This window comes from Malania oleifera, chromosome 13 (assembly GCF_029873635.1).
Source record: "Malania oleifera isolate guangnan ecotype guangnan chromosome 13, ASM2987363v1, whole genome shotgun sequence".
Lineage (NCBI taxonomy): Eukaryota > Viridiplantae > Streptophyta > Magnoliopsida > Santalales > Ximeniaceae > Malania > Malania oleifera.
The window spans coordinates 12,666,660-12,810,838 of NC_080429.1; the positions used below are offsets into that span (position 1 = coordinate 12,666,660).

The 144,179-nt window shown below is 34.9% G+C and overlaps 5 protein-coding genes and 1 long non-coding RNA gene across 11 annotated transcripts; 2 read left to right on the top strand and 4 right to left on the bottom strand.

Moving 5' to 3' along the window:
* Positions 1–5,992: 5,992 nt before the first annotated feature.
* Positions 5,993–18,165, bottom strand: LOC131145477 (uncharacterized). The gene is made up of 2 exons (XR_009134158.1): positions 17,699–18,165; positions 5,993–6,211 (listed from the first exon to the last, which is right to left on the bottom strand). It is a non-coding gene; the product is annotated as an uncharacterized LOC131145477 (long non-coding RNA).
* LOC131145476 (heat stress transcription factor B-2a-like) lies at positions 17,675–19,240 on the top strand. Its single transcript, XM_058094567.1, has 2 exons — positions 17,675–18,152; positions 18,246–19,240. Exons 1-2 carry the CDS (start codon positions 17,898–17,900, stop codon positions 18,966–18,968), a joined length of 978 nt encoding a protein of 325 aa, XP_057950550.1. The 5' UTR covers positions 17,675–17,897; the 3' UTR covers positions 18,969–19,240.
* A 24,539-nt stretch (positions 19,241–43,779) lies between these two features.
* Positions 43,780–45,325, top strand: LOC131145478 (CEN-like protein 1). Its single transcript, XM_058094568.1, has 4 exons — positions 43,780–44,064; positions 44,255–44,316; positions 44,466–44,506; positions 44,777–45,325. Exons 1-4 carry the CDS (start codon positions 43,864–43,866, stop codon positions 45,001–45,003), a joined length of 531 nt encoding a protein of 176 aa, XP_057950551.1. The 5' UTR covers positions 43,780–43,863; the 3' UTR covers positions 45,004–45,325.
* Positions 45,326–45,808: 483 nt separating this feature from the next.
* On the bottom strand, positions 45,809–63,972 carry LOC131145479 (E3 ubiquitin-protein ligase XBAT33). Its single transcript, XM_058094569.1, has 10 exons — positions 63,357–63,972; positions 63,151–63,210; positions 62,862–62,933; positions 62,468–62,652; positions 53,990–54,150; positions 53,841–53,899; positions 53,712–53,758; positions 53,460–53,603; positions 47,106–47,197; positions 45,809–46,634 (listed from the first exon to the last, which is right to left on the bottom strand). Exons 1-10 carry the CDS (start codon positions 63,531–63,533, stop codon positions 46,093–46,095), a joined length of 1,539 nt encoding a protein of 512 aa, XP_057950552.1. The 5' UTR covers positions 63,534–63,972; the 3' UTR covers positions 45,809–46,092.
* An 11,873-nt stretch (positions 63,973–75,845) lies between these two features.
* On the bottom strand, positions 75,846–92,844 carry LOC131145480 (protein ROOT PRIMORDIUM DEFECTIVE 1). 2 transcript variants are annotated; one of them, XM_058094570.1, is made up of 2 exons: positions 90,711–92,844; positions 75,846–76,389 (listed from the first exon to the last, which is right to left on the bottom strand). In XM_058094570.1, exon 1 carries the CDS (start codon positions 92,640–92,642, stop codon positions 91,257–91,259), a length of 1,386 nt encoding a protein of 461 aa, XP_057950553.1. In that variant the 5' UTR covers positions 92,643–92,844; the 3' UTR covers positions 75,846–76,389; positions 90,711–91,256. The 2 variants fall into 2 exon arrangements, with proteins under 2 accessions (XP_057950553.1, XP_057950554.1); XM_058094571.1 differs by having other exon boundaries at positions 75,846–76,403; positions 90,711–92,797.
* Positions 92,845–108,903: 16,059 nt separating this feature from the next.
* Positions 108,904–117,049, bottom strand: LOC131145482 (homeobox-leucine zipper protein ANTHOCYANINLESS 2-like). Of its 5 annotated transcripts, none has more exons than XM_058094572.1 (10): positions 116,800–117,049; positions 116,201–116,304; positions 115,185–115,402; positions 114,963–115,080; positions 114,179–114,859; positions 113,753–113,854; positions 113,444–113,656; positions 110,532–110,706; positions 110,073–110,440; positions 108,904–109,842 (listed from the first exon to the last, which is right to left on the bottom strand). In XM_058094572.1, the coding sequence occupies exons 3-10, from the start codon at positions 115,373–115,375 to the stop codon at positions 109,456–109,458; spliced, it is 2,235 nt and encodes a 744-aa protein (XP_057950555.1). In that variant the 5' UTR covers positions 115,376–115,402; positions 116,201–116,304; positions 116,800–117,049; the 3' UTR covers positions 108,904–109,455. The 5 variants fall into 5 exon arrangements, with proteins under 5 accessions (XP_057950555.1, XP_057950556.1, XP_057950560.1 ...); XM_058094573.1 differs by lacking the exon at positions 116,201–116,304 and adding an exon at positions 116,559–116,670 and having other exon boundaries at positions 116,800–117,033; XM_058094577.1 differs by lacking the exon at positions 116,201–116,304.
* Between the last annotated feature and the right edge of the window lie 27,130 nt (positions 117,050–144,179).

The window sequence follows — 144,179 nt, forward strand, 5'->3', positions numbered from 1 at the left end:
ACATGAGTATTCTGTGTTCTACATATACCATACATAACATATTCAATACTGTTTATCAAATCTGGGAAAACATATGCATATCAAAACATGGCAGAACATACTGCATTTTCATAAACATTTCTCATCTCATATCATAATAATAATAACATAAAAACAATCCTGGTAGGTTAGCTGGCTATTGTCATGTATTACCCCCACATGACTGGGTTGTGTGGCCCGAAGGTGGGACCTGACAATGGTTGGCCGACCACTGCCAAGTCAAACAGTAGTCTGTAGGTCCAATGGGTCTACCCATACTGGTCCGTACACCAGGGGCGATAACAGCACACTTCTTGAAAATAACCACATCGACCATCCAATCTCACACCACTCCGTACAGCGGCGTTAACACAGATATCATGATCACGAGGACCATGGACACATAGCAACGGTACCGTGCAAATGCTAGCCTAGACCAAGCCAACCAGGTTCTGATATCATATACATATACTAAAACCATGATACATAAATATCTCATATCATTTATTTTCACATCAATCATATCATTTCACATATATACGTGTATCATAAAAATCATCGGCCCGTACGTCGATATTACACATTTTAACATAGCACGGCCCGTACGCCGGCAAATCACATAGCACAGCCCGTACGTTGGCAAACCACATAGCACGGCCCGTACTCCGGCAAATCACATAGCATAGCCCGTACGCTGGCAAATCACATAGCACAGCCCGTACGCTGGCAAATCACATAGCACGGCCCGTACGCCAACAAATCTCATCTACATAGTACGGCCCATACGCCGGCAAATCACATATACATATAAAAATATCTCGGCCCGTACGCCGGTTTTCCATCATAGAAATCCATATCGTCCCCATTCCAAAAAAAACAGTATTTCACAACATTTTTATACTCATGCCACACTAAACAAATTTTCTACGTATTCAACATATCATCATTTAAACAGTATTTTCCAAATATAAATCATACATATAAATATATTTATTTTTCCTGAAACCAGATGCTATATATATATACATACATTTTCTCAAAACAAAACTAGCTTAGTTTATCCCCTTACCTGATTCCTGAAAAGCCCATAAGAAAATCTTCCCCGTACCCACAAGGTTCTCAACTCAATACCCTGAAAATGAAAACTCGCAGAATTAAAGTTTAGTATTTTTGTACGTACAACATTTTCTATAACTACCACTAAGTCAAATTCGACTTAAAAAGTTTTACCTCAACTTAGGGATGATTCCCAACGTTCCCAATCAACACCCTGGAACTGAAAATTTTCAGTATTAAAGTTTAGTATTTTTACGCGTATATCACTTTCTTCAATTGTCAAAAATCCAAATATTGAATATAAAGTCTTACCTTGGATTTGGGATGAAATCCAACTTCGTTTCCCTGACGATCCACTCCGGCAGACTTGTAGAGAACTTCGCCAGGAGCGTCGTGGTGGCTTCGGTTTGTCGATCCGGCGTAAAATTAGCCCGAAATCGAAGAGAGAGAGAGAGTCGTAGGAGAGAGAGAGAGAAGAGAGAGAGAGAAAGAGAGAGAGAGCACTTCCAAAAAAAAAAAATCCAAGTAAGCTTCTTGAAGAAGCTTTCCACTTTCTATATATATATATATATATATATACCTTTAACCATTATATTAAATACATATCATAATAACTTACTTATATATATATATATATACACACACACACACATATATATATACATGCTTCAATATATATATATATTCCTTATCATACTATTCATTTTACTTGTTAATTTAATTAATTTATTTTATTTTATTATTTTATTATTATATATTTTTAAAAAAATTTTATTTTTTTCCCGGTTACTACATTCTCTCTCTAGGGTTTCAGCCCCAATCCCTTCTCTCTTCGATTTCGGCCCAATTTCAACCCGATTCGATGATCAAACATCACTATAAGGTTTTAGGAGTGGTTCTCTTCAAGTTAATCAGAGCAGAATCGTGATTTGGGGTTCCTGAACACCACTCCGAAACTAGGGTAAGTTATTTTAATGTTAAATCAGTTATTGAGAGTGTGTGGGCTTAGGAAAAGTTAAATGATAAATATTTTGGGGTTGAACTGATTGAGTTAGGATATTTGAATAAAGGATTTGTGTGAGCGTCGGAGGCACAGTTTAGGGATCCCTGCAGGCATAACTGTAGGAAACAGGTAAGGGGAATAAATTATACCAACTTTTTATTAAGTTTAAACTAGTTAATTTAGAGTATATGAGCTATATATTTATAGTATAATTTTCTGAATGGTTTAGGCATTTGAAAATAATGGTTGGTTTTGATTATAATTCATATTTGTGAAAAACCAGTGCGGCATGAGAATAACTCTTCATAATTAACTGGTTGTGAATACTGTGGTGAATGCACTGATATGTCATGGTATTGTATTGTTGTTCATGTAAATTGCGATATAGCATTGGCAATGACATGAAGAGGTCGTTATATCGTACTTGATATAAATCGCTATATAACGTTGGTAGTGATATAAGAGTAGGTTATTATATGGTCATTTATATAAAGGGGGTAAAACGTTGGCAGTGGTATGAGGAGTTCGTTTTACCGATTTACTATGAACTGGGGATGTTGGTTGGGAAGTACTAGTGGGGTGTCCTGTGTGGACATGAATGAAGTGTATTGTATCTTGTGTGGGTGTGAATGAAGTGTATTGTATCTTGTGTGGATGTATCGTGGTGTATGTGTATACATCGATCTCAGTGGTATGATTAATGTCGAATGTGTGTGGGACATTTATGTGAATTTAATTGCATGAATATTCAGGGCAAAGTAAAATTGTCCACGTGAGGGCTTACTGAATAAGGTGAGTGCCCTGATAAGTATCAGTTGTAGTCGTACCCAAATTAAAGGGTAAGGTTAAAAATGGTATCAAAGCAAAGGGGCGTTTCATGTATGAGCGTGTAATCTCCCCAATCCTCTGGAACTTTCGTTATAAATATTGGTTATGTATGTGTAAGTACAGTCTACATGTGGCTTGTCAGTTGCTCTTGATTAACAAACAACTATATTTTGTATATACTAAAACTCATCTGCCACACACTGCTATAATTTATTCCTTCCTTACTGAGAAGTGTCTCACCCCAGTCAATGATTAATTTTTTTTTCAAGTCCTTCAGGTGATCGAGCTTAGCAAGCTCCTAGGGCAGGGTCAGTTTTTGTAACTACAAGTAGTCGTAGGATCTAAGAAATGTAAAGTTATGTTTTTATATTTCACTGGTAATGTAATAGGGAGATTTTGATATACTCTTTTTGGTTGTATATAGTATTCTAGTATTTTATTTGAGGTAGTTTAATTATTTTTCGCTACGTGAATGGTTATGATATCAGAGAGAGGTGAATGGAACACATAACACCCCGGGCCCCACCTGGCGGGTTCGAGGCGTTACAAATGTGGGGCCCGGGGTGTTACAAATTGCTTCATTCAAAATTCAGAAATTTATTTTCAATTAAACTTCAACATTCTTTATATGGATTAAAGCAATCTAGACGCATGTGGTACAATCGATTAAGTGAGTACCTTGTGGAAGAAGGATTCATAAATGATCCAATTTGTCCATGCGTATTTATTAAAATATTAAAATCCGAATTAGCTATAATTGTTATTTATGTTGACGATTTGAATTTATTTGGGATTCTTGAAGAGCTCACTAAAGTTGCTAATTATTTAATGATGGAATTTGAGATGAAATATTTAGGAAAGACAAAATATTATCTTAGCCTACAAATTGAACATGTAAATGACGAAATTCTTGTCCATCAATATGAATATACCGAAGAGATATTAAGGCAAATTTATATGAACAAAGTTGATCCTTTGGGATCTCCAATGATGGTGCGATCACTTGATGTTAAAAAAGATCCATTTTGACCTCAGGATGAGGTGGAGGAATTACTTGGTCATAAAGTGCCGTATTTAAGTGTTGTCAGCTCTTTGATGTATTTGGCCAATTGTACAAAACCACACATTGCATTTGTTGTAAATTTACTACCAAGATATAGTTATGCTCCTACTCGGCGATACTGGAATGGAATTAAACATATTCTACACTATTTGAGAGGTACATCTTATTTGAGTCTATTCTACTCATTTGATTCCAAATCTTAACTAGTAGGATATGTAGATGCTGGATATATATCTAATCCTCACAATGCTAAATCTCAAACTGGATATCTATTCTTTACGGAAAAACTATTATATCTTGGAAATCAATAAAGAAAATGGTTACAACAACATTCTCCAATCATTCTAAAATATTAGCAATCCATGAAGTTAGTATAGAATGCATGTGGCTAAGATCAATGATTTTTCAGATCCAATAAAATTGTGGTCTTCAATCAATCAAGGGTATTCCAACAAATTTATATGAAGACAACACTACATGTATAGCTTAACTAAAAGGAGGATACATAAAGGGTGACTGAACAAAGCATATCTTTCCAAAATTATTCTATACACATGAATTCCAAAAGAATGGTGATATAGATATTCAGTAGATCCGATCAAGTGATAATCTAACAGATTTGTTCATCAAAGCTTTGCCTATTATAACATTCAAGAAATTAGTTCATCTCATCGGAATGAGACATCTTAAAGATCTTAACTGAATGAGTTAATATATGGGTGACATTCAAGGGGGAATGTTATGAAAAGCATAAAACATAATGGCTATCACCCCTTCATTTTCCACCACCATAAATTATGTGTTATCCTTATTGCCCCACAAAAAGGCCTACTCTCCCTCTCATTTTGATATACACCCAAAAAAAAAAAAAAAAAGGCTTGAAGTGTGCAGATTGTAGTGCCCCAACCCGCCACGTGAGCCCGATATATATTTGATACCAACTGTAGCGTATATAAATGCAACCTGCCCTAACCAGGGAATCCCAGGTGCATCTACCAATACTGAAATTAAAACCTTACAGCGGGAAATACTAAAAACATCCAAACCACTTTACCAGAGTTCTAGCTGTTTCCCAAATATATACACATCACTATATGTCTACATATTACAATCCTAAAATAACAAAATAAGATATCTGGTATCTCACCAGTTCTGACAATCACTCCTAGGAGTTGAATCCTAGCCCCGAGGTAAGTTAGGTACAGTTCCCTGAAGGACCTGAAATATAATTTGTATAATGGGGTGGGACACTTCTCAATAAGACAAATTATATTAATATTAGTGTGTGGCTAACATGAGTTCTCATGAATATAAGATTTCCATTATTTAATTGTTTATGAAATGACATTTTATAACTATACTAATCAGTATATTTGAAAATACATACTTTTCGAATAATAAACTGTTGGTTCAATATAACCCATTTTATAGTAAATTTGCTCATATATGTGTAAAAGATACAACCTATACTCTTGTATTAGCATTGTCATGCTATCATATACTCATACGACATGCTTCCCCCCCCCCCCCTCATGACGGATTGTGTGGCCTGAAGGGTGGACTCAACTCTTGACCCGCCGACCATAGCTAGGCCAAAAAAGGTAGTAAGTACGATCGTGCCTACCTATGGTCATCCAAAACTACCTCAAATGGGGCCCCCTCAGCAGAAACCTCGAAGTAGTACTGTGGCCTAGGTTACCAAATTGTTTATCCATCATCACACTCTCATCCCAGTGTGATTGCACTCCCTGCCAACATATAGCTCAGTACCATGCTCACTATATCACATTTCTTATCCACAGGGTTCTAGAATCATATATGGCAATTTACATAATAAAAATTTATTATATCTCATTTCATATAAAATCTATCATTTAATAACTCTCAGTGTAACGACACGGCCCTTTATATGGACCCAGGTGTCACTCACTCATATCAAATTGTTCAAGATATGGAAACAACCCGCCCTAAATAGGGACATACGGGTATAAATCATACATAATCACGATGTAAATGTCGCGGAAAAACATAAACATCCATTGGGATTTCTACTAGATTTATACTAGAGTTTACTAATACATCCATAAATTTGCATAAATTCGGACTTAGAATACATCTTGTTGTTACAACCCTCCAAAAAGGAATTCCATCTAGGTTTAATACAAGATTCAAATGCTTATGTAAGCTGACCAAAAATAATCTCCCCAGTCCCTTTAGCTACCAGGACCGACACACTGATGGACCTGAAAACAAAGGTTGTAGGATAGGGTGAGACACCTCTCAGTAAGGAAGAAGGAGTTACAACAGTGTGTGACTGCATACATGCATATTTTAATAAGAACTCATGCATTCAAAACATTTGTTTATAATACTGTATCATATAACATTTATTTGCACATAAAGTATTTAAATCATGCATATGACTATTAGAACAACTCCAGCTTGGTATGACAGTTTTCCTATTTACCCCATGGCACGGGTTATGCACTGATTGCCTCGGACAGTGTCCTATTCATGCAGACAAAACCGAGCATCTTTATGATCCAACCGCCCCCTAATTTATTTTTACCAGCAGCTTACTAACTCCTCACAGGTCGACCATCTAATATACCCATACTGATTTTACACATGTATGGATTGCACTGTCAGCATCGGTACCTAGCCCTAGGAGTTTATTTCAACCCCCGAACTGGAGTATTTTTCAACCCCTTTTATTGATGTTTCTTTCAACCTCTTTTGGTCACAAGCTGTGGTTCCAGTATCATATATACAATTTATAGTAAAACAGTAACCTATACAATTCCAGTATTTTTCATAAATTCAGATAATCACATTGGGTTCAAACCGGCGCCTTTCCACTCAGTTTACCCCTCTTTGTTTAATGATTCAGTTCGATGTATCACCGGCCTCCGTTTATCACATTCCCAGTATAACAAATTGGAACTTCGTTCCCATATTCTATATTAATAGTATAGAAAATCCATTCATTTCCATTTCAACATATATCACACAAGTTTAATCCAAAAACCCGCTAAATCATAGAAATCAAGTAAACATCATTTAAACGAATAAGTAAAGGATTCGAGCATCTTCTACTATAATATAAATGCAAATAAATGATTTTTTATAAAGTTTGGAGATCATACGCCGAAAGCCTCATTTTTACCAAAAATCGTAAAATCATAAAATTGGCATTTCTACTCGATAGAATTTAGCAATTAAGTAGTTAAATCATACATAATAACATAGACGAACATTTTAGCGGTTTAGTTTTCCAAAAATATTGTGGTAATCAAATTCCCCTTACCTTATACTTGAAACGAAACTTCGTACAAACACAATCCAAATGGACAACCCGAGATCCCGAAAACCTAAAACCACAAAACATAACCTTACTATGTTTTCTACTGCTATCCAAATATTCAATCAAAACTAAGATCAGATCCCTACCTCGATTTTTGGGAAAGATCCGAAAATCTCCGAAACGACGATCCTATCCGCTAAACTTGTAGAGTTTTCTCTTCTGATCCATGCAATACCCTCCATTTTTGGAAACGGACGACGAACAAGAAGAATCCTAGAGAAACTTAGCTCCTAAGCAACTCAAATGGGATATTTATAGGGCCTTTGACCCGGTCCAATTCGTCGACGAGGCGGCGTCTTCGTCGACGAATCCACCACACAAATCGTCGACGAGGTCTTGAATTTTGTCGACGAGGATTTCGCGAGAACCTCTCAAAACCCCTCGGCATTCTCTCGTCAACGAGACTTTGAATTTCGTCAACGAGACTCTGAAGGACTTCATCGACGAATGTGATCCCTCGTCGACAAATCCTGCTTATACAGGTTTGGGTCTCTACACTCAGCCCCCAGCCATTACATCAAACCTCGGCCTTCGGCCGTCATATTAAATCTCGGCCCTGGCCGTCATATTAAATCTGTATATTATCAATGAAAACATTATGCTCATATATATACCATTTAAAAACTATTCTCACACCACACAATTTTTATCTGATAGATCATAAATAAATAAATTGACGGGGGAAAATATAAATTTCTAAAAATAGGGTCTGAACATCTTCAGGGTTTTATTTAACTTAAACTATTTATTTTATAGAAAATAGGAGATTTCAAACCAACCACGTAAATTTTCCCCAAAACATATAACAATCAAAACCACCCTTTTATATATCCGATTTGTTCAGAAAATCATATATGCAATTTAATCGCTCCATATTTCAAAATTAACTGACATAATATGATCCCCTTACCTGACTTACTGGGAGCCCATCCCCACCCTGCGGCATTCAAAGATCAAAACCCTGAAAGTACATTTTCCCCAAATTAATCAACTCAACTCACAACATATATCTCATTTTGCATTTCCTAGGCCTTATATACTCCAAACCAACAATAAAACCCTAAAATACCCTAGTTACCCTAGTTTTGGAAATGTTCTTGGAAATCCCCGTTCGAAAATTCACTCCTCTAGACTTATAGTGAAACACCCCTAGATCCTCGTGGTAACTTCCCATCGTCAAAGTAGGTGACAAATGGCAAGAAATCGAAGAGAAGAGGGAGTGGGGCACAGGTTAGAGAGAGGAAAAAAAAATTGATTTCTTAATGAAGAAGCAAACAAAAAATGTATTTATAAGTTGTTGACTCGGCACAATTCGTCGACGAAATAGCGCCTTTGTCGATGAACCGTAGAAGGACATTCGTCGACAAAAGAAGAGGTTCGTCGACGAATCGTATGCCTAAAATTTCCTCTCGATATCTCTTCGTCGATGACGCTTGAACTTTGTCGACGAATCGCAGAAGGTTCTTTGTCGAAGAAAACAGATGATTCGTCAACGAACTGCTACTTGCCTTTTTAAAATTTTCTCTTCCTATTTTTATTTATTTATTTCCTTATTTTTCGGGTTTGAGTTTCTACAATCTTCTCCCTTTATAAAAATTTCATTCTCAAAATTTACTAATTGGTTTCCATTACATCCCCTAAATTATCACTGATCTGCTGGTTTGACTCTAGGAAGACCCGACGGCCACCCACATAGCAGTCCATTCCCAAATTTATTAAATACCCTCACTTATGGTGGAAGAATATTGTGGTTACATATACTATCTCAGGAGATTACAATATCCATACCAAATTCTCCCAAATACCCACCACTCCAAAACTAGGCTAAGTAGGGTATTTTAGGGTTTTATTGTTGGTTTGGAGTATATGATGCCTAGAAAATGTTAAATGAGAAATATGTTGTGTGTAATGCCTCGGACCCGCCACGTGGGGCCCGGAGTGTTTAGAGACCGACACGCGTCTCTAATATCATTCACACAGCCAAAAAATAATAAAAATAACCTAAAACATAATATACCAGAGTTCTATATTTACACATCAACAAACTTATACCAGGTATCCATATTTACCATATTACAACCTAGAAAAAAAATATAAAGAAACATAAAAACTAAAACATAACTGTTTCAGTTTCACTCACAAACTACCCCGCCTTTGAGCTATCTAAGCTCGATCACCTGGATAACCTGGAAAGATTTAACATTTAACAGGATGAGACACCTCTCAGTAAGGAAGAAATAGTTTATAATAGTGTGTGATTGAAGTGTTTATTATACAATTAAAGTATCCATCCAAAGTGTACACACAGTTCACAAGTAGCCCAGATATCATGCCCATAATCACACAAAGTCAATGTCTTTATCATCCATTCACATACTCATAACCGTCCATATTTTATTTTATTTTATTTTTTTTGAGAATAGGGAAGTCTATCCGCCCATACAAGTAGATTCCCTCTACTCTAGTGCTAACACTAGGGCACTCACCTTTATTAGTAAGCCCTCGAGTTATGTATCCAGGTAAATTCACCGAGAATAGGGAAGATCACCCGCCCATACAAGTGGCTTCCCTCTACTCTGGTATAGAAAAATAATTACCAGAGTACTCGCCTTCCTCAGCAAGCTCTCGGGTGGAGTAATCAAATTTACCCAAAATACTTAGTTAATTAAAATCACACACTGCTGACCACATTCATTTCACAGAACTCCACACAAGTAACATAACGCAACCAATCCACACAGGATCAAACATAGTATATATGTCCACACAGGACTGGTCGACACAGGATTAATCAAACCACACAGCATAAATGTCCACACAGGACTAATCAAACCACACAACATACAAAACAACACTCCGTTCATGGTAAATAGGTAAACAACCTCCTTATACCACTGCCAATGTTTACCTCCCAATATAAGCGTCCATATAACGATCTCCTCATACCACTGCCAACGTTATATGACGGTTATATCAAGTACGATATAACAACATCCCCATACCACTGCCAACGTTATATCGTAATTTACATGAACCACAATCCAAATCAACAGTAACCAAACATTCAACATATCCAAGATTTCACCACAATATACCCAACCTCAGCATATTCAATCAGCCAGAATTTCACAATCAACAACATTCACATTCTCAATAATTCCTCATTCCACATTAATCACAATCATTTAATTATCAAAAAATGGTTTCAACTACACGATTTTTCCCAATATAATTTATCTATCTAAAAACAACATTTTCAATACCAGCAAGGTTTAGAAAATTATACCTGTATATATATAATTTCATATGCAAAACTAGTCGTTTAAAATTATAAAAAGGCCATTATAAAATAGTTCCCCTTACTTGCTCCTTGAAATTCGACCCAAAAATAACAAAAAGAGACCTTGGAATCCAAAATTCCAAGTTCATTAAATCTTAGTATAATACTCCTATAGTACTTCCTAAGCTCCAAAGGACAATATTTGTGAAAGAAATTCCAAAATAGTTCACTTACCTTGGTTTTGGGATGTTTCCCAAACTACTCAAATCAAAGATCCATTCCGCCTATATTGAAGAGAATCTTGCTAGGAGTCTCGTGGTAGCTTCTGATCGTCAAATCGAGCTAAATCTGGTCTGGAAACGAAGAGAGAAGGTGGTATGGCCAAAGGCTTTAGATAGAGAAGGGAAACATGCAGAAATTCGCGCTGGAATGAAAGAAATCCACTATTTATACTCAAGGATTCGTCAACGAGACATGTCGATTCGTCGACGAGTCCTAGTACACAATTCGTCGACGAGACAGCCAACTCGTTGATGAATTTCAGTCATGCAAAGAACCCCTCTCGGTAATTCCTCGTCAACAAGACATGTACCCTTGTCGACCAGCTAAGAAGAACTTTCGTCGACGAGACCAGTCTATTAGTCAACGAATGTTTGCTGCCACCTTTTGAACTTATTCTTCCTTCCCTTTCTATCTTCCTTATTATCTTAAATTATTTAAAATTTCCTAAGTTGTTACATTCTCCCTCCTGAAAAGAATTTCGTCCTCAAAATTCATAAAAATGTGGTTAGTTAGCTTTTGGTGTATAGAATGTAACAACTCGGGTAATTTTTTATATATAATTTAAGATAATAAGGAAGATAGAAACCAGAAAAGAAAAAGAATGCACTTTGAGTGGCTAAGCCAATCTAAAAAAGGAAACTCTTTGTCACATTTATGCATTTAAGATTTATAACTCATTACTACTGATCTAATTATGAACTTATATTAATTATTGAGATTCATGACCAACTCGAATCTATGAATCTTCCATTTTAAAATTGATGGCTTCAAATCTTACTTGTATGCATGAAGTCTTTTTTTTAATTCTCACACTCTTTTCTAAGAAATTATTAACAGCATCTAACCAAGTCACATTTTGACTAATTAACTAGTCAAATCCTTTCATTTTGGACAATTTTTCATTTTGGGAATTTGATTGATTACTTAAAATCTAAAGTGTTTAGTCAACCTAATCTAATAAATTTATTCTCTCGATACTGAAATTCGAGTCTTTCAACATATAGGTCCCATAAATGTGTATATTGTTGGGGTAGTTCATCTTGCTCCTATTTTGCATCCTTTTCTATCCATCTTAGAATTCGCAATTAAGACCTCCTTAGGATGTGTCCCAAGTTCTAAGAGACATGCATTTTGTTAGAATTGGAATTGGGAAAATTTACATCTAGACTCAATATACATACGTGAGTACCAACTTGACTCAAGAATTTAAGTTATATGTCTCGAATTGCATTCCATATGTGTTCGAATCAATTCTTACCTCTCACAACTTAAATCCATATACTCAATCGAGATTATCCTTATTAACCTTAGTAATACCTTAGCCCTACAACGATTAGCACTTTAAATCTTAATTTATGACTTTTTTTTTTTTAACTTGGAGTCACAAATCATCAACTTACGTCACTTATTATAATCGAAAAGTCTCTATTCAAGTTTGATATATATTAGCACCGAAGGAGTTTATGGGTAGGCTTGATACGCATGAGTGACACCAACTTGACCTAAAAGTTTAAATTTATTGGATCTTGGGTCCAACTATGTATATAAGCACTCATCATCCAATCAATTTTTTTAATGTGAAACAAACTCATAAGTGGAATTTTCAATAATCTCTCCCTCACTTGTAAGTTCTAACTACTTCCCCTTAAACGGAAACGCCTCGGATTGCACTTTAAATCTTAATTTATGACTTCTTCTTTTTAACTTGGAGTCACAAGCCATCGGCTTTAATATCACTTATTATAATCGAAAAGTCTCCATTCAAGTTTGATTTATATTAGCACCGAAGGAGTCCATAGGTAGACTTGATACACATGAGTAAGCACCAACTTGATCCAAAAGCTTAAGTCTATTGGGTTTTGAACCCAACCATGTATATAAAAACCCATCATCCACTCAAATTTTTCAATGTGAAACAAACTCACAAGTGGAATTTTCAACAATCTCCCGCTCACTTGTAAGTTTCAACTACTCCCCCTTGAACGGAAATCGCCTTGGATTGCATTTCACGTGCCTCTGAACCATTCATACCTCCCATGTCTGGACCCTATGCGGATCCATCTTCCAAACCTAGATGATCCTTATTGGTTTCAGTCACACACTTGGTCTTCAAACTGTTCGTAATTTAGAAAAATTAGCTCACACTTTGACTTTTTCTAAAATGCCACTCACCTAAAGTTAATATCAAATAAGTTCATAAGTAGGCTTGATACACAAGTGATCACCAATTTGACCTAAAAGTTTACGTCCATTGGATCTTTGATCCAACCATTTTATAAGGATCACAATTTTTTTAATATGGGACAAACTCGCAAGTAAAATTTTTAACAATATATATGAATTAATACCAACTAGATTCAAAAGTTTAAGCTATTAAGTCTTGAACCCATTCATATATATTAGCCACCCGTACTCCACTTAATTTTTCAAAGTAGAACAAATCCCACAACTTAATTTCCAATACATCTGAGGGTTTATTAGTTAAGAAATGAATAGATGAATTCAATTGAGTATTTTACACATTAAAAATTTGGTCTTGACTATTATCTTGTCACCTTTTTTTTTGTCATTTAGATGTTCACCCTCCACACACTAAGCTTGAACCACAAAATAAGATGCAACCCATCTTTCACCTGTATCCAACCAACCTTCTTGGTATTTAAACCCCAAACCTCCAACATTAATATCTCAAATTAATTATTATTCAAATTAAATACTAACAAAATAATAGGCTGCACTTATGGTTAATTTGTTTTTTCATTCTATGCCCTTTATCTATTCAGTTATGGAAAGAAAATTTCTTTCAAATTCTTAAAATTTATTTTTAAAAAAATGCCTCCTAATTTTCATATTTTAAATTTTTTTTGTTATTTTCATATTTTGTATATATATGTTGAAAAATCGAAGCTAGTGTGATTTTGCAATTATTTGTAAAACTAAAAGTAATTATTTTTACAGTCAAACAAACCTGAAGGTCCATTTGGTTTTTTTGAAAAATAATTTTTATATAAAAAATTTAAATTTTCCAAAGAATTATATAAATTTTAGATTATTTTTAAAAAATTTCAAGATTTGTATTAAAAATTTAGAAACAAAAGAGTTTGTTTAAATGTGCAAAATATTTTTAAATTTTTTTATTTTACAGTTTAAAATAATTATTGTAAAAAAGACAACTTATTTTTCAATTTTTAAAATTTTATAAAAAATAATATTTAGAATCATGAATTTTAAGACTTACATTTAGGTCTGTATTAATTTATAAGAAACTCTATACATAATCTAACTAATTAAAGTCTAAGATCTAAATCCCATGCTTCCATTTGTAGAGTAAAAAAATTTTAAAAATAATAAAAAATGTTTTGCATCATTTGTATATAAATCTAAAAAATTGGAAAGTAAAATGATATTTTTTTAACTATTCAAAAACCTAAAGGTATAAATAAAATTATTTTCACAAGCAAATACTATAAAAAAAAATATTTATTATTATTCATTTATTTTATTTAAATATTCTCAAAATAAAAATTAACTAATTTTCTGTAAATTTATTAAAAATTACAGTAAAAAATAAAAAATATTTTCTAGAACCAAATGGAGCATTAACTTTTCATCTTTTACCAAATAGGAAATATATATATATATATATATATATATATGTATATATATGTAGTTTCTAGTCACATTCTTTTTTTCTTTCCCACCAAACACGCATGCAAATAAAATTTAAAATTCCGAACATCCGACTGATGTACTGAAATCGTGTCCGCATTCTGAACTTAATCTGATCAATGAAATTTAGGGGGAGGACGTTGATCCGTAGGTTTAGTGTCGCACCAGAGGATCCGAAGGGTTTGTTGATAGCTAGAGTTCTTATGTAATTAAAAAAAATTAAAAATAAAAATAAAATAAAATAAAATTGAAAAATGAAACATAAAATATAAGTAATTAATTAGAAGCCAACCTTAATTTCATGAACTCCAAGAAAACAAATTAATGTGATATGAGGTCAGATTAATATATAACGGCAGATTACTATCCACTATTAATTAATTCATTATCTCCTACAAACTAAGTGAGGATAATCTACAAAATTTAATTACCTGCCAAAATATATCTTCTCAATGGATATGCACTCGCTACACGCAACTCCAAAAAAGATTTTTTTTATTTATTTATTTACTTAGAAAAGCTAGTGCAGATATATAGTAGTGGATGATGACTAGATGTCTATACTCAAATCTTCTTAATATTTGTAAAAGCTATGTACGATATTAATACAGTTCAAATAATTACATGGGCATTTGAGAATGGAAGGATTAAAATTGTTAAAAGATTTTGATATATAATTTACATAAAAATTTATTAAAAAATTGTTAATTAACATGATAATTCCTTTTTTTTTTAATTATGTTTTATGTTAAATTGAGATGTCACAAATTTTTATAGTAGCGCCTATAGAAGATAAGATGATGAAGGGATGACTCAGATGGTATGGACGCTTGCAGCGTAGGTCATATAATGTACCAATGAGGAAAAGTGAGTTAATTACTGTGTGAACAGTAGAAGGGGTAAGGATAAACCTAAAATAACTTGGAAGGAAATAGTGAGCAAGAATTTAATATCTCTAAATTTATTAAAAAAAAATAATCCATCATTATATAAATTGACGAAAAAGAATTCATATAATCAACTCCACCTAGTAGGACTCAAGGTCAATGTAACGCTCTAAAATAAAATTATCAAAGTTAATGGCAGCCTTAAAATTAACTTCTAATAAAAATAATAATTCTATGCAAATTTTTGTATAAGATATGCAACATAGCTTAGTCCGTCTCCGAACTTGTATACTTTTTCACTCTTCTTGAAATTCGAGCTTAACACTTTCCATATAAACGTTAACTATTATTGAAAGTATCTCTTAAGAGATGTTTCTTAACCATTTCTCATAACTCATATTGTATTTTGACTATGCATAAATTTGATTCAATCAATAGTATCATTATATTATAATATTCTATTTTACGTATAGCAAAATAATTAAAATTTTATGTTATTTTTAAGGACAAAGGACATTTACTTTCTATGAGATTTAGCAAAAAGATAATAACCTCCCCTTAAATTTAAAAAATGTAAAAAAAACTCATTAGATTTTAAGAATTCTAGGAACCTCCTATAAAATTTGTCAAAAAAGACACAAACTTCCTCTTAAATTTTGTAGAAAGACAAGTTTTTTTTTAAAAGAAATATGTTTCTTTTAAACAAATTTTAGAAGAGGTCTGTGATATTTTTGAAACCTCGAAAAAGATTTTTGAATGTCTCTTAACTTATTTTTAATAAGATATCTTTACAATAGTACAACATATATTGATATATGTTTTTTGGGTATGAATGGTATTTTTAATGTGAAAATTAAATAATTATTTTTGAAAAAGTCAAATTAATTATTCAATGATTTAATTAAAAATTTAACTAAAAATTTATTAAATTTAATTGAATGCAAAGCTAATTTTACCAATCTATCTTCAACTACAATTTTTTATTTTAAGATAAGTTTTGAACATCACCTAACTCTGAAAATTAGGTCAATACATATCTAGGTGTAAAAACACTTATGAAATAATATCTTAATAAGGGAAAGATACTCCTATTTCTATTCATCTTAAAACCACTAATTTCAAAATTTAACATTATACGTCTTAGAACCTAATTTTAGATATTTGTTGAGCAAACCAAACATACTTATCACTAATATTTTATCAAATAACATTTATATAATCATTAGATATTTCTTTCCTAAAAAATTATCTTAAAACTCCTCTCCAATATTTTTCATAACAAATAAAATTGGTCAACATTTTAAAGCCTTAGGGACCATTTGATATTACTATGAAAAATTAGAAAAATGAAACCACAAACAAAATCTGAAAACTAGAAATAGAAATTGAAAACTTGAAATTAGTAACATGTTTAGTCTATATTTATAAAACTAATACAAATTAAAGACTTAATTTAAAAATACTCATTTTCATATTTAAATCAAATGATATTATAAAAATATGATTAAGATAACAAAATTACAAATAATACACATTAAAAAATTACTATAAGAAAGACAAAATTTATTATAATTATTTTATTTAATTGTTCTATTTTAAAATTTGTTTTACAATAAAAATTTTATTGAACATGACAGTTGAAAAATAATAAAAAGTATTTTATAATTAGCTTTATTTTATATATTTAAATTTATATGATCATTTAATTTTAATTTAAAAGTATATAAAATAAATAGTTTAATTTAAAAAACTATTTTTAGATATTAAAAGTTCTTGTAACGTGTTGTTTTAATTTTTTCGAAGAAGAGCTGAAAATCAATAATATAAACGAAAATCTGACAGTATAGCTAAATGTGTTTTTTTAATATAGCTTTTCATTGTAAAAAATAAAAATAAAAAATAGAAAATAATACCAAAATCTTAGTTTCTTAAGCAATTAATGGAATTTAGGAAGTAAGTAGATTTTCTAAAAAAAATTCAAGTTGCAGCCCAATTAAATGGAGTTTCAAAATTACAAATTCTAGAAAATGGAATTGAGGAAGTGAGTAGAATTTAGTTTACTAAACAAGGGTTTAATTTAGCTGCGTCATAAGTCATTAATGCAATTCAATCCGGTGCAACCGATTCTACCATCTTTAAAAAATCTAAAGGCACTCCACCCTCTAAGGAGTTGACAGGTGTAACGCAGAATGGGAAATAAAAAAGCACGCACAAAAAGAGTGAAGCTTCTGGAAAAGACGTAACGTACCTTCGCGTTCTTTCCCTACTTCTCTCTCACATGTGGGCTTCCTTCCTCCAATTCTCCACCGTCCCTCTCTTTCTCTCTCTTCTCCATCCTCATCCTTCAAATCTTCAATCCGAACCTTCTAGAACTCCCATTCTTCTCTCTCTCTCTCTCTCGCGCGCGAACGGATCTGCTTTGTCTTTCTGCTTTAGGAGCTCCGGCGATGGGCCCGACGCCGACGGAGCAGAACGGGGAGCCGGCGTCGCCGGCAGGTGACTTGCAGAGGTCTCTCCCGACTCCATTCTTGACCAAAACTTATCAGCTGGTGGACGATAGCACAGTGGACGACGTGATCTCGTGGAACGACGACGGATCTACGTTCGTCGTGTGGAATCCTACGGTTTTTGCCAGGGATTTGCTTCCTAAATGTTTCAAGCACAACAATTTCTCCAGCTTCGTTCGACAATTGAACACATATGTACGTCTGCTCGCTGATGATTTTAAATTTTTTTATGTAATTATTACGAAAATGGTTTGAGAAATTTCCTTTTTTTTCGGAACGAATTTTTAGGGATTTCGGAAGGTAGTACCTGATCGGTGGGAGTTCGCGAACGAGTGCTTTAGGAGAGGCGAGAAGCGTTTGTTATGCGACATAAAGCGTCGGAAAATCTCGTCAGGTTCTCCGGCGGTGACGGTGGGGGCGATTCCTGTTACGCCATCGTCAGTGTCCCCGGGGTGTTCCGGCGAAGAGCAAGTCATGTCATCTAACTCGCCCCCGGCCTTGTGCCGGGAAACGAGTTGTGGCAATACAGCGCAGTTGATGGACGAGAACGAACGGTTGAGGAAAGAGAACATGCAGCTCAACAGAGAATTGTCGCAGATGAAGAGTCTTTGTAGCAATATTTATGGTTTGATGTCGAATTACGCAAACAATCAACCGGAAACCGGCTTTCCGGAAGCGAGGGCGCTCGATTTATTGCCAGCGAAGCTGTTTCCGGATGAGTCGGGCGGCGACGGGAGGAGCGCGGAGGAGGCGGCTAGTGCGCGGTTGTTCGGTGTTCCCATTGGTGTGAAGCGGACGAGAGAAATAGGCGAGGCTCTGGTGGCGGAGCATGAGCCGGAGCTGCGGCTGTATCGGCCCGGGGCCGAGGTAAAACAAGAGCCGCTGGATCAGCATCATCGTCATCATCATCATGAGGATGACGACGGCCACCGTCGCGACCAGAGCGGCGATAATCAAGAGGCGCCGTGGCTGAGGCAGTGTCAGCGAGCCAATCAGAGGGTGTGCAACTGACGGTGGTCGGAGGGGACTGGACGACGGCCGATGGTGGTTGTCCGTACAAGGGGAGGCACGTGCCGAAATGGGCGGGTGCAGGAAGAGGCACGTGGCAACTAGGTCGCGTGCTTCGGGAAGCCTTTTGAGTTTTGGGTTGGGGTGAGGATTGGATTGGGAAAAGTGGGTTCAGAACTTTCTTAGTCTTTCTTCCCCCTTCTTTTTCAAATGGAAAAAGTGGATTTTTCCCACCTAAAGAATCTTAATAGAGCATAGTTTGTCCGCTTTCATCACTTTTGACTCTCCGTTTGGCATGCATTTTTTGGATTTTTTTCTTTATTATTATTATGAAGAAACTTCACCATCAATCAATCGAAAATGTTCATTGCAAGGAGTATCATTTAAATATTCCTGACCTAAAAATTGAACTTAAATTATAGTCTGTCACCTTATTTTATAATTGTAACAATCTTAATATATTTCTTTCTTCTTTATTTTTTTGGGTAGAATAAATAATAAACCAAAAGGATAGAGAAAAAAGTGTAGTGATAAATGAAGAGTTTTGTTCCTTCATTAGAAGAACAAATATCTTTAAAAATTTACTAATTAAAGTAAAAATTTTAAATTTTAAATTTTAATTTAATATGAAATAAAATATACTTTTGCTGATCTTGAATTTAAATTTTGAATACATTTTAATTTAATTTCATATTATATTTTGTCTAAACCTAATATCCACGTCTCTCCAAACATTGAGTTATGGCATTAAGAATTAGGCAAGAGTGACATTCTTTTTTTTTTTTTTTTTAGATAACGCATCGTGTTTTCACGTGTTTGTTTTACGGTCCACGTGACTAATCATGCGTCTCTTAAAGTTGACCCCACAATTCTAAAGGGAGGGTATATTCAGGAGTTCAAAAGCGGAAACGAATCCAGGAGAGTTTAAATACTTGACTTCGTGAAAGGCACTCCCACAGCCCGCACTAGCACCTAAATCACATGGGGGGTAAGAGTGACATTCTTGATCGTATTTGAGCATAGATTGAAGAGAGAGTGCTATATTTGAAATACACTAATTAAAATTTTCTTAGATTAGATATTAGTTCAATATTAAAAAGAAGTCTCAGTCATAATTTTATTCTATAAAAAAGATCTCATAAAGTTAACATTTTTTTCTGCTGGGTTGGGTATGGTATGGATTGGTCTTATAATTTCTTTGGTTTATATTGTTTAAGATCAACCTTGGTTGGTGAGGAAGGAAAGGCTCGCACGTAATAACCATTTTCTCTCTTTGGCGTCTATGAACTTGTAGTCTGGGTATGATCTTCTAATTTCTTTGTCAAATGTGTATAGAGTTTTAATGGGTGCAAAAAATATAGGAAAAAATTATGCACCAATTGGGGGGTTTTTTTTGTTTTAAAATTTTTATTCTCCAACTTTTATTCTATCTTGTTTTATTTTTTCATTAGAGGTTCAATGGGCTTGAATTATATATTGAGAGGCGGTCTGTTTGTCTCTCATCCATATTCCTTTACCCGTCAATTTGATGAGAATGATGCTTGCAAGTTTATCCTGTGTTCCAAGAAAAAAAAAAAAAAGGACAAAATACATTCATCTCTTCTAAAATTTTAAAATTTTTATTGATTTTTTCAAAAGTTTCAAAAATATCACCAACCTTTCTTGAGATTTATTAAAAAAAATACAAATTTGTCTTCTAAAAACTTGTACTTTTATACAATGCAAATGAAATTTTTTGTCTTTATAACAAACCTTAGGGGAGATCCCGAAAATTCTTAAAATCTTAGAAAACCTCCTGCAAGTTTTGAAACTATAAGAGGAGGCCAGTTCCTTTTTGTCAATATGTAGGGAAGGTCAATGTCTTTTGCTTAAAAAAAATTAAGGAAATGATGGGGACTTGTATACATGACTTGACTAAAAATCTAATAACCTAAACTTTTAGGTCATATCAATTTTTTTGCTAATGAAGATTCTCCTATTCCTAATGTTGGCTTTATAAGACTTAACACCCTATTTTGATGCTAAAACAAATAAAAAAAACTTAACATATTTGGTTGAGTAATGATATTTCAGGATTCAATTTTTTGAAGCTCAAGAATATGTATGCATCAAACGAAATTTAAAGAACATTAAAACATGGATTTCAAGATGATATTTTAAAAACTTGAAGAATATGAGAGAAAACTTAAAAGTATATCAAAACTTGAAGAAAAGCAAGAGAAGTAAAAGAAAGCAAAGTTAGAAAGTTCAAAGAAAAGACAAGTATGAAAACTCAAGCGCCAAAAATATTCAAAGTCTCAGAAGTTTTTATGTAAGTGCTTCATATTTTAAATATCTTTTGAAATATTCCTGAAACTCTTTTAGGGTTGAATATGAACTTTGAAACCAGATTTTTAGAACCTTGGAAAATGTTTTTGACAAGTTACATTTAAGTCTTTCAAATAACAAAAAGGTTTAAAAATTAAAAATGAAAGTTTTTCAAAAAATGGACTAGACCGACTAACCAGAAAACACTAAGATTGGATAGCCGACTAACAAACACCAGAATGAATAAATTTCTTCAACCAACTGACAGTTTGAACTAAGATCAGTGAGCCAACTGACAGTTTGAACTAAGATCAGTCAGCCGACTGACAAACCCAGCCGACTGACCATTTTGAACATGGTTAAGTCAGCCAATTGATGATTTGTGGGAATTAATTTTTGGATAGACAGATTACTGTCAGCTGCTTATCCAACTGACAAACACTATAAAATGAACTACTCAATCGCCTGTTCAGCCGACTGACTCCACGGGTTTGAATTTTTAAACTTCAACGGGAAAATTTTAAAAATTAGTTTTTCAAATATAAACGTCATAAAAGCTTAGTGGACACTCCAAGTAACTTGAGCAATAAGGAAACTAATCCTAAAAAATCTACAAATACTATCTTAATCACAAGAAATTAGCAACCAAGGCAATCACATAACATACTTGTAATCAAACTCTCAATCTTTCTTAAAGTTTTCTATTGCTCATACTCTTGCTGGGAGAATTCATCTGAATTGTTATTGAAACATCAACTTACGGTTCTCATATGGAGTTTTCTCAATCACTAAAGAACCCTTGGTGATCTCTATATTTGAGTTTCAATTTTATTTCTTATTGATATTTAAATTCTTGAAGTGCAAAGTTCTGAATTTGTACTAATTTGCTCTGTTTTGAGAGCGTTCTTGTACGTAGTGTTTACTTCATATTTCTTGTAGTTCTTGGATGATTTGAGGTGTTCGGATTGTTGACCAAGTGTGGGGTATCGCTGGGAGAGGTGCAACTCTAGCCTAATTGAAGTAGTGACTGAGTGAGGGGTATCACTTGGACAGGCAGGCTCTAACCTACTAAAGGAGTGTGTAACGGTGTTGTTCCACCCAAAAATGAACTGGTTTAGTGAATCATTTTCTGGTTTGTCAAAAGCGAGAACGTAGACTAGGATAAGTCAAATCTCGTAAAAAACCCGGTGTCACTCTCTTTCCTTTACTCTCTTTAATTTCCAGCAAACATATAAACTATGTGGATGTTTTTAATTCCTTAATCCTATGCACTACATGGATTAGATATTAAATAAACTTAAACTTAATTTATTTTTGGAATTACGGAAATCGAAAGGGAGTACGTTGGTTGATCAATAAGTTCAGAAACCATAAGGGACTACGTTGATTGATTCAACACCCAAGACTTACTAATTGAGAGTTTTTTTAAAGTCTAAATTATTGGAAAGAGTGTTGTGTTTCATATTGCGAAATCAATTAACCACAGGACTTACATATATTTACAGGGCTGCAAACAAGAAAATATCTTGAATTCTTGAAAGGCTGAAAATTGCCAAAAGGTTATCTTGATTAGGTATTTGTGGATTGAACACTTTGATTGTTGAATGATCGGTTGATTATTTAAGTTTTATTTACTTGTGTTATGTTAAATACTTTAGTTGTTGGTTTGTGGATTGAACAAGTAAATAAGTTTTTACTAAACAAGTAAATAAGTTTTTGTTGTGTATTGAATAAATCAACAAGAAGTCAAGAATTCATTAAAAGAATTAAAAGAGGTTAAGGATTCTTGAAAAGTATTAAAAAAAAAAAAATTTAAAACCCAATTCATCCTCTCTCTTGGGACTACACCTTAGTTTTAACCTAATAAGTTGCATTAGAGTCTTTAATTTAGATTTGAAAATTCATGCATGTGTTCCAATGGAGTGGATCATATGGATGCTACTCTCATAGTTAGAGAAGCTCCTTTCCCATGGTTGAGTAATGACTTTTAGTTTGTTATATTGCAAGTAATAGTCTCTATTCAAGATAGAGTGATTGGCCGAAGACCTAATGGTTTAACATTTTGAATTAAGCTAGTACTCACTCTATATAGTTAACCCACCTCACAAACTTCCTTCTTTCTAATAGAATTCTTAGGTTCTCGATAAAGGATTTTGTGTAAAGGAAATAAAAGAAAAAATGAGAAGGAAATATGGTTAAAAATGAATATTTGTTTTGATACAATTAATTTTTTTTTTTTTAAAATCCAATGTTAAAATGTGTAAATACTATTTTTGATTGCTTAGTGTCACGGACCCCCAAAATGGGACTCAAGTAAGGGTCATGTGGCACTTGTTGAGAGCTCTCCCTCGACAAGTCAGCCAAGTCTCACCCGTTCAAGCCTGCAATCACGAGCACCTGGTGAGTTTCAATACTCAAGAACACCAAGGAACAATAGGATATCACATGAGCAGTATATTCTTATACACCGAATAAGACTATAACAATCAGAGACATCACAATCCAAGGCAACAAAACACCACAATAAAAGGGACTACTTATATTATTCAACAACAGGAGAATAATCATACAAACGATAATATAGATAATCATATATTCATTCCAAATCCCTGAAGAATACAATTCTAGCAGTATCTCACTCCCCCTTTTCCCCATTACATTGTCACACCCTAACATCCTCCCCCACTCAATTTATCGACGTCCTCGTCGATGTGTTGTAGATGGCCTTCTCGCTCTTTTGATGTCGATGTAGATGTCGTTGACTACGAATTTCTGAAATCTTTAATCTTCTGTATGGCATGCTGAAGGTTGTCTGCTGTTTCCCAACTATTCTCTTCTTCCCCCAGTCCTAACCACTGAACCAAAAATTGTTGTTGTTGACGACCTTCTAGATTGACGACTCTGTCTGCAATGATCTCTTGGACCTCTTTGGTGATAAGATGCCTTCTGGAAATTGTGGCTCTCCTTAATTTTTGTCGGTGCGGATCTGCTTCATCTGTGTGGAATGGCTTTAAATTGCTTACATGAAACACGGGATGGACTGGACGTCTGTGGCTTTTCATCCACTCGGGTTGCTCAAGCCGATAAGATGCATGTCCCACCTTTTCGATTACTTTGATTGGACCTTCGTAACGACGTAACAGCCTTTTATCCTTGCCACGAAGAAAGCGAAATGTCTCCGACGGCACTTTTACAAGAACCAGATCTCCAGCTTCAAATTGTTGTGGTCGTCTCCCTTTGTCAGCCCATTTCTTCATGCGCTTTGATGCTTTTTCTAACTGAGCTTGGGTGACTTCGATGTTTTGCAACCAATTTTTCGTGAATTGGTAGGCCTTCGGGCAATTTCCTTTGTATGAACCATCCAGAGTGTGTGGGAGAGTCGGTTGTTGACCTGTCACAATCTCAAAAGGGCTTTTATTAGTTGCAGAAGATTTCATAGAGTTAAAACAAAATTGTGCCGTGTCCAATAAAGTAACCCAATTCTTCTGATTGGAGTGAACAAAATGTCGTAAGTATTCTTCCAGCATCCCATTAAAACGTTCAGTTTGACCATCTGTCTGTGGGTGATAGCTCGTGGAAAGATTAAGGTTTGAACCCATCAAGCGAAAGAGTTCACCCCAAAATCCCCCCGTGAATCTAACATCCCTATCACTAATTAAGCTTTCTGGAACACCCCAATATTTCACCACATGCTTGAAGAATAACTGCGTTGTCTTCTCTGCTGAACATGGCTTCGAGACTGGCACGAAAGTTGCATACTTTGAGAATCGGTCAATCACCACCAAAATTGTGTCAAACTCCTCTACTTTTGGCAACGAGGAAATGAAATCCAAAGAGACACTCTCCCATGGCCTAGCAGGAACTAACAATGGCTCCAATAAACCTGAGGTTCTTTCTTTCTACCTTGTCTTGTTGACAGATCAAGCACGTTTTAGTATAACTCATCACATCATCTTGCATATTCGGCCAATAGTACCCCTGTGTAATCAAAGCATGAGTTCTTCGCCATCCCGGATGACCAGCCCACAACGTATCATGGCACTCTTTCAGTAAGGTCTTCCTCAAATTATGGAAGTAAAATATTTACAATTAATCAAAGTTTATTTACAAATTACAATATTTACAAAATAAGGAGTAATTAAAAGATTTATTAAATTTAAACTTGGGATAATTTTCAATTGACTAATGGCTCGACTCTCTAAGTCCCCAGCGGAGTCGCCAAGCTGTCGCGACGTCCCGGGAGCGCGTGTGCCCCGGGCGGCGAAATTAGAAATCAATTTTAATATTTTCAGGAAAAATATGGTGTAGGAGTCGCCACTAACCTTTAGTGCGGTTAGAACACATGACTACTACCCCGTTAGGGGTAGAATCGGTCTACAATACCAGAGTTGGGGTCGGGAGTTCGGTTACGCGAGGGGAAGGTATGAGCACCCCCTACGCGCCCGTTCTTAAGAACGGTGCCTAATTAATTTAAAATTATCCCTAAGTTAATCTAATAAATCTTTACATTACTCCTTTTTATGAATTTATAAATTCATGTGAAAAATAAATAAATATATACATATATTCCCTCAGAGCTTAGGGTACGTGATGCCCAAAGGCTAATACCCCTTGCAATTAAATCATAGGGATTAACACACGAAAATACTTAACAAAAATACTATGAATACTAAATATTGTAATAAAATATAAACATAGAAAATATTAAAAAAAAAAATTATATAATAATAATAATAATGCTAATAAATGGTAAGGACAATAATAATAATAATAGTAATAATGATGAACGAATGAATGAATGATGATAATAGGAGTAATACCAATAATATTAACAGTCATAATGATAAATACAATAGTGGTAATAATAATAAATAATATCAATAGTAATGATAATATAATGACCATATTATAAATAGTAGTGTTACATATAATGCACATATTTTATAACACTTTCCTTAAAACAAACACACGAATGTATGAACAATTAACTAAGGAAACAAATCAAATTTAGAATTAAAATATGTAAGCAAATGAAAATGGCAAGAAAATAATTGAATTCGTGGAAACAAGTTATTTCTAAAATTAATGCGTACGGAGACCAAAATTAATACACAATCTTGAATATGCAATTATTAAACATAAAATGAATGTAATAACCAAAAACCCTAAATACACACAACAATGAACACAACCTATTTAGATAAACACACCCATAACCCTAAATACGAATCACATGCTTAAATATGACCTAAAAAAAAAAACCTTAAATATTAAACGTATAACATGAATATGGTGCACTCAATAATATTCGGCAGTCAAAACTTATTACATTTAAATAACAGACAATAGAACTTTTACCTCCACAGTAAAACAAAATCCTACAATAATGAGAACGAACCGATTAGTATTTAAAATAATTACCACAAAAAAAAAAAAAAATATCCAAACAAATACCACTGCAATAAAATGAAACCGTAAACACAATATTACAATTTTAACGTATATACAATAAAAAGGCCAAATGCGAATATTACCTACATACTACAATAAATAATATATTAATATACATAATCATACAATGAAGTATTAAACTTTAAACATTAAAACAAATCAGAATAAGAAAAGAAACAGAAAAATAAATAAGTAAACTAATAAATAAATAAATGAAAAACAAAAAGAAATATATAAAGAGTAAAACACAATACACGTGCACGTGTGTCTGTGTGTGTATAGCATGTATGGTGTGTGTGGCCGGACTGTGTTGATGTGCAGGGATGATAGGGGTTACTGGTGTGATGGCCGAACTGTGTTGATGCTTGCTGGAACGAAGGCTGGGCTGGAAGCTCTCGGGTTGGTGGAGAGTTGCTGGAGGAGGAGTTGCCGGAGAAGACTGGCCGAGGAGAGTTGGTCTGGCTTCTGCTATGGAGGCTCGGGAGAGGGAACAAGTTGCCGCTGCTGCTGTGTAGTTCTCGGATGGTTGCAGCGGCCTAAAAACACTGCCCATTTTCCAATCATCATCCACTGATCTGGCATGTTTTTGAATTCCCAAAGAACATAGATGTCCCTGAATGTGTCCCTTTGAAACTCGCATGACACCCACCCTAGTAGATGCTTGTAGCTGATCCGTCTATCTTACATTTTCTCCACCAAGGATTTCTTTGGATTGTCTCCTTAATGTTTTAAACTCTCTTTGAAAGTTAAATGAATAAGCATGCAACAGATAACTCAAGCCTCCAAATGGGAATATGGATGGGAATGACACAAAACTTGTCTTGACTTTGCTTGATTTTCTGCTGGTTAAAATAGGAGCAAATTTTACCAGTACTTTGGGACACTAATGTAACTTTGAGCTTAGAGAATATATCACCTGGGACAAAACCTTTTTTTTCGTTTTTCTTTCTTTCTTTTTTTTTTTTAGCCTCATACCATACTTCTCCACTGTATCACCACTTAAGAGGTTCTTTCTTTCTCTTGCGTATTTCAAGCTTTCTCAAACTCCCTATCTTGAATATAACTATATCTCATTAAGTAGTCTGATTCAATATCCGATCTCAGGGTGGACTTTTAAGACACGGCGACGATGTTAGGCTTAGGATTTAGGTTTCACCAAGAATAAGGAAACTAAGGCTCAAAAATCCCATCCCCTAATAAAGATTTCTGCCCCAATGGTGCAGTATTTGCGAAGTATTGACCGACCTTGTCATTTGAACAAGTTGCCTACGTACCTTTGCAGGATCAGGTCATTACGTAGTTTAGACTCAACATTGAGTTTGACAAATCATTTGAGACAACAACGTATACCAATCTGGTTAGGACTTTCATTTGGACCGTAATGTAGGTTAGGGGTATGGGTTAAAGAAGAAAAAAGTTAAATAAGGCTCAAAATCATTGATTTTATCAAGAGTAATTTGGTCAAAGATCACATATGTAGCATGTCCCTTATTTTTCTTTCTTCTTCATTTTCCTCTTCTTTCTCTTTCCCCCTTTTTTATCTTCTTCTTCTTCTTCTTCTTCTTCTTCTTCTTCTTCTTCTTTTACCGCAACTTTTGATTTTCCTTTTATAAAGAAAATCTTAACTTCATTTTCATTTGAACTTCATTTAGGGCTGATCTTTTAAAACTGCCCCAGTGTGGGGTGTGATCCTTTGACGGGTTAATCAAGAATTGAATTTTTCAGGCTCAAAAGGGTTCGTAAGGGATTTCTTCTTTAACTTTCTTTTGGGTGGCAGAAAAATGGCCTACCATCCTTTTGGTAATAATTTTTGCCTCAAATGACTTGTCAAACATTATAAGACCCAAACCCAGGTTGAATTTTTGATAAACTGACTTTTAAGAAAAGATTGGTTTAACATTCAGGCTCAACTTGGTTAACAAATGGTAAATCAATATTTGGTTCTTTTTAGGGATACTGGTCAACCAAAGATGGCCACCCCTCATTTGATCAGAATATAATCATCATACCTTTAAGACAGCAATCATAGATAACAAAGACAAGAGACTTTTTCATCGATTTTATCAAGCGAATGTAGAACAAAACTTGATGAGTCCTTTCTGTATATTTCTCTTCATCATTTTGAAATCCATATCTCAACCAGGCTCTTGACAATGTCTTGAAGTGGGGGGTCTTCAGAGGCTCTTCCTTCATCATCCTCATTTTTTCTTTTTTCTTTTTTCTATTTTTTTTTTTTTTTTTTGCCCCATTGAATAAACTTCCAAAACCAGCTAATGGCTCCAAGTCCTTTGTACTGACAAAACTATTACCTATGTCACTTTACACAAAATACAAGCAAAAATAGACAAAATTTTGCATAAAGTGATGATTCAAGGAGGATGAAATGAGATGAGACTGAAAAGCATTCTTATTTCATTCAATTTCAAAATGATTTAAATAAAAAGCATGGACATTCCTTTTGTTATCAGCCTTAGGTGATCAAGCAGTATTTCTGTATCATGTGAGCTCACTTCTAAAGTTGAATACCAATCAATCTTCTAACCCGATGGCGTTTATTACATTCCTACTATGATCACGCAATGGGTCCCTATGATCATAACCTTTCTCTGTAGAGAGATCATCTTGCTCTGCTCAATATTGGAATCCTGGATCTCAATTCTATCACCTTGGACCATGGTTTTAAAGATAAATTGGAATGTGATTATTGACCCATTGGAGATGATTATGCATACATGGTTATGAAATTGAGCATGGAATGCATGATTATGTTATGCAATGGGTGTTTATGCATGGGGGTAACTAGTGCACAAATACATACAAATAAGGATATGAACATGCATCAGCCTATCATGCATGGCTATGCGTGTAATTATGCGTGAATGCATGAATGCAATGTAACCTAAATGACTACTTTGCCAGAATTTTGAAAACATCCCGCTAATGAAAGATTTCAAGATTAAGACGACCATTGATGGGCCACAATTTCAATTCAACTCTTCCCTTAACCATTCCTTTCTTTGATGACGGTCCATGTACCTCGTATTCTATGAAAGGTCAAATTATGATCGGAGGTTGGGGTTGACCCAAGCTAGTCAACCCCTTGGATTTCTTCAATGCGGGCTTGTGAACTTTAACATGCACTTGGACCTCGAATATTTTAAAATATGGGCTTCAATATATTTCATGATGGGATTAGGCCCTAGTTTTAAAAGGACTTGGGCTTGGATTGCTTAGAAAATATTGGCCCGAATTTTTGGGTAACAGGCCAAAGCTCATTTTTGGAAATCTGGGTTTGACCCTTTTTGAAAATCAGGCTTGGGCCGAGTTTTTACTTAGGAAAAGGTCGGGCCTTGGTTTGTTTTTAAAGAATTGGACCCAAGTTATTTGAAAACGGTTGGGCCGACCCATATTTTAAAATGCTCGGGTCAAGTGCTTCATTTTTTTTTAAAAAAAAGGATGGGTCATGGTCTCATTATTGGGCTTTTCTGAATACTGGCTAAGTAGTATGTATGTCTAAAATGGATGTCAAATGTATGATATAATACAAAGTATCTCATAACATATATACAACATACTATACATGGAGTAGGATGTGGCTCCTGTCCCAACCCAGGGTAGGTATATATATACAGGGTTCTTCATGACTCTATCCTAGTTAGGGAAGACTATAGACAAGTATGTGTGGGTAAGCTTTAATCCCTATATACAAAGGTTCCCAATCTAACCTCCATCCTCACCCAAAAGGGGTTTGGACGAAGTTTAAATTGAGCGGAGTGGTTCGCGGGTCCCCACAAGCCCTGCCACGTGGGGACAAACGCTATTACACTCCTATCTAATCCTAGTAAGGAAAGCTCGGGTATAGAGCGTGAGAGTGTGTGAATTTAATTTTTAACCTAATCCCGCTATCCCCACATTTATTCACATGCTATAAACAATATGAAAACAAGATATCTACCATTAATACATATATTCAAAAGATAAGGAAACACAATATATGCAATTAATTTGTTTATTCAAAAAAAAAAATTTTGGAAACAAAAAATAAGGAAACAAAATATTTATGATTAGTATACACAATATCTATAATTAATATGCTTATTCACAATATCTAAAATTAATATGCTTTATTCAAAATATTTGGAAACAAAATATCTACAATTAATATTCACAAAATTAGGAAACAAAATATTTTTGACTAATTTTGGTTATTTACAAATTATGGAAGTAAAATATTTACAATTAATCAAAGTTTATTTACAAATTACAATATTTACAAAATAATGAGTAATTAAAAGATTTATTAAATTTAAACTTGGGATAATTTTCAATTGACTAATGGCTCGACTCTCTAAGTCCCCAGCGGAGTCGCCAAGCTGTCGCGACGTCCCGGGAGCGCGTGTGCCCCGGGCGGCGAAATTAGAAATCAATTTTAATATTTTCAGGAAAAATATGGTGTAGGAGTCGCCACTAACCTTTAGTGCGGTTAGAACACATGACTACTACCCCGTTAGGGGTAGAATCGGTCTACAATACCAGAGTTGGGGTCGGGAGTTCGGTTACGCGAGGGGAAGGTATGAGCACCCCCTACGCGCCCGTTCTTAAGAACGGTGCCTAATTAATTTAAAATTATCCCTAAGTTAATCTAATAAATCTTTACATTACTCCTTTTTATGAATTTATAAATACATAGGAAAATAAATAAATATATACATATATTCCCTCAGAGCTTAGGGTACGTGATGCCCAAAGGCTAATACCCCTTGCAATTAAATCATAGGGATTAACACACGAAAATACTTAACAAAAATACTATGAATACTAAATATTGTAATAAAATATAAACATAGAAAATAGTAAAAAAAAAAAAGTATATAATAATAATAATAATGCTAATAAATGGTAAGGACAATAATAATAATAATAGTAATAATGATGAACGAATGAATGAATGATGATAATAGGAGTAATACCAATAATATTAACAGTCATAATGATAAATACAATAGTGGTAATAATAATAAATAATATCAATAGTAATGATAATATAATGACCATATTATAAATAGTAGTGTTACATATAATGCACATATTTTATAACACTTTCCTTAAAACAAACACACGAATGTATGAACAATTAACTAAGGAAACAAATCAAATTTAGAATTAAAATATGTAAGCAAATGAAAATGGCAAGAAAATAATTGAATTCGTGGAAACAAGTTATTTCTAAAATTAATGCGTACGGAGACCAAAATTAATACACAATCTTGAATATGCAATTATTAAACATAAAATGAATGTAATAACCAAAAACCCTAAATACACACAACAATGAACACAACCTATTTAGATAAACACACCCATAACCCTAAATACGAATCACATGCTTAAATATGACCTAAAAAAAAAAACCTTAAATATTAAACGTATAACATGAATATGGTGCACTCAATAATATTCGGCAGTCAAAACTTATTACATTTAAATAACAGACAATAGAACTTTTACCTCCACAGTAAAACAAAATCCTACAATAATGAGAACGAACCGATTAGTATTTAAAATAATTACCACAAAAAAAAAAAAAATATCCAAACAAATACCACTGCAATAAAATGAAACCGTAAACACAATATTACAATTTTAACGTATATACAATAAAAAGGCCAAATGCGAATATTACCTACATACTACAATAAATAATATATTAATATACATAATCATACAATGAAGTATTAAACTTTAAACATTAAAACAAATCAGAATAAGAAAAGAAACAGAAAAATAAATAAGTAAACTAATAAATAAATAAATGAAAAACAAAAAGAAAAAAATATATAAAGAGTAAAACACAATACACGTGCACGTGTGTCTGTGTGTGTATAGCATGTATGGTGTGTGTGGCCGGACTGTGTTGATGTGCAGGGATGATAGGGGTTACTGGTGTGATGGCCGAACTGTGTTGATGCTTGCTGGAACGAAGGCTGGGCTGGAAGCTCTCGGGTTGGTGGAGAGTTGCTGGAGGAGGAGTTGCCGGAGAAGACTGGCCGAGGAGAGTTGGTCTGGCTTCTGCTATGGAGGCTCGGGAGAGGGAACAAGTTGCCGCTGCTGCTGTGTAGTTCTCGGATGGTTGCAGCGGCAGCAGTTGCAGACCCAGCGACAGTGATGGGGCTGTGAGTGGGCTCGGGGTTTGCTTGGGATTTGAGAGTGACAACGCTGGGAGGTTTCGCCGCCGGAACTCGCGGCTGGAGGGAGCTGCTGATGCTGGTTGGCCGCGAACACCGGCTAGGTTACCGGAGTTGATGACGGCGCAGGGGATAGATGACCGCGACGGCGATGAGGCTGTGTACTGTGGAGGCCGGAGATTGGTTGCCCAGAGTAGCCATGTTCTGGATCGCAGAGGGCTGCTGCTCCGTTGGCAACTGTTTGAATTTTCTGAGAAACCGTGAGGAGTTCACGGCGACGGCGGTGCTGCTGTGAGGGGGCGAATGAGGGTGAGTGGAGGTGATGCAAGAATGGAGGGATAGAACAGCGTGGTCTTCGAGCCTGGTGTGGCCAGAGGAGCAGCAGGGGTGGCCGGAAGATGGAGAAGAAGAAGAAGTTGCGGCGGCTGTGTGCGCGCTGTGCCCCCCTTTTAGCTCCGCGGCCGCTTGATCAATTTATAGGCAAAAGACTCCCCCAACCCTAGTATGTGTGCCGCCCATAATGATAATAATAATAATATAAATAATAAATGAAAATAATAATTAAAATTAGTGATATTATTAATAAAAAATAATAAAAATAGTAAATATAATAATAATACAACTAACAATAATAATAATAATAATAATAATAATAGTAATAAAGTAATAATAATATTATTAACAATAATAGTTAAAATAATAATAATAATAATAATAATGAAAATAATAGTGGTAAAAATAATAACGATAATAATAAAATAATAATAATATACTAATAATGATAATACAAATAATGATGTCGGAAAATAATTAGTAATAATAATAATTGTGAAAATAATTAATGACAAAAATAAATAAATAAATAAATAAATAATACAAATAATAATAAATAATGAATAATAATAATAATAATAATAATAATAATAATAAAGATGATAATAAAATAATAATAATAACAAAGACAAATAATAATAATAATAGTAAAATAATAATATTATTAAAGATAATAATGATAATAATAATAATAATAGTATTGGGCCTGGGTAAAAATGGGGTGTCTACAGTGGTCAATCTGCTGTCGAGGTGGTAAAACCCTCGGTAGCTGTTCCGGGATCACCTCCTTGAACTCTTCTAAAACTTCCTCAATCTCAAGTGGATATTTCCCTACCTCTACATCTTCTGAAACTATCGGTAGAACCACGAAAGAAGATTCTCCCCTTTTTATTCCCTTTTTGAATTGGATGGCTGAAAGCAACTTCCTCTCATCGAAATTGTTGTAAGCTGCGGGGACCGCACAAGGTGTACTTCCCATAATCACAAGACAATCCGCAGCTGGGATCGGCATTGAGCGTGTCACTTTAAGAAAATCCATCCCCAATACCACATCAAAGTCGTCAAGGGGTGCCACTGTGAAATCAATTGTTCCAGACCATGATCCCATCTGGCATGCCACTTTAGGTACCACCCCCACCATGGTTAACGCTGGAGAATTCACTGCTTTTATCTTGCCCACATCCTTATCTACTTGCAATTCTAACCGTCGAGTTTCAGAATCAGCAATGAAATTATGGGTAGCTCCTGTATCAATCATGGCCCTGATTTTCTTTCCATTCAAAAGTAGATCAACATACATTAGTCCCTTCTCCTGAGACTTGTTGTTAATTACTTGACGCTCTAATGCTCCCAAAAATCTCAATGCTCCCACCATATTCAGTTGTTCTTCTGGGGTTGCTGTCGGGATTTCGATTTCCTCTCGAAGGGCCTTTACAGCATTCAAAGCCTTACGATCAGGGCACTCCGCCACTCGATGTGGTCCCATGCAAAGAAAACAGGATATCGGTCGACGCTCTCCACCCCCTGTTTGTCCGCCCCTCCACTCCTTAACCATGGGCGCTCTTTTATCTTTCCAAGAATTATTTGTCTCCCTATCCCTTCCCCCATTTGTGGGCTTATACACTTTACTGGGCCTGGAATCATTATTGGCGGACGTAGGGAAATTTCGTTTCCCATAATTATTTGAACAATAATCCAACCGTTCGGCCGCAGCGAGAGCAGAAGAGAGATCACCAGCACCCTGCCGACGCAGTTCATTCCTTGGCCATGTCTTCAACCCCCGAAGAAAATGAATTAGTTTGTCTGATTCGGTCATGTCTATAATGTCCAACATCAAGGCTTGGTATTCTCGTACATAGCTTCTTATTGAGCCAGTCTGTTGCAATTCCATTACTTTGCACTTTGCTATGTACTCCACATTTTCGGGATAGAATTGAGTCTTCAAGGCCTGTTTCAACCCCTCCCATGTGTTGATAATACATCTATTGTGCTGGATGTCATTCCATTTAGTTCTCCACCACACTTTTGCATCCCCTACCAGGTATATCGTTGCCAGATTTACCCGATCCACTTCTCGATCCACTCCTGAGCACGTGAAGTAGCGCTCCATATCAAAGAAGAAATTATCCAACTCCTTGGCATCTCGCGTACCCCCAAAACTTTTAGCTTCTGGTACCTTAGATCGAAAACTCTCAATGGGATCTGCAACTGGCCTTCGGGCTAACTGTGCCACTACATCCACTTTCACAGTGATCTCTTGTAAATCCCTCTGGACTTGGACCACTACACTTCGTACATTGCCTATCTCCTTCAAATCTTCCTTCAAAACAGTAATGGACTCCTTAACATCTTCTGCAAGGAAATCAAAATTATCCGTTAGCTCCCGTAAGGAGGCCTCAAGCTTTATTGGCTCTCCCCTTTGGGACGAAAGAGATGGCAATATGCCCTCAATATGTTGCAGCCTACTCTCAAAGGCTTCCAACTACTCGATACTCTTCTGGAAGGACTCAAGCTCTCTTGGCCGTATCTCCAAGGATTTCACACATGGAATGAATTTTTCAAGTTCCTCCAGTCTCTCCACAACTTTTGATACCCCATAGAGAGATTCTCTAGGGTTTTCCTCAGCGGCCTCAAGCTCTGTTGGCACGCTTTTCTCTTTTATCAATGTTGCCACCAACCCTTGGAGTTCACCGCACGTTCTCTCCAGGGTCACAAGTTGTGTCTCAAGCGCCTCAAGGCGCTCCACTTTTCTTGACTTGTTTATCGTATTACCACTCATGGTGCTCGCACAAACTGTGCTCTGATACCAACTGTCACGGACCCCCAAAATGGGACTCAAGTAAGGGCCGTGTGGCACTTGTTGAGAGCTCTCCCTCGACAAGTCAGCCAAGTCTCACCCGTTCAAGCCTGCAATCACGAGCACCTGGTGAGTTTCAATACTCAAGAACACCAAGGAACAATAGGATATCACATGAGCAATATATTCTTATACACCGAATAAGACTATAACAATCAGAGACATCACAATCCAAGGCAACAAAACACCACAATAAAAGGGACTACTTATATTATTCAACAACAGGAGAATAATCATACAAACGATAACATAGATAATCATATATTCATTCCAAATCCCTGAAGAATACAATTCTAGCAGTATTTCACTCCCCCTTTTCCCCATTACATTGTCACACCCTAACACTTAGCTTATAATTTATTTTGTTTTCCATTTTCTTCAATGATGAAATATAAAAAATGTATTATACATAGATATACATATATTTTATTTCTTTAATATTTTTTAAGTTTCAAACATCGCCTTAGACTTTGAACTTTATATTTCTTACAGGAAATTTTAATAATAATTTTGAGATATGTGAGATACTTAAAGTTATAATACATATTCAACAATAATTTAAACGCGTAAAAATATCAAAGAAACTCATTAAAAGGTATTTTTAATTATTAAATAAGCGTAAAAGTAAATAATTATGCTTCTAAAGTAGTTATATAGGCTTTTAGTTAAAATGCGGCAAAAAGCAATACTAACATGCAATATTATAGGGAGAAAAAAAAAGAAAAGAATAAACACGCGCTAATTAAATAAAGAAAAACGAGAAAGAAAAAATAAGATATGAAGAAAAGAAACATAAGGAAAGAATTTAATTTAAATACATGTCACATCCAAACATAGACGTGTCCCACGTTGAAATGTAGATTCGCAATAAAATGAAATTAGAGAAAAAATAAAATCAAAATTAAAGTCTCAATATTCATATCAATAATTGATTGAGCCATAATCTTTTATTATTTTATCTAATTTATCAAATTATGAGTATGATTTGAGTTCGATGCAAATACAGATACGCAAACTTTTGAGGTCTATTTATAGGGACTTGTCTATTTATAGTCTTTCATTCACTACAAGACATGACCCAATAATTTTAAAGATGCAATAATAAAGTTGTAATATAATTTAAAATATTTTTTCTTATGTCATATTTTCGATTTTTAAATATTATTATTTTGATGATTGAGAACTTGAGGTGGTCGGAAGACTCGGAAGGTCATTGCCTTCTTTTATCGTTTTTGAAGTCAATTAAGTGCACTTGTCACAATTAACACCAGATAATCCAACGAACAAGATTAAAATATTTTTAATTAGAGAAGTTAGACAACAAGGCTCTCTAGTCTTGTATCTTGCAAATTAATTCAAGTTTAACTCTTCTTCTTTTCTTTTGTTATTTTCTATCTATTTTACATTCTTTAATTTACGCTCTACATTTTTTTTTTTGTCTTTTTATTCCCTTATACACATCTAATATGCTTGAATGAAAATTTTGCATTATTGATTACCAAAACATGAAAAAAAAAAAAAAAAAGAAGTTGGAAAGCCCTAATGTTAAGACACTATGCATGCAATTAGAACGGGGTCTAAATACCCAAAAAAAAAAAATCAATGTTATTTATCACAGTCTATGGTCATCATGGGCTCACATAGAGAGGAGAGAACAGAGCATAGGTCTCTCTCTCTATGTGTGTTTAAAATATATTTGGTACATAGGAATGGAACACAATCAAATTTTTCACTTTATTTTAGTATATTGCTCATTCAAATTTTCATTTTCTTCATTACTTCGCACATTCTATTCCACACCAAATATGTTTTTAATGTAATGTATAATAAATTAATCCGCCGTTTAGTTTGCAGAATGAGGCCAGGAATGGAATCGATTTCAAGAATGAAATGAAATTCCTACTTTTGGTTTATGGAATTACGACCAAAATCATATTCCCCCTAGAATACTTCCATCATTTGGGAGATTGCAATTTCTGCCCAAATGGACCAAAATTGTCCCGCATTCTATAACGTCATACTGACGTCACCCTACTACAATAATTTTAAAAAAATAATTAAAAAAATAGAAAATAAAACAGAGTGCCACGTGTCACCACTATTGTAGTGATCCTAAAAAAATTAAAATTAAATTTTAAAAATTAATTAATTAATTAATTAATTATTATCAAATTGAATTAATTAAATTAAGTTATATAATGGTTAAATATATATGCCTAAATGTATAAGGATCAAAGTATATGTGTGACATCACGAACCCGCCAAGTGGGGCTCGGGTGCCACGTGTTCCATTTACCTGTATCTGATACTATAACATCAATTATGCAGCAGAAAAAATAAACTAATATCCTTTATAACATATTAGAGTTATATATATATATATATATATATATATATATATATATATATCCAAAAAAAAAAAAGTATTCTCCAACATCCAGTATTCACAAATATATAACTCAGAAATCATAAATATAATACATCTCAAAAATATATCCAAAGTTATACCCACCCTCTCTCTCTCTCTCTCTCTCTCTCTCTCTCTCTCTCTCTCTCTCTCTCTCTCTAAACTGCTAGGCCAGCCCTGAGTTCACTGAGTTCGATCACGTGGAGGTCCTAAAAAAAAATGAAATTCATATTGGGTGAGGCACATCTCAGTAAGACAGAATAGATTAATACCAGTGTGTGACTATCATGAGGTTTGTATACAAAATAAAATCATCATTTACAAATTATTCCACAATTATGAAATCATTTTTTGTCCCTACTCACACACGTGCAGAAATCATAAATATAATACAGCTTAAAAATATATCCGAAGTTATACCCTCTCTCTCTCTCTCTCTCTCCAAACTGCTAGGCCAACCCCGAGCTCACTGAGCTTAATCACGCAGAGGTCCTCAAAAAAAGATGAAATTTATATCGGGTGAGACACATCTCAATAAGACAGAATAGATTAATGCCAGTGTGTGGCTATTATGAGGTTTTTGTACAAAATATAATCATCATTTACAAATTAATCCACAATTATGAAATCATTATCTGTCCCTACTCACACACATGCAGCACATTTCATTAACGAGAGTTTCCCAAGGATTGGGGTTATTACCCGCCCATACAAGTAGCACCCCTCTACTCTGATACCTTATGCAACCGGGTATGGCTACAACTAATGCTCATCATGGCACTTACCTTACTCAGTAATCCCTCAGGTAGATCATTTGTCTCGTATTCACACACATTCACACAATTATTTATCAGTGAAGGTTCCCGAAAATAGAGAAGATTACCCACTCATATAAGTGGTTTCCCTCTCTCCTAATACATTATGCAACACAGTATGGTTACATCTGATATCTATCAAGCACTCGCCTTTCTCAGCAAGCCCTCAGGCGAAGAGTTTACCTTGTCCCAAATACATATAATGCTACAATATATAATATATTTATTTTTTACTCTGTATATGTTATCTCCGTAATACTTATCTCTTCATGATCTCAATTCTCACATTTCTCAGCATTTCACATCACATGATCTCATTTCACATTTCTCATCTTCTGTCTTCACATACTCAGTGTTCACAAATAATTCACATACACTGTTATATAATATTCACTGGTTAAATCAACAATTATGCATTTAGAACTCACTGCCAGATGGATAAACACTGTCATGCTTCCCCCCATGACGGGTTGTGCGGCTCGTAGGCTGCACTTAACCTTAATCGGCCCACCGGAGTTAAATCAATTACAACCTCTTTAGTCTATAAGTCAGATTGGTTGTTCTCATACTGGTCTAAACTCCAGGGGGACTCTACCCTTCTCAGTCCAATTGACCATCTCGTCTCCACACTCTCTCTAAGACGTGTGGGTACACTAAGCTCTCCTGAAAAATGCGCAACAGTACTGTGCATACAACAGTCCACCGAAGTTCTCAAACCATAACTTGCAATTTAACATTCACATTTAGCTCTATTTTAAACAATCACACATAATATATATTTTCAACACATTTCAGTATTTCCAACATCTCATAAATATATCATAATTCAACACAGTATATTCACTTTACTCATGTCACACGATTGAATAGTATACATAATTATATCATTTGAAATAATAAGTCAACTCATGTTCATCATTTGTTTTGCTGAAAATACGATTTGATTCCAAGTTGTACAGACCACTAACACTTCAAGTTGCTCTGACTATCTCAGAAGGTTTTGGCATTTATAGTTCTCAAATATGAGAGGTCTCATCCATGTTATTTTGATTGTTTTACAGGCATGTGGCATTAGTCCCCAAATCTAAGCAGTCATTTTTTTCTAAAATTATGAGTTACTCTCATGGTTCATGGTATGCTTTCCAAACCTATGGCAGTAATCTTTTCTATAAATTAGGACACTTTATATCTTACTCTATAAGTTTGTTGAGTTGACCTGTAATTTCATACATCTTTGTAAATCCATACATTTTTCTTTTGTAAGGGTTTTGTTATATTAAAACCGGTTCAAAATTTGTGTCTTTTGTCTTTATAGATTTGTTACTAAAAGATAACGAGGGACTAGTCTTCTTGTCATCTTAAGTAGCAAACCTATAAAGAGTGGTAACATGGTTTTTAATTATAGAAATTAAGGAAAATAATAAAAAAAAAATCAGAAAAATAGGGAAAATTTTGGAAAAATATTTTTGAAATTAGGAAAAATATTTTGAGTTATTTTGACTTGAAATAAAAATAAAATGGAAAAATAAAATATCAAAAAATGAAAAAAAAAAACCTTTAAAAATTCTAGAAAATTTTGAAAAATGCTAAAAATATTCATAAAAATTCTGCAAAGATTTTTAAAAATCTTGGAATAATTTTAAAGATTCTTTTTTATCAGTTTCTCAATTTTTGAGTGTGTGCATTCCAATGATTTCAAAAAGGGTAAAGAGGTATTTCAGACCTCACTTGTATTAGTTCTGAGGGGTTTATCTATTACGATTTCCTCGTTTGCATGTCTTATTAGACATTCCTAATCACATTTTGATTTTGACTTTATTTTTTAATTTTATTTCTTTCTTTATTTATTTTATTTATTTATTTATTTTATTTTTATTTATTTATTTATTTATTTATTTATTTAAAGACCATTAGCGTCTATTTAAGGATAATTCATGACTAATTAGGTACCGTTCTATGAACGGGTGTGTAAGGGGTGCTAGTATCTTTTTCTTGCATAATTAAACTCCTGATCTCAATTATGGTAAAACAAACTGAAACTACTGGTTCCTTGACCTAAGAATAATTTAGAGACCAATCAATGTGTAGTAATTAGGTGATCTAACTACACCGAGATAAATAACAGGTTAGTGACGACTTCATTTAAATTACAATATTGTTATTCATCGTCACTCCGAGCCCACCTCCGGGACGTTGCGAAAGCATAACACAATCAATAGTACCTAAAGTTGCATAAGAATGCCACAATCAATAGTACGTAAAAGAGTAATACAATTCTCTGAAACCCATGCCTCTTAAAGCTACTAATCCCAAATATGAGCACAAGCATGACTCGAAGATGACAAAGATGGAGCGAGGCCAAGTTTATAAACTCAAGGGCTGGGGCAATATCTTGAAGCTTAAAAAAGGGATTGGCATTGGAATTTCATGTTGATGGGGATAACTGTGCAATTTTCTTTAGTTGAATAACATGGGAATATTATGTAATTATAGGGTTTTAGATGGGTTTAATAAAAAATTATGTTAGAAAAAGTATAGAATGTAACATTTGGGCGTATGAATTTTGAGTTTTGAATTTGAAATTTTTGTAAATTTGAACAGAACTCAGTATAATTTTACTTTTTGTACATATAAAAATGAGAATGCTTATTGGTTGATTAATGAAGATTATGTAATGTAAAAAAATATTAACTGATAAGTAAATAGAATTAATGTGTACACAACTAATTAAATATCAAAATATGTGACTAACAAATAATCATGACTATAACTCTTTTACGGTCTCTTTTTTCAAATTCTACAATATTTCAATAAATCATAAATTTTGATAAATAAAAAAAAGGTTTACTATACTTTATTTTCTCCACATTAATTTATAATAAATCATATTGTGATCAAGAACTAATGTTACAAAAATATAGAAAATAAATTTAGCAATATATGTTGTAATTAAGAACAAAATGATAAAATATAAAAATCAATCAATTATTTAAAAAATAACAAGAATACATTAATCTCTAATAGGCACTGTGTCTGTCCAACCATTAATCTCTAATATTAGAAAGCGAATTTTCAAGCTTGTTCTAGCTTTCTAAATACTGAGAACGCTTTTATAAATTCTTCATAATTACTTTTTTAACCAAACTAAAATGAGTGCTAATTCTTGCTTCTTCTTTTTTTCAAAATTTAAAAAAATATGGAGTTGTGCAATCTGAGCGCAACAGACATCCACGACTAGATTGGAATGCGCATATATGTTAGATACTACAATATTATAGCTACTCTCTTAATCAAGTTAATCACTCTGCTTAAAGTGTTAATCCAGACTTCTGCCTGATTCATTTCTTTATTTCCTAAATTGTCATATATATATATATATATATATATATATATATATACACACACAATGCGTTAGATGGTTCATTTTTTTTCAACAAAAAATCGAGTCACTCGTTTTCTTACTTACCTTCCTACAAGCACAGGATTAGATGCACAATATGCTAGCTAGACCTAGATTACAAAAATAGGACTGATAATTTTATTCCTATTTCGTATGTCCTATTTATTCTATTTCAAGGTTAATTTGAGCTTAAAAATTTTCAAACATAAATCTTTCTTTTCATATGAAAAAAAGTTTGTCTTTTAATTACATTAGAAGTGTGCATGCATACGTTTATGTTTTAGCCTATACTTTTTATGTGTTCTCTTTATTCTTTATTCTTTTGATTTGTTATTTCTTGTGTTCATGACCCTTGGATCGAAGTAGCTAGGGTGTGTTTGGCTGCACTAATGTTAAAGCACCATTTTTTCTTTTTATAATTTTTACAAGCCAAAGCAGCCTTAATAAGCTAGATACGGTGCATGTGTTAGTGAAGTTAGCTGCAGGTTCCCAAGGTTGATGATAAGATATTTATTAATTTAATTTATTTGTGCATGTGAGGCAGCTAAGTGGCGTGTGCATGGAAATAAGCACCTTAAAAAGCCGAAATCCCATTTTCCCAAAGATGTTTTGTTTTTTTAAAAAGGCAGAAAAAGTTGTATTCGTCATTCTCACTGAACCAACGGGCAACAGACATGCAGATAGATCACTAGATTCTGCCCTTCCCAACGTATACAATTTTATATTTACCCTTAAGCTTAAGGGTAGACATGTCACCAACAGACAAAATCAGCAGTCCCCCTCTGTCCCCTTCCCAATCTCTCCTTCAATTCCTTCTGCCCAAACTGCTTTTTCAGAAAGGGGAAGACAACTCACCACCCAGTTTGGGAAATCTGCAAACGTGCCTTTCCTTAAATGGACTATACGTCCTTTTTGGTATGGTCGTAGCATTAATTCCCGAATCTCAATTTCAGCTCATGACTGACACCCCCCCACCTCCTCCTCTCATTCTCATGCATGCTCTGCTTCCTCTTTGCTTTATTCTGCCTATAAAACCACTTATGCCTTCAAATGCCCATTGCACCACCAACTAGCTAGCTTAGCTCTACTACTATAACCCCCATCTCCTCTCTCTCTCTCTCTCTCTCTCTCTCTCTGATCGGTATGGCAAGGATGGGGGGGCCACTTAGTGTTGAGAGGGTGGTGGGAGACGTAGTGGACATTTTCACTCCGAGTGTGGAAATGAATGTAACTTACGACTCCAACAAGCAGGTGTCCAATGGCATCATGCTCAAGCCTCTCAACACTGTTTCTAAGCCTCGTGTCGAAGTTGGTGGTAGTGACATGAGGGCTTCCTATACACTGGTAAGCTTTGCTACTCGATCACTACGTATATTGTTATCATCAATATACGTAGTGATTTTTCCACAATTGAAAATCATTTTTAAGCTCCCAAAATTGTTGTTAGCATCGAAGTTATGGATTTTGAGTTGCATAATATCTACTGTAGTATATATTAATGTCAATGTTTTTGGACTGTCTTGTGTGTTTGAAGATCATGACAGACCCAGATGCTCCAAACCCTAGCGATCCATCCCTCAGAGAACATCTCCACTGGTCCGTATAATGAAACCCCCATTACTTACTCATTGACATTTCCATACATGTGTTAATAAGATGTGTGTATGTGGGTGTACGCGTGTGTGTGTGTGTGTATATATTTAAGGACTCAAAAAAGTATAAACTTGCATATATTGTGTTCTCAGGATTGTCACGGACATTCCCGGTACGACTGATGCATCCTTCGGTGAGTTTCTACGCGCTGCTCAACCAAAAGACTTAGTTAAAGAAAGAACCTATAAATTCCCTCTTTTTCTCTTTCCTTGTCCTTTGAGTTAGAAAAGATTATAGACATGAATCAAGATTATATGCATTTGGAGTCGTGATGAGTCATTCAAAACACTATCCTTGCAGCTTTGCTTTTTGTTGTTGAACAATTTCATTCTAAGAAAAACTATCTTCACAAACTAAGTTGATTTAAATTCCTTAACTAATTAATTAAAATATATACATGCAGGAAGAGAAATTGTGGGCTACGAGAGCCCAAACCCAGTCATTGGAATCCACAGGTATGCGTTTGTATTATTCAAACAAAGGGGGAGACAAACAGTGACGGCTACCCCATCTTCAAGAGACCTTTTCAACACAAGAAGGTTCTCCGAAGAAAATGGATTAGGGCTTCCAGTGGCTGCAGTGTACTTCAATGCCCAGAAGGAGGCTTTTCCAAGAAGAAGAGCTACCTAGCCAGCTATGCAATATCCATTTTTCCCAAAACAATATATATTTACACCTACAAAGTACCAACTTGTGGGTGGACACATTTTCTGCCCCTAGGGCTGGCCTACGCTTTTCACTTGCATGCCTTTTCTGCTCTGCCAAACTTGGTTTTAATTTTAATATCATAATTATGATTCCAATTTTTTGTACGCCAAACAAGGGAGAACCAAGATTTTCACTTTCGGAACTATGCAGAGATCACTATATATGTATCTGCATATATATATATACACTTATCATATGAAAGAAAAGAGTTATATGGAGGACAGAAAAAACTGTACCCAGAAAGAAGGTACTTGACATTATGGTTTGGTTTGTTGAATGGACTGGGTGACAACAAAATGCAATGAAAATTTTAATGGAGACAATGGGAAAAAAAATTAATGATAAATTCAAGAATTTTGTATGACTATTCAATTCCTGTGCACCGAACATGCAATTAGACTCAACATATATGCAACAAGAAAAATGCTGTCCTATTATTGTAGTCTTGGAAGACTGCAGATGGAAAGAACGTGGAAGGAAAAGAGCATTCCTTCCCTCTGACCTCCACTCAAAATTAATCCTTCCAGACGTGGTTTTTCTCATTAATATTTCCTTCCATTTAACTTTGTTCAACTAAACAAGAGGAAAACGAAAAAAAACACTTTCCTTCTTTCCCTTTTCTTGTATTCTTTCATTTGCACCTTTTTCCTTCCTACCAAGCAAAGCACACAGCTATTTTGTCTCCCCATCTCTCTCACACTAATAAAATGGAAAGAAACGAAACTGCTGTCAAGAACCATAACACTGATTAATATAAATGTGCCGTTTAATGAATTCAATTACAATCAATCTGTATTCCCTAACATACAACTTTTACCAATCCTTTTAAATATATTGTAGTCTAACTGGCATTCACAACAACATAACCCCATAACTAGTCACAAATGGAAGCAAACACAGAATAAAAAAACTTGTGTTTGAGACTGGTGAGATCAATTATCACAGCCATGGAAAACACCACCTTAATACTCCTATGCAACAGATGATACAAAACAGAACATCTAGTACCTGTCAGGCATTTATCTCCGAATTGCACTGATGCTCTCTGCTACAACTTCTTCTGCCCCAAAACATGCTTGAACAGGTCGTTCTCTCCAGTCTCGTTCCTTTCATTTTATCCTCATCTACTGATGTGGAATGTGAGAGCCGTGGAGACTCATCTTGTGTTTCTATCTCTCGAGGCTCAAAAGATGGACATGGACCATCATTGCAGGCACACAAAGGCATAGCAACAGAAGGAAATGGACTACAAGTAACTGGGCAAAAAATATCTGAAGAGACCGAAGCCACGCGATGCTTTCGGATCTCTGGTGTACAAGCAGGCATTGAACGCTCTTGATTGCGAGGGTTTAGCATGCATGGGGTACACAGGCCAAGGGACAAGTGTAGTTTGGTTTCCTTCACTGCGAAGCCAGGCAATTTAACAAAAGAAACAACGCTGTGCCGGCAAAGAGGGCATGGAATGGACCCAGGTGGACCTGCCATCTCTGATGGGAGGTTGCTTGTCGAGCAAAGATACAATGCACATCTTACACAAAGCTCATGCCCACAACCTGAAAATATGCACAAAATTTATTCCTAAATGGTTTGTTCATGGGTTTAAATTATTTCAATCATTGATCCGAAGAAATTTTAACAATTACTAATTGAGTCCCCTTCATGCCTGTGTTAATGCATAGAAGGTTATGAGGGATAATGAATGACAATTAATTATAGATTTTTGATGGCTTGAGCCTTCTAAGTAAATACATGATGGTCCCTCGGAATGTCAGAAAGATTATCAGAGGAAAAATTTTGGAATTTCAATTTATTTGTTTAAAAATTGGTTTTGGAATTGATAACAAGGTGATAACAAAATCAACCGTTTTCGTAGTCTTACTGATCATCTAAGAGGTGAATTAAAAAGGACATTCCCCATAAGCATCACAAGAAAGACCACCCCCACCAAGTATTTTGGGAAAATATCATAAAATGTTCTAAGCTGGGATGTATAGATGCATAGAGAGAGCAAAACAATGAAAAACCTTCAGCAGCTACAGTACATGCCCTCTCCAGGCAAACGGCACATGTATCTGTGTCATCCGAGGAATATATTGAAGATTGCAACCCGCAATCCCTGCAAAGAATCATTAAATATGTCATTTCAATGTCAATTAATGAGTATCTTAAGCAATTAAAATTATGTGCCGAACAAAATGATACTCATATGTAACCAGCATGCTTTAATATCAAGTATCTTGAGCCATTAAAATTTTGTGCCCAACAAAATGAAATACTGAAAACACAACAAACATGCTTTAATATCATCATCCAAGAAGCAGGGCATTCATTTAAGCCTGTGCTGCATGACGTATACAATAAGAATATTTTTAGATGCATAAAAAAAACAAATTGCCCGAAAGTTACTCTGCTTTCTAATAAGCAAGGTTTTACTTAAATCATCACTATCACTACCGCATCACCAATTCATCCATCGCCTAAGCCACAAACAGCACCACTGCTGCACTCACACAACTAATTCATGGTTAAAATACTAGTGCAACAAGAGATTCCAAAGCATGTTTGTCAGAAAGCTAATAGACCAGTAGACCAATTTACACAACTTCAGATAAATTTTACTGAACTCGGAATTTTGGATCAACAGTCTCTCCTAGTCTTGATCACAATATACATATGATGGTTGTTTGCTCTTTCCAACAGATGCTATATGACAAGACTCCATATAATACACTACCATCTCTACTTCCAACATTGCAGGCACTTTTGTTCATTTGCAGAGGGAGAGGGGGGGTGGTGGGCTAGAAAATTCCTCCCTAACTTTGCTGGTACATATTAGATAAAATTGTGGTTCACCCTCCTAAATTAAATAATTTTACATTATGTCCCTTTAAAATTTACAAGTAGTCTAATTTTTTTTAGATATTCTTGTGGCAGGTAGCTTTATTTTGAACCTCTAAATAAAATTCCTGGCTCTGCCAATGCTTTTATTACCATCGCCTGAGCCATTCCACAACTGCCACCTCAACCTTCTTCAAATCATAGTTTCTACAGATAACAGCTTCATACACCCTCATCATTCCATCAACGCCACAGTCATTACCGCCAAATACCCTTTTGCTTTGCAGCAGAAAACAGAACTTAAAAAACAGCAATTATTTCACCGAAGTGCATTCAGCATATATTAGCCATGCGGGAAACCTTATGCCTATTAAAAGGAAGTACTTCTTCTGATTTGGTGCATTTTTTTGGGGTGGGATGGAGGAGTTTCATGGGATTTGGTCGTGTGGCCAGGTTGTAGACAGCATTCTACTCACGTGGCACCTCAGCTACTTCACAGGATTTGAGTCACACTCTCGCTATCAGGCATCGGCTATGACTTTTGGTACAATGGCAAGCATTTGATTCTATAGGTTGGACAATATTGGTGTATATGGATTAAGATGATTCCATTTTTTGAGGCTGGAGTAGCGCAAGACAGAAGGAAAGCAAATATAAAAATATATAAAGCAAAAGTTTTCAAAATTAAAATTTTTAAAGTTTGAAATGGAGACCTCTAATGTATAATATAAAACCTCTATAGATGTCAAACCATTGAGGTGTCCCTTAAAGAATATTTTGAAAGATTTTTACATTCTCTAATTTAGCGATAATCTCTTCACATAATTTGGATTAATATTGCTAAAACAATCCTACTATTTCAAAATTTTATTGGGGGCATAATCACATATTTAATCTAAATATTTATAATTTAATATTATTATTTTTAAAAATTCTAGTGGAGGCACTTGCCCCCACCAGCCATAACCTTGGTCTGCCATTGCTTGGAACAAAATGTCTAATGAAGAAGAATAATGTTAGGTCCAAAAAGAATAATATCGTTCTAATTTTTATACGTTATAACATTATTATATATAATAAAAAATATTAATAATGATGATTTAATATTTATATTAAAATATATTATAATATTTTGAATATTAATAAGATATCATAATATTAATATTATTTTTTAAATTTACGCAATATATACTATATTGTATTTATAAAAATTATCATATTATAATAAATACTATGTTTTTAGGAATCAAAATTTGATTCCGGAGTAAGAGTCAGGAATCAAAATATAAGCAAAAGGGAGAATCTCATTCCTGCATGGAATGGGAATCGGAATGAGATCACCGTAAAACAAATGTTAGGAATGGGAATCAACCATTCCGATTCCAATTCCGATTCCTAGAGTTGATTCCCAATTATCAAACACTACCTTGTAAAGAGAAAAGATATGAAAAGAAAGCTCGCACCTACACTCGGATTCCAAATGAGTCCTAACACACTATGACTAGACATGCCTTGCTAGAATGAAGCATGATTACAACTAAATGGGACAGAACAAGCCTTTTTTTTTTTTTCGGGATAAACAAATAATTGTATTAAAGGAAGAAAGGATTACAATAGAGGAAAAGAAAAAAGACAACCAAAAGAGAACAAGATATCCTCTCATTACAAAAGGAAAGAAACTAAAAAAGCAAAGTAAATACAAGAAAAATCTAATAGCACTACACCAACCAATCCGCCGCATATCTTCTAAATAAACATGACAAAAGAATCTGTTTGCTGCACCAAAGGAAAACAAGACCACTCTTCTCCAAAGCATACTACTAGAAGTGGCAAAAAATTTAAAGATTCTAGCATTTCTCTCCAACCAAATGCACCATATCATAGCCAGAACAGTACAGCGCCACAGGATCTTCCTCTTTTCTCTCTTACCAAAACCTCCGAATATAATAATACAAAAATGCTCCAAAGAAGCCGGGCACACACAATTTTCACCAAATATCCCAAAAAAATTATTCCAAAGACCCAAGAGAAGGATAATGCATAAACAAGCGAGAGTAATTTTCCCATGTCTAACCATATAGTGATTTTATTGCTTTGAACCTTCTTTAAAGAATCTTCTCACCTATTTTACATTTCTATACTTTATTGCAGTCTACATGGAGACTAATTCATAGCTCCAACAAGATTCAAAAAGAAATTTTATGGAAGTGCATCTGAGAGGAGATTAAATATTATTAGAAGATTGGAAGAGGTTATGTTAGTTTGAGCAACAAACTGGAACTTCGTACAATTGTTACCAAGAATATTTGCTAAATGGAATAGAGATTGTAGTAGAAAGTAGAAACAGCTAGTGTGTGAGGGAAAATGTTGGCATGGAAGTTTTCCACTAAAAGGGAGAATTAACCTATGAGGAATGTCATGATGTCATGCAGGGACAGCATCAAGGATCTGCAGCCATGGGAGAGATTAGAAGAAATTTAAGAGGGGAAGAAAGGGGAAGGGAGGAGAGGAGATATAGGGGAAGCTCGTGTACACAATCCAATTCATATTAATGATAAACTGTCTACAACATGGCTTTCACACACTATTCATAAGAAAGCCTTTACACATGAAAGTACACATATATCCCTAAAACAACATGAATTGCAAACAAACCCCTACACTACACAAATATTACAAACAACCCCCAAATACACATAATCCTATACTAATTCATACTAAACACACAATAAACTACTAATTGAACTCAACAATCCTCAATTGAATTCTTCTCAAGTATTCTCCAACAAGAATCTTCCCAATGCCTTGCTTCTTGTCCTACATCAGGATGCCTTGTGTTCACCAAGGATGGAGAAAAATGTGCAGGTGGGTAACATCGCCAAACCAATAGGAATGAACCTTAATGGGTTGAATAGTGATATATTTTAATCCATTGTCCAAATCACAGGAACTAGATTGTTGAATGGTTTACAATGCATGACATCCGGTAAGTGGATTAACACCATACCATAGTTTTTTGAATCAGTAAATAAAGCATTTATAGCTGTTGTTTAACTCCCCAGATGTGGGATTATAATGCATATCAGAGCCAGCAACAGCCTGAAGTGTAAGATTCTGACATGTGAGCTACTAAGCTACTGCCAAACTTTGGATAAAGGAATATGTAGGGGTGAGCAAACGGTCGGTTCGGCCAAATTCGGTTAATTAACCGAATTAACCGAAAATTTCGGTTAAAGAATAGTGTTAACCGAACCGACCGAACCATTGGGCCTCACCGAACCGAACCCGACCGAATTTATTTTCGGGTAATTCGGTTAACCTAATTTAACCGACAAATATGAGGGAAGGGGGAATTGGGAAGGTAAATCCGAACAAGGGAAGGGGGAAGTCAGGAAGGAGTCGGGGGAGATGATTGAGCTCGGGTGAGCTTGACGCCGATGACGATGAGGAGTCGGGGGTGGTTCTCGGTGACGATGGCTGGCCAGTGGCGACGGCGATGGCATCACGTGAAGATGGTGGTGCCGTGGTGCGGAAGTGAGCTCAGGTGAGCGAGAGAGAGGCAGTGACTCAGTGAGGGCTTCTGACTTCTCACTTCAGAGAGCAGTTACTGCGTTGCACTGTTGGTGATGAACTGATGATGGTCGGCGACGGCGACGGCGATGGACACAGATGAAGGCATCGCGTGAAGATGGTGCCTGGTGGTGCAGAGGAGCTCGGGTGAGCGAGAGAAAGGCGACGACGATGGCTTCTGACTTCAGAGAGCAGTGACTGTGTTGGTGATGATGGCCGGCGACGGCGACGGCGATGGCGACGGCGACGACGACGGCGAAAGGCAATGAGGGACTTACATGTTCTGACTTCTGTGAGACTGATCGCAGTGAGAGTGTGAGACTGAGAGTATGAGAGGGATTCGGGAATGAGTGAAATCAGATTTTAATTTATTAATTTATATTTAAAATTTAATTAATTCGTAAATCGGTTAATCGGTTAACCGAATTAATATTCTCCATTAACCGAACCGAAACCCGATTAACCGAAATATTGGAAAACATAACCGAACCGACCGAACCGAATTTTTTAACCGAACCGAACCGACCAATTTCGGTCGGTTAATTCGGTTAATTCGGTTTTCCCCGAATTATGCTCACCCCTAGGAATATGTACTCCACATGGAGCACGTGGGTAGAGGAACATGCACTCAATTTCGGGCTTCTAGTGCACAACTCTGTAGTTCATGCATAACATGGAGTTCATGCATGAAACTTAGTGAGAATGTGAAATTCCTAAATGAAACAGAACCTGTAACATCCTTGAACTAATAGAAAACCACCTTAATAGGTTGAATATTGGAGCACCCCAATCCTTTGTCCCACGTCGGATATGGACAAGATTGCTCAAGTAGTATATAATGAATAACCACACAGATTAACGGTGAACTAAGTTAGCTCCCGTGTACGCGGGGTCCGAGGAAGGGGCAGACCACAATGGGTCTATAGTACGCAGCCTTAACTTGCATTTCTGCAAGAGGCTGTTTCCACGCTTCGAACCCGTGACCTAGGTCACTGAAAAGAAATTCAGTGCCACAATAATTTTTTGAGAGCTTTCTTTGTGCGCTAGGTGTTACATTTTACATTTATGGCATGATGATATAGATTTTATTTTAAGCAGCCATTGGAACAATTCCAGCATCCAAATGTTGTGCAAGCTCTATTCAATCCCCCTGTAGCAGAGGAGCAGTTCACAGGATGACTGGCCCAACAAATGCCCTGCAATCTAGCACTTAAACTATAGGCTATATATATGACAAAAGGAAGGTTGGGGATGAACAACTTCCAGTTGATACTTCCATGGATTGTTAATATTAAGATGACCCAAAGACTTAACTTTACCAGAAACCTATATATATATATATATATATAGACACACACATTTATAAAGCATCCTACCGCATCAAGCTCCAGTCCAGCCCATAGGGGTTTGGGGAGAGTTCGCTGATATAAGCAGCCTCCTCTCCCCCTCTCCTCATCCCACGGCCTCTGTGACTCAAACCAATCATGCCTAAATTGTGATTGAGCAACATTCTTAATAACCAACTTGGGAAAAAAAAAAAAACCCCTACATTAGATTTAATTGACCAGAAATTTTTTTAGTGAACAGAACAGTTCAAGAACAGGCCAACAATGTGGTAATAACTTGATTTGACCCAATACAAGATTTTCTACTGCCGAGAGTGCCATGTGAAAATACTTCACGCATCATTGAATCCAAGCCACCGACTCAACTTGTGACGAATTCAGGTTAACAGGTCGCCAAATACCATACCAACTTAGTATTTAATTTTAATTATTTAATATGATGGATCCTAGCATGCATATTTAAACATGAGAATTAATACAACTACTACCCAAATTGTAATAGGAAAAAGGCCACACTTGCTCCATAATGGCAATGCAGCAAAAGCACTATACCACTACCTACAGCTTGAATTTATATGCAAGCGACAGCTAAGAATAAATTTAGATAATAATAAAAAAAATTACCTTGCTATGTTAAGTACGCTCATGAGAGGCAAAGATAGGTAGTTGGAAGGAGGGAATGTCGGTATTATTGAGTCAGAATTGGGCGTCAACAATTGTTCAAGCCAGTGACGACCCCACATTCTTGCAACATCAAGGGGCAGCCACCTGAAAAAATACATGAAGTCTTATCAAGCATGCAGCATATGAAGCAGAGAATCTGTTTCAATAAGCACAAGGATGAACACAGACAAAGATCCACATGAAATATTTTACCCATTGCAGTTCAAATTCAGCCGACTGGCACGTCTTGCCAAGAGGATCTGCAGAAACAAGAACACAAATCATCTCAAATTCAAGAGAGATGAGAACTGGTTGTGGAAAGAATTAAATGGATTTTCTCACCTGACAGCACTTCAAATTTCCCCCACAAGCAGCATAATGCAAAGGAGTGCTTCCAGCTCCTGACAATAAATACATTTATTTTACATAGAAGTTAAGATCAAAGAAACCAGGGGCAAAACAAGTTATCAAATTGTCAAAAACAGCAATACCTATCAAATCCATTGACGTTCCATAGTGAAATGTAACTGCTGACACATTTGCATGAATGTCAAGCAGGAGCTGGACGCAATCAAAATACCCATTCAATGCAGCCATATGAAGAGCCGTTATACCCCCATCAGCTGCTTTATTTACAAACTTGGACAGTGCACTGCACTACAATAAATCAAGTAAATCTCATGAATAGAACAATTAATTGCTATTCTACTAACAGGTATGGATTGAAACATCCAATAGCATGTGCATTGGAGCACAGGAGCAAACTTATTAATGCTTCTCGTTAAACAATTTCCCTATCTGGATATGATCATGTCAATATAAATTTAAGGAATGCCCAGAGAAAAGAAAGGCTGGGAGTTCATCGATGGAGGTAAAGGATTCATTAGATTCTGACTCCTCTAGTAATGAAGATGAGGAGTGCTGTGCTGCGGAGAATGCAAAGAGGATTCAATGGGGTGATGAGGCTTCATCTGGACCAGATGAAATGAATTTGAATGATACCTCTAATGCTGTGGCCATGGCTAGAGCATGTGCTCTGAGTCCTGAAACTGATAAAGGTCTTGATCGAAATCACACTGACCCTGATGTGAGTGAACAGAAGGCATTGATAGGCAGGAAGGTGATATGATCATAAGGAACAACAAAAAGGTTCCATGGTCAGAATTGTTAGCAAAAAATAGAGACCCTTCCAATTGTGGTCCTCTACCAGTGTTCGATGCCTGTGAAGAGAAAGTTCGAATTTCAGAAGATGAGATGCATAGCTCCGAAGGTATCGTGAACAAACATCTAGTGGGGTATTTCTCGGGCAAATTTCCTGGTAAAGAAGCTCTTAAAAATTTGATGGGATGTTGGAGAGTCAAGGTTGTTTCTGCACAGCATGATAAAGGCTGGATTGTCTTCAAATTCCTCAGAGAAGAAGATGCCAATAAAGTACTCATGAATGGACCTTATAATGTGTATGGAAGAATTCTTATTCTAAAGAGAATGCCTAGATTTTTTCAGTTTGGGATTGAACAGAGAACTGTTGTTCCGGTATGAGTTCAACTGAAGGACCTTCCCTTCAAGCTGTGGCACCCAAGTGCAATAGGGAGAATATGTTCTCAGATTGGGAGACCGCTGTGTATGGATAAACTCACTACTAATAGAGCTAGGATCTCCTATGCTAGGGCAATGGTTGAAGTGAACATAGCTAAAGACATTAAATACAGTGTGAATGTTTTGCTGCCAGATGATATAGAAATAACTCAGGAGATAGTGTATGAGGGGCTTCCTAGGTTTTGCACTAAATGCAATGCTCTGGGACACTGTGCAGCCTTCTGTAATCCTAGGGATGCCCCCAAAAAACCTACAGGCCTTCAATACAGACCTAAAAGAGGTGTTCAAAACTCAGAAACTGTAGTGACAAAGGCAGGGACCAGCAATACAGAGTGGAATAAGGAGAAAGAGGGTACTGGTAACAGCAATGGGATACATTGTGAAGTTCCTAATCAGGAAGATGCCAGAGCAAATGCTGGCACCAATAAGACGACTTAGAAGAGGACAACAAAGGCACTCCTAGCTCAGCTGATAAAGAGGTTGAGGAGATCTCATCAGAGAGTGGTAAGATGGGTCCTAATGAAGTTACAACATGCAAACCACCTACTGGATGCCGGGAGCATATCACTGACAAAGAAGTAAAGACCAATGCATGCAACAGGGGCAAGGATAAGCAGAATGGAAAGGGGTCTAAACAGGAATCTGTGGAGCAAGCTGTAAAAGGAGAGGAAAAAGATGAGGGCTTTACTACAGTTGAAAAGAAGAAAAAAGGTAAGAATATTCAGTATAATTCTCTAAAGATTGGGAAGGGGTTAAAACCCCCTTCCAAAGCAAAATGAAGGTGCCCATCTGGAACATCAGGGGTTTATTAAAACCCCTGAAGCATAATGAGGTTGCTAACCTCATTAAAAAGAATAAACTAGATGTGATTGGAATTTTAGAAACGTATTTGTCTCCCAATAAACTAGAAGAACTGATGAAGAAGAAGTTTGCAAACTGGAATCAATATAACAATATCAGTCAACATGCTGCAGGAAGAATTGTTGTGTTATGGAATCCACAGAAGGTAAAGTTAGAAATGGTAGAATGTAACCCTCAAGTTATCCACTGTTCTATCAGATGCCTTATCTCATCCAAAAGCTTCATACAGTAAGCTTTGTATATGGACTTCATACAATAGTTGCTAGAATATTGATGTAGCAATCTATCTGTAAGTTCTCTAAGGACTATAAAGGCCCCTGGATTTTGCTAGGAGACTTTAATAGTGTAGTGAGTCCAAATGAAAGGAGAAATGGGAATGAAGTTACTGCCTATGATGTTAAGGACAAAAAAATGCTTTCATGAATGTGAGCTTAATGATCTAAACTCCTCTGGCAGCTTCCTCACCAGGTCTAATGGGAGGACTTGGAGTAAACTTGACAGAGCTGTGGCAAATAAGGAATGGTTTTTGACTGTATACAGACTCATGTGCTGTTTCAATTATCTGGCATATATTCAGATCATGCATCATGCATAGTCACTTTACTAGAAGAGGAGGCTTGGGAAGAAGGCCATTTAAATATTTCAATATGTGGGGCAATCATAGCAAGTTCCAGGAATTGGTAAGCAAGGCATGGAACAGAGAAGTGGAGGGGTACAAACTGTATAGGCTTGCTATGAAATTAAAAGCCCTGAAAGGCCCTCTGAAGGAGCTGAATCAGATACATTTTTCTCACATATCCAGTAGAGCAGAGAAAGCTTGTAATGATCTTGTGGAAGCTCAAAAGAGCCTCCATGATGATCCTAAGAATATTGAGCTACAAAGGGATGCTGGGGCTTTGAGGGAGTCAGCTGGCAGGCTTGAGAAGGCAAACAGGAGCTTCCTTTCTCAACAGCTTAAGACAAAATTTTTGAATAACAGTGACAGAAGCTCAAAATTCTTTTATGCCTTATTGAAAAGGAATTCTGCCAGGAATCACATTTCAAAATTGAAAAAAGACAATGGTGAGTACACAGGGTCTATTTCTCAGGTGGCTGATGAATTTATATCCTTCTTTAAGAAGAGGTTTACTTGGATCTAAATCTGACTGTGTTAATGTGGATCCTATGGTAATTTCCTGTGGCCCTATTCTGAGCAATGATCAAGCTTTGCATTAATGAGGGAAATTTCTAGTGAGGAAGTCAAGCAGGCATTGTTTGATATTGGAGATGAAAAATCTCCTGGCCCTGATGGATACACTGCTAATTTCTTCGAGACAGCTTGGGGAACTGTAGGGGGGGACTTGACTGAAGCAATAAAAGAGTTTTTTAAGAATGGAAAGCTGCTCAAACAAATTAACCACACGGCCATTGTGGTTATACCTAAAGGCCAGCATGCAGATACTGTACATGACTATAGACCTATATCTTGCTGCAACGTAATCTATTAAGTTATAGCTAAAATCATTGCAGGAAGGATTAGCACTGAACTGGAGAAGATAGTGAATCTTGCCCAATCTGCTTTTGTGAAACAAAGATCCTTGGTAGAAAACATATACTTGGTGCAAGAGCTTGTAAGGAAGTATGCTAGAAAGAGAATATCGCCAAGATGCAGGTTAAAGATTGACTTGAAGAAAGCTTATGACTCCATTTCATGGAAATTTGTGAAACAGATGCTGTTAAGCCTAAATTTTCATGAGATCATGGTGGATAAAATTATGGAATGTGTGAAGACAACCTCATAGTCATTGGCTCTAAATGGTAGTCTGATGGGCTTCTTTCCAGGGAATAGGGATTGAGACAAGGAGATCCATTATCCCCCCTCCTATTTGTAATATGTTTAGAGTATCTCTCAAGATTACGGAAATCTTTGGAGGAGGATCCAGAGTTTAAGTTCCACCCCAAATGTAAGGAGCTTAAAATTACCCACTTAGCATTTGCTGATGACTTAGTTCTTTTCTCCAGAGGGGACTACAGCTCAGTCAGAAAGTTGATGGATACTCTGAATGCCTTCTCTAATTGTTCAGGTCTGAAAGCTAATTCAACTAAATCAAATCTATATGCAGCAGGGCTGAGTGATTATGAAGCAGACAGTTTAAAGATTCTGACTGGCTATCAGCAAGGGTTCTTTCCATTTAGATATCTGGGCATACCTCTTGCGTCCACAAGATTGAATGCAGCTCACAATGCTCCACTGATCAATAAAATTCAAAAATCTACTGGTTCATGGCCAGGGGAAACATTGACATATGCTGGAAGAATGGAATTAATCAACACTGTAATACAGGGGATGGAGTGTTTTTGGCTGTCTATATTTCCCATTCCAGTGGCTGTGCTGAAGCATATAATTAAACTTTGTAGGGTATTCTTATGGGGTGGTAGGGCTAAACCCCTGGTGGCATGGAAAGAAGTATGTCTCCCCAAAAATGAAGGTGGTTTGGGTGGCTTTGACTTGAAGATATGGAACAGAGCCTTACTTACAAAAACCCTGTGGAACATACACAAAAAGGACTCTTTGTGGTCGAAATGGATATATCAGATATACCTCAATAATGGAAGAATTTGAGAGGCCACAGCAAAGCATGAGGATTCTCCCTTGTTCAAAAAGATTATGGAGATTAAAAATCTACTGCTGCAGCAGTGTGGAAATGAGGATAAGGCTGTACACAACAGATGAATTTATGGAATTCTGGAGATGAGCTTAGTTGTTCAAAAGCATATAACTTCTGGAGATATAAAGGCACTAAAAAGTCATGCTACTCGATGATTTGGAAGAGTGGGTCAACACCTAAATACTCCTTCATATTATGGCTAAGTGCAAAAAATAAACTGTTAACTAATGATAAACTATCAGATGAAGAGAAGAAGAAACCTTGTGCCCTGTGTAAGACAGAGACTGAATCAGTTGACCACTTGTTCTTCAAATGCAGAATAGTCAAGGAAGTATGGAATTACCTGAGAGATTGGCTGGGATGGAACAGAAGAATGACAACACTAAAAGCAGCTTTGAAGTGGCTGATTAAAGAAGCAAAAGGAACTGGAGCACGAGCTGTGGCTAAGAAGGCTTGTGTTGCTACAGCAGTATATTGGATAAGGCACTTCAGAAATAAGAGGAAATTTGAGCAGATAGAGACTCCAATTGAAGCCATCATTAAATGCATTCAGATGCATGTCTGGAGAGCTATATATGAAAAATTCCCTGCCCTCCTCCAGCAGCAGAATGGAGTGGCAGATACAGTTACTGGTCTGGGTTCAGAATAAATTCTACAGAGTCAATATCTGGTTGGTTCTGAATACGTAAGTACAGATGTTGGAAATCCTTGCTTGGAAAACATATGGAGGCTTCAGTTCTGGATACTGCAACTTCACTGGCTGCTGGTGCCTCAGCTACAGAATGGATTGAGAAACCAGGTCTGGATAAAGGCTTCAGTTCTGATTTTCTGTTTCAGTGGCTGGTAGTTGATTGATATGATTCAGATCTATCACAGGCAAGTGTGAGGCCCTACCTGCTGCATCATTGAAGGCTCTGCACTGACTTTTGTTGTTCTGAATTTTCTGAGAATGCTGGTACATGGCTGGTAGATGTTTTTGACATGATTCAGTTCTGATATATGCAACTGTGAGATCCTACTTGCTACATCTTTGAAGACACAGCACTGAATTCTGTTGTTCTGAGTTTTCTGAACATGCTGCTTTCTGTTCTGGGACAGTTCTGATATATACATATATTTTTGCCCCTAAAAGATACAGTATGGATTCGTGATATGCTCACTATCTGAGTATGCTGCTACTTGGAAGTTTTTGAAACACTGAAATGGAGTTCCAGCTCTTGTTGCAGCTCCCCTAATGACACAGCATGGACTTTTACTGTGCTGACTTTCTGAAGTATGCCGCTATTTGGAGGATTTTGAATCATCGATATGAAGATCCAGGTTAGACTATAATGTAAATGTAATTTATGTTGAGACTACATTTACTTTTAATGTTCTAAGTGTTGGATAAACTGATAGGAAGAATCATAGGATTACTTTTTTGATTGTATTGCAATGCAATTATGATAGGGGCTTTGTATGGTTTCCCACCTGGGTATGCCCAGGGTATGCTGTATATACACATTTGATCAACACATAATTTACCTTTACTTATCGAAAAAAAAAAAAAGGAATGCCAGCATTATTGCACGTGTCAATATAAATATATAAAAGGAACACCAACATTATTGCACAATTTTCTGGCTTCAATTGTTACTACGTTTAAGGTCACTCACTTTTCTTGTTGTGCTCCCAAAGTATTTCACAAGAAAAAAACACTTACAATTTCTTTGGCACCACTTAATGGAAGTAAATACATCAGAAAAGGTACTTAATTAAGTATTGACAGTAAGTACTCTTAAGTTTTAACTATTAAGTTCTGAAATTAAAAGAGGCGTTTGGTAATGTTATTTTTTTATAAGGAAAAAAAATTAAATCAACAGCGAACAAAAGAGATACAATAAGGGGAGAACAAGATGTCCTCCAAAGAACAAAAGGAAACAACCAGAAAAATTACAATGGCTGCCAATGTCTAAAAATATCAAGCAGCCACAAAACCCTAAAAAAGCCAAAAGGAAGGCCAAGAGAGGCCAAAACACTTCTCTATCCCAACAGACATGGACAGGTTGTGCAATTTTAGAAGGTTCTCACATTCCTCTTGATCCATAAGGTCCCCAAAATAGCAAAAACCACACTACGCCTTAAAGCTTCTACCTCCCTGCTCTAGCCCAAACCCTGATATATCACAAGAAAAAAATCTCACCCACCACCCAAGGGAGCAACCAAGCTTCAGAAAAATAAGAAAAGAGGGCACTCATGAGTTGCAACCCAGCAATCTAAGACAAGGTGAGAATTCCTAGTGGACTCACGGCACATCATGCACATGTCAGGATTAAAATCCTTGTAGGGCCTTCTAATTTGAAGCAAATTGTGCAGATTAATTCTATACAAAGTCATTGTCCACATTTAAAGTCTGAATCTTGAAGGGAACCTATGCATTCCAAATGATGTAGCTCCTAGCGAAAAAATTAGGAGAAAAATATTTAGGAGGGAAGGAAGAAACGGTTTGTGGAAAAGAGACCTGAACAATCACCCTCCCACGCCCTCTCATCTTCCCTATTGGAGAGTACAAAATGATTCAAAGCATTGAGTAAAGTGGTAAGCTTGTCAACCTCTCTTCCATTGAGGTTCCTAAAAAATGGAAATCCAAAGAAAGTAAGCCCCTTATACAAGAAAAAAAGTCGTTGATAGGTCCATTGTGAAAGGAAGAAGTTTAAACAAGCAAGGCCCCATCAACTTGAATGAACCCTCGCCCACCTCGGCATCCTCCCAAAACTGTATCTTGTTGCCATTACCCACGTTGAAACAGGTGAGGGGGAAAAAAAGACTAGCAAGCTGAGACACGAATTTCAAGGGTTAAGCACAAGAAACAACGCCACTGCCTTTAGAGACACTTATTCCCATGAACCCCCATACTTTTAATCACCTTGCGCCATATGGATTTTGCCTTTAAGGGAATCTCCACAGCCATCTTCCAATTAGAAAGATGTTTTTGAAAACCACATTACCAAGTCCTAACCACCCTTCCAATTCAGGTCAAGTTGATCTCTCTTATTCTCCCCATAATCCAATTAGAGAAAGTCACGCATCATCCTCTCAAGAATCCTAGCTACACTATTGAACACCCTAAAAAGAGAGAGAAAGCAAATAGGGAGGGACATTAGTGAGAGCAGCAATAATGAGAGTGGTGCGAACCCCTAAGGAAAAGTACTCCCTTTTCAACCCCTCTGGCCTCCTATCAACCTTCTCAATCACAGGATCCCAAAAGGCCTCAAAATTAGGGTTTCCTCCAAAATGAAATTCAAAATAAAATAGTGGCCATTCCACAATTGCACAACCTGCCAAGCCAAGGCCTTAAACCCCTCAAATAACTATTTTTTGTTAAAAATTATGTTTTTTCCCTTAAGTATGCTTATTTTCATTACAAGTTGGTTTGATTTAATTAGGAATGCAACAACTTGAACAATTCACCTTTTTGTTTATGAGGACTCTTCCATAGGGCTACTTGCCATTTTCTGTCAAGACTCATGAAAACTTACTAGAAGATTTGTAGGTTTATATTCTTGAAATTTAAGAAAAAAATAACATATAAATGCAATTTTTGTCTTAATCTTATGATCATCAATCTGATCCTTCTAACCCTCCTGGCAATCCTGATTTTTAATAACCTTGGTTGTCTGTCATCAATTGTTAACACACTCAAAGTCAGCAAACTGTTTCCTAACACTTCTAAAGCATTTCACAAGAAGAACAAACACTTATAAATGTTCCAAGTATACAATAGTTTATACATTTCCTCTTAGATTTTAGCCTTAGCCAATATCGATGTGCATTATAAATTAAACACAGAAAGGGAGGTAAAACAAAGCAAAACAAGGAACGAACCTCTGAACATACTTGTTCTTTGCATTTGAACCGTCACCTTGGTTACCATTTGCATTAGCATTTATAAATTCATAAGGAACACTTGGAACAAAGTCAGCCACCACAAGTCTTATGCATCTTACATGCCCATTTACAGCTGCATAGTGGAGAGCTGTCCTCCCACTAAGGTAATCTGCTCTTGTAACCTAAAAGAAATAAATTAATTATAACTTGAAAAAGTTCTCAGAAAATAACAAAAAATATCACATTTTCCAATTGTTTGCCTCGCCCATTAAATTCAGCTGCGTCTCCATCAGAAGCAATAAATGGTTGAATTGTCATACCCCCTTAGCAGCTCTAAATGATTAAAATTTCAAATTAATCCAGAAGAAATGCACTAGAACTATGAACTCACGTTGCATCTGAAGAGTAGAAGAGTCTGTACAACCTCCCAGTGCCCATATCGACACGCTTGCATCAATGCCGTCTTCATACACAATTCCAAAATCATTCATATGAACCAAATATCAGATTCAACAGGGATACATCAATTCATAATTCAGTGTTCAAACTTTATGCAATTCCAAATGCCTGGTCGATCACATCTCCCAGATAAAGCTCAAACAAATAAAATTAAATTCAAATCCACATAACATCAATCTTAATAACCAAAACGCGTATGAGAAAAACGTGTGCAAGCTAACCTGGCCGCAGTAATTTCTAGAATTCACATCAGCTCCATTCTCAAGCAACAGTGCAACAATCTGCACAGAAATGCACAAACAAATTTAAAAAAATATATATAAAATCAAAAGAAAAAAGAATCAGGTACTGCACTTTTGTAGGGGGTCAAGGAACAGCCAAGAGCAGGGAAAGGGAAAAATAAAAGGACAGCGAACAGGGAAAGGACCTCGTTGTGGCCTTTGGCTGCAGCGAAGTGAAGAGGAGAATTGAGACCCCCAAAGGTGGAGTACTTGGCGAGGCAAGGGTTACAGTCCAGCAGCATCTTCGCTTCCACCAAATCGCCGTCTCTCGCTGCCGATACAAGCCTCTCCCCTGACGCCGAGCACCCAAATGAATTACCCATAACCCCCCTCCCTCCCCAACTCTCTCTCTCTCTCTCTCTCTCTCTCTCTCTCTCTCTCTCTCTCTCTCTCTCTCTCTTCTGGGTTTGCGCGAATTAGGTCAACCCCCGTAGAACAAATTCAAAACAAGAAGAAGCAGAAGGAAGAGAAACAGAGAGAGAGGGGGGGGGTTGGTGTTGACGTGGGTATTGCTACTGAGTTCTCCCACTCTAGATTCTCTCTCTCTCCGGGAAAACAAGGAAGGGGTTTGGAATTTGGATATGGGTAATGGGTCTATGCTTTGTTTAGCTCTGAGGATTGATTTTGCTTGTGGTTTTTGTTTTTAAGGAAGAAGAAATGCCCCCAGTTGGGGAAGAGGCAGATCTTTCACTTTTCTACTGTTTCATTTCTGATCTCTCACTTCCCCTGTGAGCTTTTTGTGTACAGTCTTCACCTTTCAATGATAATTTTTGCAGTTTATACAACGATAAAGGAAAATTCTATGATATTACCTAAATTTTAAAGTTAATAGAAATTGAGCGAATATCAAATATGGAAATACAGCCAACTCATTTATTATTAATATCATCATTTGAGTTGTCCTACAATTAATTTTCACAGTTTATTTAATAATATGATTTATTATCACATTCTTCAAAATCTAAGCAGTCAACTTTTTTTTTACATTAATTTACGAACATGAATTTCAAGTTTTAAATTAATTTGAAAATAATTTTACATTAAACCTTATTCAAATTCAGTATAAATCTTAATTTAAATTCTCCTCCATAGAATTAATGAATTGTGTGTGGAACATTTTTGTAATATTTCTATTTGAAAATTGTAAATTTTTTTTTTTTTTTGTAATACAATAATCTTAAATAATTGTTATTTTTGTAATTAGCATTTTCTATTCAAATTTTAACTTTACAGCTTATAATTTTAAAACATGTTACATTTATTTTTTTCATATTTTGTGTTACATTGTGATCATTTTTTCAAACTCAATAAAAATATTTTTTCTACATTGAAACATAAATATAATAAAAAATTATTTTTCACATACCCTAACCAAACAAATAAAATTTCATCATTTACATATCATCATCTTCTGCATATATATATATATATATATATATATATATATATATATATACTTTTCAAAAATGAAAATATTTTTCTTTAAAAAGTTAATTTAGAGAAATACCAATTTGTTAGGTAATTATCAAAATCTCACATATTTAAATTTTAATTAAATTTAATTTTTTTAAAAAAATCATTAATTAAATGAACTACTAACATAATTATAATAAGGTGTCATACAAAAAATTAGTAAAAGAGATTTGTAGTAGTTATGGCATAACCAAAGTTCAATCTTCACATAATGGAGACAAGTAATAAAATAAAAAGTCAAAAAGTGTGTACACGAAAAAAAGCATAAGACTTGTGTATTAAATTAATACATAACTATAAATTGTGATTTAGTCGATGATACTTTTATTTTCGACACAAATGACTCAATTTAAGGGGCTGTAATAAAATTAAGTGTTGAGTATTGAACAATGAATTCAAATATGATTTTATGAATTATTTGTGAATTGAACCAGCCATTAAATTTAAAATCTAAATTATTTTACCCGTTTGATATCGGATATTTGAATATGTATTATTTTTCAATTTTAACATTCTCAAAACTTAAGAGTGTAAATATTTGACAAAATTAACGAGCAATTACATAAGCCAACATTTTTAATTTAACATGAATAATACTTTATTACCGTTGATTAATAATTATAAATAAAAATAATATAAGTTATTATTGTACTAAATTAAAATTTTATATTTTAATTTTAATTACCTAAGTATTGAGATTTTTGTCATTTTCATGAAGAGACATCTAAATTTAAATAAGACATATTTTTGTGTCAAATTTTATTTAAGAAATTTTAAGAATATTTAGAATTATTGTCAATCGCTTTATATCTAACCGATTCATTTATTTAGTAAACGAGTTCAATTATAACATTTGTTTCAAAAGATCAAACAAACACTCTCATCGAACAAAAATATTTTTCATGAAAACTAAAAAAATTTTTAAAAAGTAATTTCTATAATTGAAAATATTAATTTTCAATAAAAAATGTTTTCTCTTGGGCCCACTCATCCCACCTGGATTGAGAAAGTCCATGGGCCACTTATTTTTGGCCCATGCACCAAAAAAGATCGGACCAAAAAATATATTTGAAAAAAAAAAGAGAGAGAAATCTATCTTTGTCCGCTTGTAAAAGCATATTAAAAGCAGGAGATGAGAAATGGGTGAGAATGTTAGGATGAGAATGAGTGTGCGAAACACACTGATCCTCCAGAGTTTGGGACCCACCGATGCTGAACTATCATGAAATCAGAGACGATGGACGGTGGATGATGAGAACCAGCTATCTATTGACCACGTGTAAAGGCCTTAGCAGGAGCATGGTAGAGTTTCCCGAATCAAGTGCTTCGGGTTCTACGCAAGGGATTAGGTGCGGTGTGGTGGGCCGTCCAATCGGGTCCATATGAAAAGTACGACCAATTATGGATTGCCACGTAGGCAAAACGGAGCATGCTTCCTACTCCTAGTGAAACAAAGTGATTGGTTGGTGAAGGGTGAGTGTGCATTTCAAGTTTTCAACCTTTAATAGTTTTATTCGGTTTTTTTTTATTATTATTATTGTATCAATCTTGTCAACGTGCCCTACTTGGATATAAATCAATTTAAGAATTGAGATTGATTTGTCTATAGGCTTGTATATAATAATAATAATAATAATAATAATAATAATAAATAGATGAATGATTTAATAGAAATAAATTTAATTTTAAAAATTGACTAATGAGTTTGGGAATAATTTAAGTCTAGAAGTTTAAGTACATTATTACGCTCATTAGAGAAAGAAAAAAAAAATTACTCTTTATTTTCATTTTTTAAGAAAATTTAAAAAAAAATAAATTTATAGAAAATCATTTGAAAATAAATATTGTTTCTTATATATTTTTCTTTTTCTTAACAAATTTTTGATTCAAGTGAAACTTAAATGAGTCAAAATTGAATTTAAATTAAAATTATAATGAATTTTAAATATTCAATGTATGTGAAATTGTTTCTCAAGTAATATGTTAAAAAATAGATTATGCTTTGACTTATATATTTTTTAAATGTACAACACGGTACCCAAAATAAATTTGTTTACATTTGAAATATGCATGCATTTTAAAAATAAATTTACGTTTTCAAAACGGTGCACATGTAATAACCTCAACTCTCTAATGGGTAAAAATAATAATCACAAACAAGATAATCAACTCTAAATGAGGCTAGCCCATGAACTTAGGGTTTTAGGATGCCTTTGGTTTAGGATCAAATTAGATTAGACTTCTGATTTGAATGATGCCTTCACTTAAGGCTTAATAGAAATCATCGGGTACAAGAATATAATTCAAATCCAAAAATTTGAGTCAATTGCACGTGTAGAAAATCTAAATTTTACTAATGGATTTTTATGAATGCACAAGATATTTGACTATTTAATTTTTTTTAAGTGTTATCATTATATATGTTTAATTTACAACTTTATCAATAAAATATTATTATGAATTATATCATTTAAAATTACTAAACAAAGAATATTTTTGCCATTTTTTTAATTATATGTCACAAACAAATTGCTAATCCAATTTGACTAATTAATATCTAAATAAATTACTAATAATTTTATCACATTATCAATTCATAGCTTGTATCTTGAAATGTATGTGATTATGAATGAAAAATAAAAACTAAATTAACCAATTAAAACATCGTACTTATTAATAGCTCAATAAGCTCAATAAATACGTATCTTCGAATTTTGCATCTCCTTATAATAAATATATTATTAAGTAAAATGATGAGTTAGTCTTTATACCTTTAGCTAAAATATTTTGGTCTCCATACTTTCAATTTATATGACTTGTACTTATTAATTTTATTCAATTAAAGTTGTTATCTAAACTAATTCAATGATTATGAGTTAGAGAATTGAAATTATTGAAAGACCCTTACTCCCGGGAGATTAGTGTTAGGAAAAAACTGCATATGCGAACAATTGTTACAAGTAAATCAATGGTGTAATGCAAATAATAAATAAAAATGAAACACCTGAAATTTAACGTGGTTTTCTCAAGATCTGTTCACTGGTCACGGTGGTCCAAATTCACTATCACCGAATTCGTACAAAATAGATACAAAAGGTACAAGCCTTACAAATACACAAAAAAGTGTATAACAAAAATAGTAAGATGAAAAAAATCTCACCAATATTATAAACAAAGTTCAAAGAAACCCAACCAAAGTAGAGCATTACCAGAATATCCCAAATATGTTGTTGATAATCTAGCGACAAGTTCAGGAGTGAGCAGCACGCTGGAGAGAAAAAAAAAAAGGGCCACAGGCAGCTGGAGAAGATGGCAGGCAGCAGCACTGCCGGCGTGAGGAGCTGCTGCAGGCAAGAGCAGCTGAAATACGAATAGCCAAAAGGAAAATTAGAGAGCTGCTGCTGCGCGTACGTGGTACTCAAGACGTGAAGAAAATGGAGCAAAAAAAGGGTCTTCTTCAGGCGTGAGGCTTGAGCTGGAATTTCAAAAGCATGCTTCAGACCAACAACTTCCAAGAGAAGCCAACACAACATTAATAAAATATACTTTCCAATTTCTTGGGCCCCACAAGGAGGGACGCCCGACAAATCTCCCCCTCCCTACTTATGGGGACGACTCCACCAATTCGGCCAAAATTCGACACTTCACATGCTTGTTTCTAGATAATACTTTTGTCATCATATCCAAACCATTATCATCAGTGTGAATTTTGTCAAGTTGCGATAATTTCTTATCAAATACATCCCGAATCCAATAATATCTAACATCAATATGTTTTGACTTTGAATGGAAGATAGAATTCTTACTCAAATGAATTGCACTTTAGATATCATAATAAAGAACATACATTTTTTGTTCCATGTCCAACTCTTTCAAGAATCTCTTCAACCAAAGCAATTCTTTACAAGTTTCAGTAATGGCAATAAACTCGGCTTTCGTAGTAGATAGAGCAACACATTTCTGTAATTTAAATTTTAATGCCACAGCTCCCCTTGCAAAAGTCATCAAAATAACTCGAAGTAGATTTTCTAGAATCAACATCATCGACCATGTCGGCATCTATGAATCCATGGAGCATAGATTTACCATTTTCATAGCACAACACACCTTTGACGTGCCTCTAAGGTATCGAAGAATCTATTTTACCGCTGACCAATGCTCCTTTCCCGGAGCAGAGAGAAACCGACTAACAACTCCAATGACATGAGCTAAATTCGGTCTTGTGCAAACCATTGCATACATTAAAGAACTAACATCCGAAACATAAAGAATGTTCTTCATCTTTTCCTTGTCTTTCTCATTTATAGGATTTCGTTTTGTACTAAACTTGAAGTGACCGGCAAGTGGGCAACCAACGGGTTTTGCTTTATCCATATTGTACCTCTCAAGCACTTTTTCAATATACCTTTCTTGAGACAACCAAATTTGCCTATTTTCACTATCACGAACAATTCTCATGCCAAGAATTTGTTTTTCCGGTCCCAAATCTTTCATAGCAAAAGACTTGTCCAACTACAACTTCAACTTGTCAATCTTGGAGGAGTCTTATCCTATAATGAACATATCATCAACATAGAATAAGAGAATAATATATGTACCATCTGAAAAAAAAAAAAAAAAAAGTCACAAATACACAATTATCCGAAAAGGTTTTTGAGTAATCATGATCAATTATGAAAGAATCAAATTTCTTGTACCATCTTTGTGGTGCTTGCTTCAACCCATACAAACTTTTCTTTAATTTGCACACTAAATTCTCTTTCCCTTTTTGTTTGAAGCTTTTCGGTTGTTCCACGTAAATTTCATTTTCCAAGTCACCATGTAAGAAAGCGGTTTTCACATCTAATTGTTCAACTTTTAAATTCAAGTTTGCTGTCATGCCAAGAACAACCCGAATAGTTGACATCTTCACAACGGGTGAGAATATCTCATTAAAGACAATTCCCTTTTTCTGACCAAAGCCTTTTACCACAAGCCTAGCCTTGTACCAAAGATTCTTTCCATCATTTTTCAACCTAAATACCCTTTTTTTTTTCAAAACTTTCTTTCCAGGATAAAGTTTAACCAAATCATAAGTATAATTGTCAATTATATACTTCATTTCCTCTTGTATAGCCTCCATCCATTCAGTTTTATTTTCATGGTTCATGGCTTCTTGATAACTTTTGGGCTCCCTTTGATCCGTTAGAGTAACATAATCACATAATGGATATTTAGTTGAAGGCCTTGGCTCTCTTGAAGATCTTCTCAATGGAGCTTGCTCTTGGACTTGTTGCTTCCCCTCATTTTCATCTTCAACATCACTAGGAATTTCATCATTTCCAACATCTTCAAAGAGGTGGAAGCTTTATTTTCATGGTTCATGGCTTATTGATAGCTTTTGGGCTCCCCTTGATCAGTTAGAGTAACATAATCACATGATGGATATTTAGTTGAAGGCTTTGGCTCTCTTGAAGATCTTCTCAATGGAGCTTGCTCTTGAACTTGTTGCTCCCCCTCATTTTCATCTTCAACATCACTAGGAATTTCATCATTTCCAACATCTTCAAGAGGTGGAAGAACATTTTCCATATTTTGATCATGTGCCAAAGGTGAAGAAGGTGACTCTAAGTCAACAAAATCATTCCCATTAGATTGTGGTTGCTCAACCGTGTCAAAATCTTCAATTGTTTGTTCTTCAAAAAATACAACATCCCGGCTTCTAACAATTTTCTTGTCAACCTGAAAATATAGAAGAAAGGAGTCTGTGCACCAATATCTGCCATAAAAGGGCCAAGCCATAACAAATGAGAAGCTATACGACTCAACTCCAACATAATTACTCTGATATAGCTGGCTCTTTTAGCTATTTGAATATTTCCCAATTGTTTTGGTGCATCCCATAATCTGTATCCAAATTCATCATGCTCATCGCCAAGAAAAATACATTGCATTGTCTAGTCATCAAGTTTGGATCTTTCATCTTTTGGAATGTGAACAAATACACAACAACCAAATACTTTCAAATGATCATGAGTGACATCCTTACCCTTCCAAATTTTTTTGGGAACTTCACCAAGTAGAGGAGTTGAAGGTGACAAATTAATCAAGTCCACCGTCTTCCTCATTGCTTCACTCCAAAATGATTTTGGCAACTTCGCATGAGAGAGCATACATGTCATTCTCTCTAGTATGATGTCGTTCATCCTTTCAGCAATTCCATTTTGTTGAGGGGTTTTCTTGACAATGTTTTGATGTCTAATGCCTTGGCTATAACAATATGCATCAAATGGGCCAATTTACTCTCCACCATTATCCGAGCGCACACATTTCACCTTCTTTCTAGTCTCCTTTTCAACTTTAACCTGAAAATGTTTAAATACATCTAAAACTTGATCTTTAGTTTTTAGAGTGTAAGCACAAACTTTCCTTAAACAATCATTAATAAAAGTAATAAAATAACGTTCACCACCATGAGACTTAACTTTCAAAGGATCACATATATCGGAATGTATCAAATCTAGAAAATTAGATTTTTTTAGTAACAAACTTTGTACGAAAAGGAGTTCAATGTTGCTTATCGACCAAACAATGAACACAAGCTTTAAGAGAAGTACCTTTCATCCCGGGTTAGAAGCTTCTTTTTTAGCAAAAACTGCATTCCTTTTTCACTCATGTGCCCAAGCCGTTTATGCCACAAATTGGTGGAAGAGTGATTCTCAATTGCATTCACAACATCATTACTAATTTTACCTTACATCATGTAAAGTGTACTAATCTTCTTACCTTTAGCCACCACCAAATTACCCTTTGTGAGTTTCCATTTTCCATCACCAAAATGGTTGTCAAACCCTTCATCATCTAACTTTTCGGTAGATATCAAATTTAGCCGAATGTCGGGTACATGTCTCACATCTTTGAGCACTAACTTGCATCCCAGATTTATTTCCAAACAAACATTTACCATGCTATATATACACATATATATATTTTCCTCTTTTGATTTTTCTTTAAATGTCCAAGAGAGCCTTTGGCACGTACTTTTGGTGCTCATGTACACGGCACCTTTTCATGCTTACGGCCGACATAGTGCATGCGACGATCTTGATTCGGACTCTAGGTCACATACACACATGTGCATTTTTATTTTCGGCTTTAAGATCCAAAAATTATCCTACAATAATAAAACACGAACATCCGTAAATTGTCGACAAAATAGGATAATTATCTCAAATGAACTCAATGTTGAAATACAGAACATAATTAGGCATTTTAATTAAAATAGTAATCTTTAATGTATGATATTAAAGTCATAATTACGCAACTGTGGCACATAATCACATGCTAATAATTTTTGACAAACCTTCATTTCTCATCTGAACAACTACATAACTTCCTTTGTAATAGGAAGTGAAGAAATCTTCCTGAGAAGTGATATGAAATAACGCACCAGAATCAATAACTCAATCACTCTCTTGACTTGTCAAATTAATACAACTTTCATCACAAACAACCATATGATCACCATCGGATGCAACTGAAGTTGTGTCTTCATGTTTTTTCTCAAAATTTTTCTTTTTCTTTTGCTCCTTAAATTTCAATTTTTACACTCTCATTTCATATGTCATTTCTTATGACAACAATGACACTCAATATCATTTTTCAAAACTGAGCTAGACCGACCTTTTGATTTATCATTACGGTGAGAAGAGCCAACTGATTTTCTTCTAATTTCTTCGTTCAACAAGATGTTAGTTACTTGGTTCATAATAACAATTTCATCGGTAGCCAAATTGTTAATTGTCACAACCAAAGTTTCCCAACTTTCCGGCAAAGAGTTAAGAAGCATTAGGACCTGCAACTCATCATCAAAAATTATTTTCATGGTAGTAAGTTGATTGATAATATTTTTCATCTCATTCAAATGCTCGGTAATAAGACCACCGTCTTTATATTTCAAGTTCACCAATTTTTGGAAAAGAAAAGTTTTATTTGTAACCGATTTTCTATCATAAAGACCCTCCAATTTTTTTTCATAATTCATGTGCCGAAATTTCAGTAGAAACATGATGAAAAACACTATTAACAATCCATTGTTGGATGACACCAACGGTCTTTCTATTAAGCATATTTCACTCATCATCACTCATGTCCTTAGGCTTTCGGCTATCACCTTTAATAGGTCCATCCAAATCTTTGTAAAATAAAAGATTTTACATTTTTGTTTTCTAAGTTACCTAATTGCTTCCATTGAAACTAATCATACGGTCAACATTAACATCCATGATTTACACAATAATAATGAATCCATATAACACAGCTCTGATACCACTTGTTGGGAAAAAATTATATATGCAAATAATTTTCACAAGTAAATCAATGGTATAATACAAATAATAATAAAAAATGAGACACGCGAAATATAACTTTATTCCTTCAAATGTTGAGATATGTTCACGGGACACGTTGGTCCAAATCCACCATCACCAAATTCGTACAAAGTGGATACAAAAGACACAAGCCTTACAAATATACAAAAAAGTGTACAACAAAAATAGAAAGATGAAAAGACCTTAACAATATTATAAACAAAACTCCAAGAAAACCAACCAAATCACAACAGAATATCTCAAATACGTTGTAATCTACCGTCGAGTCCAGAAGTGGGCAGCACGCTGGAGGAAAAAAAAGGGCCGCAGGCAGCTGGAGAAGATGACAGGCAGCAGCACTGCAGGCGTGAGGAGTTGGTGCAGGCAGAGAGCAGCTGAAATACGAATAGCCAAAAGGAAAAATAGAGGGCTGCTGCTACGCATGCGTGGCACTCCAGACGTGAAGGAAAAAAGGGGTCTTCTTCGGTGGGAGGCTTGGGCTGGAATTTCCAGACCAACAACATCCAAAAGAAGCCAACACAGCATTAATAAAAAAAAACAGAGTCCAATTTCTTGGGCCCCATAAAGAGGGACACCCAACAATTAGTCGGCTCATTTGGGGCTCGTATATTAGTAGTCACAATAAATATATTTTTAAATTATTTTAGAAATAATAATTACTTCAATTTTTTTTAAAATAATAAGTTTATTCAGAATAATAGTGATACAGGGGGTTGCTTAAAAAACAGCCAGTCCATATAATAATTAAACATCCAGCCAGGCTGTTGCTACAATTTGGGAAAAGACAGCAAATAGTGAAGGAACCAATTACATATTTTCCTTGTAGATAGAAAAGAACACACAACTTCATAAAGGAGAAACCCTAATACACCTTGGAACCAATATGTTTTGATTAGACGCATTCAATTAAGACATTACTAAAAAATTGAGACCCATATATGCTCTCTCTCTCTCTGTCTCTCTCATTGGCTTTTGCTCTCGTATAGTACCATGGTAGGCTGGATGTCATTTTCTTCTTTCTCCTTCACTGCTTGTTGATAGAAAATTCGAAATGAAATTTGCAGCTCAGGATGGGTTGCCCAACACAAACGCTTCATGGAATTTGAATGGTTCTTTTCATGATATAAAAAATCCATCGAGTGTGAAATGTTGATTTACATGTGTGCACTTTTAAAGTATATATATATTCACGGGTTAGCATAAAGCGTGATTTTTTAAGAAAAACTTATAAAAAATATTAATGAAAAAGAAACTTTTTGATATTATTTTAAAAATATTTGACCTCTCGTGAAAAACGAACTATTATTAGAAAGAAAAAATTAACTTTTCCCATGTTTGCAAAGACATTGAATTTAAAGTTATATTAAATTTGAATAAGTTGATATTTAAAATTATATTAAAAGTTGTCCAAATCCACCCAAATCCAAATTTATTGTCTCACAATGTGCCGACGCTAATTCAAAATATCACAAATTAGCTGAGAATCGAGTCTTATACGACAGGATTTTTGAGTCACCCTGAAGATATCTCTTAGACAAGCAAACATGATGCAAGCTCAAGGTTTTCAATCTCTTGTTTATTATCTTGAACATGCTGCAAAAGGGAAGACAAAAACAAACTTGAGAGGTGGGTCCAGACGCAAAGAAGGGTTTGCAAGCAACCTTCACAGCATTCCTTGTTTGGAAATAATTTCCAAATCTCAAAGACTCAAATCTTTTGGATAATATATAGTGCTCTAATTTTCTTAACATAAAGGAAATACATTCAGGAAATACATACATATACATGCATACAAATGCCCACCCACACATATATTTGAAGTACACACCTTCAGTAACAGCCAAGCAAATTTGAAATTCAAAAACCATTTAAGGAGCAAATTTGATGGTGTCTAGTCCTACACAATAAATATTAAAAATCACATTTTCATCATTAAAAACCATAGATAACTGTATGTCTAAATCTACAATTCTATATGCAATAATTGTAATAATTTATGAACTTTTGTTGTGACCTGAAACTCCTACCTAGGCAAGCCCTTCAGACCCATCCAGGCGACATCAAATCAGGGGTATGAAAACATTGTCGTCTACTAACACATTCTTGGTAATTCATCAAGCAAATCACAAGCTGGAAATCAAACCTGAGATCTTGGGATCACTAGGACCCAACTTTACCCTTGCCACTCAAGCAAACCCGACTAGACAAGACAAAATAGCCATTAAGCATTGTGTTAAGGCTTGACAGTGTAACCTCAATTAAATGGGGAGGAGAGATGTCTTCACTTGTCCTCGTCGGGGATTTTTATACTAGATGTTGAATTACTTGGATGATGATTTGTGTCTTGATGATTGAATATAACAAGAAGTTCCACATGTCATTGAGTATGAAGGCCGCTTGTCTTCATGAATTTATTATTGTTGGAACTAATATTTCATGACTATGAATGGCCTCGGAAAACCTCTCAAGTGTTCATGACAGCCGGGTTGAATATGTAGTTATTGGCCGACTCTGTCGAGGGATAGCTTCAACGAGTGCCGTGCGACCCGTTAATTGAGTTTAAATTGGGGGTTTGTGACACATTGCAGGATATTAGACTAGTTCATGTGTTTACCAATGATCTGCAAGAGTATACACATGTATTATCTAGCTTGACATGTTTGTCGTCGACTCATGCTGCTCCAAAACCAGTCAAACTTCGATTTCAATCCTGTTTTAAATCACATTGGTCTTATTAACTTTGAACAGTTAAATAGAAAAATCATCACACAAAAAGCTTCGGAATCATCAAAAGGTTGTAAATGAGCATAATTTATTCAACATCATGCACAAGTCAAGGGTAATACACAAAAACACATACGAACTCAGTAATTTTTCCTATTAAAAAATCATATTAAATGAATAGTTGCATCTAACAAAATATTTCAAAATTGGCTTCTTAACAAGAGCAATGCTGGGTACTCATCAAAGATCATAATATTTCATTCTAAATTGAAACTGACCAATTCAGACCATCTGCTAAATGTGAATTGACTTCTGTTTATTTATCCATCTTTCAGGACAGAGATAACCCGGTCAAATGAAGTTGCATTGTCTAATGGCTTCAAGTAGCAGCCCACAGAGAGCCGTTTACAGCAGTACCATAGTTAGCCAGAAAGCAAGTCTTACTATGAGTTGCAGAGATGTAGCCAAGTTGCTTCAAGGCTGCAGATGAAATCCTCAGTCTAGAAGTGACACCTACTCCAATGGCTTCACTCACGAATGAAGAGCTTCAACCATGGTGGATGTGAATGGTGTTCTGCTAGAAGCAGTTAGCCTCATACCTTTGTCCGTTCATCTGAACAACGTATGCTACATGGTAAGATGACAAGAAGATGAAAACATTGAAGTCACTGTGCATGAAAAAGAAATAAAAGGATGCATATTTTGTTGTAGAGGAATACATTTTATCAGGAGGCCTACAAACTCACAAAATTTAAATGGCAACAACACAATTAAAGTTTCTAAATAATTGTGAAGGAAATATCCTGTAGGGGGGGGGGGGGGGGAATAATTTTCATCTACACAACCCTCACTCAAACTGTTCCAGGGATTGTTATTTCAATTAGATAAATGACATATTGAAAATCAAATCAAAAAATATATATTTCTCCCTATATTTTCCAGAGATTTCTCAGCAACTAATTGAAGGATTAAGGGGTGAATAATAGATTGAGAAGTTAACACAATTATGCATGACACGAAGTAACCCAGCAAGAAGCTGATTCAGCTAAGACATATAACATGAAAGTTTGAAGACTGAAAATCCAAATGTTAGTTTAGAAGCCTCTTCAAGTTACTCAGTTAGGTACTTCAAAAAATAAATATTTACTTTTTAACTGTGGTATATTATTTTGGACCACATGGAGTCTTGTTTTAAGCCAAATTGAGTCTTAAGAATAATGAGTTTTATATAGGAAAAGCAAAATGCATTTGTGCTAGAATTAAGGTTAAGGTGTTAAGGAAATGAGAGTAAAGAATAATGAGCAAGATCCAAGTCTATATAAGGAAATCTTATTTAATGAAAATTATTGTCATATTTTTGACAAATTCTGTTACCATGTGTTTGGAAGCTTGGAACTTGGATCTTGAAATTGGATTTATATGGATTTAAACATAGTACAAGATTATATTGAAATTTGCCTAAATACACACAAATCTAAGGCACAAAATCCATGCTCTCATTCTTATTGCTTTTGAAAAAAGCCAAAAGTCTTATACTACGTGTGTTCCCCTGACTGCCACCTCCCTATCTCCTTTTCCATCTAAGCTAACAAAAATAAATAAATAAAACACAACAGCAGCAACACAACAACAATAACAAACCATTCAACTCAAGGGAAAGCATCATCTCCAAGTGCAAGAGGGCTATAAAATCCTCATTTATTACCTCAATCTAAGTTTTTCTAGGACACTACCCTCCCCTTCTAACATTCCTATCTGCAATCAGTTCAGGCAACCTAACAAAGATGCCAGAGGAGAATCCATCCATGCACTTGATTGTGAAGGTTGCCCGTCTCCCAAGCTAAATGGCAACTCGATGGTAAAAACAATAAAAGTCACTAAAAGTTAATTTTAACCCAGTTTTGTCACATACCCAGAGTCCAAAGGTAAATGGCAAGGCTGTGGGCGACAAGGCCAATGAAGTTACAAAGGAACACCAGTGAACATAACAACGGCTTGAATCGACGCACTAGATAATTTATTTCCTAATCTGATAAAATATGGAGCACCTACATAAGCTCCCTGACTTTTCAGATGGAAAATGGAATCCATGATGGCAGGTATAACAAGACAATATCCAGTCAGCAAAACTATAGAAAAAAGAGATTGGCATCCCAACCTTGCGATTTATAAGGGAGCAAGTTAAATAAACGTGCAGTAAGCATCCGAGCTTGTGGATTTACAAAGACAATATACTGTCAACCACACAGTTAAACCAATGCCACTAATAATTCATTTTTTAGGTGAGAAGTTATATAAAGGTTGAAGGAGGTATCTGTTAGGCAAGTGACTGAAGTGACTACTTGGTCTTGGTGTTATCTTTGAATTCCTTGAAGAACCACTAACCATGGGAACCAGCTTGCACAACCCTCATACAACATGGAGCCAGGGTAAGCAAACGTATGGTAAAACACACAACTACACAAAATGGTTTGTCTTCTAAACCAGCAAAGAACAGCATCAAGCTTGAACATGCACCAATTGAAAAATGATATAGCATATTATTTATTTCAATTACCAATGTGCACGATTCAAAAACTTGAGTGCAAGCCAGTATATAGCAGAGATTGTATGAGAAACTGGAAATCGATCATTTGGGTAAGGAACCAATTTACATTTTTGAACAATTTTTATGAACAAAGATCAATCGAGAAGACAAACAAATTAGAACTTGATTCTTGTTTCTCTTAATTATATACCATGGCTTATGATGGAATATTTCATCCTATCTAACCTTACAATCAGTAAATCACTACACTACCACTTCAGCAGTAGCCTAGTTGGTACGGGCTAATCTTCCTTGTCTCAAAGGTCAGGGGTTCGAGTAAAAAATAAGTCGAAACCCCTTGTGGGAGTAGTGCCTGACCTTGAAACATGCGGAAGGGTTCTGGACCACTAGAGCTTCGGAGGGGCTGCACTGACGATCCCGGTCATCGTTTTGAGTAGCAATGGCTCAATCTGGATATTCAGCAGCGCCCCAGGAAAAGGGGGCTTGGTAACGCCTGGGGGCTGCTAGATTGGTCGCCCTTGCCCCCATTTTTGTTAATAAAAAATAAATAAATAAATCACTACACTAGTTTCATAAATTCTGGGATGAAAAAAAAAAAAACTTCCATAACAACATACAATTGCCATTTTAGACTGATATGTAGGCCATTCTGGAAAAAGTCTTATGCGTGTTACATAACCTTTCTGCCTGATGACTAAGGAGACTATCAGCCTAAGGAAGTACAACATAGGACTAACCAAGAGGCCCCATCTGTTTGATGACAGAAGGAAGCTTATTTCAGACACAATACATGAAGAGAACACAGATGGGTTGAAAGAATGAAAAGGCTTGGGGTGTTTAAATTGACACCATAGGCCACGTTTACCCACCTCTTACAGTGGATGGTGAAATTAAAACAATGTATAGGGGCTCATGCCTTCTCATTTCTTTTCAGGCCGGTATCCAAAGAGCTTGATGCAGCAACAAGATTCAGACAAGAGTCATAGCAAAACCATCAAATGACAACTCTTTTGTTATACCCCTGATTCTTGCAGCACTTTCAACTAGGATCATGTCACTCCACACTTCTGAGGAGTTGAGTACTCACAAGAAAAATTAGCATTCCTCATTACATGTGGCTAAACAACCCTCACCTATTTGCTCCTGATTATAGGTTTGCTATGCAAATCCTGTTTTATCACATTTGCCCTATCCAAAGCCATATATTATTTGCTAGAAGATGCACCAAAAAGTCTTCTCTCACAACCTAAAATCTCTCATTTTTTCCTTCCAACCATCATTCTAGCAGCAACTCCAGCAAGAATCATGTGGCTACCCTCATCACTTAGTAATCACCAGCACAACTAGCACTCCTTATACATGGTCAGACCATCTTCATCAACTTTATGTAGGCATGTCCTGAATTGGAGGTACCTCCAACATCACACATGTATTTATTTAGAAGTCCATCCTTTCTTGCCACTCATTCATCTCAATAGCCAAATTTCCACTGCAATCTTACTCATGCTTTCAGCCTTGAACTCAACAGATTTATCCATCATGGATGGCTTACATTTTCCATTTCCACCTTCTCGGGGTTTTTCAAGAATTCTTTGGGATTAGACATCAATTTTGGCACATCTCTTATTTTCTCAGGCTCTGTGGCTAATTCAAATGGTCAAAGCTTTCATCACTGGCCCACTAAACATCACTACGGATTCTCCTCTTTTTCTCCAACAATAAGCTCTTTTCTTTCTATCCTTTCATGAGCTATACTGCTATAGCAATATATAATTGATTGCTTAATCGGATGACCACCCAGCTAGTTTGCTTTCTATTGGTAATCAGCTAATCGCTCCATGAGATTTTACAACAAGATTTCCACTTTCCAGTGATCGCTTCCAATCAATGCTCAATTTTTCAAATATTTCAGAGTCAATTATAGCTGTGCCATCCACTATTTCCCTCAACTGTTGCATGCAAACTTTCCAAAACGCCATTTTTTAAGCTTCTGTCCAGTCAATTTGGTCCAGTCAAACAAGTTCAAATTTGGTCTGGTTCAATTAAACCAGTCAGTTCAGTACAGGACTGGCACAGTTCAGATCTAAACCGATTTAGTGCAAGAGTTAAGTAAAATAAACCCTTCTTCAATCCGATCTCGCACAAAGTGGCCTGTGATCTCCTTCTTCTCCTTCATGTCTTTGACAACAACAGCATGAGATGGCAATGACTTTTTGGAAAGGAGGAGGCAAAAACAAAATTGTCAGTAGTTCAATGCCAAGGATGATGATTTGACTTTTGAGTCAATGCTGGGGCGGATCCTCTATTCTTTGGTGAGGGTAAGGCATGACACAGCAAACCAGAGAGAGAAACTTCAACGGAGATGAAGTAGGACAATTGATGGCTATGGGATGTGTCAACTGAGACTGGGGCACAAGGGTTTCAGATGAGAAGACTATGTAGAACTGGCAGTGTTGGTAGTGCAACAATGTTTGATAGTGTCACTGCCCAGACGCTCATTGGGAATGATGGGACAGGGGGTGGTGGTGGTGGCAGACACGCTTGATGGCCGGGATGGGGATGGTGGAGCGATGGAGGCTGTTCAAGGTTCTAATAAAAAATGATACAAGACCGACGTCCTTACATGCACAAGGGATAAGCCCTACCTCCAACTCAATTCATAACATTTAACTCTGATTAAACTCACCCAATATACATGCTTGACAATCAAGCAAATAAAATAAGGAAACCTAATAAAGTAAAATACTACTCTCCTAATAGCTAGAAATGTAAAATCTTTTAAATTATGATTTAAGAAACAGAGTACTAGAAAATATAGCGAAAATAGAAATAAAAATTACAAAAAGTAACTTAAAACTGAGTAATTGGCTCCAAAATCCATATCTTGCTCACACATAACCACCCGAGGTCCATCACATTTTAAGAATAGTTAAGATGGGCTTTGTTTTAATAATATTAATGTGAGGAATGATTGCAATAAAGACTGGAAGTGCATCACTTGGGAAACTACTAATTCTTATTTACTAAAATTAATTTGGTGGTTCTGTTAGATTATTTGGATTTGGTTCTATTGGCTTTGTTATCTAAGACTATGCATACCTATTTGTGGAGGTACAGAGAAAGTGGGTAAGACTACAATTCCAATCACAGAATTTTTTAGGATAGCTCTTTTATCAGCCAAATACAAGAGTATCCCAAAAAAATCCAAAATGGAGATTATGAGTTAGTTGTATTACTTGTATATTTTCTTCTCAATAAATGCCAACCTCTTTGGCAGCTTTAGTCAATATTCCAGGATATTAAGCAATTGTCAGCTAGTTTCCAGTGAGTGCAAATATCTCATGTCTGCACAGAGGCTAAGAGTTGCATATTTTTTTTTAACTAATATGGTCATGGTTGGCAAGGGTTCCACTTCTCTAATGCAATTATTCCATACCTGTTTTATGCATGTGCACAGGGACAACATGGATCTAGTAGCTATTCCAGTGTAAATTCAGTTACTCAATAAGCTCTGTTCTTTTCAAAACAAACAAAACAAAATTATGACAAATGGATTAAAATTTCATAAGGAATATAAATTTCAAGTACTTGGACACTATATTGCCCTAATCTATTCTCTGCAACATTTTCAGGAATGCTCCACTGTCAACAGAAAAGCATGTACAAAACAGAACAATGATGAAGGCAAATTCAACATGACCTTCGTATAAGGACCCACACCCAATAATAAAGGGCAAGGAGGCCCAGAACCTCGCCACTTTTAACAGGCTTCAAGTGGATAACTGACATAGGATAGATGTTAGAATATATATATATATAGAATTGTGAGAATGAGAAGAAGAAGAAGGGGGAGAAGAAGAAATAGATAGGAAGAAGAAGAAGAAGAAGAAGAAAAAGAGAAGCAGCAGCAGCAGTAATACAGAACAGAACAGAAGTTACAGAACAGAACAGGGGTGAGAGACAGAATCAGAAGAGAGATGCAGAAGGAAGAAGGAGCAGAGAGGAGGAGGAGGAGGAAGAAGAAAAAGAATAGCAGAATCTGCGGGGGGGAGAGAGAGAGAGAGACAGAGAGGGAAACTGCAATCTGATTCAAAACAATGACTGCACAATAACTTGCGTGTCTAGCACTTATACCACTAATAAAACAAACACATAATTACAAATACGACCCAACTAAACACATAATTACAAATACTAAAATCCCTAAAAATACAAAGAAGTATTTCCTAAACCTATGCCTAAAATACGTGCGCTGAATGGGCGGCCTAGGGACTACAGGACCACAGGTGGTCCTCCATCATTCTCCCCTGGCTGGAAGGAACTCTGCTCCACAGAGTGGGACTGCAAATATGACTCCAGAAAGTCAGGAGTGCTGTCACGAACATCATCCTCGGCAAGCCATGTAGCGTCTGACTCAGGCCGACCTCTCCACTGAACCAAGTAGAGAAAACCACCATGAGGAGATATCACAAACTCATCATCCAAAATACACTCCACTGTTTCCTGTGGTCGAGAAATAGAGGGAGGCTGAGGAGCGGCTGAACCTGCACAGGCATCAAATGGCAAACCAGGAGGCTCAAAAGTGCCTCGGTAAGGTGTCAAATCCTCTACATTAAAAACAGGGCTAAGGGTCATATGAGTAGGTAAATCAAGTAAATATACATTAGGTCCAAGTTCCTTAAGGATGAGGAAAGGGCCAATGACATGAACATGGAGCTTTTTATATGAATTTCTAGGGTAGTGCTCAGGTTTTGTATTAACCATGACACTCTCACCTGCATTAAAGTCTCTAGCTCTACAATGTATATCTGCAGCAAGCTTATAATCCACATTACTCATATAGCAAGTTTTCGCCTAACCTCAGCATGCAGCTCATGAATGTGATGGACAAAGGACTCGGCAGGCTCAGAAATACGGGCATCCGGTGGCAAAGGAACAAGATCAATGGGTGCACGAGGTTTGTAACCAAATACACACTCAAAAGGACTCTTACCTGTGGACTTATTCACAGAATTATTATAAGCAAACTCAACAGTAGGCAACACCAAGTCCCAATTGCCCTATTTTTCTCGCACAACACACTTAAGTAGGTCACCACGATTCACAACCTCAGTCTGCCCATCAATTTGAGGGTGGCATGCAAAAGAAAACAAGAAGTGAGTTCCACATATTTCCCAAAGTGAGTAGCCGGAGAACTTGATATTCCTATTAGACACTATGGAGGTCGGCAACCCATGCAATTTGATGACCTCTCTAAAGAACAATTTAGCTACATGAGAGGCATTGGAAGTCTTATTACATGGAATGAAATGTGCCATTGGAGAATATATCAACAACAACAAATATGGAATAATGCCATCGGGCCGTTTTGGGGAGTCCAATAACAAAATCCATGCTTAGGTCTCTCCAAGGCATGTGTGGCAATGGCAAAGGGGCATAAAGGCCAATGTTGTGTGACTTGTGTCTCTTAGCTTTGGCTAACTGACAGGTGCGGCACTAAGACACTATCCTAGCAACATCCCTCTTTAAGGAAGGCAAATAAAACCTATCCTCAACTAAGGCAATGGTTCTATCCCTCCCTATGTGACCAGCTAACCCCCCAGCATGCAATTCCCAAACTAAAAGATCTCTAAAGGAAGTACGGGGAATGCATGACCCAGTATCTTTAAATACGTATCCTTCCCGGATGATGAAATCTACAAAATCCCTATAAGGGCCCTCACTCACCTTGTGAAAATAATCCCAAAATCAGGGCAAGTGGAGTACTCGTCCTTTAGATGATCAAACCCAATGACCTCAGCTTTCAAGAGATGGAGAATTACTGCTACCTTACTAAGGCCATCAACCACTTTATTCTCAACACCAGAACGAAGCTTCAAAAGTGCATTCATTAAGGAACTCCACCCAACTAGCATGCTTCACACTCAACTTCTTCTGAGAACTCAGATAACACAAAGCAAGGTGGTCAGAGAAGAATACTAACTCTTGGGTAACACATAGTATCTTCAATGTTGGAGAGATCTCACTACAGCATAAAACTCTTTATCATATGTACTATATCTCTAGTTGGCATCTGAGAGTTTTTCACTGAAAAATGCTATAGGATGTCACTCTTGACTCAAGACCCCACCTATACCTATCCCAGAGGCATCACAAGCCAACTCAAAAACTCTACTAAAGTCCGGATGCCTAAGCACAGGTGCTTCAGTCTTATTTTCTTTTACCTCTCTAAAAGCTCTAGCAGCTGATGGGGTCCAACTCTCCTTTCTTCAAACACTCAGTGATAGGAGCCATGATGGTGCCAAAATGCCCTCTAAATCGCCTATAGAAAGTAACAAGACCATGAAAACTACATACCTTAGCAATAGTCCGAGGCTCAGGCCACTCTCTAATGGCAGTAACCTTTTCTAAATCAGTGGCTATTCCCTATGCAGAAATCACAAAACCAAGAAAGAGCACACTGGATTGTAGGAAGCTTCACTTCTTGGGGTTAGCAAACAACTTCGCTTCCCTCAAGGTGGCAAATACCTCATGAAGATGTATCAAATACTCCTCCCTAGATTTACTATAGACCAATATATCATCAAAGTAGACCACTAGGAACTTCCCTATGAATGGCTGTAAAATATGTGTCATAACCCTCATGAAAGTGCTAGGTGCATTAGAAAGTACAAACGACATGACCAACCACTCGAATAAACCATCCTAGGTCTTAAAGGCCGTTTTACATATCTCCCAAGTATCAATCTTGGAGCACCAACTAGAGCCAGCTAGCATGTCAAGCATATCCTCAAGTTTGGGGATAGGGAACCTATACTTGATGGTGATTTTGTTGATGGTTCTACTATTCACGCATCCTCCAAGATCCATTTTTTTGGAGTTAGGAGAGTTGGTACAGCACATGGACTAAACTATGTCTCACAAAGCCCTTGTCAAGGATTCTCCAACTTACCTATTCAATTTAGCACGCTCTTTAGGGTTCATCCTAAATTGTGGCAAGTTAGGTAGCTGTGAACCTAGAATGAGGAATGGCATGGTGAATATCTCGCATAGGTGGTAGCTCACTAGGTAAGTCACTATACACAACATCAGGGAACTCAGCTAGCAACTCTCTCACCTCAGGTGGGCACTCACATAAAGACTCTTGTTCCTTAGAAGGAACCTCTCGAGCGATGACAGCTAAAATGTGCATGTTTTCTAAGTTCTCGCTCAAAAGTCCTATGATCAAGCAAGTGAACATTTCTTCGAACTGGAGCTTGATAGACTATCTTGTTCCCTAACTTAGGATCTTTGGGGGTGGGCTCAGTAGGGTTCAAAATGATGTTCTTATCTTTGTGCCTAAACACATAAGTGTTTTTCCTACAATGATTAGAGACATCATGATCAAATAACCATGGTCGCCCTAACAGGACATGGGCCACATCAATCGGGAATACATCAAAATTGACCCTATCCTTACAATCTCCCATCTGGATGGGTACAAGACACCTCTTAGTAATGGGGTAGATTTGTCCTGTTTACCTAATTCACCTTAAAAGGCAGAGGGTATGGCTCTCCTTTAAGGTTTAATCTTCCTAGAGCAGCCTTCGAGATCACATTCATGCTACTACCCCCATCAATAACAAGCTTACATGTCCTCTCCCCACAACAAATTAAAGTGTAGAAAAAAGTGGTCTGTTCCACTTCTCACTATCCATGGTAGTGGATAAGACACACCTAACCACACTAACATGGTGGGCATCCTCCTCAAAATCATCTACAAGCTCCCCCTCATCTCCCGAGTACTGAACAACATCTACAACCTAATCCTCACAATCGGGCAAATCATCAACCTCATGCTCTAAAGCTAAAGCTCGTAGGGGACAATGGGCAGCAATACGACCTCTAGCATGACAACGATGACACTGCATAGATGAACTACTAGCTTGAGGAATATTGGGTCAACTAAAGCAAACAACATGATGTGACTCTATTTGCTTCCGACCACTCTCCCTAGGGCTTGATTGAGAGGGATGGTAGGCCTAGGGTGAGGAAAGGATTTCAATTGACGTGACTCACTTACTTGGGATGAAGATCTACGAGAGCTCTTGAGGTACCTTTCGATGGCAAGTGCTTTTTGATAGGCTGCCTCTAACGACTCTGAAGAGAACAACTCAACCTCTCGCCTGACATACTCCTTAAGACCATTCATAAACCTTGCTACAATGTGATGTGTAACCTCAACAACATCACTCCTAAGCATCAGTTCCTCAAATCGACCAATGTAGCTAGCTACAGTAGTGGTTTGTTTATGGTTCAAGAACTCACTGAACAGCTGCCTCCTAAAGGAAGGAGGGCTGTTTTTTTCTTTCAATCTTTATCACATCACTTCCCACCGAGTAATAGGAGGTTCACCTAACCGTTCTAGGGTTTTGTACAATTTTCCAATACTTCTTTGTCGGCCCTACCAGTTTCATCTTGGCAAACCAAATTTTATCCTCACCCCATATAAGGTACAAATAAAAGAAGTCTTCCGTCTCCGATACCTAGTCTAAAAAGGAGCTTGGGTCGAGTTTCCCATCATAAGCACGCACATCCACCTTGACCTTTTTTGTCACATCTCCATAGTCTTCCCAACCCTGGCTAGGGGAATGCAGAGCATGCTTGGGGTTAGGTTGGTACCTTGCATCATTAAACTCCTCAAGGTTTCCTTCCTCAAACCTAGACTCTAGACCAGCTTGAGGCTAGGGAGGCTGAAATGGCCTACCGGTCTGTTTTGGAGCCGAACTCATATTGTTGGGTAACTAGAGTAACCCCAAGATTAGGATGGATACCCTGGGCTAACCCGACTAAATATGGGGAGTCGTTAGGGTGCCTAATAGATGGCTCTATGTCTTCCACAATAGGGTGTTTACCTAACATCCTCAAGACTTGGTCACACTATTGAGTAAGGTGCTCAAACTTTTGGTCCACACACTCCTGAAGAGTGTCTAATCAAGTAGACAAGGAATGGGTGACAGTGGGTGCAAGTTCGTTGGGGTCAATGATTTTGTTGGTGACCATGGTTAATGTAATATGCTACAATTATGCTGAGGACGACTAAACTTGACTATGAATGATATGAATCCTAAAATTACTACAATGCACAAACATAAAGCTATAGAACATAATGTATATGAATGGATATGGTCACACATAACATGGCAACATGGGATCGACTATGCATGGATTTGAACAAGTATGAGTTAGCTAGGGGAATGTACAGAACAAAGGGCAGATTTTTTTATTTTTTTGAGTAATAAGAAACTTGAAAATAAGCAACAACGAATTTTCCCTAGTCATACAAACAATAGTCAAGAAAATGCAAGAGTATGTTCACCCTGCCATGGAATTGGAGCTAGAGGTGAGCATAATTCGGGTTTAACAGAATTAACCGACTGAGTTCAGTCGGTTTGGTTTGGTTAGGTTAATATTGAGGTTCGGTATGGTTCGGTTACAAATTTGAATAATTTCGGGTATTCAATTTTCAGTTTGGGTATGGGGAATTTTAATTCGGTTAACCGAATTACCCGAATTATTAAATTAAAAATTAAATATAAATTAGTAATATTAAATATAACTGATATATTATATATTATATAATTGTTTGATTTTCTTAATTTATTTATTAAATCAATGTCATTCTCCTAATTCAGCTCTTACAATTAAAAGGGTAAACATTAATTTTATAATTAATTTTAAAATTTGCAATCATATTTTGTTTTTATAATTAATTTTAAATTATTTCGGTCAAATTCGGTTAACCGAATTATCCGAAAAGTTGGTTCGGTCGGGTACGGTTCGGTTATAACACCTAATTCGGTTGGTTCGGTTAGAGATTATTGTTAACCGAAAATTTCGGTTAATTAACCAAATTTGGCCAAACCAACCGTTTGCACACCCCTAATTGGAGCACAACATGAGTTTGCCATCGAATTCCAATGTTAGACCAGTCATTTCTCAAGTCCTTACTCCCCGATTCTCAGGAAAACAGCCGTAAAACAGTAGTTGGAACTCAAGCTGAATGCTGACGAAGCTTCAAAAGTCTGAAATTTGCTCAGGCAGCCTAATATTAGGCTTTATGTGATCTTAGGAATGCAAACCAAGCTTGATAACTCAATTTCTCCTCTGACAGCTTCATAGTCTTAGGAAACAAGTCAAATTCTCGAAGCAGGAAGCAGTTTCTCTTGAATCTGGGCAAAACAGGGGAACTCCAGCGACTTCCCCACTCGTGTGGCCAGTGCATGAGCCGCCGGCAATGGACCTCCGGCGATGGGGTTCCAGATCGTGGTGGATCAGGGGGTAAGGATTCCAGTGATGGTGGAGGTGCAGCAAAAACAAAGCAGGAAATAGGGGATATAGAAGGGCCGCCAGCTAGGGTACTTTCAGGTGGCGCATGGAGCCCACTAGTCAGTTGGGAATGAAATTGTAGGGGGAGGGATTTCAGGGGTGTCTGATTGTTGTGGTAAGGGAGGTGCCCTGGTTTGGTTGGTGGAAAAGAGTGTTCAAGTTTTAGGGACAAGACTGGTATTTTCTGGGAAGTTTCGGCAGTGTACAGTGTTTGAATTTCTGGGAATTCAGACTTCGAATGGCTGTGTGGTGATCACGGTGTGCTCCGATACCAATTTTATATACGATAGATATTAGAATATATATATATATATATATAGAATTGGGAGAATGAGAAGAAGAAGAGAGAGAAGAAGAAGTAGATAAGAAGAAGAAGAGAAGCAGCAGCAGCAGCAGTAGTAATACAGAACAGAACAGGGGTGAGAGACAGAATTAGAAGAGAGATAAGAGAACGAAGAAGGAGGAGGAGGAGGAAGAAGAATAGCAGAACCTGCTGGAGAAAGAGAGAGGGGGAGAGACAGAAAGGGAAACTGCAATCTGATTCAAAACAATAACTGCACAATAACTTGCATGTCCAGCACTTCTACCACTAATACACCTAACACATATTTACAAATAGGACCCAACTAAACACAATTACAAATACTAAAATACCTAAAAATACAAAGAAGTCTTTCCTAAACCTTCCTAAACCTACACCTAAACTATGTGAGCCGAATGGGCAGCCTAGGGGGTACAGGTGTTCCTCCATCAATAACCCTTCTAAATATGAGCCACAATTCAACAAAAATAAAAATACAAAACAAAACCAAAAAAAGAAGAGAACATGGGCAAGTGGGATCCACGATAGGAATGAAAATAATGGAGGATATCAAAAGAGTTGATCCAACATACAACTGCACAAAATCTTCAATTTAGTTAAAGGTAAAAGAAGGATCTCGGTCATCACAATACCCATGATGCAAAGAAGATCAAATAGGGGCAAAAGACATTGCTTTGTCAAAAACATGTTGACATCTAAGTTTTGGAGAAAAAGATGCAGCTCATGAGGTTTGGCAAAAGGACGCAAATTCCCCCCTAATGGGAACACATCTTTCTCCATTAATTTGCAATCAAGTAGCCAAGTAAAATTTCAAAAATTTGACTATTTTGCTCTTTTTCCCTAGACAAGACACACATGAAATGGCATAAATATTGTTCAAATATCTTAAAAAAATTGTGCCCCCCAAAAAAAAATGTGCAATCTCAATCACTAATTTCTTTCAAATATTGAAAAAAAAATGTAATCCCTCCAACAAAAAAATGTGCAAACTCCATCATTGGACTTAAATTTCAAGTTATTGTTATGTCATTTCATGTGTTTCAAGGGAAAAAAGGGCAAAATAGTCAATTTTCAAAATTTTATTAGGTTAGTTACTAGTAAATTGACAAAAGATGTATAAGTGTCTCATGAATCAAATGTTGCAAGAAGTCTTGGATTTTTTGGTAGGGAATGCCGAGTTTTTTACTAAACCTCAAGGAGGTCATATGGTGCCAAACATAGGGGGTAGGGAAAGTCGGCGTCCTTTTGCTAAACCTCTTGAGAGGTAAGTTTCTTTTGCCTATTTTCCAAAGATATCACTTAAGATGCATTATGGTGCCAATCCTAGGGACCCTAAATTGAAAAAGGCATCCCCATTTAAGAAGTTGAATGAATGCTCCTAGTTTCTTCATATTAGACCTAATGCCTCAAGTTTGAAAGAAGATAATATTTTAAATGAATAATAATTCTATTCACATTCTAAAGTCCATACAGGCGTAGCACAATATTAAAGCATTTAGAATCCAAATTAACTGCTACCTGCAGGTGGGATGCCTGCATACAAACCAAAGATTTCTTATCCACCCATCCACATCTTGTCAAGTGAGCATGACAAATAAATTGGAAGGATGATCAACCAGGCATCTCATGTGCAGGCATCCAAAATGTTAGAAGGGACTAAATAAGAGAAAAAAACAGTAAGCCTCAATTAACTTACCTGGACATGTGGACATCTCCAGAAGCAAGACTTTTCCATGACATTGGAACTGGATGATCAAACTTCAACCTCATTGAACTGTTAAAAACTTCTCTTCCAGATATTTTCAAGACTGATATGAGTAAGAAGACATGGCAGTGACTAGATAGTCTAAATTGCTTTACTCACACTTAAGAGTTCAATTCAGCAAAAATTGATGCATTTTTGCCAAGTCCAAATGAAAGCCATCTGAGGTAACAAACATTTCCCTCCTGTACAAGAGTCGTCCTTGAGGACCCAAATACCATTTGAGCAAATTCTTTACCCAAGACTGGGAAACCTATTCAGACATACTCTATAACGGTGCCAATCCTTCTCTCATTACAGTCCCATTAGCTAACATCTTTCACAAAAACATTAGACACTTAGACAGTTAAATGATGCACTTCGTGCATGGTTTTTTCTCACAATATCTTTTGGAAGCTTTAGTGGCTGAACAAATCATGACAGTTCAAATAAAAATGGATAGCCTATGACTAGAACTGCCAAGATCCACAATGAACTCAATCACTCTGTTACATGGGCATCCTCTGTGTCCCTAGCTTCTCCAATATCACTATCTTCATCTGAATACTCAGCCTTAAGATCACAATCCAAATCCTCCTCACTGTCATGTCTCAAATAATTTTTGCCCCGGCCGTCAAAACTATTAACAAAATCTCTTCGGACACTCTCCATCTCATCATCTTGTCTGCTCCCCGCATAATTAACCAACTCCCTGTCCACCTTGGCCTTCCTAGGGCTCACCAACACCAACTCCGCCAACTTTCTCCTTGCCAAGTACAAATCATTCGGCTCAATTAAGTTTCCTTTTTTATAAGCCTCCCTAAGAAAAACAGTGTGAAGCTTTCCATGATTCCCTCTAGTCGAAATATAAAATATTCCCTGATGCTGAAGAAGAAACTCCTTGAGCTTTTTGGGCAAATTCATTGCCAACCGAAAATGTGCAATCCTTTCCAAGGTAACCTTCTTCTCCACTGTCAATGACAGCAACTCATGAATCATTGCAACTGCCCTCTTCTCCATGCGCTTCTGGGCCTCAAGTGACCTCAAGTCATACCCCGACACATCTTCATATGGTGACCAATATGGAAGCCGCTGCCACTTCCACACTGCAATTTTATAATACTTTCCAATCTTAAACCCAGGTGGGAAATTCACAATAAACGAAAACCTTATATTTTCCGCATCAACCCCTTTCTCCCTATACTCTCTCTCCCTCTCCTTCTCGATCGCACATACCGCCAAATCCGGGTCTCTCTCCACAATCTCAATGTATTTATTCCTAGTTTCTTTAGCATCAAACAATCGAAAAAACTGCGGATTTTTTAGAACTACCGAGTATTCAAAGTCGTCGGGAAGCCCGAACTCTTTGCGGGCAATTCTAACATGCTCAAGCCGTAATCGTCCATTGTTGGATAACATTATAAGCTTGCGGAGACGAGTAATGGCGTCGGGGATTTGGGCATTGAAAGCATGATTTTCTTGCTCGATTTGCAGGAGGGCTTTACGATGGAGGCGGCAATAAAGAATCCGCTGAACCGGATGCTCGTAAATCTCGAAGACATGCGGGAATTTGAGCACGAATGCACCGGCTTCGTACTGCTTGAACCCGAGGCGGCGAGCGAGGACGTCGAAGCGAGAAATGGGGAGGGTTTGATTGGGTTGAGACAGAATGAGGTCCTGAAATTTTAGGACTTTGCGTACCTTCTTCTCAATTTCCATGTAGTCGTCATAGCCATGATCCCGGACCCTTTGTTGTTTCTTGGGTATGGAGGTGGACTGAGACATGGGTCTTGTGAAAATGAGGGTGAAGAGCATCAGGGGATTCGCCTTGAATGTCGTCCGTTTGAATTTAAGGAAACCGGTTGATGAAGTGAAGAAGAAACGCATTTTTGCTTATTGGGTTTGCAGGGTTTAGGGTTTTGCAGACAATCATGTAAGTCGGGAAGCGTTTTATGGTGGCGGGGAATTGCTGTAAATTCCTGAAATGTGTGAGGCGATCCAAAAATATGGAAACTTAGGGTGTGCATTTGTTTCAATGGTACGAGTTGATAATTTTTTGGACATGCTTTTGGTTCATTCTGGATTTTTGGACGTTGGTGGAGCATTTGGGATTTTCATTTTTCGAGAACTCGTCCGCTCACAAAATATTCAATTTACGTTTTTAGTAATTTAAATTTCTAGAACATCTTATTTTGAGAAATAAAATTTGTAAGTATGTGATTTTTCAAATCAAAAGTCTAATAAAATATTATTTATTGAGGAGTTTGAATATTTTGTAAGGAAATTTTTATAAGAAAAATATTTAGCTTATTTTATAAATCATGATGAAGTAAAAATAAAGAAAAAAATTCAAAATATATCTTATGATATTTTTACCAAAACAATTAAATTTGGATGCAATTAGTTCTTCTTTTCTTCTATTTCTATTGATCAAGTCTTTATTATGTGAAATATCTATGTCAGTCATGCCATCGAACAACACGTAGGAGGTAAATCGCGGATGTACGCTGCAGGCGGCAGGGTTCGAACCCCAAACTTCACCTTTGTTTAAGGCCGTCTGACGCAAGTCCTTACCACCTGAACTTATGCCTGGGGACTTTATCTTCTCTCCACTTACTCTTATGTTTGGTTTAGTGTTGTAGATTCTACCAAACTAGATTATTTAGTGGTGAGAGGGACCAAGAGTCCTTTATGTAAAGATTCATAAGTGACTCAATTTATCAAAGAGCCATAAGCATACAAATGATATTTTTCTTCCTTCAAGGTGAATGTATTTTGATTAAATGTGATGCATTCCTTAATACTATATTAATTAAGGAGATTCATAATTTTGGCCAATACATCTCTATTATTTTTATGTATCTTGATTGGAAGATTCCTCATTAATCATTATAAATACATGACATTGATCATAATATCTTACATACTAGTAAATAAGGTACTAGCCTTTGGTCAATGTACCTTTATATATTCATTAATAAGTTAGATAAAGTCTAATACTTTATACACACACACACACACACACACACACTATGTGATCATAAAAATCGCCCATATATAAATATAATATATATTTCCTACATTTTCCCACTTGATCGAATCATCACATCAAGAAACACGTTTCTTTTATTTAAATTGATATTCACTATACACTTAACTAAACAAATAACTAAGGTGAATCGTGAAAATTTTATGTAAACTATCTAAAATAATTTCATTTCAAATGAAAATACTCCAGAGCTTTGCCGTACAATTTTTCATAAGGAGAGACTCCCAAATTAAGAACAGTAGGAATTCTATTAATCAAATATGTGGCGATGAGAACTACTTCTACTCAAAAAACTTTGAGAACATCACCAGAAATGAGAAGGGAGCGAGCTATCTCAATGATGTGTCTATATTTTCTTTTAGCCACACCATTTTACTCAGAAGTGTTTGTGCACGATGATTAATGTATGATACCATTAGAGGTGAGTATGGTGGAAAATTCAGTAGAATTAAATTTCCCCCTCCCCCCCCCCCCCAACCCCAAATTGCACTTGAAACACTTTATGACAATTGAATATTGGGTTTGAACCAAAGCACGAAACATTTCATAGATGCTAATGAAATCAAAACGTTTCTTCATAAGATATATCCAAGTAAAACGAATATAATCATCAATGAAATAAACATAATATCATGACCCTCCCTTTGAGGCAATGGGAGTTGGTCCCTAATGTGATGCCCTGATTTTTCATATTCCTATAATAATTATTAATAATCAAATCATCTGTCACGTCACAAACTCTAATACCATATCAACAAGACTCGACTCGAAATAGGGTACCGGGTAAGCAGTTTATCATATACACTCATTCCTAACAGCGGAAGTCAATATTTACATACTATTCTGAATACAAATACCAAAGTACTATGTATCTATACATACACATATACATTTGCACAACTCCACAAAATACCCTAGTGGATTTCACAAAACACACTCTCTAACTCAAAACACATACCCTATCTATCAGGGTACTAGCTCCCTTCTATCTCAGAGCTCTATCTACTGGTTTGTCTCGATTCCTTAAAAAGTTTAGATATTTGGGTGAGACACCTCTCAGTAAGTTGGAATAAATTATTTACAATGTGTGACGCATGAGTTTAACTACTTCATATCACATTCCATTTTTAATAAATATAATAACTGAGAAAATATATACAGATATGTACTCATAATCATATACGTATGTAAAGCATAGTTTCATAAGCTTTCATATCATTTTCATAATCATATATGCATACTTTTCATTTCTCAAATCTTATGCGTATGCTTTCACATCTCATATCATATACATACTCTTTTCTTTCTCATATCATATATATACTTTCTCATTTCTCATATTCATATTTCTATTCTTTCATATCCCATATTCATTTTCACATTTCCTCACCTATGGGTGTCCACCAATTTATAGCACGTCGTGTCTATAACCCACGGCTGTTCATTTCTCATATCAACTCACATTCTTTCATTTCTCAATTTCATCTTTATATTTCCTAGCTCATGGGTGTCCACTAACATATAGCACGTCATGTCTGTAACTCATGGTCATTCATTCCATTTTCATGTTTCATAACATTTTTTAACTCATGAGCATCCACCAATATACATTACACGCCATGTCTGTAGCTCATGGTTGCCCTGAGGATATTTACATCGTTAAATATTCACCCCACATGATCGGATTATGCGGCCCAAAGGCTGGATCTAACCGCGGTTGGCCTACCCGATTAGATCAAAACAGTGAACGTATCTATAGTACGATTGGCCTGCCCACGCCTAGTCTGGACTCCATGAGGCAACACTACCCTTTTCACTAGCCCAATCGACTGTCACGCCACATGCTATACAAGCCGTGGGATTGCACTATCACAATGCTAGCAACGGTACATACCGTGCTCTAAGAATAACTCCAATCCATCAGGGTTCTCATATTCACATTTTCATATTCATATTTCATTATATCTGAATATCTCAACATATCAGCATAACTCACGCCATTTCTGTATCATTCTAACATTTCTATATAATTCACATCATTTCAGTAAAATTCACAACTCATGCCTGTATATTTCATTTAGCATATCTGTATACCACATATCTCATCATTTCATTAAAACATATATATATATATCCCATTTATCGTTTCTCAGTGAAAACATATATGTATAACACTTTATTTATCATTTCCAACTAAAACACACCTTTGTTTCACAATTTATCATTTCTCAGAAAATACTCATCAGTATATCACTTCCATCATTTCTCAATAAAATCCACATATATATATATATAACAGTACTGGGTTTCTCATATCTTCACATCTGAATAAAACAATTTCCATAATATCACATAATATCATTTCTCGATACAAAACACATTTCTCAATTTCAAACACATTCTCAATATAAATTTATTAATTCATATTCCTCAGGCCACACAATTTTTCACCTAATATTCATATTATAATAATCACCGTAAAAATATCATATTCTCATTATCACGTATCTACTCAACCAGAAATTTACAAAAATAACTGTTATAATTTATTCCCCTTACTGAAAAGCCTGCTAAAATCCCTAATTCCATGCCTGCGGCGTTCGGAGCTCAAACCCTGAAATCATTTTTCCCTAATTCAATCAACTCAACCCTAGAATAATAATTATTTTAATATTTCCTAAGCTCACATACTCCCAATAGCTAATTAAACTTTTTTTAAAAAAATAATGAATATAATTTCACTATCCTTACCTTAACTTTGGAGTGGTGCCTAGGAAACCCAAATTAAAAATATGCTCTGATTAAAATGACGAGGATTGGAGCTAGGACCCCGTGGTGGTGTTCGATCGTCGATTTGGCTAAAGATTTGAGGAAAAATTGAGAAGAGAGTGAGAGTTTACCTTACCTCAAGAGTGATGACACGACGCCCTAATCACGAATCCACTCATGTTAAAATGTTGATGGCTGTGATAAGAACCCAATGGTAATTTTCGTTCTTCGATTGGCACCCGTTTGGCAAGAAAATCAAGGAGAGAGAGTGAGTTAGCGGAGGGGAGAGAGAGAGAGAGAGAGAGAGAACACAAAGAAGCTCTCTGAGTTTCAATTTCAAGTTTCTTAAATCCTCAGGAAACTTTAATTTACATATATATATAATTTTTACTTTACATATAATATTTTATTTAATATATAATATTATATTATTTAATTAATAATAATTATTTATTTATTTATTTTTATTATTTTATTTTTTACATTTCCATGCATATTATTTTTTAAGTCATTACACCCAAACATCAGTATGGATTAGATCAAATGGTGCAAGAGACACTAATGTACTTTTATTAAAGGGCAAAGCAAAGAATTTTGCAAGCTTACAACCACTACAATCAGAAATGTCATAAGAAGATAAATTTCCTAAGACACCTGCGGAAGCCAAAAATCTTAGTCGAGAACTAGAAACATGTTCAAAACGTGAATGTCATAAATAAAAAGTAGAAGAATTGAAACTCAAACGAAAAGAAGACAAGTCAACACTAGAATCAAAAAATTCTTTGACCCAAAGCTCTTCTAACACATACAATCCCCCCTTCCTATGGCATGTCCCAATCAGCTTCTTAGAATGTGGATCCTGCACAAAACATGAGGTTGGAGTAAAATAAACACAATATCCAGAATCACATAGTTGACTAATAGAAATCAAATTCAATGAGAGTTGAGGAATACAATAAACATCAGAAAAGAAACAAATAGGATGAAATGATGGAATTAGTACCTATCAATGGCATTGGGGTACCATTGGCAGCTAAAACAAATGAAGGTGTCAAGGTAGAAGATATTGATGTAAATAGAGAGATGTTATTTGACATATGATGAGTAGCACCTGAATCAAAAACCCAAGTAGATGAAGATATACCTGAAGTGGAGGAGAAGGACTGAAAAGCAAGGTGTAGTCCCAAGAGGGGGGGTGAATTGGGTTTTAAAAAATTTTATAATTCTCTTCAAGAATCCTTAACCTCTTTTAAGTCTTTTTAATGAATTCTTATTTTCTTATTGTTTTATCAAATACACAATAAATATTTAAAAACAAAATTCAATCCACAACTACAACACAAATGACCAAAACAAGGTTCAATCAAACAACCAATTGATTTGCCAAGTATAAGTTTACTGCAACACTATTTAGATTGCTGAAAGCTTGCAAGATTTAGCACTCTTTGAAATATAAACACATTCCAATCAATATCAAACTTTAAACCATTCAACCACAATTTAATCAATATATTAGTTTCAACTTTCAGCTTTTGTTGTCATCCCTGGGCATATAAATTTGAATCAATTCTTGTATATATGAAATGGTTTCTTCAATGCAGTCCACAACTCAAATCTCAAATAACTCAGAATTTAAATAACCTCTTGGTTAATTTTTCTCAACCAACGTACTTCCTTTTGAGGTTTCCGCAAAAGTTTGATTAACCAATATACTCCCTTTTCGGTTTCTACAATCCCAAATCAAAATTGAACCTTGAGTTTATTTAACTTCTAAATTACGTAGTTTGTATGATTACCAATTAAACCATCCACGCAATTTAAATTTGCTGAAAATAAAGAGTAATGGAAAGAAAGTGTGAGATCGGGATTTTTACGAGGTTCGGCTTATACCTAGCTTACATCCTCGCCTTTGGCAAACCACCAAAGGATTATTAAATTCAGTTCCTTTGTTGGGCAGAACAATACCGTTTACACACTCATTCAGTAGGCTATAGTTCGTCTCTCCAAACGACGTACCCTTGTTTGGTCACTCCTTCAATTAGGTTAGAGTCCGCCTCTCTAAGCAATATCCCCTTACTTAGCCAACGATTCAAACAATCCTTGGAATTGTCAATCTACAAGATACAAATCAAATATTTGTATACAAAGAATTGCTCACACAAAGAGCTAATTAGTACAACAGTTTAACACTATAATATATTTCAAAGTAAATAACAATATGGAATTTAACTTGAAGCTCAAGGAAATATATCACCGATTAATTCTTTCAATGATTGAAAGATTTAGAATTTGTGGCACAAGATTGGTGAATAAATCAGCAAGACCTCAGTAAGCTTCGTGCAAGTTGAGAGCAAGAGAGAGCCTTGAGAATTTGAGAGCAATTGAGAGAGATGCTAAATTTAATTCTTGGTTCTATTAATTCAATGATCTTGAAGCTTATTTATAGACTTGAAAAAGTATGTAACTTGATCCCCAAGTAACTTGGAGTATTTCCCAAGTTTTCACAAAGTTTGAGCCCTAAGCAACCTCATTTAAAAAATTTATCCGTTATAAAAATTTTAAAAACTGTCGCGTGGCAGTAGACTGGTTGTTTTTTCAGTCGCCTGCCTAGCTATTTTTAAAGGGGCAGTAAGGTGGCAGTCTCCTACCAGGACACAGGCAGTTGCCTGGCTTGACCACCTAGGCGCTTGTCATGGTTTAGGCAATCTACTAGTGGAACACAAGGCTATTGTCAATTTCAAGCACCCTTCAGTCTTTTGATCATAAAATTTTCCATGTAACTCCAAATTTAATGTGCTTGGTGTCAAAAGAAAGTTAAGATAAAATTATACAACTTTAATGTTGAAAACTTTTTAAAATAAGGAGGTATTGATAGAGAAAAATATACCTCAATGCGGATGTAGAAAAATTAACAGCATTTGGAAAATCCTCTTTTTGGTGATTTTCATTCCAAAAATAATTCTAACCTTTTTGAAATAATTTTTGACTTTATAAAAATATTTTCCAAGTATGTTAAAAGGTATCTAGGTCCAATAAATTAACCTAAAAGTTTCATGTATTCATATTGAAATTATTTGAAATTTCCTATAAACTCTTTCAAATTCAATTCTTAAATTCCTTAAAGCCTTTATGCTTACTTCATCTTTCTTTAAGCTTTCATCAAGTTATCTTTAATACTCATGTTTTCATGATCTTCAAGCTTTATCTTTAAATCCATTTTTGAATCCATGATTTAAGCTTCATTTTGACCATCCTTCTTTGAAATATAAGCTTTCATGAATCTTTTTGAACACTTGACCTTACATTCATCATTGAATTCTGAAATAACATTACTAAACCAAATATGTTAAGTTCCACTTATTTGTTAGTATCAAAATAAGATGTTAAGTCTCATAAGGTCAACAAGGACAAACCTATGGAGGGAGAAAAAGATGAGACATTAGGCTTTAATGTAGATTGAAGCTTCTGCAACTGCTCTACAATAAGAAATAATGTAGATACAGTGGGATACGACTCTTCTGATGATGTAGTGGTTGCAGTGTGATAATGTCTAATTTTTGAAGTTTGTTGTTGTCCCTTAATAATAATGGACAGTGAGCCTTCCATTAACCTTTCTGCTTACAATAATTACATTCATCAATGGCAACTATCTGATATCGATTTTGACCATGAGAAGATAGACAGCTAAATTAACAACCATCTTCAAATACAAAGAACTCTCAATTGCTCAATTACCGAGAAAAAGAATAATTAGTAAATTCAAAAACAAATAGCATTACAAATACTTTATATTTTTCCTTATGATTTGACTCTCACATATCAAACTCGAAAAGTCTAAACGTACAAATGAAACAGAAGTCGCCACGCCCATTACATTCAAGAGTACCCCACACAAACGAACAGATACGGACGCACCCAACAAAAAAATCACAAAAAGAGAGACCCTAGAGCGGAAAGCAATAATTGGTACTCGCAAAATCTTTGAATCCTTTATGTCAACTGTAAATAATCAAGAGCATCATTGTATAGAGAAGTGGGAGAAAACCGAGACGCTGTCAGAAAATCGGGTGAGAGTGCAAATAATGATCCGACAACTAATGCAGTAGAGCAAAAACCAAGAGGCTGCCAGAAAAAAGGCGCCGCCGGCGACGGTCTGCAATTTTCGGTGGGGCAGAGGAGGGTAGGATTCTGGAGGTTGTTATTCCAGAGAGGGCGCGACGAAGACGAACAACAACGGCGATGAGGGTACGATTGAAAAACTCAGTGCTGGTTCCAGAGAGGGTACGACAGAGACGAACTACGACAACGAGGAGGGTACAATTGCAAAACTCAGTGCGGCAGAGACAAACGACGACAACGACGGCAATGACAAATGAACGACGACGGCGACGACGACGGCTTCAGTGCAGGAAGGAAGAAAGCTGAGCGACGACGGCCACCACAGTCGCCGGGGAAAAGCTCATAAACTACAACGACTGCAGACTCTGAACGACGACCTCGCAGCGAATATCCACGAAGGGGATCGGCTACTCTGATACCATGTTAGAGTATAATACAATGCAAAAAGGAGAGAAGAGAGAGAGATGGAGATTGCAAAGAGGGAGAGAGGGTTGCGCACAGTCAAGCCAGAATTCAATACGTCCAACTGAACTCAAATACAAAGAGATTAAATACACAATAAAAATAAACCTAAACCTAATATATGTGCATAGACTTAAATACCCCTAGTCAAATATAAATATTATCCAACAACTCACTCTTATGTTTGGCTTAGTGATTGCAATTCTAGCAAACTTAATTATTGAGTGGTAAGAGGGACTAAGAGCCTTTTATATATAAATCCATAAGTGACTCGATCCATCAAATTAAGTGTCATAAAACATACATATGACATTTCCCTTCCTTAAAAGTGAATATATCTTGATTGAATGTAATACATTCTTTAAAACTACATTAATTAAAGAGGTTCATGACTTTGACCATGTATCTCCATTATTTCCATGTATCTCGATTGAGAGACTTTTCATTGAACAAATGATCTTACATACTAATAAATAAGACACTTGAGTTTAGTCAACGTACCTCTATATATTCGTTAATAAGTTAAGATAAAATTTAATACTTAATTAATTATTTATATAGATACACACACACACGCACGCACTATATGTAATCATGAAGATCACCTAGACATGTATATAAAAATTTCCAACATATTTGTGTTACGCCTAAACTAGAAATAATTAAGGGTGAGTTTGAAATCCTCTTTTTTATCTTTTTTTTTCACTAAACACTCAAAGTCCGATCAGGGCCGGCTCTTGACAATATGGGGCTCTAAGCGAATAATTTATTCAAGGACCCTTAATATTTTGTTTAATTTTTATTTTTATTTAAAATTAATTTTTTTAACTTTTTGAGATGCAAAATCACTAATTAAAGTTTTATATTCAAGATTTTCAAGTATTAGCTAGTTGTTGGTTATTTAATTTTTGACAAAATAACTTACAACAAAAATAAAATACTCTATCTAAATCTTTAGAATATATAAGTCATTTTCTATCATGTTTCTCTCCATTTTATTATTATTATTATTATATTCTAATTCCATCTCTGAAATTGATTGCTCGTTTTTTGGAGGATTTTCATTTTGCTCATTTATATTTTGTTTAGAACTAAAAATAAATTTATCAAGAACTCCCTTTTGAGATGACACTAATTCTTTTTTTCTTTTTTTTTTCTTTCTTTGTTTTTCATATCCGGAGTCATATTTTCTCGTTGACATAATTAAATTTCAAAATTAACATTAACTATAAATTGACAAATTATGTAAACAAATAAAAATAAATTTAATAAATTTATAGAAATAGTAGATTGAAACAATATAACTTGATTATTATTATTATTGCAAATCGATTGGCGAGTAAACTTTAGAGATATCGGATTCTTGCCGGATACAACGCTATAATCTCAAAGCTTCCAAAATCTAAGAAAAAATAGAAAAAAAAAATTCAAAGTGAAAATAATAGAAAAATAATATACAAACATTGAAATAAAAATTAGAATTGATAAAAATTACATAGAATTGGAGGTCCGAAAATGATGAACACAATAGTTGAAACAATAATCATAGTGAAACCAAGAGATGAGAGTGTGAGAGATGAAAAAAAATTTTTAGAGAGACTAAGAGAGAGAGATGAGAGTAATAGATAATTTGAAATACAATAAAGTTGTTAGTTGAGAAATATAAGACTTGAAAAAAAAGAATTAAATTATATTTATTTTATATTTTTAAATATAATTTTATTATTTATTAATTAGTTAGTAAGTCAATTATGGGAAGAGAGCATAATAAATAATATTAATTAAAAAAAATTTTGAAACTCAAAAATAATATTATTATATTAAAAAAATTGAGGGCCCCAAAATTTTGGGGGCCCTAGGCGCCTGCCTCAATTGCCTAAAGGCAGGGCCGCCCATGAGTCCGATTTTTTTTTTTCTAACAACTCCTTCTTTACAAGGGGCCAAATATTTTTAAAATAATACCAATAAATTAATTTTCACTAGCTCACTTTTAAAAGGTGTTTTTAAAAGTTACAAGGAGGGTCCAATTAAACGTAAATGTCAAGCCACTCAGTGAGACTCTTTTGATATGTTTTGGATGACAAGTCACTACGAGGGTCAAACAAAGGTTCATCTGGTTGTGGAAAATAATTTTTATTTTATTTTAGTTTTCCAAATTTTAGAGACCCGAACCTATAAATAAGGAAAATAAATAAGAAATGGATAAAAAGGGAATAATAGCAGGGTTCGTCGATGAGGGCAGTATGTTCATCGACGAAGTCCCTTAAGTTCTTCGTCACCGAAATTCAGAAAGTCGTCGATGGAGAGATACCGAGTGAACCAAAGAAAATATTTGGATGGGGTTCGTCGACGAGGGAAGAGCTTCGTCCACGAACTGCCTGGCTGGCTCGTCGACGAAGGTGCCACTTCGTCAATGAATTTGACTCAATCAAAGGTCCTATAAATATCATTTTTGGTTGCTTAAGGTTTAAAAAAACCCAAAAGCTCTCTCTCTCTCTCTCTACGATTCTTCGCCGTACGTCGTCCCTTTAGACGATTGGAGGTTCTTGCGTGGATCAAAAGGAGAAACTCTACTGTTATAGCGGATCAGATCGTCGTTTTGAGGATTTTCGGGATTTTCCCTAAAATCGAGGTAATGATCTGAATTCGTTTTTGATTCAGTAGATTTGTAGTAAATAGGATTATATTGAAGTATTGTTCTTCGATTTTTAGGTTTTGAGGTTTTCGTGTCGTAGTTTTGGATCAACAAACTCGTGTTTCGATTTCAACATTAAAAGGTAAGGGGATTTGTTTACATCAGTATTTTTAGAAAAAGAAACCACAGGATATGTAGCTTATATTCACATGTACTTATTAACTGCTTATTTGCAAAGTTTTACCAGGTATAAATGCCGACTCTTATGGTTTTTCACAATTTTACGGTTTTGGCAAAAATGGGGTTTTTGGCATATGATTTCCAAATTTCTTAAACTACTTTATTTGCACTAAAACTAAAGTAGGAGATGCTTGAAACTCTTAATAGCAGCAGAAATGATATTTTACAAACCAGTTTATATGAAATGTATATATATGATCAAATAAGTGTGACGTATGATATGAGTTGAACCTATACTGATTTGAGATGTATGTATATGAACTATGGGGACTAAAGTCCCAAGTGATTATCATAAAATGCAGAAAATAGGTGTCGGATAAATACCGTGCCAAGTATGAGAAAAAGATAAAACTAAGAGGTTACGAGCCGATTTTTACCATAACATGAATGAGAGTACGCATGAATGAGATTGTGAAAATACTGGAATTGCACAAGTATTATGTTTTAATGTAAATTGTATATATGATATTGGGACCGCAGCTTGTCTCAATAGTATATGAAGCCTTAAAAAGCTTATATTATGTAGGCTCGGTATCGTTGCCAAAATAGAGGTACAGTGCAACCACACGTAGTTATTGTTCAGTGTGGGTACCTAATAGTAGGCTTGGTAAGAAGGGCCACTGGTAAAAAGGGATCAAGGTGATGATGGCCAAGTTGGACTGCATTATGTTATGATGCCTGACGATGCTTGTACGTACAAGGCTCGATTAGTGTTTTCTTATCGCACAACCACGGGGAGTTACTGGCATAGTTATGATAGTTTCAAATTAGATGGTGTTCTAAATATGCATATACATGATTTAAAAGCTTTACTGGGCAAAGTCACATGTTTGAATACCGAGCGAAGGGATCGTACAGTGTATGGGCCTGTACCCTACCCTAACCTCAGGAACTCTCACTTGTAATGATGCTGAGTTTTACATTATCAGGGATTTATATATGTACTATATATACATTACAGTATTGAGAATGTGCAATCTATGTAACCGTTTTTAAATCAGAATATAACTGTATAGTCACACACTGATGTCATATCTTCCTCCTTACTGAGAAGTGTCTTACCCCAATCTTACAACCTTGTTTTTAGGAGTTACAGGAAATCGATTCTAGTTGTTTGGAAAGGCTGTGAAGCGTAGGGTCCTGTTAGTTAGCGTAAGTTTTGTATGAGTACTGGGTTGTTAGCTCAGTTAGTTTTGGGAATGTAATACAGTTTATATTTTACATACGATTAAATATATGTAAGGAACATTTAGATACTCTGGTATGTCTATTAGAAATTCATACGAATGTTTATATTTTCCGCAATATATGTGAGTACAGATCATTATAAAATACTCGTATATCCCTGTTTAGAGTAGGTAGTTATGTATAACAGCAGGATTTGTACAGGATATGTATGTATAGTTGCACTCTAGGGTCGTATTAAAGGTCGGGGCGTTACAAAAATATTACAAAAAAAACTTAGCTAATGTTTTTATTTTTATGACTTTTGTACAAACACTTTTAACACTATTTGCTTGTGGAATACTTTTATTTTCTATTTATAATTTTTTAAATCATTACAAAAATGTCACCTTATTTTTCAATTTTTCAAACTTATATGAAAAAAATTGGAAAACATTTTTTGTTATTTTTCTTGATTTCTAATTCTTATTTTGTGTATGATAGTATTGAATTCAAATCTTAAACTTTGATTTTGTGTGAATTATGTCTATAGTTTCTTCTAAATTTGGACAAATCTAAATTCAAGCGCCAAATCCACGATCCTAAATATCACCTTAGATAATTTTTTAAAAATAAAAATAAATCATTTTTGTAATTATTTTCAAATCTAAAAATAAAATAAAAAATTATTTTACACATTTAATAAACTCTTTATTTTTTATCTTTTCAATATAAATCTTGAAAATCCAAAAATATAAAAGCTAAAATTTATATAATTCTTTGAAAAACTAAAAAATAAAAAGAAAAATTATTTTCTACAACTAAACAGGTCTAAACTTTTGGGGAAGGAGACTGAGGAAATTGAGCACATGTGAAATTTTTAGTACAAATGATAAACAAAGTGTGATTAATTGAGGTTTAAAAAATGGCATGCTTAATGTATGAATGTCAATATTAAAGGGGGGGGGGGGGGGAGCAATGAGAATTTTAGGATAGAGTTAAAATTTATGAATGTCTTAGAAGAGTAAAAATTATTTAGTTTCCTAATTTTGGCAATTTTTCTCTCATGCTTTATGGGTAATTTTTAATAAGTTTAATATGATTAAAAAATTATGGTGCTTTACAAATAAGAAACTTGGTTTCTAACTTCTTTTGGCTGCTTTTCTTGGACCAAGGAGATATTAGGTGTATTGAGATTTCTTGGGTCAAGTGGGTGAAAATTACATGTCATAATCATTTTTTTTTTTTTGGGTGGAGTAGACATTTGTTGAACCATCCTATTAATATGTATATTTTTTTTCCTTGCATAATAATAATAATAATAATAATTTCTATCGAGAAAAGTTCTTGTTAAGTATTGAAAAGAATTTCAATTTAGATTGGTAAAATATCGTATAGTAAATTCTTACTCTTATTCTTAGATATGATGTTTTGAATGAAATTACCCCAACAGATTATAGGAGAGAATGATGAAGATTTATATGTTGAAATCCCTCATAAATAAATTATATTCAAAGAAATATTTATATCAATTGAAGTCAAAGAAAGTAATAGAGATAATGTAAATTGCTTCAATATGTTGATTACTCAATTATCTAGTGTGTACTTTTAAGTTGAGGATGAGAATCAAACCCTATTATTATGTACAAAATGAGGACAGAAAACGAAGTTAAGGTGTCACAAAATTATCATATGCATTCACTCAAGAGATCATGAAGGCATGAGGAGGAGAATTTCATGCAAGTGAGGAAGCTTGCATGACTCTTAACTTTGGTAAAAAAAAAAAAAAAAATCATTACTATTGTTACCATCTCTGTAATGGTGAAGATGGCACTTCTAATTTCATTGAATAAGAGAATGAATATCAAAAACTAGAGTTGAGTAAGAATGATGAATGTTGTTCACCTTCGAATAAGCTACAATGCATCCTATAAATTAGATTGTGAGGTAATTTATAAAAAACCAAAGCTCCAAATAAGCTCAAGCTCACTATGAAGTTATGAAAATTAGGAGTGGTGATAAAAAGGATTAAAGCTTTAAGTGAGGAGAAAACTATATAGATTTAGTAAGGAGCTAAAGCCAATAAAAGTCTGTTTGAATCAAGGATTGTGTTTGGAGAAAGAAAATGTAATGAAAAAGAAATTTATTATATTTTTTCTCGATATTAAATGCTATTAAAAAAGCACATTTATTGTAATATGATCTAAAGATAAGAAAAAAAACAAATGCTAATGATGTTAAATTAAAATTTTATACTTTAATTTGCTATACATGTTATTTTCTTTGTCAATTTTTTTGATAAGTAAACATAAAAAAATTTTAATTTTTTGGTAGTATTTGAGAACATAAATTTCAGACTTTGGGTTTTAATAAATTTGAATATGATTTATATGCATCTCATTCAAATTCAAACTAAGGTCTCTCGAAACATGTGATTATTATTTTTCAAGCTCCAAATAAGACCTAAAGGAATGAGATCCAAATTCAATCAATGCAAAGTGGAGCTGTGTTGGGGGGAACACTAGTATGGCGAGAAGAAACGTACCTCATGTTTAGCTTGGCGGAATTAAAAGCGGTGGAAATGGAATAAAATGAAATTTTAAATAAATATACAAAAAAAAAAAATAAATAATAAATTTAATTTAATTTTCTCATTTTCTCTTAATTTCATATCATTCCTATATAACAAGTTTGTTTCCTAATTCTAGTAAGTATCAAATTTTGGTGATTGACATAATTTTAAGTTAGGAAAGTATGGTGGTTGTGCCCCTACTCAAGTTTAAAACTTTTCCAAATTTTGATTGGTTTGATTATGGAGGCGTGACAAATGACATAGCACAAAGATTTGAGTCCATTAGGAATTGAATCACGAGTCAACTTAATTTTAATTTTAATTTTAATTTTTTTTTTCAATTATAATTTATTGTTCAGACATGAGATTATACTTTCATATTAAAAAAGATAAATTTTTCAAGGTATAATCACAAAATATTATATTAATATTTGAACTCATAAAAATTTATATTGAATCATATTTTTTGCGTGCCTATTTAATGTTGACTGAGCATTGTCATATAATTAATAATCCTAAATTCTACGTTCAAGAACCGTTTCACATTTTGCGCATATCATAAGCGCAACACGACACACCGACCTCCATAAGGCTCACAAGGATAAAAACATTCTTTCAAATATTTTCGTTCCACTTGATCCCCTTGAATGAGATCTCCTTAAAATGACACCCTTTCCTAACTCGTAATTTACCGAAAAACGGAAAATCATTATTCAATATCCTAAAAAAATATGCATCCAAATAGACACAAAACATAAGGGCCAGGTTCACATGAATCTCTCGTCCATGTATTTATCTGACGCATTCACAAATCTAAACACGACCCCAGAATGCATTTCTACAATCCTTGGATCATTTTCCACTAAAATGACTTTTCTTTTCAAACCAAGTCCGTTCTCATCTCAGTGAATTGGCAATTTGTACAACGCACTGGGGCAAGAGAGATAAAGACACTGCAACTTCTTTGGCTTAAGAGGCTTGCTGGAGTATCAAAGGTCAAATTAAAGATGAAATTAGATGGAAACTTTAGAATATTTTGAATGCACATGAAATCATTACACCATTGGCACAAATGTTGTAAAACTAAGCACACATGCTCCTATGCTCTGAGAGAGAGAGAGAGAGAGAGAGAGAGAGGTACAGGCGCCACCAAGAGAACTGAGAAACATTAAAATGTTGGGGGGGGAGGGGGGAAATGTAAAATTACAAACAGACGCAGCACAAATTCATATAAAATGGGAAAAAAAAGAGATAGCAAGCCCCATCAACTCAGGGGGAAAAGCTGAGTCCCTTCACATTTACTTTTTCCTAATTTTATTTTTCTCTACAAGGATTAAAATGTATATTCAAATAAACACAATAAGATTATTGAGAGCTGAGAACTTGCAGATCAACCAAGTCAATACCCGAACCATTACCACCGCCCATTCCCATGTCCAAAACAGACCCAAACAAACAAGATCAAAATCCATTGTGCTTCTTTGGCACATCTGCAGTATAGAGGGCGGTTCGTTCTTGACTCAACCCCATTTGTGGGAATTTCCATATCAAGCTCCTTTGTTTCCCCTGCTCTCCCTTCTATACTTTTACTTCATATATAAATGCTTTTTCTTTAATTTTTTGAAAAAATAAAAAATAAAGTTTGGTTGAACTAAGCACCAAGTTTACCTATCACAAGCTGCCATGCTAATCACAGTGCGTCTTTGATCTTCTGAATTGTGCATGAGATGAGATTGCTCACAGTTTGTACTGACTCCACTGTGAGCTTGGATGTGGGTAGGTCATTTACTAAAATCTGGAACCCAATTGATAAAAGGGATCCACTACCATCACCACAACCGTTGCTACCTCCTTTGGCCAAAGTCCCATTGCAGCCATTAGGTCCACCATACCCGGGACAGCCATCTGGGACAATTGAAAATCCTGATGGAAGGAGAGCCACATAGGCGGCGTCTCCACCACTCATAACCGCATGCATTGAAGCTACATCAACAGGAGCATAAACTATAAGGGAGCCTGAAGCATCTTTCCATGTCTCCTGTAAAATCAGCATGTTGTTTTGATTCGGGGTCATGGCCTGCAAAGCAGAATGAACAAGAACTATAGTCAGAGGAAAAAACAGATGGTGAATCAACAAACCACATGTAGGCGTTGCCTGCGATGACTCGCAAATTTGACTTCCCGGACTTTTAATTTGAATAAATTACTTTTGTTCTTATATGAGGCACTAAATCTAAGTTGCAGACATCATTTTACTTAAGACATCCCAAACACCCCCTTATATAGTGTTCAGACTAGATTGCTCACACTGGCACAAAGAAGAGAAACGCAGTTGCTCCGCTCCCGTCCCTTGGGAATATTGACCATCTCACGCATTGGCCCACCATTAGATAAGATGTCCCACTTGCTCCTCAGTCGTTCATCTCTCAAGAAATCAAACAGCTGCTGCTGTGGTACATGGATCCAAACAGACGACGTTGCACTCAAGACAACACCAGGTGGCTCACCAGGGTCATCCACACTCTTTCGGGTCATCACTTTCACATCTGGGCCCAAGTTTCCAATGCTGAGCTCTTCCCACTTGTGCATGGCAGAAGTACAAATCCCAGCACAGAAGTTATCTATCATGCGCTGTGCCAGCTTCAACATGCTTTCCCGGCCATTTGGAGGAATAGCTGGTGAACAAGAAAATTAATGCATCAGCATCCAAAATAACCAATTTTATCAGATAAGCGAGAAGAAATCAAGAGAGTAATGGAAAGACACCAGTGCGGTCTTCGCCAGGAATGGTAGATGATAAGAGGGTTGCCAAGCACTCGCATTGCCTTTGAAGGGTGGCAAGCCACCTTGGAGCACCAAAGCCCATTCCCGAACTGATGAGTGGCCGGAAGAGATGGTGGACAACATTCTCATCATAATCCGAATGCTCCACCCAAGTAACCTGCAAATTACTTGTAACTATTAGCATCTAATCAACATTGCCGCACACGCTAGCATCCATCAGAATGATTTACTTTATCTTTGTAAATAGGAAGGGAATGGACAGCTTAACCAAAAATCTGCACACCCACCAAAACCAGGGTATGGATTTATCCAACAACCCCTTAAGCACCAGTTTTATTCCAAAGAAACATTAGTTGGTTTTTTTTCAGAAGGCATAGACCACCAAATCGCCTGGCATCATCACATTGGAGATACCAATGCCAAAAGATAGTTAAAATGTGACGGTTAAAATATGAGTCTACAACAATACAACATTGAAGGTAAAAGCATGATCTTAAGGGCCAGTGCTGGTCATGGTGTTAGACTGCCTTAATAATTCTGTATGCAAGCACTGTGACATAAAAATTAATTACGAACTTGTTTGCCACATTGATGCCATAAAAAATAAGGGTAGAAAAAATTTACATCCCCTAAAGTCAGACAAAAAGACACAGACTTTCCAGAGGTTTCAAAAATCTCAGTAGCTTTCCTTGAGATTTTAAAAATTCCACAAACCTCAATTGAGGTTTGCCAAAAAGACAGACATCCCTAAAGACAAACTTTTTAGGAGTGTAACTAGGGGTGAGCATAATTCGGTTAAAACCGAATTAACTGAGCAAATTCGATCGATTCGATTTGGTTAAATATTTATTCGGTTCGGTTCGGCTTTTATTTTCGTTGAACTTTGGTTTTTGGTTTTTGGTTCGGTTTTTGGGTTAGATTATTTCAGTTATAAATTAATAATAAACAATTATATATATTATTTATATATATTAAAGTATTAAATCAGTTAAAATCAGCTAACCGATTTAACTGAAATTTGGTTCGGTTAATTTTGACAGTAAATATAGAATTTTGGTCGATTCAGTTAACGAGATTTTTTAACCAAAATTTTTTGGTTAATTCGATTAATTAACCAAATTCACCAAACCGACCGAATGTTCACCCCTAGGTGTAACTATCCCAAAAATCAAATGTTAAGGGAAGTCTATTTGAATTTTTAAAACCTCCAAGGTTTCTGGGATTTTTTAAATCTCATAGAAGGTCATTGTCTTTTTGCCAAAACCTCAAAAGAGGTCAGTGTCTTTTTTTTTTTTTCAAAAACTAAACATTAAATGTAAATGAGGATATTATTTAAGTAGGATCTTGAAGCTCCCATAAGTGCAATATAAACTTATGGCCATATGAGGGACAAATGTAAAAGCATTTTGTTCTGAACCTACTCGAATAACACACATTTATATTGTTAAGATTAGTTGTTCTATCATGCAGTACAACAACAAAACCAAACCTTAAGTCTCATTAGGTGAGGGAGGAGGGGTCAGCTATATGAATCCTTTTCCGCCAATTTATGCGATCATGGATCATTTCTTTTAACAGATTTAGAGCTATTAAATCTTTACTCACTATCTTCTTCCAAGTTATTTTAGGTCTATCCCTATCCCTTCTACTGCCCCCCACAGTAACTAACTCACTCTTCCTCACTAGCGCACTATGTGGCCTACGTTGCAAGTGTCCATACCATCCGAATCATCCCTCCCTTATCTTATCTTCTATAAGAGTTACATCTAACTTACTGCGAATATGTTCATTCCTTAATTTATTTTTTAGTATTATACCACTCATCCATCTAAGCATTCTCATATTGACAACTTTTGCATTTTGGATATTCTATTTTTTCATCGCCCAACATTCTATCATGCAGTATATCAACAAAATCAACCAAGCCATATCAATATTGGCTGTATGTAATGTAATACTTCAGCTAATATTTGAGACAACTCGCCACTAAATTGTGTCTTAAGCTAAAGATCAGGATTTGACACTACAAGATGATGCCACTCATTATGGAGTGGTACTTTAATCCATAAAGTTTTGAGTATTTAATATTAAAAAAATGCGAACACTATGGTAAGGATGAAGAGTAAAGTCAGCTATAGGCGGGCAAAACAAACAAGATAAGGACAAAACACATTCTGTTTCAAAATATATGTGCAAATAAAACTAGACAACCAACGTTCATAATTTTTTGCACTTACTGATAGCTAGGGCAAGCTATTAAGCATATACAAGTTATGGTCCCCCTTCCTAGAATTGAGAAAAGGTACAATATAAAAGTGTATCCAGGTCATAAAGTCTCAAATATAAGAACGCGCGAATGCGAGTGCAATTTCCAAGAGAGAAAGAGAGAGACCAATTATATAATTGATATGCCAAAAAAGAAATGCCCAAAAGCTTTGACTCCAGATAAAGATTATGATTTTAATGCATTCCAGGAACAGCAATAGAAGCATAGTATCTACCAATATAAAATTGTGGCTGTCCTAAATCTGATCACCTTCAACCTAGCTGTAAACTGATTAATTGGAGACATTAGACCACATTGGCATTGAGAACAGAAGATCATACAATAGCTTAAAACCAAAGGCTAAACTGTAGCTAATTTGGTTAAAAGCAGCCAACCAAAAGGACTGCAGCTTTGTTTAGTTATAAAAACAAAATAAATTATTCAAGCACATGATAGAGCTTGGCGCCTCAACAATGTTTAAATACCATGATTATTTCAACAACCACATTAAAACGCAAGCGAGGAAATACTCCGACAACAGTGAACTCAATAAATATAAAAAAAAACAAATAAAGATCACTCAAAGAAATATAGAACAAATAAGACAAGTGCAGTAATAAATAGTTACCTTAGAGTAACCATTGGGCACATCTTGCACAACACAGCCAGATGGAAGCCTTCTGCAGTTCACAAATGCCTGTGCATTTGAAGATTCTCTACTGGAGTCAATGGACACATCAACCACAGCCCATACCCCCTCTGCACGCTGCTCACAGAATCGGAGGAACTTCACCTGACGGACAGGGACTAATGGCGAGAGAACTTGGTACTCAGCATGCATCTATAGAGTGGGAGAAAGAAATATATTAGTTCTGCATTTACAGATTAATTGAAAAAAAAAAAAAAAAAAGGAAAATCAATAGCAGATAAAACATACGAGTTGCAAAGTGCCATTTTTTGTTCCACCCATGCCGCTGGATATCACTTCAATAATTGAGGATCTAGCTATCAAGTGTGGAAACATTTCCATCCATCGATTCTATTTCAAGAAAAGCAAATGAAAAGAACCATTAAAAACAATAGTCCCAACATTACTCTATCTTGAAATTCAATGGTCAAATTAATAAAGAAGCTACAAGAAATATTAGCAACAATGACTCTCTCTCCTACAACAAATTTAATCAGCTGCTGATACATGCCACAGAGAAAAGGAATAAACTTTGAAAACAATCATTTTTTCCAAGTAGAAACAATTGTACCAAAACAAACCAAATAATTATGGCATGCATACAATCTAAAATTAAAAAAAAAAAAAAAAAGGAAATCAAACTCTTGTGTAATGCAAAAGGAATTCATAGCTTACAGCATCCATTAATGTTTCTACAAGAGCCAAACTGTTGATGTTTACAATGCCAGTCTCCCTCGTAGCCTCGGTTACAAAACTTCTTGGTTTCGAGCCAATACAAGGAAAAAATTTCTTCCGGTATTCCTCGTGGTTCAGTACTTCCTTCCCTCCATCCAAGGTCTTAACCCAAAGGGGACTATCAGTTTCAACCAAACCAAATAATTCGTTCACAGCAGTTATAGCGAGCTCCAGCAACATGGATTTCTCAAGACTAGTCGTCGCAGTTGTTGATCGGTTTGGAGGCGCCAGAGGCAACATGTTTGAAACCCCATTGCCCAAATCAAGCCCCATTGGCAATGTGCTGCCCAGTGGGCTTAAACAACTTAGCCCATTTCTTTCCATTGCAAGATCCAAACTGGAGTTTTGCAGTTGGGAAGCAATGGAACTGTCCATGGCTGACACTGACTTGCCCAAAAGCTTCTGTGCTAAGTTATAGATCCGATGCAATTCTTCCTTCAACTGAGCATTCTCAATCCTCAGTTGGTGCTCCTCATAAGACACATCAACTCCAATAATTGCCGGACCACCACAATTGTTGCACACTGGGTGTTGAGCAGCACTCTGGATTGCCATATTCTCAACACGGAGCTTTTCATTTTCTTGTTTAAGCATTATGTTCTCATGCCGTTCTATTTGGGCCTGATTCAAATGATCGGATCACTCAATTCTTTCATCTCATAATTCAAAATCCATATGATAACTTTAAAGGAAAATAAGAACAAGTACACATGTGCCAATTTACCTTCATCTGTGTTCGTCGATTCTGAAACCAAAACTTTACTTGCTTGGTCTCCAATGAAAGCTTCCTGCTCAGTTCCAGTCTCTGCTTATCGTCGGGATGGGGACACTCCTTGAAGAAACTATGGCAGCCCAACAATAATAATAAAAGAAAAAAATATATCAAAGCCTGCAGTTACATCAAAAGACAATTAAATAATATTAGAACTAAGGCTTAAATCCATACGCTTCAAGCTCTTGAATTTGCTGGGGAGTGTGGCGATGGTATTTCTTCTTCCTTGGAGGTTTATCATCAGCATCCTGATCATCGCCAGATCCACCGGCGTCCAAGTTGTCACTTCCAGACCTGCTCTCATACTCGTCTTCCTTAATCCTCCCCATCATAGTAGGATCCAAATTTTCCCCTATTAGACTCATCTATCCTTGACTCTCGATGCTAGTTTCCTGTACATTGTTTCATTCATTCATGTAATATCAGAAAGAAAAACAATCATAGACCAGAATCCAAAACTAGCAACAAACGGATTCATAAATATAGATAGTTAAAAAAGAGTGTGCACGGACACACACACACACACACACATACACATAGAGAGAGAGAAAGAGAGAGAGAGAGAGAGAGAGAGAGAGAGAGAGAGAGAGAGAGATTTGACAAGGGGAAGAGCAAGAAGGCGTGGATGAGTAATTGCATCAGCCGACGTGTTGCTGAGAGGAATATCAGCCACGATTCTGCAACCCCCACCACCACCACCACAACTAATACTACAGTCTATATACTGTTGTCCATGAAACCCCCAAAACTCATTAAAAGAGGATTTCAAAAAACTCTCTCTCTCTCTCTCTCTCTGCCCTGTAGCGCTTTCTGTGTCTTTTTACTACGGTCTATACTACTGTTGTCCATGAAACCCCCAAAACTCATCAAAAGAGAACTTCTCTCTCTCACTCTCTTCTGGCGCTGTCCGTGTCTTTTTACCTCCCTCTCTTTAAACTTCAGCGAAGGCCATCACTTTCAGATGGACACCTTTAGATTTCCTTCCTCATCTTCCCTTTGACCTTACAAACACAATGGGTTGATTTAGCACTTTAAATAAAAATACAAATCTTTCCAACAATCTCTCTCTCTCTCTCTCTCTGAAACTGTTTCAGACAGAAAACAATAAAATAAAAAGGAGCAGGGAAAACCCATACGATTACTGCTCAAAATTAACCATTCACTCTGCAATCCCAATGAGGGGGAAGTACCTAGATCTCCACTGCTGACGGCTGATGAAGGCAATAGTTAAAACCCTAGTTCCCAATATTCAATCTCGGTTGTTTTTGCATGCTTGACCGTTCATCTGTCATCACTGAATAAGACACGAAAGAGAAGACGAAAAGAACTAAGAAGATGGCAAGGAAAAGCAAAGGAACAAAAACAAAAGGTCAAGCCGAAACGTTACATATCCACGGCACATGGACTTCTGTACACCTTTCCAATTCCATATCAAGGAAAAAAGGCGCGTTTGACTCTCTCTCTCTCTCTCTCTCTCACACACACACACACACACACTGCCACCATAGTTATTGAAAACCCACGACCAGTACGGAGAAAAAAGACGACCTTATATTTTTAAACGCAGCAATTAAGCACGCAACACTGGTGCAGAGAGATGGTGATATAAAATTTTCCAGACCGCAGGAACCTATTTCTTTCTCTCTCTAAACGTTGGGATCTGTAGACAGGTAAAATTAAAAGAGACCCAGAGAGGAAGAGACAGAAAGACGAAGATTATATGCAAAACCTGAAATGGAATCGTTCGAATAAAGAAAAGGAAAATATAGTTTGTGGGTTTGGAGCTGACCTTGCAAAGACCTGTATTGTATATTATATGTGGTGGCGATGGCGGTCAATGGGCTTTCCTCTCTCTGCCTATTTTTCAAAACCCTTTGGAAGTTCCGAAGCCTCGAATCTATTAAACTAAAAGATTATCTGTGTTGGGGTTTATCCGACGCTCCTACTCCCCGGCTTCAATGGCTTCCGCCATGCACATTCCTTCATCAAGCTTCGACCTTTCTTCTCGAATAGGTGAGGCACTACAGAGACTATAGGCTGCATTTAAACAGCGAGAGAATGAGAGAGTTTATATTACACGAGAGAGAGAGAGCCGGTGTCTGTCTGTGCCTTAGAGAGAGAGAGCGGTGGTGGGGGCCACACCTAAAACCACGCTGAGATTTTGTCCATGTGGTGCACGCGCGGGGTTGCGCGTGGGGGAGTTCAAACTTTTTGGTGGGTGATGTTTGGGTGAGGCGGTAATTCAGCAATTGTTACAATTGGACTCCGCGTACAAATGGAGGGATGACAATGCATGCCAGCAGGATCTCTCGGATATTTTGGCAATTCTCTCGAAATGGCAGGGGCAGTTTGGTACAGTAAAATGAGGGAGAAGGCCCACATTTTAGGGATTTTGATTGTATTGAAGCGCCCTTTCAATCATTTCGATTTTAGTAATTCTGTCACGAATTATGTTTGGATGAGTTTTGCATATTCACTCCTCTATCCCCCTAATGGCACACTTTCTTCCCCCTCTTTTCCTCTCTCTAAAATGTTCCATCACCTTTCGTGGACTTACCATTTTTTAATTTAGTTATTTACCGAGTTATTAAATCACCATAACCCAACATGACTTAATCATTTTTTAGGAGACGAATCAATTACTTATTAAACTCTTGTTAAATTGTGTACCATAAAATAAATTAAATTAATCATTTTTAATATTTAAGTTGAATCAATGTAGCTTAGGTCTTATTCAAAATTAACTAAAAATCTATGTTGGGTGAGGGTATAGTGCAATGAAAATTTGGTAAGTGTTCTAATTGATTTCTACTTACCCATGGAAAGATAAAATATTCTAGTAAGATCTCATGAATGTTTTGATAATTCTCTCAAAATGGTGAGGGTAGTTTAGTACAGTAAAACAAAAGGCAAAGTCGAGAACTTAGGGTTTTTTATTGCATTGAAGCCCAACCCTAGTTCGAAAGGTTCCAATTTTAGTTACTTTGTCCCAAGTCATGGCTCGATGAACTTTAGCTCCTCTCTCACCCTAATGCTCTCTCTCTCTCTCTCTAAAAAGACAAAGCAGTTATAAGTTGCTAAATCTTATGCACCATAAACAAATATGATTTGATCTTTTTAGGGGATAAATTAGTTGCTTATCAAGTTCTTGCTAAATCACAGGCACCATAAAATAAGTTGATTTCATAATTTTTAATATTTAAATCAAATCATATATTTAGGGGAAAGTATAGAACTTATACAAAATTAACTAAAAATCTATTAACAGTTGTAGCATGGTTCGTCATTAATCGTTTTAGTACTTAAAAAAAAAAATTTGATCGGGAAGAATAAATCACCCATTCAATGGACCACCTTTCTCCCATCAAATTTCACACGCTAAATAATAATTAAGAGATTATATGAGGCTTGCATATGCGTATTCTTATTCCTTTGAAATAAAGTGTTAATTCAATGATCATTTATAGCAATCTAATTCTTTCATATTTTGTCGCTCACTAGCTACAAACTCATTAAATGGTAGATTAAAAAATTTTCCAAGAAGCAATATGAAAAAACAACTTAGTAAGAAAGTTCAATTCATTCATCTAGAGAAAATGAAATGTGATAAATTCTTAAATCCATGAAAATAATTTTTTTCCCTTTCGACATTTATAGTGTTTTCAATAATCCAAAGCATAATACTACAAATTAAATATAAATTTTGAAAAATATATGTAATCCAAAAAATTATTTTTCGTAAAATGATGAATTATCCATTATATTTGAATTTTGAGTACCTCTATGTCTAAAGCTCTTGAAAAAATAATTAAAAAATAAAATTGGGTCATATGTATTGTATTACTTGGAATTTTCTAACAGCATATCTACCACATCATCATCTTTACTGTTTCTCGTGACAAATAAGATATTTCTTGTTCGATTACGCATATATAATATTTTTCTCATTGATTATTATTTCATGATGATGTGGCCTCGCGCTTTCATTATTTAAAATCTTATTAAATTCAAATATTGCCATAATTTAATATATACATATTTTCTTCAAAGGGCACACATGATCTGTGAATGGAAATTATGTCATATTTTTTATTCCAGAAATCCAGGTCAGACTACGAAAATTATTTCATATGTGCAACGAATATGTGCATTGCATTTATTTCATGCTTGCTATTTGTTTCGATATATTAAGAGATTACTATTTATGGTTTTGTCATTTTTTTAATTATACATTAAATATTAATTATCATGGTTTGTAATTATTACTTAATTACCAAAAAAAATCTCATTAATGTTTTTAGAATAAATGTCTAGAAAAGAGGTCATGAAAATCCTCTCTCCAAGAATGTTGTGTTGCTAAAATCATTCAATTGCCATCACTACTTTCATGTGTTCTTCCATTCAAATTTCAATATTTCTTTTGTCTTTTTTTCCATCAAGAATCCATTTCACAATATTTTCTGTCAAACTGAGAATATATAAGTTGATTCTCAGTGGAAAAAATAATTAAATAATTTTGGATAAGTTAGAAATTTTTTTATTTCTTAATATTACGCTAAAAAAAATATTTTTCAAATTTATATATTCTTAAGCTGCATTTGGTAGCATGGATTTCGAACCGTAGATTTAGATTTGGGTGAATTTGGACAAATTCGATACAATTTTATACTGTATTTTATCAAAATTAAATACACATTCAAATCTGAGATCTCTCCGAACATAGGATTAAAATATTTTATTCATATACGAAAAAAATAATAAAATAATTTTGGGCAAGTTAGAAAGGTTTTTTTTTTTCTAGATATTATGCTTGTGTAGATGTCCAAAAAAAATATTTTTCAAGTTTATATATCCTTAAACTGTGTTTGGTAGCATGGATTTCAAATTGTAGATTTAGATTTGAGTGAATTTGGACAAATTTAATGAAATTTTATACTGTATTTAATTCAAATTTAATACAAATTCAAATCCAAGACTGTCCAAACATAGGATTAAAATATTTTATTCATATACAAAAAAATAACTAAATAATTTTGGGTAAGTTAGAAAGCTTTTTATTTCTTAATATTATGCTTGTGCAGATGCCAAAAAAATATTTTTCAAGTTTATATATATATTAGATTTGGTGTATTCCCAAGAAGATGGCGAATTAGAATTTTAAACTTTCTTCTTAGGTTAAACTAAATAGCAGCAGTATATTCGCAACTTAAGGTTTGTCTATATAGTTCTAAATGCGCAAATAAATAAAACACGACATTCACAATATAACAAACACGTGCGATAAATAAATTACGGAAAAATAAAATACACACACGATATGTTATCAGGGTTCGGCCAATATTGCCTACATCCCTGCTTCTAACTCGCAAGTTCGAGAATTCCACTAATGCTCACTTAACGGGTGGAGCGACACCGATTACAATCAGGCCAATTAACGGGGCTTACCTCAACCTATAACCATACCTCACCAGGATGGTGCACCTAACTTTCCTAACTGGGTGTAAGTCAATCTGGGACTATTAACCAGGGCTAGTCTCCCTCTTCAGGCCCACGTCTAGAATACAACCAATACAGTACAAACCAGGAACAGTGATTGTGTAGCGACCTGCTTAATTAATTGATTTTTTTATATATATACTCTGATATCACCTACAACATTAACCTAAGCAGCAAGAAGTGTAAATCATAATAAACATATCCATACAATATAATACCAGAGTTATATACATATCACTGTTTTCCCAAAATATAAATACATTTCTTCCCCAAAAATACCCTCAACAAGCTAGGGTAATACAAAAATGCTCCTAAAAATGATACTCACTCTCTATCAGGGCACTACTGAAGCCCTTCTATTTGCGAGCCTAATCTGCTCGCCTACCTGGATCACCTGAAAAATATATCAACACTGGGATGAGTCAACGCTCAATAAGAGAAAATATGCTATTACTAGTGTGTGGCAAATGAGCTACTATATATCATGAAATCTATTTCATATAAACATGAATAGCTAAGTACCAAAGTACAATACAAGTAATAAAGCACACCACCCCTTTTCCCTATTGCTTAACATATCAGTATTATGGTTATAATACCAAATACTTCTAGTGTATATAGTAGGATCCCTGTTCTGTAAATCAATACGTAAATAATAGTAACTGAAACTGTTCCCTGTGGCTATTTGTGTCATGACATGCCCTTCATGACGAGGTTGTGCGGCTCGTAGGCGGGATTTACCCTGCATGGCCAACCAGGAATAAATCACTGAACTTCGTCAGTCGACCTGCCCTCCTCAACCCATATCTGGATAGGGAGCCTAACCTCTTCTAGGGCCTAGGTGGTCGACCGTACCACATATATCTGAATAGGTGGTTGCACTCATAAAGTAACATAGTATCTGTAGCAACGGTACCGTGCTCTGTAGCTGCAAGTCCAACAGGGTCTGATATCATATATTATATTTCTATACATAATCAACTGATTTACCATGATTCTAAAGTTCTGAAATAACCATGATGCTGCATAACGTACTGAAGTCTGAACAATCATAACATGAAACTGCATATTCGTAATACTGGAATTCGTATAATCATGGTACTGAGTTTCATATAATCATGGCACTAAAATCCGTAAAATCATGGTACTGAAGTTCACATAATCATAGCACATAAATCCGTAAAATCATGGTACTGAAATTCATAAAAATCATGAAACTACAATTCGTAAAACATATCCTCGTACTACATACATATTCACAAGTCACACCATAATTTAATACATAATTTTTCGTAAATAAATACACTGTATAATATTTATAAATTTCCTAACATAGCATATTTCTCTTACCTGACTAGTGGAAAGCCCCTAGGGAATACAAACCTAACACCCGCAGGGCCTCATACAAAACACCCTGAAACCAATATTTACCAGAACTAAACATTAGTATTTTCCTACCTACATTATTTCCTATAACTGCCATGAGGCCAAAAAATGGCTAAAAGGGCTTACCCTGAATTTGAGATGATTTCCAACTCTGATTTCCCGATAATCCGCTCCGACAGATTCACAGAGAACTCCGCCAGGAGCATCGTGGTAGCTTCGGATAGTCGATCCGGCGACCGGTGGGACCGGAAATGAAGAGAGAAGGGAGAGGGAGTCGTAGGAGAGAGAGAGGAGAGAGAGAGCGGCGAGGGAAATGAATAAAAATTCCATCTTTCCACTATTTATAGGGCCAGGTTCGTCAACGAGCCCTTCACAAAATTCGTCGACGAGGCCCTGTGTTCGTCGACGAAATTCAGAGCAGCCCAAACCTCCTCTCAGTATTTTCTCGTCAACAAAGCCCTGTGTTCGTCGACGAAGCTGAGCAATTTCCTTGAAATTATTATTATTTAATGTTATCTCCAAAATGTAATGTCGTCAACGAACGCATAGCGTTTGTCGACGAAGTCTACGGCCTCCTTCTATTTCTGGTTCTATTTTCTCTCCCTCTTATTATTAAAATGCTATTATTCTTCGAGTCACTACAGATTGTACTTCTCAATCAAGCAGATATGCACCAATTATAATCAATCAATGCACATCAATAATATAGGATTTATAAGTTAAGTGATGTAAATCTGTGCAATCAACACTCAGTCTAATGATTATTCTCAAGCAAGCACTAGAGGGCATAAACTAGTTTTTCTTTAAACAACAATATAGAATATCTCAATATCAACCTAGGGTTTCAAAGATACTAGCAAGGTTATTCAAACAGCCTCAAAAATATTTTCTTAATTTACTAGGCACAAGAGATGTTTAAATCCTAACTTGTAAAATTGATTTTGCACACAAAAAAATACAAGCCCAGATGAGTCTTGTAATAACAATGCAAAGACCCACTTAGTTATAAATTTTTTTTCCCAACTCAGATTTATCAAATTAAATCAGTAGAAAAATATTTACTTAACTGTCAATATGAAAATCAAATATCAACAAATGTAATGAGAGTCTCTAGCAATGTAGAACAATATATAAACACTCACAAGACTTTGATTTCTCAAGAGAATGATAGTATATGAATGTATGGGGTTTACATGAAGGAATAGGACCTTCAAAAATTCAGAGAAAATTTTGCTAATTAAAATCCCTAATTGCATGCTAATTATTGCAAATGAGGGTATATATATAGCCTCTACCAAAAATATGACCGTTGGGATGTAGAGGGGATAATTAAATTTGTTTTAAACATTTTACCCTTAATTAACCTGAGTTACCGCGATTAAAAATTAAGCAACCCGAGAGTTTTGGGAGCTTGACCTGAAGTTCGGTCGCCCGAATTGACCCAGTGAAAAAAGTTTATTTTGAAATTCAGGTGCCCGAATATGGGCTCAATTTGCTGAACCGAAGGTGACTTCAAAGGACCGTGGTTCAGTTACTCGGTATCAAGTTCGGTAGCCCGAGGCAGATTTGAACATGATGTTTGGGCTGTCGAGTTGTTGGTAAAAGTCACAATCAAGGTTCAGTCGCCCATGGACGCTATGGTCATTTAGGATCTGGTCATCCAAAGCCTAAGTCAACTTTATGACTTGTCCACGGTTCGGTTGACCGAAGCAATTATACTTGCCAAGTTCGATCTCCCAAAACCTCATGGATTTTGGGCTAAGGTCCTATTTCAATTCAATTTCTTCCCTTGATAGTACATGTGATATTGGGGACTATCTTAAGTGCAAATGCTGGTACCTACGGTCTTTCTAAGGTTGTTTTGCTTGCTGGCCTCGGTCAACTGAATTCCCTAAGGTTTTTCTAAGGTCTTGAGCTTATAGTCCTATATGCATGATATGTAGATTATTAAAGACCTTTGGAATTATAATTACAGACTCAAATAAAGTATAATATAAATTACAATACAAGAAAACATTCTAGGTATTTAGTCTTTAAGTTTTCATAGGCCACTGTGTGATTTCCTCAATATGAACTTGCACACAAGTTTGACAGACATTAAATACCAGAATATTTGTCATGATTAAAATGGGAATGACCTATAAGGTCAACAATATATTCTTAAGTTGTGTTTGGTAGTATGAATTTCGAATCGTAGATTTAGATTTGGGTGATTTTGGGTAAATTCGATACAATTTTATGCTGTATTTTATCAAAATTGAATACAAATTTAAACTCAATATCTCTCCAAACATAGGATTAAATTATTTAATTCATATACAAAAAAAAAATTAAATAATTTTGGGTAAGTTAGAAAGGTTTTTATTTCTTAATATTATGCTATTATGCTTGTATAGATGCCCAAAAGAAAATATTTTTCGAATTTACATATTCTTAAGCTACGTTTGGTAGTATAGATTTCGAACCTTAAATTTAGATTTTGATATGCCCTAAATATATCAGCTTATAAAAGAAAGTCAAAACCCAGCAATCACTACCCAAGTCAAATCTTCTGGTAAGAGCAATTAGCTCTAATCCAATAATGAAGGGAGAGATCCACACTAGTGCTTTAAACCTCCGAAGTAATCCACGCCCCCGCGTCATAATGACGGATCACCCCAAGGGTCAAACCTCGCCACTATAAAGAAAGGTGATGCAAACAAATCAAGGTAACTTACTCTTAACCCACTTTACTATTGCATTCAACCTCTTTAAAATGTCCCCTTACTTAGGCATTAAAGTGATCCCCCAAAGTACACCCCGTGTAACGACCCGAGAAATTTTAACAAATAAATATAATAAGAAGGATAACAAGGAAAAGGGGAAAATGGAAGAAAGGGGGAAAAGAAATATTAAAGAAAAATAAATAGGCGTTTGTTGACGAGTTGGCTTTTCTCGTCGACGAGCAACCTACAGAGCCTTGTCATCGAGTATGTGACAACAAAAATAAAAGTGGAATTTAAATAATAAAAAGGAAGAGAAATAGAAACAGTAACAGAAGGAGGAAGTCAACTTCTTCGATGATATTGCACTTTGGAAGGAATAACCGAGGGGAATCATCAGGGCTTCGTTGACGAAAAGATACCGAGAGAGGTTTTGAGCCGACTGAATTTCGTTGATGAGGACTGAATTTCGTCGACGAAATTATGAAAGGATTCGTCGACGAATGACGTGGCTCGTCAACGAATCTAGTTCTATAAATATAGAAAAATTCGAATTTTACTTGACAGTTAAGCCATCTTTCATTTTCTCTCTCTCCCCTTCGATACTCTTTCTCTCTCTCATTGATTTTGGGTCAGATTTACGCCGTATCGACAATTCGAAGTCACCACGATGCTCCTGAGGAAGTTCTCTCCAAATCTGTCGAAGCAGATCGTTGGTGAAAGTAAGTTGGAAATCATCCCTAAGTTGAGGTAAGACTTTTTAAGCCAAATTTGACCTTATGGTAGTTATAAGAAATGATGTACACATAGAAATACTGAAGTTTAGTACTGTGAGTTTTCATTTTTAGGATCTTGATCAGGAAATCCTACGGGTGTTAGGTTAGGATATTTTAGGACTTTCTCAGTAGCCAGGTAAGGGAATAAACTAAAATAGTTACTTTTCACGCAAATTATTATTATTTATGAGTAACTTGATTTCCTAAAAGTATTTACGATATTTGAATATTATGGAATAAACTTACGCTTGAGAAAAATACTGCTAAAGTGATGAAACATATATACATGCATGAGATGCCAGAAATTATGATTTTTAGAATATAATGTATGGTTTTATACAGCAAATGTGTGGCATGAATATTATTTTCCATGGAAGAATATCATGATACGATGATGATACGAATGAAATATGTTTTGTGAAATTATGAAAGAGTACAGTATATTATGATGATTTTGAAATGCATGGTAATTGATTTAATTTCAGAACGATATGTATGATATGTTCGGCGCGAGGCCGTAATTATGATATGTTCAGCATAAGGTCGTAACTATGATATGTTTGGCACGATGCCGTAATTATGATATGTTCTGCATGAGGCCTAATTATGAAATGTTCCATAATTATGAAAGATGTTATATAATTATGTATTATATGTTATCAGAACCCGAATGTTAGTTTAGTTCAGTTTAGGAGCTCGATATTGTAACTATATAGATCAGATATCTATGTTCAGATTAGTGCTAACCACCCCACGAGGGGGTGGGAGATGGATAGTCTATGTGGCTTTCAGTAGAGTGTGGACGTCCACCTGGCAGTCCGGATCAAGGTGTAGCGGGCCCATCATACTTACAGACATATTTGACTCGGCAGTGGTCGGCCAACCATTGTCGGGTCCTGCCTTCGGACTGCACAACCCGTCATGGGGGGTAATACATGACATTAGTTAGTTATTCATCCTGAGTATGTTTTTAGTATTATCAGTTATAACAGATGTTTTACGTACGATATGATTTATTAGCAAGTATGAAAGTATATGATTATTCAGTATGTTATAATGAATGTTTATAAAAATATGAAATGTACTGTATATGTATAATTGTATTAAATGTTCATATTGCCACACAACTGTATTTAGTTTATTTTCCCTTACTGAGAAGTGTCTCACCCCCGAACTAAATTAATTTTTCGGGAGTTCCTGAGAGACCGACGGGTCGTGACCGCCGTTGTGTCAGTGATATATTACCTCGTTATGAGGGTAAGCAACGTACTAGGATTAGAATTGTTTTGGTTATGGGATTCTAAATGTATTTTGAAATATTTTGGAATAATGTAAATAAATACAATGTTTTGAGAATGTAGATCTGGTATTATGTTTTATGGTTGGATGATTGAGATTTCATATTTACTGCTGCTTAGGTTTCCACTGTGATTGACAGGTGTCTTTGTTACCCACGGGTTCGAGTTGACCTTTTCTATTTATTATGCTACATTTTATATTAAGGAATTTGAGGTCGTTACAGAGTATGCTTGTCTCGTCGACGAAGGTTTACCAAGAGAGGTTCTCATATTTTGAATTTTGTTGACGAGATCACGATCTCGTCAACAGGTGGTGTTCTTGGGCTCGTTAACGAGTCCAGACGTCTCGTCGATGAGGCCATGTGGCAAGTTGCTTATAAATAGGGATAAATTAGTTTTCAACAGAGGAAATTTTATTTTCTTCACTTTCTCTCTCTAAGCCACGGTTCCTTTGCCTTCTTTCTTTGATTTCGGGTCGGATTTAGCTCGGTTCGACGATCGGAAGCTACTACGAGACTCTTGGGAAGATTTTTTGCAATATAGGCGGAGCAGAATTTCGATTTGAAAAGTTTAATAAACATCTCAAAATCAGGATAAGTAAAATAATTTAAGGTATTATTATTATTTTGAGGTATTTGGAGCCTAGGAAGTATTATATGGGTGTTTTTTTCTGAGATTTGAGAAATTTGGAATTTTTGGAATACAGGGTCTCGTTTTGTTAATTTTAGACAGAAATTCCGAGGAGCAGGTAAGGGGAAATATTTTATAATAGCTTTTTGATAATTTTTAAAACGACTAATTTTGAGTATAATTTCTACATATTCAGGTATAATTTGTCTGAACTGTGTTGGTATTGAAAATACTAATTATATATATATATATATATATATATATATATATATATTATATTGGGAAAAATCATGTGGTTGAAACCATTCTTATTAATTAAATGAATGTGAGCATTAGGGAATGATGAATCATTGAGATTGTGAATATTGTTTGGCTGTGATTTCTGCTTGGTTAGATATACTAGTTCATTGTGGATACTGATCTTGTATATACTGTGGTAATTGTGTGGATGTGTTGAATGATTGGTGACTCTACCATTTTACTCTAACTCAAAATATATAGTTTACAGGAAAATGGAGATGATCAACCCTCCTAACCTTAGTTTTCCCAAAATATGGGTATAACCACTAAAACCATCAATTTCATACATATATTGCATTTAAAAAATATCATATGATGTTCCTGTATCCACATACTAAATTGTAAATAGTTCCATTCCGAAATTAAACTGATATAATATAATCCCCATACCCATACTCAACTTCAATTGATTGGATTTTGAAATACAACTAGTATAACGTTTCTAATATCATAAACTCTAGTTTAATCGGTTCAAATTTAATAAAAAGCTGGCATAATTTATTTTCCTTACCTGTTCCTAAAAATATGCCTAAAACGATCGGGAAGATGGAAACCCTAACTTTTCAAAACCGTCATGGGAACTATTCCGGCAACCCAAGAATGGAGAGAGAGACAATCGGAGAGCAAGAGCAGCTTCGGGTGAGCCTGGGAAGAGAGAGAGACGCACAGGAGAGAGAGCGGAACCCTAGCTTTTAGAGAGAGAAAGGAAACGAATTTTCTAAAAAAAAAGAGCTTAAACCTATTTAGAGACAAGTTGGCCTGCGGAAACTGTCGATGATTTTTCTAGGTTTGACACTTAAAATGCTTTTGGTAGTTTAAATTATTGACGATTTTCTGAGATGACCTCAAACTGTTAACGGTTTGGTGCTGAACCAAACCATTTCCATCCTTTTTTTCTTACTTTTCCTTCCCTTTTATTTATTTTCCTTTTCTTTTATTTATTTTCCTTTATTTCCTGGGTTCGGGTCTTTATAGATTTAGATTTGAGTGAATTTAGACAAATTCAATACAATTTTATACTGTATTTTATCAAAATTGAATACAAATTCAATTTCAAATCCAAGATCTCTCTAAACATAGGATTAAAATATTTTATTCATATACGAAAAAATAATTAAATAAATTTGGGTAAGTAAGACAGTTTTTTATTTCTTAATGAAGATGCCCAAAAAAAAAATATTTTTTAAGTTTATGTTAATATATCCTTAAGCTACGTTTGGTAGCATGAATTTCGAACTATGAATTTAGATTTGAGTGAATTTAGACAAATTCAATACAATTTTATACTGTATTTTATCAAAATTGAATACAAGCTCAAGTCCAAAATCTCTCCAAACATAAGATTAAACTATTTTATTTATATAAATACCGAAAGCTCAATAACCTAAAAATGTAAAGCGAAATAATTATAATTACGTAATATAAAATAAAGTCTTATGTAGCTTTATTTAATGAAATAATTAAGTTGGGTGAATAAAGTGGCAATCAATAATAATAATAGAAATAATTTTCTAGCTCACCTATTTCATATGGGTACTCCAATCAGGTTTGAAAATTTTGTGCCCATAAAAGGTGCTACAGTTTCCTTTGATGAGTGCTAACTTAGCTTGCCACACTAATAATATTTAATGTCTCAATAAGGAGATTTAATTCTTTTTTTTATTTATATGTAAAAAAAATCTATATTTGTCATCAAATGAATGGTGAATAAACTTAATTATTTTTTCTTTGTTTCGTAATTTATGCACTTGTCTGTTCACACAATTCCGAAATATACACAAATCACACGTAAGGCTAGCCTTTGCAAAATTTAATAATATCATTATTATGATTAAAACCACAACCTCTTTATTATTTGTATATAATATGTTGTGGTCATTACAAGAGAGAGTTGTCATTCTCTGGGATAGGGGTGATCATTCGGTTAGTTCGATTAAATAACCTAATTAATCGAAAATTTTTTATTAAAAAATCTCAAAAATCAAACCCACTAAATCTCATATTTAACCAAACTCAAAATCAAACGAATCGAATTTCGGTTAAATCAGATAACTGATTTTAACCAATTTAATATTTTAATATATATAATCAATATAATTTTAGTCTAAATAATATATTAAATATTTTAATATATAATATATATAATTATTTAATATTAATTTATACTATTCAATTAACCGAACCCAAAAACCGAATCAAAATTCAACAAAAAATGAAAATCAAATCAAAACGAATAAATTTTTAACTGAACCGAATAGACCGAATTTACTCGGTTAATTCAGTTTTAACCAAATTATACTCACCCCTAGTCTGAAAGTCGTGTGAGATGTCAGTAATATCACAAAAGATATTTATCAAAAAATAAAAAAGTAAAGTTATTGAGGGTGTCGACCAAAATAAAAAATAAAAATAAAAAAATATTTTTCACGTTGTTGCCATTTAATTTTTGTTTCTTTAATTGCCCTAAGGTTTTAAAACTCAGCATTTTTTGGGAATATTCTTTTGCTTCTAAAAAATAAAAATAATAGCATGCAACTTAGTAGAACATGAATATTAAAAGAACAAATAAAAATTAAAGGGAAGATCAATGAATAATGCTATTGTTGGCTTCATCAGGGGCACATGCCCTAATTAGGGCAGAAGATAATGAGTTTGGTTTTATGATTACCAACTTAATTAAATATTTTTAAAAATTAATTTAGACTTTTTATGAGTGCCAAGAAATGCTAATTAATTATTTACTTAATAACTGCTGCTATAAACCCTCAAAATTAATTATCAAGCAGCTAGAATAATTGCTTAAACTAAAATTTGCAGTGGACTTAAAGAACACCAAATTAAATTTGTTGGAAAAAGCATTTTAATTGCTTATAGTTAATAATATTAATACTGTATTAATTCAAAGCAGAGTTTGTTTTAATTTCGCATAATTAACAAGGTCAATAGAAGAAAATGTAAATAATAATCACTCACCCAAACGCCCCTTAATTGCAGTCAAACCTTATGAAAGAAAACATTAAACTCTTAAGCTCATAAATTCATTGTATATGCAAGTCAGCTGCCTTAGAAAGCTCCATATTCCCTAGTCTTAATGTCGCTGAATTTTCTTGCTTTCATACTATAATTACAATAAAATCATGGTTGTCACAATTACAACTAACCCAAAACCAAGCATAAAATTCTCCCCTCATATTTCATAACAATAAATATCTTAGGAATGGTTTGACATCATTGTTAAAAATTAAAAAAATGAAAATTAGAAATAAAAATTAAAAACGAAAAATTAGTAACCTGTTTGGTTATTATCTGCAAAGTTAAAATAAATTTAAAAATAATAAAAAATGGTTATTTTTGTTTTTAAATCAAATAATATTATTAAAATATGATTAAAATAATAAAATTTCAAAATAATAGATATTAAAAAAAATACTATAATAAAAATAAATATTATTGTAGATACTCCAATTTGTTCGGAGCTCATATAGCAAAATTTAACAAGATTTTATTTCATAAAATGAAAAAATACATGGAAATGAGTTTTACATGTTAAAAAAAAAACATAAAAGAAAGAAAAAAAAAAAAAGTGGGGGTTCCAAGTTTTTCAATTCTCCACGCTGATACCTGCACACACACATTCAGACATACACGCTGAAACAACCTACTAATAAAATAAAATATTTTTCTTTAGTTTTAAATTCAATCATTAACCTAAATAGTGGAAGGTCAATCATATAAAATAAAACCACACATAATACAATACCAGAGTGTCAAACCCACTCACAATATACAATCATCACTGTTTTCCCGAAACTACCCTTATTGATACCAAGGGTTTACAAAAACATGCTACCCAAAAATACTCACTCTCAAAAAAGGCAGTACAATAGCCCCTCGACCTGCGAGCCTGCTCCGCTCGCCTAGCTGGTTCACCTGAAAAATAATTCAACGCGCAATGAGCCAATGTTCAGTAAGACGAAACATGCTATTACTAGTGTGTGGCTATTGAGTTATATTTCTGTATTTATAATCTATTTTAAATATCATAAATAACTGGAACTGTAAATGTTGGTATAAGGAACATATATTAAAATAATATAAATTTACTTTTCATAATACTACTACTATTTCTATAAATCTACTTATACTTATAATATTTGAGAAACTTTCCCTAGATGACTGTATGTCATGATTTAACCCCTCATAACAGGGTTGTGCGGCTCGAAGGCGGGACCTATCATGGCTGGCCGACCAGGGTAAGTAAACTGAACTCCGACAGTCTGATCGGCCCCCTCAATCCATATCTGATGGAGTGTCTGTCCCGACGTAGGCACAATCGACCTCATACCACTTATTATCTGAGTAAAGTGGTTGCACTCTAAACTGAAAATCTGTAGTTACGGTACCTTACTTTACTGTTTGATCCATCAAGGTTTGATACTATATAAGTAGTTGATATCTATAATATACTGTTTTTACAGTGATTTTTCAAATAACCATAACCCCCTAAAATTTATCTGAAATTCTAAATAAACTGACTGAAAATTTATTTTTTGTATAATTGAACTGTTGTCTAAATATCTGTTTATTGGGGCGTTATGGTACTGATAAACATGTTATTCTGTAATTACTGAAAATGCATACTTCTGAGTATACTGTACACTGAAAAATTCGTCATTTTATAAACATGCAAATATCATGGTATTTATGTTAATAACTATAAACTTGGTATTCACAAATTCCATAAATATAGTATTGTTCAGTTATCAATTCAAACCACATAAATAAATATTAATATTATCAGGTTCTAGAAACTATAAATATATATATATATATATATATATATATATATATATAAAATCTGAATAATAATTTGATAGAAATATATAATTCGTACTGAAATCGTAAAAGGGTTTCCTAACATAGCATATTTCCCTTACCTGACTATTAGAAAGCCCCTACTGAATATCGGTCCTACACCCGCAGAGTTTCCCACTCAACTCCCCGAAAACCACATTCACCAGAGCAAGACATCATCATTTCTCTGTCTACTTCATTTCCTACAATTGCTGCAAAGCCTAATTTTGAATAAAAGACCTTACCCTGAACCTGGGGAGAAATTCAACTCAATCCCACCGACGATCCGTCCCAGCAAACTTGAAGAGAACTTCGTCAAGAGCGTTGTGGTGGCCTCAGACCATCGATCCGGCGACTAACGTGGCCGAAATCAAAGAAAGAAGGGAGAGGAACCGTAGGAGAGAGAAAGAAAAGAGAACGATGCTGAATTTCTGCATTAATCTGAGGTTTTGCACTATTTATACTGCGGCTTTCGTCAACGAGTCACGTCATCTCATCGACAAGTCTAATAGGAAATTCGTCGACAAACTCTCCCCTTTGTCAACGAAATTCAAAATCCCCCAAAACCTTCTCTCGTTATTTTCTCATCGACGAATCATGCCCTCGTCAACGAGACCCTTTTGTACCTTCGTCAAAGAATCTCCCGTGTTCGTCGATGAAGCCATTAGAAAATTCCTTGGGTTATTATATCCAAAATTCGCGTTTGTCGACGAAGTCTGCTACCTTCTTTTGTTTCTATTTCCATTTCCCTCCCTCTTTATTATTTAAATATCATTATTCTTTGGGTCGTTACACATACATTCACAGAGACACAATCACAAAGAAAAATCATATAGGCTATTGTGAGAAAATCAGAGAGTTTTGATCGAGTGTGAGCTATAGAGTTTGGGAATTGGAGATACTGTGAAGGAAAAGGAAAAATTCAGAGAAGCACAAGCAAGGGTAGTTGGAGTTTGTGAGTCAGAACTTAAAGATTTGAGAACTGTAAAGAACGAGAATCAAAGAAGGATTGAAGGACTGATATTGAACCTAAAGACAGAAGGAGTTGAAGAGTAAGGTTGGTTTTTGTTTTTTTTGTTTTTGTGTTTAATTTTGCTTTTAAATTATACAAAATTTGGAAGATCGAGTGATTTGAGATGCAAACTTTTGTTCTGAAATTGACCCACTTTCAACTCGTTGACCCAAGGTCCGACTCATTGGACCAGATCCGACCCATTGACCTATAACTGATGACTTGTTGGACTGGATTAGCCCATTGACCCAAAACTCAGATCTAGGTTGGATCTTGGTCCATTGACACGTTAACCTAATACTAAGCCCAGCATCCTAAACTAGTTGGGTTCAGCCCAATTAGTTTGTTCCAGTCCAATTAAAAGATTAAGCCCAGAATCCCAAAATGAATTTGGCACAGCCCAATTCCCAAATCAAGTCTAGGGGCCTAGGGCCAAAGTCTAAAATGAAAGTTATCCGGCCCAATTATTTGAACCAAATTAATTCAAACCCAAAATTTCAATTTATTGATTGTTTGGCTAATAAGAAAATTTGAGGAAAACTTTCTCTAGAAAATCCAAGAAAGAAAAATAAAGGTTAACACGTGGCAAGTGACGTTACGGTGAATTTAAAAAATCAATAAATAAAGTGAACCACGTGTCACCACTGTGGATGGACACGTGGCCCACCAAGTCCACCCAGAATAAACCCGGTTCAGATCGGTTGAACCATTCAGATTTTTAAGCAGAGTTTTATTTATTTTATTTTTACTTTGATTTGAAATTTTAAAAAATTGATAAAAATAAAAAAAAATTAAGAAAACTATTTTAAAAATTAGGAAAAATAAATGAAAAATATTTGAGTTTTTTAAACTAAAATAATAAAAAATAAAATGAAAAAAAAAGCCTTTCAAAATATCATAAAATTTAACAAAAATGTTGAAAATTTTTAGAAAAAAATATAGGAATGTTTTAAAAACTCTCTTGCTTATTTTAATTGATTTTTATTTCAGACCTCACCTATATTAGTTATGAGAAAGGTTTATCTAATAAGATTCACTCGTTTGAAGATCTTATTAGACATTCCTAAATAGTACTATGATTTTCATTTTCCATTGAAAATTTTATTTACTTACTTATTTGTTTTTTAAGTAATTATTTAAAGACCATTAGATTCAATTTAGGAATAATTCATGATTAATTAGGTATCGTTCATAAAATGGGTATGTAGGGGGTACTCATACCTTCCCCTCACAAAAATGAACTCCCAATCCTAACGCTAGTAAAAGCAAACTGAGACTACTGGTTCCTTACCCTAAGTTTGATTTAGAAGACCAATCAACATATAGTAATTAGGTAAACTAACCGTACCTAGAAAAATAACAGGTTAGTGACGACTCCATCAAATTTTTAATATTATTATTCCTCGCCATTATGGACCCCTTATTCGGGACGTTGCGACAATTATTGTAATTATTTTACTTAATTGTTATATTTTCAAAATTTACTTTATAATAAAAATTCTATTGGGCATGACAATGGAAAAGTAGTAAAAATATTTTGTAATTGGATTTATTATTATTTTTAAAAAATTTTATGAATATTTTTATTTCAATTATCTTTAAATTCATATGATCATTTAATTTTAATTTTAATTTTAAAGTGTATAAAATGAATGATTTAATCTAAAAAAATTTATTTTTGGATATTAGAATTTCTAACAACAGGTTGTCAAAACAATTGAAAATCATAAAATCTAGTTTTTATTTTTTCCTTGAACAACAAAAAATCGACAACTGAAACAAAAAACTGATTACATAAACAAATGCGTTTTTACAGTCTGTTTCTTAACAGTACAACAATAGAAACAGAAAATAGGAAACAACAACGATACCAAACAGACCCTTAGTTAACTTTGTTGGCCAAAACCATTCGTAAAATAATTTTTAATATATAATTAAAAAGTCCCAATAGCCTCGTGCACATCCCACTCGCCCCAATTTTAGTTTCATTTTTTAGGTGGTTCGGGTGCCATACATCACAAGAATTTTGATTCTACCATAAGTATTGTAGCGAGGTAAGAAAAATCAAAAACATAAAACCAAACCAAACACAATTGAAAAATTGTGTAACATTTTTTTTTTTTTTTTTTTTTGTGGATTTGGTTAGGGTTTTTCAATTTCTTCAATTAATAATTCACTTTTGTTGGTCTGATCAATTGAGACCCAAGAGGGGGTGAATTTAGTAGTCAAAATTTTACTAAATTTTAATTATTTTTAAGTATAGTAGCAAAGCTAATATGTGGAAGCACCTCATCAAATCACACAATCAAAAAGACAATCAATCTGCAGTGGTTTGCTCAAACTTAGCCCATCTCCAGTTGTGAAAATTTACTATTAAACAAAACAATAACACACTAGAAAGTACATCGACAATTTATCCAACAATCCTGAGAGTTACAAGTAATAAAAAATAATACATGCAACACAACTCTTAGACTCTTTTGTTATTCATCCCTAAGGATTTGATGGCATAAAAGAAAGTAAAGCTTTCGATCTATGTGAGAGAATAAAGAATAATATAAAAAATTATGATAGAATGATGTCTTCAACAAAATAAGAAATTATAGCACAATAAATATCTCAAAAGTTCTCAGTTTTTTTGTAGAAAGAGTAACTCAACTTAGCTCTTGAATATTAAACGATTTAGCTCTAATTAGCTCTCAAATGATGTTTTTTTTTTTCTTGAGTCTCTATTCAACAACGTGAAAATTAGCTCAATGATTCTTTCTCTTTCATTCAAGTGTCCATAAAGAGAAGGCAACAAATTCATTAACAACTTCTATAGAGAGTGTGGACAGATTAATTAACAGTGTCTGTAGTGAGTATACAAACTAAACTTTTCATGCAAACTTAATTTCTAAAAACAAAGAATTTAATTACAAACTTAGTGTTTTGGAAATCATTAAGACAAATTATTTGATTTGGATATGCGCGCGCGCATGCACACACACACAAAATTTTCTAAACAACTTCTAATTTGGATTATTCAATAATCGTAGATAACCATACCAAATTTGTAAGAACCCGAACCCGAAAAAATAAAAATAATAAACAAAAAAAAAATAAAGGAAAATTTTTGAAGTGCAAATAGCAGTACTTGTTGACGAATTCCTTATTTTCGTCGACGAAGATCCTTTTATGACTTGTCGATGAAATTCAGGTATCGTCGACGAAAAAATACTAAGAGGAATTTTAGGCATGCGGTTCGTTGACGAACCCCTTCTTTCGTCGACGAATGTTCTTCTACGGTTTGTCGACGAATGCTCCATTTCGTAGACAAATCGTGTTGGGTCAACAGTCTATAAATAGGTTTAAATTACTTCTTCATTAAAAAAACTTAATCTCTCTCTCTCTCTCTCTCTCTCTCTCTAACCAGCGCCCCTCACCCTTCTCTCTTCGATTTCTCGTCGTTCGTCACCCAAATCGACGATCAGAAGTTACCACGAGGATCTAAGGGCGTTTCTCTACAAGTTTAGATGTGGTTAGAACATCTGATTACTACTCATTTGATTGGTCTTTAGAATATTCCTCGACCAAGGAATCAGTAGTTTCGATCTATTTTTATAAAAGTAGAGATCAGAAGTTTAGTTATGCGAGAGAAAAGTATTAGCACCCCCTACACACCCGTTCAATGAATGATATCTAATTAATTATGAATTATCCATAAATTGAATTCAATGACCTTAAATTAACTCCTTTTAAAATAAACAAACAAACAAACAAACAAACAAACAAATAAATAAATGAAAAAAATAACAAGAGGTTAAAAAACCTCAGTGCGATTTAGGAATGTCTAATAAGACCTCTAAATGAGGCGATCTTGTTAGATAAACCTCCCTCAGAACTGATACAGGTGACGTCTAAAATATCTCATTACCTTTTTCTAAATCACAAGAACACACACAGGTAAAAAAAGGGGGGGGGGGATATTGTCAAATTTAGAGCAAAAGAGTCCTTCAAAATATCCTCAGATTTTTCCAAAATTTTCTAAAATTTTTCAAAATTTTTCTAAAATTTTTCATGATTATGAGGGTCTTTTTCTTTTCTTATTTTTCTGACTTTCAAGATTTTTTTTTCCCTAATTTTCCATATTTTTCTCCAAATTTTCCTCAATTTTCAAATAAAAAATCCTATTAAAATTAAAATTAATATTAAAAATAAAAGAAAATAACAAATAAATAATTAATGGTTCATAAAGACTGGACTCGATCAGGTCCAGTTGGTTGTGGTGGGCCATGTGTCCACCTATAGTGGGGACACGTGGCAGCCCTTTAAAAAAAATAATAATACTATAGCAGAGTAACGTCAGCATGATGTCATCTTGGCACGTGGCATCACCCAATTTTTTCCTTTTTCTTTTTTGAATTTTTGCAACAGAGTCATGTGAGCATAATGTCACCCTACGACGTGACATCATTTGAGTGGCTTGAGACAATTGATAGTGATCGCTAATATGACAACTATCCAACCATTTAAAGAAAATACAAATTGAACGATTGAGATTAAGTCATGTCACCCCTAAGATACTTGTACGAAAATGTGACACGTGTTACCATGCAGAGGTGACACGTGTCCCACTAACCTCCATATAAAACCTAATTTTGTTTTTTCTCTCTCTCTCTTCCATTACTTCGAAAATTTTATCTCCTCTCTCTCCCTCTATTTATCGCATTCTTTCTTTGATTTTTCTAACCTCTATTTTGCTTTCATTTGTTCTTATTTAGCTCTCTATGATTGTTTTACAGCCACCCCCCCCCCCCCCCCCCCAAAACGCCAAAATTCAAACATAAATTGAAGCTTTTTCATACAAGTTTCCTAGCATTCTCCATTTCTCACACCACCGTTTGATTTGAGTTAAACCAAATTGGGTTAATAGTTGAAATTGTTTGGATCCAAGCTTGAGTTAGGGTCTGTGTGGGTTTGAAGTGAACCAACCCACTGAGTTGGGTTTGGGACTCAGTTTGGCTCTGAGTGAGTCCACCCACCAGGTTGGGTCTTGGACTCAATTGGCTCGGAATGAGTCAACCTACTGAATTGGGTCTTGGACTCAGACCTACTGTTGGGCTGATTTTAAAACAAATTGGGCTCAGGCCCAATATTAGGGCTGAGTTCTTTGGGTTGGGTCAGGGTGCTTATTTTAAAACTTGGGAGCTGTGGCTAATTTTTTAAAAATGGGCTTGGGTTTCTATTTTAAAACTGGGCTCATTTTTTTATTTTAAAAATAGATGGGCTGGGCTTGTTTTTAAAAATGGGTTTGGGCTTCTATTTTAAAAATGGGATTGTTTTTTTATTTATTTTAAAAATAGGTTGGGCTTGCTTTTAAGAATGGGCTTGGGCTTTGGCTTTAAAATCGTGGGCTTGGGGGATTTTTAAAATTGGGCTTGGACTTTGTTCTCAGGCTGGGCTAAGGGCTTGGTCAACAAGTCAATGGACCTATGTCCATTATAAATACGACTCCATAAGGAACATTGATGCGTTTGACATAAAATTTAGAACATTCAAATAGTTAAAGTTTAATATTTTTATGTTGTTTTTTGTCGGGTTTGAATATTGAATGGGTAAGAAAAGTGTGAGATCAAAATGGCTGCCTCTATTTTGTATTTTTAGGTTTAATGTTAGCCTTCAATAAATATATGTTTTTTATTTTAAAGAATATTCTTAGAGAGCGAACATAATTGTTCTAAAAATCAAATGTCAAGTGAGGTTTGATGGAATTTTTAAAACCTTATGGATGGGTCGCATTTATTTGTCAAACTTGATGGGAGGTCTGTATGGTTTTTGAAAATATCAAGGGCCGTTGCATCTATTTTCAAATCTCAAAAATAAAAAAGAAAATGTTCGGCTAACTACTCAATATAATTACAAGACAAAAGTCAAATACTTGGTTTCAATAACTATATAACATAGATATGAACATCTTTCAATCTTTTTCTCATCAAAAAATATCATCTCATAAATAAAAACCTCTTAGATGCGCATTTTCGATAACCTTTATTTTATTTTATTTTTTGTGATCTTTATGATTAGTCTCAAACAAAAGACACAACTCGACTCTCCCCTGCCCCACATTAGACTACCTTATGCCTGCCTTGTCTAAGGTAGTATACTAGTTAATTAATTTGTCATTCAATGGACAATTTTTTTTCATGTTTATAATAATGTTATTTTGCAAGCAATTAAATTTCATGCTAAAAAAACACTTAATTATCCTTTATGAATATGAATTTTAGATTTAAATTTAAATTTACGTAAATTTGAAAAAAAAATTCATTGCAACTTTATACCATGTTTTATTTAAATCCAAATTCAAAGTTAAAATTTAATACTCCCAAATAAAGGATTTTTACTTTTATTTAGTACTAGAACTAATGATAATGGATACTAGTTGATTGATTTATATTGATAATCAAATAAGAATATTTTATTTAACTTCCACATATTAGTAGAAGGATGTTATTTTATAGGTAATTTTTTAAAATATTACAATGAATATTCATCATTATAAAATGAAACTGTGTTAAAATTTATTCAAATTCAATTTTAAAATTCGAAATTCATCTTCCATTTTATTAATCGGTGATATTTATTTTATATATATATATGTGTGTGTGTGTGTGTGAATATTGTGCCTTAATTTATTAATAGATTACGCATTATGGTAATGAAATATGCCCATTTTACATTATGATAAAATTTTTTTTTTATCTTGACCATTTTTCCTTAGGTAGCTGTCATTTTTTTTTTTTTTTAATGTTAGATGTATATTTTAAGTTGTCAAGTTATTGAATTGTTAACATTTTTTTAGGATAAAATCCAATAATACTTCCTAAATTTTGTGAATATGATATTCCATCTAAGTTTTAAAAAACTACAAAAAAAAAATAAAATTCATGATATTTAATTTTATTGATGAAATAAAGTTTGGTGTGACCAAATGTCAAGTGTACCTGACGAAAATGAATTTTGTGCTTAAGGAAATGAAATCTTCTACTCTTTCATTCAGTGATGAGAAAATAACATCAAATTAATAAATTAAATTGAAAAAATTAGTCAATTAAGTATAATATTTTGAAAATTATATCGATAAGCAAATCAAAGACCCAAAGTGTTCGAGTTAACTAGTTGAATGGGTCCAATCTATATGACTTAATCAACTAACATGACTACAACAACATAACTATATTGTCATTTAATTTTTTAAAGCATATAAAAAATAAAAAAATACTAATAAATAATCAAATGCCTAATAATTATAATGATACAAATTAATTGACAAAACACATTATAAAACAAACAAAGCATAGTTCAATGTTTTTAAATTTAAGTAACATATCAAACATATTGTTAAAAAAAATAAATCAAAATTTCAATTGTTCATACTTCATAAATTAATAATATAATCTTGAATGTTAATACTTTTGTGTGTAAAATGTGAATGAGTAATGGATGAAACTAATTAAAGTTGTACTAATTGGTTGATCTCCGTCAAGTCGGTTCTGATTCATTAACTAGTTGATCAAGTCCATTTTTTCTGTATCATATTTTAAAATTTCATAACATTCAAAGAAAGTAACAATGATTTTAGTGTCACAGTTATGCATATATATTATGAGATTTTAATTATTATTTTATGGACTATTTATATATGCTTCTATTATTTACTAATAGTATCATATATTAGTTTATAGATTTAAACATTATTATCATTATTATTATTATTTTTTGATATAATGGTGTCTGAGACCCTTTCGACACCTGATTAATCTACTGAAATGATGGATCAATCCTTCTACCCTTCTCTACTTAAATACCAAGGTATTATTTTAAATGAAAACTTATAACCTCCGAAATTTAAACCCTTATACTTTAATTAGGAGAGCCTTGAGTTTATGACTCGAGTCACCCTTGATGACGTGGATTTATACTGTAATTGAGATAATATAATAATATTAATGCCATAGTTCATGGATTTATATCATAATTGGAATTTGTTAAGAAATTCACTAGTCATAAAAAAAGTAGGTTGAAATGTGAATCAAATGTAGGTCGAATGGATAATATGACATGGTCCTATTATGAACCAATTTAAATCGGTCGATCATAACTCAGTTTACTTTCCAGGATGGATGAATATCATATTTTATAACAAGACAATCTATATAAAAATGTGAAAAAGTAGACAACCAATTAATATAAATTTTAGTTTTTTAATCATTTTATTATTTATATTTTAGATCCAAAAAGGCTAGCATTCACTTTTATAATTTTAATTTATGAACTTTGAATTGTTATTTCATGTTGTTTCTAGCACTATGTTTGATAAGATATTATAGTTTTAAAATATTAATCTGTATTTATTTGTTTTTAAGTTGTATTTAGTTATTTAATTTAAATAAAAATTGTATATAGCAAATATTTGGGACGTCATAATTATCTAGTCAAATTGGTCAACCCGAGAACCAGGATATCTAATTCATTCACCAATTTAATTTTCAAAGCATTGTACTTAACTAATTAATTTATCTAACTGACTTATTAAATTTATGCTATTTCCCTAGTTTAACTTGTCACAATCGAGTGAAATGGTGAAATTTATTAAAAATAAAATGCATTTTTTTTTACATGTTTTTACATGGGCTTTACTTTTGACTAATGAAAGATTCTTTTTCTATAAAATTGTATCTTGGGATTTTTTTTTTTTTTTGTAGTTTTGATAAACTTAAGAGTTGAATATCATATTTTTTAAAATAAAATAAGAAACTCCAGAGACACTGTTTGATTTTATTTTATTTTTAAATAATTTAATAAATAATTATCATTGACGTCATTAAACCTAGCTAGTTCAATCTAGCTATTTGAATACAAAACCTAGAGATTTAGGCTTAAAATTAGGTTTGATTTTATATCTTATCAAATATGTCTGCAACAAAGTCAAATCTTTTTTTTTTATTTTACTAACCCAGGAACTCCAATCACCATCGTGTCACTTTGAATACTATGGTGCGATACCAAACCTAGGAGGGTGAAAGTTATTTGCCCATTAACGCACTCTTGGTAATTCACCGGCATAATGCCTTAAGGGATAATCAAACTTATGATTTTGGGGTCACTAAAGTCACAAGTCGCCCTTACCACTTAAGTTGGTCTGGTTGGGCAACAAAGTCAAATCTTGTCCACTCACGGAGCCAGCGGTACCTGTACGGATGGTGAGAATTTACTCTATGAGCCAGCGGGGACCGTGGATGGTGAGAGTTTTCTGTGAGCCAACGGGGACCGTTAATGATAATAGAGATGTGTCCTGGGGTCAAGTTGGCCGAACGTCCAACTGATGCATGCAAGCCGTGTCCGTATTCTGGACTTTACCTGATCAGCGAAACCTAGGGGGAGGACGCTGATCCGTAGGTTTGGTGCCACACTAGGGGGTTCGAAGGGTTTGTTGGTGGCTGGAGTTGTTATGTAATAAAAAAAGAAGAAGAAGCTAAATAGTAAGTTATGAAAGTTAGACTTGAATTGTAAATGAATTGATGACCAAATTTAAAAGTTGGACTATAAATATGATAAAATTATAAATTTGATTATTATTGACCCATTAATTTGACCAAGTTGTTCATGATATTTAGACTAAATTTTGCAACATTATTTATTGTTGTATTTATGTATTAACATATTACACTGATAAAATAGATTTTTAATAATAAAACAAGAGTTAAAATATTGTTTTAACAATGATGTAGATCTTTTCAATGTGAAAATAACACTTCACCAATATTTTTGTGTTGAGTTACAACTTCAAAAAATTCTAAAAGTGTTATGTGCATAATTCAATAAAAACCAAATTAAGCAAAATAATCGACCAAATTCTTTCGGTTCAGTTCGACTCGATTTTATATTTTGGTAAAATCGATTATTCGATTTTCGGTTTGATTATGGAGAAATTATATTTCGATTAACCTATTTAATCGAATTATATAATTAATTAATAATTAAATATAAATTATATAATTTATAATTAAGGTTTCATAATTATTATATAATTAATAATTAAATATTGAAAGCATACAATTATTTTTTTTCTCATAATTAATTCTAACAATTAACCGAATTAACCGAAAATTTGGTTCGATCGGATAAGATTCAAGTCAGAATGGTAGATCGGTCGATTCGATTCAATTATGATGAATATTTAATCAAAATTTTTCGATCCCCAAACAATCATCATTCTTTCTAAGGTATACTTCTTAGAAAAATCATCATAAGCAATCTAAGTAAAACCAATTAAGTATGCATGATAAATGCTAAATGATAAATGCCAATGTGAAATTAGCATTGATTTTTTTTTTTTTTTTTGGGGGTGGTGCTATGCTTCTCTCTCTCTCTCTCTCTCACCACTCAAGTAGTCAATGCATCATATTTAATGGGAAAGTACCAAATTCCCTTCATTAGTTGCTACAATAAATGCTTTAAATTAATTACCAACCGCAGAAAAAGAGGAGAGGAGTGCTCCTAGTTAATTGCCAACCACACGAACAGAGGAGAGGATAATTATTAGAGCAAAGAGGAGAATTGCTTTTAAAATTTCCCGATTAAATTTTAAAAATTTTACACCTACAACCCCCAAAAAAAATAAAATTAAAATTAGGTTAGGTTTGATTTGCAAAATACCTTGATTCAAAGAA

Bases quoted from the DNA above. Each gene is read 5' to 3' on its own strand.
- LOC131145476 (XM_058094567.1), top strand. From the start codon at position 17,898: ATGGGCCCGACGCCGACGGAGCAGAACGGGGAGCCGGCGTCGCCGGCA. The intron at 18,153-18,245 runs GTACGTCTGCTC...ACGAATTTTTAG, and splicing joins TTCGACAATTGAACACATAT to GGATTTCGGAAGGTAGTACC.
- LOC131145478 (XM_058094568.1), top strand. From the start codon at position 43,864: ATGGCAAGGATGGGGGGGCCACTTAGTGTTGAGAGGGTGGTGGGAGAC. The intron at 44,065-44,254 runs GTAAGCTTTGCT...GTGTGTTTGAAG, and splicing joins TGAGGGCTTCCTATACACTG to ATCATGACAGACCCAGATGC. The intron at 44,317-44,465 runs GTCCGTATAATG...TTGTGTTCTCAG, and splicing joins CTCAGAGAACATCTCCACTG to GATTGTCACGGACATTCCCG.
- LOC131145479 (XM_058094569.1), bottom strand. From the start codon at position 63,533: ATGGGTAATTCATTTGGGTGCTCGGCGTCAGGGGAGAGGCTTGTATCG. The intron at 63,211-63,356 runs GTCCTTTCCCTG...ATTTCTGTGCAG, and splicing joins CAGCCAAAGGCCACAACGAG to ATTGTTGCACTGTTGCTTGA. The intron at 53,900-53,989 runs GTATTGCTGTTT...ATTTATTGTCAG, and splicing joins AACGTCAATGGATTTGATAG to GAGCTGGAAGCACTCCTTTG.
- LOC131145480 (XM_058094570.1), bottom strand. From the start codon at position 92,642: ATGCGTTTCTTCTTCACTTCATCAACCGGTTTCCTTAAATTCAAACGG.
- LOC131145482 (XM_058094577.1), bottom strand. From the start codon at position 115,375: ATGAGTCTAATAGGGGAAAATTTGGATCCTACTATGATGGGGAGGATT. The intron at 114,860-114,962 runs GTAAATTGGCAC...CATTTGAATCAG, and splicing joins ATCGACGAACACAGATGAAG to GCCCAAATAGAACGGCATGA. The intron at 113,855-114,178 runs GTAAGCTATGAA...TTCTTGAAATAG, and splicing joins TAGAAACATTAATGGATGCT to AATCGATGGATGGAAATGTT.